Source organism: Acomys russatus, chromosome 7 (genome assembly GCF_903995435.1).
Source record: "Acomys russatus chromosome 7, mAcoRus1.1, whole genome shotgun sequence".
In the NCBI taxonomy this organism is placed as follows: domain Eukaryota; kingdom Metazoa; phylum Chordata; class Mammalia; order Rodentia; family Muridae; genus Acomys; species Acomys russatus.
Window position 1 is genome coordinate 35,978,404 of NC_067143.1, and position 141,794 is coordinate 36,120,197.

A 141,794-nucleotide genomic window follows, 5' to 3' on the forward strand; every position below is an offset into this window, starting at 1 on the left:
ATTTCCCTGCTGCAGTGGATGCTCTCCTGATCCAGTCAGATAAGATTCACTACCCTCTAGAAATCACCATCTGAACACACTGAGGCTTGACAAATGACTAGTATTTATTCCTTAACTGCTTTGTCTTTGTAAAATGATATGCCAGATTGACATGGACTAATTGTTGTAAAGGATTTGCCTCTTATATAAACAGTCTGGGTTTTAATAACTTAATGGTTGTGTTGTGGCCCCCCCCTAGAATTCCACATTTTGCCCCAGGCTGAGGAACTTATGTCCTGTTCACCATTGTACATTTAGCACCAGGTAATTAAAAAAAAATGTTTTTTGTTTAGAAAAATAGATACATATACATTTGACAACACAAGGCATTTCGACAATACAAATGAATATACAATAAAAAGTAAACTTCCCGATGGAGGTCAGCCTCCAGTGCCCTCACCAGAGTTCCTCATTGTTATCTCTATCTTGTGTATCCTTTCAGAGCAATTCTATGCATTTATGAGTTTATTAATATGTATATTTATATATCTATTTTTAATACAAACAGTAGCATTCTGTACATCATGTTCTGAAGCTTGCTTTTTTCACTTACATAATGTTACAGAGGTTGTTCAAAACTTAGACACTGGGTCAGTACAGTTCTTTAAAAGCTTCAAAACAATTTTCGTATTTAGCGGTGGTTTAAAGAGTGTGTGGATGAGTGAATGAATGTGTGTTTGAACGAATAAACCTGACTCAGTTAGTAATATAGCTACCGAGGTCTCAGGGGCTGACCTGAGCAAGATATGTCTGTCTCAATTCTAGAATATGTCTTTTATCTTCTCCAAGACTGCCACCCACCTTCATCAACACATACAGCAGCAGCTCGGGCAGTGAGCACAGGATGCCTCGGGCCATGACTCTTAAACACATGATTTCTTTTTCCAGGTCTCTGTTTAAAATGCCCTTTTTATTGGAAAATGATGAACCACTAAAGAGAAAATATAAAACATGCATTTAGAATCCCACCCTCTTAGCAAGTGCAGTTACCAGTTCTGCATCGCTTTCCAGTCCTTTGGTACATTCATAATTGAATTTATGGTAAGTTGTAAGGATGATCATAGCAGTTAATGTCCTAGAGTATTGTGCATACTTGACAAGTGCTCCATCACTGTGCCACCTCTCGGTCCTTGTTTTGTTTTATTGAGATAAAGTCTTGCCTTGTAGGCCGGGTTGGCCCTGAATCCTGCTTCAGCTTCCTGAGGAGTAAGATCACAGGCGTGCACCACCACACAGGCTTTCCACTCCTCCTGGGTGATCTCAGCAGCAGTGTAAGAGGATGGAAAAAGCCAGAATTAAAAATCAGCAGCTCTAGCTCTTGATCCCTGTTGGATGGTCATTTGGTCTCAGGTTTGCTCATCTGCCAGATGCTGAGCTTGCTTTGTGTCTTTGGGTATCTTGAACATGACTTCATTCTATTTTCTCATTCCACTATATGTTTTTGCTCAAGTAGGGAAGACTGTCTCAAAGGCAAGAATTCCTATAATACTGTCTTTTACTTAATCACTTACTTTTTGGCTAAGAGCTATACAAAATGGAAAAGATCCTTCTCTGTGCCGGGGGCATGGTGTTGCATAGCTTTAATCCCAGGAGGCAGAGCTCTGTGAGTTCGAGGCCAGCCTGGCCTACAAAGCATGTTTAGAACAGCTAAGGCTGTTACACAGAAAAACTCTTCTCTACAAGTAGTTATCATTTTACTTGTGTATATGAACACACATACACACATGTATGTACATATATATGTGCGTGCGCGTGCGTGCGTGCGTGCGTGCGTGCGTGCGTGCGTGCGTGCGTGCGTGTGTGTGTGTGTGTGTGTGTGTGTGTGTGTGTGCATTCTTCCACTGAGCCACATCCCGGTACATTATATTTCAATTTGTACCAGGGTTGTGCTTTCGTATATGGAGTTCTGTGCTATTACTTTTGCCTTTCTGTCTACTTATAATTCTCAGGCATCTTCAGATCCTGTCACCCAGGGACTTTAGGCCCCTGCATCCAGATGAATTCTTGAGCTAGTTCATTTTATGGTGTATTGGACTTTAAATCATTAAGCTGGGAGTGATAGCACACACCTGTGATCCTGACCCTTGGGAGATGGATACAGGAGGATCAGGACTTAAAGCCAGCTTGGGTTGCTTAGTGAGTTTGAGGCCAGCCTGGAATACATGGAGCTCAGTCTCAAAAATAAATAAATAAAATTAATTAATGTGTTATATAGAGACAGTTTCAGACTGTAGCATAGGCTACCCTGAAATTCACTGTGTAGTTCAGCCTGTCCTCAAACTCAGGATCCATCTGCCTTAGGCTTCCAAGTGCCAAAAAAACCCCAGTGTGTTTGCTTTGCTTTGCTTTTTCAAATTGGTGTTTAGTACAAGAATACTATAAACCAATAAATGTTACTGACTCTACAAAAAAAAGGACCACAAAAATAAGGCCCTTTATGCCAACAAGTGACCATAGATCTGTAGTACCACAGCACCAGGAGGCAGAGGCAAAGTCAGGAGGCCATGAGCATATGTCAAGGGTAGACACAGCATAGCATAGATAGCTATTATCCTGGTCTCCTGGGCCTAAGGTCAAAGCCTGTTTGTTACCTTTGTCTCCATCCTCTGAAAATGGGCATGGCTTATTTGTTTTTGAGACTAAATCTCTCTATGTGTTCCTGGCTGTTCTGGAGCTCACTCTGTAGATCAGGCTGGCTTTGAACTCACAGAGATCCTCCAGCCTCTACCTCCTGAATACTGGGATTGAAAGTATGCTATTATCTAAGATGCTTTGCTATGGGGTGGGAGGGGGGTTACATTTTCTCTAGGCTAGTTCTGAAGAGGCTTTTGGATATGATTTTATTTTTCAATTTTAAATTCTTGTGGTTCTTTCAAGACAGGGTTTCTCTATGTAGCCCTGGCTATCCTGGACTTGTTTTATAGACCAGGCTGGCCTTGAACTCATAATGATGTGTTTGCCTCTGCCTCCCAGAGTGCTAGGATTAACTGTGTAGGGCACCACGCCCCTGGGGGATATGCTTTTAAAATGGAGCCAAAGCTAGGTAAGGTGTCACACACCTTAATCACAGCACCAGGCAGGCAGAGGCAAGGCCAGGAGTTCACGATCACACTCTCCCTCACAGTGAGTTCCAGGACAGCCAGGGCTATATAGGAAAAGACTGTCTCAAAAAACCAACCGTGAGGAAGTGACATAACGCTGGGACGCAGGCCAGGATGGCCTACAAGGTCAAGCCCTGCCTAGCTGGAAGCTGCAGTAGGGCTTGGTGTGTGGCTCAGTGGTGGAACAGTTGCCTAGTGTGCTCAGGGTTCTGGGTTCAACCCCTAACATTGGCGGGGGGGGGGTGGGAGGGTGGTAATGGAGTAGGAGGCAGTGGGGCAGGTGGAGGCTGGATTTGCCACTGGCAATCCTTGCGTGGGCAGTTATGGTAGCAGTTGTTACTGAGAGGCATTCAAACTTTCAGAAGAATGAGAAGATACAGATGGATAGGACAGGGAGGGTCTTAGCCACTAACAATTGCTTCCAAAAAGCCTTGGCAGCGCAAGCCTGTAGTCCTGGCTCCTTGGGGCACTGAGGGAAGAAGGATCAAGTTCCATTCACTAACTCAGTGAGAAGAGTGGGAAGGGAAGGGGAGGCTGCTGCGGATACAGCTTAGAGTAAGAGCACTTACCTTTTAGTCCTCAGTGTGGGGGTGGGGAAGAGGGAAAGAAGGAAAGAAGGAAGACTTGATGGGGACGTAAAAGGCTCGTTCGCCTTAAAAGGAGACGCCAAGGATCGAAGACTTTACTAGGCTCAGTTGAAGATGATTGGTTTTCTGGGCTCAACGAATTGCTACCCTGGGACCCCAGTTACCCTTTCCTCTGGAGAGAGTCTGGACCAGTAGCAGTGTGGCAGTGTGGCGAGCAGTCAGAGCTCGTGGGCTAGAGAGAACACCTCGCTGGGTAGCCCTACTTTGGGGACCCAGATTCCCCTTCGAATCAAACTAGAGATCAGAGTGCCTTCTTGTTACCAGTGACCCTTTAATTGATGTCCCCTTACTGCAACACAGCTGTGGCCACATCACCAGTCCCTGGATAGAACACGCCACAAGGACTAGCTCATCCCGCAAGGGTGGGCAGCGGTGGTGGAGGCTCCACCCTCTTGGAAGAGGCTCAGCTGCCTAAGCTCTTGGACGGAGATCAGACAAGCATTCAAGAGTACGCCCGGTGCCGTGGCCCAGCGGTACAGGCCTGTAATCCAAGCTGTTCATAGGCTGAGGCAGGAGGATGGAAAGTCCAGGGCCTGCCAGGCCAAGAGTGAGTTCAAAGGTAGCCTGCTTAGCTTAGTGAGACCCTGTCTCAAAAAGTGAAAAGTAAGAAAGAGGCCAGGGATATAGCTTAGTGCTGGAATGCTTGCCTAGCCCATGTGGGCTGGACACACGCACGCACGCACGCACGCACGCACGCACACGCACACGCACACGCACACACACACACACACACACACACACACACACACCCACTGCAAATCAGCTTGAAGGACGGAAGGAAGATAGCCTGCCCTGTGAGGTAATAGACCTCATGGACTGAAAGACCAGCAGAAGCTGGGTGTGGTGGGCGCACACCTTTTATCCCAGCACTTGAGGTAAAGATGGGTGGATTGATGTGAGTTCGAGGCCACCCTGGTCTACAAAGTAGGTCTAGGTCAGCCAAGACTGCACAGAGAAACCCTGTCTTTAAAAAAAAAAAAAAAAAAAAAAAGACCAGCAGAGATCTGGGTTTTGTTGAACTGGGACTTGTCAGCAGCTCTTGGAGGAGAAGCTAGTAATGCCATAAAGGAAACCCTACCTGACCCTAGACCCAGTCTTGTGCCTCAGCTTGTGGAAAAGGTCACCTCAGTATGAGTGCATGGGTGCCCAAACCACAAAATTAGCTCTAGGAAGTGTCTAGGCCAGAGAGAAGGTCCTGATAACTTCACTCCACTTTGCCCTGAGAGGCTCATGTGAAGTGTGGTTCACAACACGGTAGCCAGGTGAGAGAGGAAGAGCTCGGGATTCCAGGCTCCCTGAGCCATTTGGCTGCAAGGAACTGTTTCGAAGGAAGCAGATGTGTCATCGAGCAGAGAGACTTCGGGGGATGGCTGAGTGGTTGAAGACCTGAGCTCAATCTCCGGGACCCACATAAAAAAGCTGAGTGTTGCAGCACGTGCCTGTGATCTCAGTGCTCCTGAGCACTCATTGGCCAGCCAGCTTAGCACACTGAGCTTCTGGTTCACAAACAGAACTTGCCTCAAAAAGTAATCGTGCAAAGACATGTCCCACCAGGCCAAGTATGAACACACACACCTCAGACACTTCAAAAGAGCAGGTGTGATGGCATACACCTTTGAACTGGCGCATTCTGGAAGCAGAGGCAGGCAGATCTCTTGAGTTTGAAGCCAGCCTGGTCTATATTGCAAGTTCCATGTCATCCAGGCACCACATGGTGAGACCTTGACTCAACAACTATGAAACATTTACAGGGCATTTATGCCAAACGAGGAGGAGTTGGGCTTCTGTGGTCCCAGAATAGAGCTGTCTTAGAACAGAGTTTAACTTGGGATCAAGGAAAAATGAAAGGAGATGCCCGTGGGAGGGGTGTGTTTCACAGCCTGGAGCTGTGTGTGGCAGGGGTTGGGTACCTCTAGGGAGAACATTCTATCTAGTGCTGAGGCCCAGAGATGGCAGTTGGACCCTGGTAGTTTCCTCCCATGTGGCTGTGGCTGCATATTCTACCATCATCTTTTACCCCTGTCCCAGTCTGGGCCAGTAACTCTGGTCTCCAAATCGAATTAGCCCTCAGGCCCTGGCATCTGGCCACCCTTGTTGGGCATAGCCATGGGATTGCTTTGGCTTTGTTTGGGAGGTCATTGTCTGTACTTTGTAACCCAGGTCAGCTAACCCATCACAGCTTGATAAAGTTCCCTTTGGGCTCTTCTGAGAAGCTGAGTAATGAAAGGAAGGGTTAATATCTCAGGAAAAAGCAAACACTTGATAGTCTTGCTTGTCTGTGAGGAGAGAAGCCCAGCAGGGGAGGACAGAAGCTGACAGCAAACTGCTGAGAAGGCCCATCCTGGGAACCTTGGAAGGGAACAATTATACTCTCTGAAGCCGAGGTTGGTGTGACATAGGATGATAAAGGCCAGCGTGTTCTTCAAAAATAACATCACTTTGCCCGGTGGGGGTTTTATTTAGTTTTCTGAGACAGGGTCTCCCTGTGTAGCCCAGGCTCACCTTGAACTCACCTTTTGTTTTCTGTGACAGGGCCCCAGCGTGTAGTTTAGGCTAGCACCTAGCTCACAGCAGACACATCCTGCTGCCTCCCAGGTGCTGGAAATACAGGCAAGAGCCACCAGAACCTGCATCCACCCCGACCTCCTCCACCCAAGCTTTGAAGGAACAGTTGGCCCAACACGTGAGTGAGGAAGGCAAAGGGGGAGTTAGAGTCTTTATTTCTACTTATAATTATTGTTATTTACAAAGGTTTGTGATTCCAGACGGCAGCTCAGCTCCAGCTGTGGCAAGGGTTCCAGATTTTAAACGGGACTGGGAAAGGGTCACTGCCATCCCAGCCACAAGGAGCAGCTTTGTGCTGGATTTCATTAACACACTTCTAAGTTTATGCTTATAGGTGTTTTGTCTGTCTGTGTACTCTGTACATGCCCATAAGGCAGGAGATGGCGTCAGGTCCCCTGAAGCTACAGCTACAGTTGGTGGTGACTCACTATGTGGGTGCTGGAAATTGAACCTGGGTTCTCTGGAAGAGCAGCCAGTGGCCTAGACTGCTAAGCCATGTCTCCAGCCCTCTGGCCAAGCGTCTGGATTCCTCCTGTGGCAAGAGGTTCGTCCCCACGGCTTTTGCTATTGGTTCCTCCAGTTTCTTTATTCCTTCTTTGTTCTTGCTTGAAAGTCTTGTCATCCTGATCCATCTCCTGGGTCCCCTGTCTTGCTTTGCCCTGACAGGTACCTGGCCCTTCCCCAGACCCAAGGCAGGGCTTTCTTTCTTTTCTTTTTTTTTTAGACTTAGTCTTCGATTTCAGGTTAGGCTAACCTAAACCTCACTATGTAGCCCAGGCTGGACTTGGGCTCATGGGCTCTTGCTTCAGCCTTTCATGTGCTGAGATTTCAGGCGTGAGGCGCCACACCCCACTTCATGGGGTCTTACTTGGACGAGTTAGAAGAGGAAAAGCTCAGTTTTGGAGACTGTGAAACGGATGGCCAAGCTGTTGGAAACTGGATTCAGGTTGGGCACCGTGAACTGTGGTTTCCCCCCCGCCCCTGAGCAAGATGGTGTCTGTAGCCACATTCTAGGTTAGACACCTACAAGATGGACTTAGTAGAAGGTCAAGGGGCAAGGGCCACAAGATACCTGAATCAAGCACAGGCTTTTTTGTTTTGTTTTGTTTTTTTGAGGCAGGGTTTCTCTGTGTAGCTCTGGCTGTCCTGGACTCGCATTGTAGACCAGGCTGGCCTTGAACTCATAGGAATCCACCTGCCTCTGCCTCCCGAGTGCTGAGATTAAAGGAGTGTGCCACCACCGCCTGGCCTAAGCAAAGGCTATTTTACTTATTCAGGATTTCCACTGCTGCAATGAGGCACCATGATCAAAAAGCAAGTTGGGGACGAAAGGCTTTATTCAGCTTATTCTTCTATACCTCTGTTCATCATTGAAGGAAGTCAGGACAGGAACTCAAACTGTATTCTTTTTTCTTTTATTTGCTTTTTTGTTTTTATTTTTGTTTTTCTTTTCTTTTTTTTTTTTTTTAAGATTCATTTATTTATTTTATGTATGAGTGCTCTACCCATGTGCTCCTGCAGGCCAGAATAGGGCATCAGATCCCAGCATAGATGGCTGTGAGCCACCATGAGGTTGCTGGGAATTGAACTCAAGTCCTCTGGAAGAACAGACAGTGCTCTTAACTGCTGAGCCATCTCTCCAACCCCCTGTTTTTGTTTTTCAAGACAGGTTTTCTCTGTGTAGCCTTGGCTGTCCTGGAACTTGCTCTGTAGACCAGGCTGGCCTCAAACTACCTGCTTCTGTCTCCTGAGTGCTGGGATCAAAAGTGTGCCACCACACCCAGCCAGGGTAGGAACCTGAGTGCAGGAGCTCATGCAGAGGCCATGGAGGGGTGCTGCTTACTGGCTTGCTCTCCATGGCTTTCTCAGCCTGCTTCCTTATAGAACCCAGAACCACCAGTCCAGGGGTGACATCACCCACAATGGGCTGGGCCCTTCCCCCATCAATCACTAATTAAGAAAATGTCCTACAGGCTTGTCTACATCCTGATCTTACAGAGGCATTCTGTTAATTGAAGTTTTTCCTCCCAGATGACTTTTAGCTTGCGTCTATTTGGAATGGAGCCACCCAGCACACAGGTGAAGTTACTGTCTGTTGAATATTATTATGTTCCTATATATATGGGGATTGGTGGGGTAGATAAAGAATAAATGAAAGAGCATAGGAGCTCGGGAAGGGAGGTCCGAGCTGTTCCCAAAGATGAGGGGGAAGGATAACAGGCTGGCATTTTAGAGGTGGAGACATTCCTGGTGACAATGTTGGAGTGGCAAGCATTCGATCGTGCTGCTAAAGGGAAGGGAGGGTGAAGGTCTCGGAGAGGACAAGGTCAGTGTACCTGCTGCCAGGGTGCTGGCTGAGTCACCAGAGCGGATGACGGTGCCACTGGTGTACACCGAACGCACTGTGTGGTGGCTATTTTGTTTTAGGGTTTGGGTTTTTTCTTTTTAAAAAATTTTATTTTTTAAGTCTTAGTTTGTGTGTGGATGTTTGCCTGCATGTATGTCTGCGCACCATGTATGTGCCTGGTGCTGGTAGAAAACATCAGATCCCTGAAACTGGCGTTACAGATGGTGGTAAGCCACCCCCTGGGTGCGAGGAATGGGATCCTGGCCCTTCTCTAAGAGCAGCAAATGTCTGTCACCATTAAGCCATCTCTCTAGCCCCCTTTTCTTTTTAAGACAGCGTCTTGTGTAGCCCAGGCTGGCCTCAAACTTGATATATAGCTGAGAATGACCATGAACTCCTGATCCTCCTGCTGCTACCTCCCAAATGCTCCCCCTGTCATCCCAGTACTGCACAGCTAACGTAAGCAGGATCTCTGCGATGCACTGTCTGGCTGAATCAGGCAGCTCTAGGGCCAGTGAGAGACTTGATCTCAAAAAACTAAAGAGAGGAAGTCAAGGACGGTGGCCCATGCCTTTAATCCCAGCACTCAGGGGAGGCAGAGGCAGGAGGATCTCTGTGAGTTCAAGGCCAGCCTGGTCTACAAAGTGAGTCCAGGACAGTCAAGGCTACACAGAGAAACCCTGTCATGAAAATTCAACCAAGCAAGCAAGCAACCAAACAACCAAACAAAGTAAAGAAAGGAGGCCAAAGATGGTGGCCCATGCCTTTAATCTTAGCCCTCAGGAGGCAGAGGCAGGTGGAACTCTGTGAGTTCAAGGTCAGCTTGGTCTACAGAGTTAGTTCCAGGACAGCCACGGGTACATAAGAGGAAACCCTGTCTCCAAAACCAAAACAGAACACGAAGTGGAGACTAGCCGAGGAAACCATCTAACACTGACTTTTGGTTTCACACATATGCACACCTGTATGCACTCACACACGGAAACACCAAGAAAGGGGCTCATGGCACCCACAATGATTTCTGTCTCATTCTCTCACCATTCATATCTACTAGAGACACTGGCTGCCTCCCACAGTGATGTCTCCTACCACAAAGCTGGAGCCCCTGCTCCTCCCGGCTCCCGGCACCACCTACAAAGCTCTAGCAGTGGGTGTATGGAGGTTCTGTTTGAGTTTTCCTGTTTTTCCACTCAGGAGTGAGAGACTCACAAGGACAGACAATAATGTGTTCATTTCTGTATCCTCAGCATCTTGCATTAAAGCCCAACACGTGGTAATTATGGTTATTTAATACAAATGTGCTGCAGTTGGGGTGGCCTACAGTTGTAACTCCAGCACTGATAAGGGTGACCCATGAATTCCAGGCTAGTCTGAGGTACACAGTGAGACCTTGTCTCAAAAAACAAACAAACAAACAAACAAACAAACAAACGGGACTGGAGGGATAGTTTAGCAGTTAAGAGCACTGGCTGCTCTTCCAGAGGACACGTTGGTTTGATTCCCAGCACCCACATGGCAGCTCAAAACCACCTGTAACTCTGCTTCCAGGAAATCACACACCTTCTTCTGGCCTCCATGGGCAATGCATGCACATGATACACAGGCATGAAATTCATGCAGGCAAAACATCTGCACACACATATTAAAAAAATTTTAAGCCAGGCGTGGTGGCGCACGCCTTTAATCCAAGCACTTTAATCCAAGGCAGAGGCAGGTGGATCTCTGTGAGTTCGAGGCCAGCCTGGTCTACAAAGCGAGTCCAGGACAGCCAGGGCTACACAGAGAAACCCTGTCTCAAGAAACAAACAAACAAACAAACAAACACATACATATATGCCACAACCAAATAAAAACAAACAAAACCTCTTTGCATTCTGATAATAAATAGAATGCCTGCTCCCCTTTACAGAGAAAAACCAAACCGTGCTCTCACAGCTGCTCTGGGAAGTCGCACTGGTCTCACCGCTGCGAAGCTAGTCCCCACTGGACAACACCTTCCATGCTTGCTCTTCTGTCGCTGGGCTGTAAACATGTAAACCTTCCCTACCTCTCCATCCGCAAGTTCCTTGACACTCCATGCTCAGCTTTGCCCCATCATCTGTGACCTAGATGAAGTGATGTCTGTTTAAATCTCCAGATCACAAGAAATTTGGAAAGTTCTAGACAAGAAGGAAGGGGAGCATGAGAAAGATGAGTTTTAACTAAACCGAACAAAAAAGGGTGAGAGCTTTGCCTTTCTGGCCTGGAGAGATGGCTCCATAGTTAAAAGCACTGACTGTTTTTCTAGAGGACCTGGGGTCCATTCCCAGCACCCACATGTGGCTAACAGCCATCTATAACTCCACTTCCAGGGTAGCTGATGCCCTCTTTTGGCCTCTGTGGGCACAGCATTCACATAGTACACAGACATACAAACATGTTATGTCTATTCACCCATATACATAAAATAAATAACTGAATCTCAAAAACATTTTAAAGATTTTACCTTTTGCATGGTCTGAGGACTCAGGAAAATTTAGGGAGACAGTGGCTCATGTTGCAAAGGTTTAGTCAACAGGCAGTGGTGGCACAGGCCTTTAATCCCAGCACTTGGCAGGCAGAGGCAGGCGGATGGCTGTGAGTTCGAGACCAGCCTGGTCTACAAAGCAAGTCCGGGACCGTCAAGGTTACACAGAGAAACCCTATCTTAAAAAAAAAAAAAAAAGAAAGAAAGAAAAGGTTTAGTCTAGTCTGACACTATGCAAACCTTGGCCCATGACTAGTGATGGCCTCTCTGCTTCTCCATCTTCTTTACACTCGAGTGACATGCATATCTCCTGTGTTTATACATACCACTTCCTCTATCTGGAATATTCTGTCTCCTCCCCTCACCCCCCGCAGTCTACTTGGTGAGCACCTATTTTTACAATCATGTTCAAGCTTTGCTTCCTTCCTAACCAAATACCCAGGCAGAACTAATCACTCTATTTCTCTATGCTTTTACATCCCTCTCTCTAGTTCTGTAATTGTATATTGCCCCTTGCAGTGTCTTGTGTGTCCGTCTCTCTTATCACAGTGTAAGATTCTTGGAGGCTGGGGTCATTTGACCCCAGTCCTAGCCTGATACACATGCTCACAAGGTCCAAACAAATAACCCAGAATGTCACACAAGTTGGCAAATGTCTGAAGGCTGGCGCTGTGGCTGGGGGGGGACTTAACATGTGCACCGCTGGAGACCCAAGGACAAAGACACCATAGGGACCTGTAAGCACAACACAGCTCCTATGCCTGAGGCTTAGGCATCGTTGTTCCAGATGGGGTGGGAAGACCATCAGGGTCTGAGGAACAAGATTGTTTCTCCTAGGAATGTCAGAAGCTACACACATTAAGTCTCACCAACATGGCTGCCTGAACGTGACCCAACAAGGATGACACAAATGAACACAATAACATGGCAGGGGCAAAGTTCACAGGGCCTCAACCCTCGACAAAGAATTAAGGAATGCCAAGAGCAGGAGAAACAGTCTTCCTCAGAGAAGAGCACCAACTGATTGTCCAATAGCAACGCTCAGTCCTGGAAACATACACACAAGTAACATTATACAGACTGAGCAGGCTGTATTTATGGATTTAAGAATGCATACGTAAGCCGGGCGCAGTGGTGTGTCTGTAATCCCAGCACTCAAGAGGCAGAGGCAGGCAGATGCTATGAGTTCGAGGCCAGCCTGGTCTACAAAGCGAGTCCAGGACAGCCAAGACTACACAGAGAAACCCTGTCTCTGAAAAAGAATATGTATGTATGTATGTATATGTATATATATTGAAATTGAAATACAGCAAGAGGGAGTACAAGGGAGAGTTTGGAGTGAGGAAAGAAAAGAAAATGTAAGGAAATGGTGTGGAGAAAGAGGAGGAAGAGGAGGAGGAGGAAGAGGAGGAAGAGGAGGAGGAAGAAAAGGTGGAAGAAGAGGAGGAGGAGGAAGAGGAGGAGGAAGAAGAGGAGGAGGAAGAGGAGGAGGAGGAAGAGGAGGAGGAAGAGGAGGAGGAAGAAGAGGAGGAGGAGGAGATTTCTGCTGCCAAGCAAACCTGACAACTCAAGTTTGAGCCCAGCCTATTTGTGGTAGAAAGTCAGGAGAAATTCCCATGAGTTGTCCTGTTGTACAGGTCTGTCTTCCAAACCAAACTGCCACCATCTTCATCAGGTCAGCCATGTCTACTTGTAAAAGATCATCTCAGCTGGGTTCACTGACTGTTGATTTCCTTACAGGAAAGAAAGGGTGAGGAAGGGCATGGGACCCTCACCCAAGTATTCAGCACTGGTCCAAACCGGTTGAGTGTAATAATAATGGTAACAACAACAACAACAACAATGTTTTGCTAAGTCAGAATGATGGCACACACCTATAGTCCTAGCATTTGCCTTGAAGCCAGGCCTGAGAGAGAGAATAAAAGAATATTTTGGCAAAGACCTTTAATTGGCACAGGTTGGGTTGTAGTCAGGGACAGATAAACCCTTTGGGGTCACTCCCAAAAGTAAGCGCCAGGTTTAAGTAGTGCTTACCGGCTTGTTCTGGAAAGTTGAAGGATATAATAATTTTCCTGGCCATTAGGACTTGGCCCGTTTCCCACTTCTGACCTTAGGAAATGGAGCCTGAAAGGGAAGAGGTTGGATGATTCTAGAAGCCTTTTTGAGACACTAATAAACATATGCTCCATACTGGTAAGGGTTCCGGGGACAGACAGAATGTGTACCCAGGAATCTTAGGCTCCTTTGGACAGAGGGAGGTCACTGACAGAAGTGATAGGGCTTGTTTAAGTATTGGCCCAACATCCTCTGGCCAAGGGGAGTCAGTATGGCCCCTTTCAGGATCTATCTCAAGCTCCCCTTTCTGAGGAAATCTTTGCTGCCTTGTTTCTATAAGTTTCTTTTAAAACTGGAAAGGAGCCAGAAGACGGTTGTGGGGAAGGCCGGGGTTGTAGGCACCCTCTCTTTCAGCGTTTCTCTGCAGGCCTCCCTGTCTCTCCTGTCAGGCTGAAGAGCCGAGCTAGTCCGGGGGAGGGACAGCAGCAGGTGACAGCAGCCCTGGACTATAAATAGGGGCAAGCGTCAGCGGGCGGGCAGGAGCCGGGGCTGGAGGCAGGGGCAGCAGTGCCATGGGGTCGCGGAGGGCCGTGGGCCGGGGCTGGGGCCTGGGTGGACGGGCAGGGGGCGGTGGCGATGGCGAGGACGACGGGCCGGTGTGGACGCCTGGCCCAGCCAGTCGCAGCTACCTGCTTAGCGTGCGGCCGGAGACTAGGTGAGTTGTCTTGGTCCAGGGTCTCCCTTTGCCCCTTGGGTGGTGGCCGGGTGTGGCCAATCTCTCAAAAGCACCCCAAAGCCCTGGAATCCTGGGTGAGGCCCCTGCCCTGGAACTTTCTCAAGGTCCTGAGGTCTGAGGACATAACCAGACCAGAAGGGACCCTCGAGGTACCCTTTTGACCCCTTGAGGCCCAGTGGGCCTCAAATATGTGGCCCAAAAAGAGAAGAAAGGCCCGGTTTGGGGTGATTTTACAGGCTCCCCCACCCCCAAGGCTTTCCTTATCTCCCTCACCCACACGGGGGGCTATTAGCAGGGCTGAATTCCACAGTTAGTGATAAGGAGATCTAGAGTGGCTGAAATTCCTCAGGCTTCAAAGGAGGGGAAACCGCTGATGGGTGGGTGTGGGGGAGCCAGTGGTGGCTTCTCGGCTTAGAGTGAGAGACAGAGATCAGCCTTGTGATAACTGAAGTTCCTCCCCTGGGCCTAGGGCTTTGGCCTTCCGGCACTGTGTTGTGTCTAGTTGAGAGGAAGGGGGTGCCAGGAGGTGGCTGGTGGGCTGGGAAACCAGGGAGGGATCTAGGGCTTGAAGGCCTGAGGGAGCCCATTGCCCTGTCCAGTCGGGACCTGGTCGGGGGCTGAGATGCCACGGGAGCAATGAATCCTTCGTTGATCTTCTGGGAGTGAAAGAAGCTTGAAGGCTTTGTTTTAGGAGTTTCGCTATCCTTAGTTACCAGGACACAGACAATAGGCAGGCTTTTCCTAAAGACGCTCAAAGACGCAAACACTCAAGAACAAGCGCATTGCCCTGGAGACAGAAACTTCCTGCCCTTTGTGGGCAGCCCAGCTTCCCTCTTCTCTGGTGCCCGTTTTCCAGAGGGAAATATGACCCTTGGAATAGGTGCCACTTCTTAGAGCCAGAATCTGGCTTGGGTATTGTGTGCCTCTCTCTACACTATCTCCAGAACTCGGTTCAAAAACCGACAGCAAGGACAGTCAGGAAAAGTCCTGGGCACTTCCTCCTGGATTGCCTCGGTCTTATTGACCTTGGAGTTGGAAAAGTTCAAATGTAACCGGAACCTGTTTCTGCATAAAACTCGGCAAATGGTGTCACATGGTTGGCCCAGGACTGAGGGCTGGGTGCTAGTGACTGAGTCAGCCTCAACCAAGCTCTTGCGCTGCTGGGAGTAATGGCCGGGCACAGTTTCCCCAGTTATTGGCCCTGTGGAATGCAGGCTGTTTGTTGTAGTCCTTAGTGAAGCTGCCTCCCTGGTGAGAGCCACACGTTTATCTCACTTGTCGCTGTGACTTATCTGGGCACTGCTCCTGTCTGTATCTGGCCTTTGTCAACACCAGTGGGACAAGGAGAAGACTAGGAAGCAGGGTTCTTGGAGATGCATCCGTGGAGGAAGGGAAGGAAGAACGGCTGGAAAGCCAGACAGAGAGGAGCAGGCTCAGGATTGGGGCTGTAAGGCACAAGGCTGGAGGCTTGGGCATGGGGCTGCTTCCCGCCTGGGCTGTATCACACATTTTTTTATAGTGGGCTGGACGGAGGGCTGGAAGTCAGAAAAGCTTATCTGGTTTGAGTGCTCGGACGCTGGAGGCTCTGGACAGGAGAAGTGGGAGAGAGGATTTTTCTAGTCTTGGACTTGGGGCAGTCTCTTCCTGCACTTTCCCACCTCCTGCCAACTAGCTACGGACCCCCGCGGGCCCCCGACAAGAGCAGCCAGATTTGCTTGGCTTCTGGAAGAGCCTATGGTCAAAAAGGATTGTGAAGTGGGTTGAACTTGGGTGGGGGGAGGGGGGGAGAGGGACAGTTCCCAGTACTGTGGAAAGGTCTGATTTGTGTTGGAGAGGCTGCACAGTCTGCTGCCAGTGGGGGGTGGAGAGAGCCCAAGAAACAAAGCAGAAAAGGGGTCCCTTGAGGACTTTCATGTGTCATGTTCAGCTCCGACTCAGCTGAGCTCTGACTACTCCAGGGTCCTGGCTAAGAGACAGGCTCTGCCCTCACTCATTTTGGCTCCAACACACTCTGGGTCTGCCTTTCTGTGGATCTGCAGTGGAGCTTTTTGGGGTTGTTTGTTTGTTTGTTTGTTTTTGGAGGGGCTCAGGGTTTCTTTGTGTAGCCCTGGCTGTCTTGGAGTTCACTCTGCAGTCCAGGCTGGCCTTGAACTCAGAGATCCTTCTGCCTCTGCCTCCCGAGTGCTGGTATTAAAGGCGAGTGTTACCATCACCCTGCTTTCTGTGGGGAGCTCTTTAGGGGTCCTTCCTAAGGGCTCTGAGGCTGGGATTCTCCTGGGAGTTATGGACAATTGCCGTGTGGCTGGGGCTCCAGAATCTATATGGCTTTCACACTTCCTGGTGGCCCCATGGTCCACGGAGGGGTTCCTAGTCTCACAGCGGTTCAGGGATAATCCAGGGCCTCACTGAGGTCAGAGGCAGATAGGCATTCCCACTTGGCTGTCCTATCTGAGGACCTCGCTTCTCTAGGAGGGTAGCATGTGGGCAGGCTAGAGTCCTTCAAAGAATGGAAGTTGAGAGTCAGCAATAAGGACTGACTAGCTTTTGTGTCACACTCAGAAGCCGTCAAGTCCCTGGCCTCCTGCTTCACAGTGGGCTCACAGGAGCAGAAGAAATGTGACTTTGCTGCCGACCACTTTGAAACAACCTCTGCTGTTCCTCTTGGGCAAGGCAGGTTGTCTGGGGTGCTAGGGAAACAAAGGCATTGGGCTAGACCTTTCTAGAAGCCTTTTATGTTCCAGAATAGATAAAAAGCAGGGGGACGAGAGGCCCTCAGTTTCCGTGCCTGCCCCTTTCCAGGGCTATTCTTTCTGAGCCCTGAATTCCTATTCTGCAGTGGGAACATGGCAAGAACTCTCAAGCCTTTTAGCTCCAACGTTAGATGCCTCTGACACGCCCTGGCCCACCATACCCTCCACACACCCAGAAGTCCCTCTGTATGCTGGGCCCCAACAGACCATTCTGCCTTTTGATGACCAGGTGCCTTTTTGGGCCTCAGATTCTCTGGCCTGATCAACATGTAAAGTCAGGGGCTGGTACAACGGCTCAGCTAAGAGAGCGGACTGCTTTCCCAGAGGGCCCAGGTTTGGTTCTAGGATGCAAGTTGGGCTGTTCACAACTGTCTGTAACTGCAGCTCAAGGGTGCAATGCCATCATCTGTCCTCTGAGGACATCTGCACATCCTCCCCACCCCACACAAAAGATTAAAAATAATATAAACCACTGTGTGTGGTGGCTCACGCCTTTAGTCCCAGCACTCAGGAGGCAGAGGCAGGTGGATAACTGTGAGTTTGAGGCCAGCCTGGTCTACAACGTGAGTCCAAGACAGCCAAGGCTACACAGAGAGAACCCCCCCCCCACACACACACATGCATGCACATATAAACATAATTTTAAAATAGACCAGGAAGTGGTGGCACACACCTTTAATCCCAGTACCCAGGAGGCAGAGGCTAGTGGATTTCTGAGTTTGAGGCCAGCCTGGTCTACTAAAGCAAGTTCCAAGACAGCCAGGGGTACACAGAGAAACTCTGTCTTGAAAAACCAAAACAAACAGGCAAGCAAACAAACAACAAATAAAACCTGAACAAGTAAACAGGTAAGGTGATGTTGAGAGACAATGGGGCCAGGAAACAAATCGCACAAAGAGCCCCAGAGAAATGGAGAGGCTGTCTTGGCATAGTCTCTTGCCAAGTCGGCGGAGGTGGAACCTGTCATTTTCCGTTGTAAATTAGAAAGCTGGCCACTTGCCTCTCCTTCCTAGGGAGGAGGTTCAGACTCCAAGGGGAATCTCTCAATTGCAAGGAGAGAGACAAAGGCAGTTTGTGGTCAGGAAAGGATAGAGTTGCCAGTACCTTAGAACTAAGGGAGGGTCTGCCCACACAGCCTTCAGGGGATCGTTAAAGCTCCAAGCAAAGGCACCTTCAGTGTGGGCCCCTTTCTTGTTTTTTGTTTTTTTGTTTTATTTGGTTTTGGTTTTTGGTTTTTTGAGACAAGGTTTCTCTCTCTTGCCCTGGCTGTCCTGGACTCACTTGTAGACCAGGCTGGCCTTGAACTCACAGAGATGCGCCTGCCTCTGCCTCTCAAGTGCTGGGATTAAAGGCGTGCGCCACCACGCCTGCCCAGCTTGTGTCCCTTTCTTGACTCGGGAGCAGCAGCCCCTTGGGGGGGTGGGGGAAGCCGGACCCTTCCTGTTTGAGAATGCTTTCCCTTTTCTCCTCCACCTCTTCTCCTCTCCTAAGAACAGTCATGATTACCCATTGCCTAGCACTATGTTAAGAGCCATAGAAACTACAAAAGGGCCTAGATGTGTAGGCGGTGTGGGCAGAAGGAAGGAAAGAAGTGGAAGCCTTGGATGTGGCCCTTGCCAGTCAGGCCTTGGCTGCAATAGACCCTGGATGTTGGAAGGGATTGTAAGAAGATCAGGGAGGATCTGTGTGTTGACATCGAGTTGAGTCTGGACATACTTGCCGTAGGCCTACCGCAGCATTTTCTACAGAGAGATGTACGAAGCCAAGTATGGTGGTGTATGCCTGTAATCCTAGCACTTGGGAAGCTGAGGCAGGAGGATCACTGTGAATTCAAAACCAGTTTTGGCTATGGAGTAAGTTTGAAGCCAGCCTGGGTTGCATGAGACCTTGCCCCCACCCTGTACCCCCCAAACCAAACCAACAAACAAACAGTAACAAAAACAGAAGAAAACCCAGGAAACAGCGGGGGTGGGGTGAGGTGGGGGGTGGGGTGATAGGGGGTGGGGTGGGGTGGGGCAGGGGGGGTGAGGGGCTGGGGTGAGGTGGGTGGTAGGGTGGGGGCTGTTAAGTGTGGAACTGTCAGGATACAGATCAGAGCACAATAACAAGGATATAGTGTTAGAAAAGGAGAAAGAAATGTTGGTTGGATTTGTGGGACGCACAAAGGGGAGTTCAAGATGGCAGGTTTGGAGCTTAGGAGGTTGGAAGAGTGCTGGTGGCGTCCAAGAAACCCGGGTGCAATGGAAGAGCAGATGGGAGCTATCAAGAGATGGAGCTTTCCTTAGGGGGCCTCAAAGAAGGGTGAGGTGAAGGGCTGAGTATGGGTGGGATGGCTCTCGCCATCTCCCAAACACCTGAGGTCTACTGGAGGAAGAGGGCAAAGATGGCTCACACCAAAGGAGGGCTGGTGCTCACACCAGAGAAGGGCTGGTGTGCTCACACCAAAGGCTTGGTGCTCACCCTGCAAAGGAGGACACAGGATCTAGTCTGTGCCCCAGGCCTCTAAGCAGGATGGGATGCTGGGAATCTCCAGCTCCCATGGAATTAACTGCTTTGTTTTCCTCCTCTCTGCTCTCCCAGCTGGTTTGTCTTGCTCTTTAACCACACTTTAACATATTAATGGTGGGTGTTCTCCAAGCCACCTGTCTTCCCCCCAGCCTGTGTGGGGATTTCCAGGACCTGCTGCTGCTTTCTCAAAAGCAAGAACTAAAGTAGCAACTACCCACAGTCTGGTACGTTGTGGGTGGCGGGAACAGGCGTAGGCCTCTCTCTGGAGAAAGCAACTCCTGCCTGATGTACACCTTTCTCTCAAAGCGCAGCCTCCAGGGACCTCCATCCTGCCTAACCGATTTCTTGAACTCCGCTGTACCTAATGAGCTCTTGATTTCAGATATATTGGTGTCCAGCATTGAGGACACTTGCTGCTAACTGGAGCCGCCAACTAAGACAGCTGGTCCCTTTTAATAGAAAGGCCTTTGGGCCTCAGATGGTGGCCGATTAATTAATACTTTGTGTCTGTTGTTGATTTTGCCTCCCCCCCCCCCCCCCCCGCCTCCCTCCCCCCAACTCTCCTTGCTTTTGGGCCTAATGATTCCATTTACTGTTTTTGCTTAGCTTATCCAGCAACCGGTTGTCTCACCCCAGCTCTGGAAGGTAAACGCACATTGCATTACATTCTCCGACTGCGTTTGAGAGGCCTTGAGAGGCCACTGGGTGACTGCTCGTACACTAACCAGGCTGCATGGGGGTGAAGGGGGTGTGGACAGCGATGGGGAGGATGTTAAGAGGGTACTCACACGGGCATGCGTCTCACGGGGGCCAGAGTACAGGGATGCTTGCATGGGCCTGGGCCTCATGAGTGAAGATGTGGGCAGGAACCACTGAAGTGCCTGCAATGGTAGCCCTCTGCCTGTGGGGACAGAGCAGGCAGCCAGCAGCCACACAAGCCCCATGTCTAGTTTGGATACCTTATCCATCTTCCTGAAATAATGGCCCCCAACTTTTACAGCCTCCACCCCCCCCATCCCCCCTGTAACTTCATCTGTTACTTTCTCTTCCTTTAAAATTTCCTTCCCATGGACTCCTCCCGACCCTCGGAGAGTTAGAACTCTGAGATCAGGGAGCACCTTACTGTCCTGCGCACTCTCTCACTCTGGGGGCCAGCTCAGAGACTGAGCAAGTCTGTGGCGAAGGTTTGCCGGCGGAAAAGCTGCCCTCTCACCTGCCAGGTCCCGTTTCCTGGTTACTTCTCATCACTTGGGCCCCATCCCAGATTTGGGGAGAGTTGGCCACAGTCCCCCCAAACCCCCTCCAACCCTCCCTCCCCCCACAGGGGAAGATTTTTTTGGCCAGCTGATTTGTCTCTGAAGAGTTCATCGTGTCTTCAGGCATGACCAGTTAGTTCTTAGTGTGTCCTTGGTCCTTGATGAGCATCAACACCGAGGAAGCTTTGGTCTGGGAGGGAGAGAGAGCCCAATTGGTTCAGAGCAATGGAGGTGGGGTGGTGGTGGTGGTGGTGGAGGTGAGGGGTAAAGGGTGAGGGGCATGGGGGGATGCCAAGAGAGAAGACCTAAGGCATATTCAGGGGAAGGGAAATAGCACACCCGAGGGGAGCGGAAGTGCCTTTGAACATCATGGAAACCAACGATTTTGGAGTTCTTTCAAGATACATATTAGCTCATGATACCATTTCAAAATCACAGAACTGGAGGGATTTGGAAGTGTCATGCTTGCAAACACCAGATGTGTGTGGATTTCCTGGCTTCTTAGGCTCCTGGATAGGATACACCTGGAGTCTAGTGCACGACAGAGTTGAGGACAGGGACAGAAAGCCATGGCAGCCAGGAGCTGTGCGATGGTCAGTGGAACGTGACAATACAGAGTGCCTTTTTTTGTCCCGGCCTGGTCTACAGAGAAAGTTCCAGGCAGCTAGAGCTTCACATGGAGACCCTGTCTCAACAAACAAACAAAGTCCCGGAGAGAAAGACAAGGTAGAAAGATGATGCCTCCTTGGGTCAAGCTCTTCCTTGGCTTCTAAGCCTGGTGGTGGCCCAAGTTCAGTCTCCAGAACTCACAGGAAGGCCAGGGAAAGAGAACTGCAAGTTGTCCTCTGGCCTCCGCATGTCTGTTGTGGCACACTCGACCCCGACCCCTCCCCTTCACACATTTTCATATTCTCTCTCCCTCTCTCTCTCCCCCTCCCCTCCTCTCCTTCTCCCTCCCTCCCTCCCTCTCTCTCTCTCACACACACACAATTCACATTCTCTTAAACACATATACATTTTTTTCTCTCCACACACTCACTCTTGCACTCTCTCACACACAAAGTAAATACATAAATTTAATAAAACATAAACCTCATCCAGGCTCGGTGGTACACACCTGTAATCCCAGTACTCTGGGAGGTAGAAGCGGGCAGATCTCTGTGAGTTCGAGGCCAGCCTGGTCTACAAAGTGAGTCTAGGATAGCCAAGGCTACACAGAGAAACTCTGTCCTGAAAAACCAATAAATAAATAAATCCCCAAGTCTGCTCCAAACAACAAGCAAAAAACAAAACAAACAACTAAAAACCCCATTATTTAATGTAACAAGGAATAACAGTAGTTGGGCTATAGTTGGCTTAGACATTGCTAGAATGTTCTTCAAAGTCAGAAATTGCTACTAGTATGATAGCAACAAGAAGCATTTTCAGATTGCGTGCAGTGGCGCATGTCTTTAATTCCAACACTCATGAGGCAGAGGCAGGTGGATCTCTGTGAGTTTGAGGCCAGCCTGGTCAACAGAGTGAGTTCCAGGACAGCCAGGGCTAAAACAGAGAAACTCTCTCTGGAAAAAACAAAACAAAAAAGTCTGAGCTGGGCAGGGTGGAGCACGCCTTTTATCCCAGCTCTTGGGAGGCAGAGGCAGGCAAATCTTTGTGTGTTTGAGGCCAGCCTGGTCTCCAAAGCAAGTTCAGGACAGCCAGGATTACGAGAGAAACCCTGTCTTGAAAAACAAACAAATAAGCCGGGTGTGGTGACTCATGCCTTTAAACCCAGCACTCAGGAGGCAGAGGCAGGCAGATTGATGTGAGTTTGAGGCTAACCTGGTCTACAAAGCAAGTCCAGGACAGCCAAGGCTACACAGGGAAACCCTGTCTCGAAAAACAAAACAAAAAACAAAAAACAAAAAAAAAAAAAAAAAAAGAAAAGAAAAAAAAAAGAAAGAAAGAAAAGAAAAACAAAAAAGAATGAATGCTTACAAAAAAAGATACATTGAACATGGAGCCTTGTCCCTGCCGGGTATGTAGGGTTATGCACTGTTTGCTTGCTTACCCACACCTCTCACTCTGTACCTGGTGGACCATCATGGGCAACTAAGTATGGCTGTGGGGGTCGACCCCATCCTCTGAGGCCCAGAGAAAGGCAGCTTGGTGGGATTTGTCTTCCTCCATGGTTTCTTTGGCTTCTGTTGATGTTTCCCCATCACGGTCCCCCACTGCTGCTCACAAAGGGTGTGTGCCCAGGGAGGGGAGGAGGGCTGGACACAGCTTGTGCACCACACATCCTGGCTATGTGGTTGAGCTTCACGCCTGGGAATGCACTGTCTCTGCTGGCCCACAAAAGGGTTTGGCACCGAGGTCTGCTTCCTGTGCCCAGGGAAGAGTGGACTGTAAGCCTCGAGGATTTCTGGTGAGTTTGGGGTAGAGACACGTTAAGTCCACAGATACAGCTGAATTCGGAAAGAAGAGTTCTAGCCACAAGGGAACCAAGAGTTCTGGCTTTGTCTGGAGTCAATCTGTTTGTGGCTCTGCAGTCCTGCAACTGCCAGCCATGTTTGCACTTCGGCATGTGGCACCCATAGATGGAGCAGAGAAACCACAGCTGGCTTGCTAGTGTCAGCCCATAGCTCTATGTGGCATCAAAGTTCATTTGATAGTCCATAAAGTAGAGTCCCCTTCAGGGCCAAGGCCCCTGCCACTGCCAGCTCATTCTTCATCTACCATGGCCTGTGCGCCCAAATCCTGGCACTTTCCTTCTGAGCCTGGACTCCAGGATCAGATTCCACGGCTTCAGGACCTCTGAATCCTTGAGGGTTGGCTGGCTTTTCCCTCTTTGGTGTGGCTGTGCTATGTGAAGGTGTCATCTCTGAGACTTGACCTATCTACACGTGTATCTATCTCTCCTGCACACCAGCTTCCCTGGAGATGAAAATGGAAAAGCCAGCTCCCCACCAGAATTTGAAAGGGATATATAGGACAGTAGTCTGGTGAGCTCAGGAGCCTGGCCTATTACCAGCTAGCTGCCTATTATAATAGCCCTGGGTCAGGAATCCATTCAACCACTTAGAACTCACTCCCAACCTGGCCAGGAAGTCCAGGCCCTCTTGAATAAAGGCTTGCTCAGGAAGGCTCAGGAGCTTTGGCCACACGGTGACTGACTTACACTTGGTTAAGGTAAGGCCAGAGTGTGTGTTATAGGGAGGGCCCTAAATGGTATTTTGCTTTTCCTAGGAGCACCTTCTGCTCCATCATCGCTCAGCTCACAGAGGAGACCCAGCCACTGTTTGAGACCACACTCAAGTCCCGAGCTGTGTCCGAAGACAGTGATGTCAGGTTCACCTGCATTGTCACAGGTAATGAAGCTATTGATGCGGTCCCTGTCGGTGCTTCTGCACAGAGCTGGGTTCCAGGAGACTAGAGCAGGCATGGAGGGGAGCTGGGTTATGGGTACCATACCAGTTGACTGTAGCTGTTCCCCAGTTTGAATTCTCTCTATGTGGACTGGTGTCTTTGTTTCTTCTGTGTGTGTGTGTGTGTGTGTGTGTACGTCCCCTTTCTTCTTTAAAACTTGTGTTCATGGCGGAGGATGCAGCTCAGTTAGTCAGTTGGTAGAGTCCTGGGTTTTATGAACCTCGCACAGTGCTTATGTCTGTAACCCCAGCACTTGGGAGGACAAGAAGATCTCTGCACTTTAAGGTCATTCTTAACAACACAGCGAGTTTGAGGCCAGCCTAGGCTACATGAGACAGAAACAGAAAACAAAGACAATGATGTACTCATCACAGTTTCTTCCCCTCCAAGTGCACTCACAGCACTGATGACTGATCTTTAAAGCCATCTTTTGAGCATTCCACTCAATGGTTGAGCTGTTTGTGGCTTGGGAGTATTCAGCCTGAGAGGCAGTAATGTGTAGCTATTCCAGCTGTAGACTCTGGAGGCAAGCTACCCGGTGTGGAATCCTCAGTCCATCTCCTGCCGGTTTATGCTCTAAGTACCTCTAGGTACCTATGAGCTCATTACATTATAAGCCTGTGTGAGTTAATACTGCATAGCCGTTGGAGGAGCACCGAGCACACAGTGAGTGCTGAGCAAGTGCTTGGAATCAAGATTACAACTGTTCACTTTCCACCAAGCTCCCTGCTGGGCTTTCAAGAGGAAGCCATGCGGTACACCTTAGAGGCAGAGATTCTGAGTGCTGGGACGTGGTGGCTGGAGGCATTGGTCCTTTTCCACAGCTCTCTCAGCACAGTTGCCCTCTGCACCATCCTGACCTGTTCACCTTCCACTGCACTTACCATTTCAAAGGGCCCAGACTCTCACCCCTCCAAAAAAAAAAAAAAAAAAAAAAAATCATCTTTTTGTTTGTTTGTTTGATTATGCTTTTGTTTGGTTGGTTTGGGGTTTTCTTCAGTTCGTCAAAGGCATGGGTGGTTTCCAGCTGTCACATTCCCAGATCCTGGGGAAACTTGTTTAGCCCAGGTAGATACACAGCTTCTCTGGGATTGGCTCTTCCATGGGTAGTTGTCCCAATTACCAGGACTCCAGCGCTTCTGCCAGTGGGACACCGACTCCCCTGTATCCTTTATCTATGCATGGCATGGTGTGTTGCCACTGAGTTCCTCCAAACCCCTGTGATGTAAATCCTGTTGACAGTCGGCTTTGCAGAGGAGGAAGCTAGAAGAGGCAAGGTGAGCCACTCAAGCCATGAGGAGGTAGCTTAGCTACTTTTGCCTTATGTATTGCCTGTGGCTGAGCCTCTGTGGCACTGCCTGCCTATGGCTGAACCTCTGTGGCACTGACTGCCCGTGCCTGAGCCTTTGTGGCACTGCCTGCCTGTGGTGAGCCTCCGTGGCACTGTCTGCCTGTGACTGAGCCTCTGTGACACCACCTGCATCTGGAAGTACAGCATCAGTGGTTTCCTAAAAAATAGAATCACTCCCCACTGGCTTTATAAACCAGGCTGGCCTCGAACTCACAACAATCCGCCTGCCTCTCCCTCCTGAGTGCTGGGATTAAAGGCGTGTGCCACCACACCCAGCTTACTCCCCACTTTCTTATATGCCACTTGATGTAGAATGTTCTTAATTCTCTTTGAAGAAAAACAGGAACTGGGGCTGCAGTTCAGCTGGTAGAGTGCATGCACAGCATTACGAGGCTGTGGGTTTCTCTCCACCACTGTATAAACCTGTGTTTACATACAGCATTCCTGTGATCCCAGCACTGTGCAGGTAGACGCAGGAGGATCGTGAATTCAAGGTCATTCTTTGTTTGAAAGCCCAAGATGTTGGGATGCATAAAACCTTGTTTTTAAGAGAATTAAAATTGGGCTGGAGAGATGGCTCAACAGTTAAAGAGCACTGGCTGCTCTTCCAAAGGTCCTGAGTTCAATTCCTGGCAACCACATGGTGGCTCACATCTATAATGAGATCTGATGCCCTCTTCTGGTGTGCAGGTGTACATGCAGGCAGAGCACTGTATACATAAGAAAGAAAGAAGGAAGGAAAGAAAGAAAGAAAGACAGACAGACAGACCAGCTGGGTGTGGTAGCACATACCTGTAATCCCAGCACTCAGGGAGGCAAAGGCAGGCGGATCTCTGTGAGTTCAAGGCCAGCCTGGTCTACAAAGTGAGTCCAGGACAGCCAAGGCTACACAGAGAAACCCTGTCTCGAAAAACCAAAAAACAAATCAATATACTAAAAGATATATATCAAAATACAACAGTTCATTGCTTCCACCAATCTGGGACTGTAGATACGAGCTATTACACCTGGTTTGTTGTTGGCTACTTTTTGAGACAGGGTCTCACTACGTGTCTCTAGCTGCCTTAGAGCACACTCTATAGACCAGGTAGGTCCTGAGTTCACAGAGAGCCACCTATCACTGCCTCCAAATTATGGGATTAAAGGCATGTTGCACCATACTCAGCAGGCTTTTGGTTGTTTTTGTTTTAGGATAGGGTCTCTTTTTAAATGTATATTTTATTATAGTTTATTTACCTTATATCCTGATTGTTATCCTCTTGCTCCTATCTTCCCATTCCACCCTCCCTCTCTCTTCTGCCCTATTCCCCTCCCCTATAACTTTGATGGGAGTGGCCATCCTACCCCACTGTCTGGCCACAGCCTATTAGGTCTCATCTGGATAGTGTATATCCCCTTCTTCTGTGTCCCCGTAAGGCTGCCTTGCCAAGGGGCAATGACCAAAATGTGGGCACCAGAGTGCATGTCAGAGGTTTAGCAGAAGTGCCCCCTCCTTCCCCCAATGTGGAGAATCAGCTGTCCACGGCCTACATCTGAACGTGGGGGGGGGGGGGTCTTAGTTCTCCTAAAACAGGGTCTTAATGTTTAGCCTAGAGGTCTCAAGCTGGAGATTTTGCCCCAGCCTTCTGAGTGCTGGGATTACAGGTGTGCACACACCACCAGGTCCAGCCTTCTGAGTGCTGGGATTACAGGTGTGCACACACCACCAGGTCCAGCATTCTGTTTTTAAAGACACTTTAAACTTCTTTCTTCCATTTTTACCCCTAGACACCCATCCTATACCCTATGGGGACTTTCTGGCTAGTTCTCAGTTTCTGCCACTTCTAATTCAGAGTGAGCTGTCACTTTCTACTTGCCTGTCTGCTTCCTGTTTACAAAGGTTTGTGGCTCTTACCTCTCTTCTTGCCTGTTCTCACATTTGTGGTGTGTGTGTGTGTGTGTGTGTGTGTGTGTGTGCGCGCGCGCACGCGCATGCGCGCGTGTGTGTGTGTCTAGTCCTCTGCTACCTAGAGGCTACCGCTGCTTTGCCTGGCAATTTCCTTCTGCCCCAAGGCTGAGTCCTCGAGTGTCCCTGCTCCTTCCTGCATGGCTCAGTTATTTTGTCCACATGTTTCTTTCTCCCAAGATCGTGAGCTCTACAAGGACAGGGCACGCATGTGGCTTGTTGGTGCCTCTCAGGACTGCCACAGCACCTATTTGCCACATGACCTTCCTGACCCCTGGCCATGTTGATGACAAAATTAGTATCTTTTCCCTTTGGCGAAGCTGCAGCTTGGGTGGGGCAGCAGCAGTATATCTTGTGGGGACCTGCGTGAGTCTCCTCAGGAGGAACAGGCATTGGATGCCGTAGCTTCTCACAGTCATTGTGGACTCATCAAACACCAGATCTTGGGACATTTTGTTGAATGCCCTCAATTTCCTCATGAGCGGAAGCCTTTCCCTGCCTCAAGCTCAACCCAAAGAAGCAATTAAAGAATTATTATTGCTGGGCATGGTGGCGCATGCCTTTAGTCCCAGCACTTGGGAGGCAGAGGCAGGCAGATCTCTGTGACTTGGAGGCCAGCCTGGTCTATAAAGTGAGTCCAGGACAGTCAAGGCTACACAGAGAAACCCTGTCTCAACCAACCAACCAACCAACCAACCAACCAAACAAACAAACAAACCCCCAATTATTCTCTCTGTGGGATGCGTGTGCCTGCGCATACATGTGCGTGTGCATGTGTGTGTGTATCTGTGGGTGTGTGTCTGTGTGTGTGTGTGCACGCATGCATGAGGGTATACATGCCGAAGCACATATGTGGAGGTCAGAGGACGACTTTCAAGAGTCAGTTCTCTCCTTCTATCCTGGATTCTAGGGATTGAGTTTAGGTCATTAGGGTTACACAGTAAGTGTTTAAAAACCACCGAACCCAAAGGAATAATTGTTTTAAAATTACAGTTGTATTTTAAAGTGTGTGTGCAGACTACAGTGGTTGTGTGGAGGTCAGAGGACGACTTATGGGAGCTGACTCTCCTTCCACATACGGAGCTGAGGGATCGGACTCTCGGCAGGCTTTATTAACAAATCCATCTCATGGGCCTCAGGAGAATTTTTAAAAAGTATTTATTTATTGTTTATACAGTATTCAGCCTGCATGTGAGCTAGCAGGTCAGAAGAAGGCACCAGATCTCATTATGGATGGTTTTGAGCCACCATGTGGTTGCTGGGAATTGAACTCAGGACCTTTGGAAGAATAACCAGTGCTTTTAACCTCTGAGCCATCTCTCCAGCCTGATAATTTTTTTTTTTTTTTTAAATCCCTGCATCTCATGATGAGCAGCCCAGGCTGTGGTCCCCTGTGTGGGAGCACCTCCCAGTGGAGCCTGTACAGTTTTCAGGACTCTGGGGCGACTGTAATACCCACATCTGTTCACTGTTGTACTTTCTCCTCCTTACCCCCACACATACCCCAAATCTCAGCTCACTGAGTTTTCTATAGCAGATTAGAAAGAAGTCGCCAGAAAGGAACAAAGAGAAAACAAGTATAGGCTGTGTGAAAGGGGAAAGGGCACCAAGAGAGAGAGAGCCTGCATGAGACCTTAGATCTCCTCAGTTTAGATGTGCTCCTGCCTGATCAATGCTGAGACTGGCCTCCTGTGAGGTTGCTGCTATTTCTGCTTGCCTTAGTGGAGGTGGGGTGACCACATCAGTTTCTCTTCCTCTCTGAGAGAAGCACCCCCTCCCCCAACAAAGGTAGGATGAGTCGGCCCGCCTCTGGGGCCTTGCCAGGCAAGGAAGATGCTTTCTTGCTGCTTGGAACCTTGTCCTGGTGGGAAGACTCAGCTAAGCAGGGCAAGTAGCAGGAGGGAAAGCCATACAGACCTGCAGGGTTTTCACTCACAGTGGGAGGCTAGGAGACAGTGGGCCTATGACTGGGCGGTGGATTCCTGCCTCCTGCAGGCCTCTCTAGTGGAATGCTGCTATCCAGAGACTGCTCATCTCTGTCCAGTGTGGAGGCCCCCCTCCTCTATTCTCTTCAGCTCTGGGATATGTTCTATGTTGGGATGTGCATGTGCACGTATGTGTATATTCACATGTTGAGGTGGAAGAACGTAGGCAGGTTGAATCCAGGGGCATAATCTGTAGTAAGAAGCACAGTTCTTAGGAAGGAAGGAAGGAAGGAAGTGTTGGTCTGATGTATTTTGATGATAATTAATAAAAGGCCATCACACCTGGGCAAGGCAAATGAGATGGGCGTGGCTAAGGTTCCTGGGCGTGGGGAGACAGAGAGAGAATCTTGGGAAGAAGAGAGACCAGAGAAGGGAGGAGAAAGAAGGCCACCATGGGTTAGATGGAGGAGAAGCACATGGCCAGCATAGATGGAGGATTTGCCCCAGATGAAGAGCATTAGCAAGTATTTGGGATTATGGATGGGAGGTAGCCTGATAGAAATTATTAGAAGCAGATGGCATGGGATTGACACAGGTATCCCATACCTGCCCCACTATAGGAAGTAGTTTAGGGGATTAATATTTGCCCTGCCCCAGGTTAACTAAGGTTATTTTAAAGTATAACAAGTGTCTGTGTCTTGACTGATTGCTAGCGGGTTAGAAAATACTGCCATAATAGTAATTATAGGCCTGATAATAAACATTATTAGGCTATGCTGGTAATTCAACAACTACGAGTGGCACCCGACGTGGGCCAATCATTAGACAATAGTGATAATTTAACAACAACAAGGAAGAAATTTCTATTTTTAGGAAATAAGTCTAATACGATAACTTTTAGGAGCAAATTTTAATACATTGACTGCAGAGTCCTCATAAAAGGAAAGTCGGCTGTGCCATGTGCTGTCCATGTGACCCTGGGTGATAGTCCCTTTAGCTTGTTTTTCTCTTGCCTGAAGTAAGGATCTCACCTGTCATTTTATAGCAAGAGGGATTTGAGTTAGGGCCCTTCTACTTACTCACTACATGATTTTTGCAGAAGTCTTCCTTTTTTATTTTTCCTTCAAGGCAGGATTTCTCTGTGTAGCTTTGGCTGTCCTGGAGCTTGCTCTGTAGACCAGGCTGGCCTTGAACTCAAAAAAGATCCCTCTGCCTCTGCCTCCTGAGTGCTAGGATCAAAAGCATGAGCATTCACCACCTAGCTTTCACTTTGCTTTTTTTATTTTTTAATTTTTTGTTCTTTTGGTTTTTCAAGACAGGATTTCTCTGTGTAGCCTTGGTTGTCCTGGATTCCCTTTGTAGACCAGTGTCCTCAAACTCAGAGAGATCCAGCCTGCCTCTTTGAAAAATGTTTATGTGTGTATGCATGCATGTGCCAGAGTCCATGTGTATATCATGTGTGTGCCAGTGCCCTAAGTGGCTTGAAGAAGGCATCAAAGTCTCTGGAGATTATGCACACTGCCTTGTGGGTTCTGGGAACTGAACTTCAGTTCTCTGCAAGAATAGCAGGTGCTCTAAACCACTGAGTCATATCTTGGGCCCTGATTTCCTTTTTCTTTCCTTCCTTTCTTTCTTTCTTTCTTTCTTTCTTTCTTTCTTTCTTTCTTTCTTTCTTTAAGCTTTATTTATTTATTATTATTTTGTATTTTGTTATGTATTATGTATTATTTATACAATATTCTGCCTGCAGGCCAGAAGAGGGCACCAGATCTCATTATAGATGGTTATGAGCCACCATGTGGTTGCTGGGAATTGAACTCAAGACCTTTGGAAGAACAGCCAGTGCTCTTAATCTCTGAGCCATCTCTCCAGCCCTGGACTTACTTTGTAGTCCAGGCTGGCTTCGAACCCACAGAGATCTGCCTGCCTCTGTGTCCCAGGTTCTGGGATTACAGGTATGCCCTATTGAGCCTGGCTTCTTTCTCTTGTATTGAGGATTAGTAACTACATTCTTAGGACCGTTGTAAGGGTTAGATGTGAAACACAGAAAAAGCACTTCATTCAGTTCAGCTTCTGGCACACTGTACGTCTACCTCAATAAATGTGAGCAATTTTGCTCAGGGGAACCAAGTAAAATTCTGTATCTGAAAATTCTCTTAAAACTCTAAACTCCTCTGGGCAGAGGGCTCATGCCTGTAATCCCAGCGCTCAGGGAGGGAAAGGCAGGTGGATTTCTGTGAGTTTGAGGCCAGCCTGGTCTACAAATCGAGTCCAGGACAGCCAAGGCTACACAGAGCAACCGTGCCTGAAAAACAAAACAAAACAAACAAAACATTCTAAACTCCTTGTTTGTCTGACTTTGGGTTTCTTTAAAGTGGGAATGGTTGGACCAAGGCTGTTCCGTAAGTGAGCCTGCTTGGCGGGGAAGGGGAAGGGAAGGTCACTGGCTCAAATTCTATGTTCAACTCTCCAGGACAGAGCTCTGTGTGTGTGTGAAACATGCATGGATGTATGTGTGCAGCTATCTGGCTAGCCCTATCTGGCTTTTGTGTGTTTATATAATGTAGCTCACATTATCCAGGGAATAACCAGCATGTTCCCCCAAATAAATGTGTTTTCAAAGCCATTCCTGCTATGAGGCCCTGAATTGTCAGTCAGCTTGCTCCTCACTGTTGGCAGAACCACAAGAAGCTCCTGTGGAGGTGGGGGCTGCAGCTGTGTCGGCCATTAGTGTCCTTCTCTTTGCTCCAAGCTTTTGTCTCACTCCAGCCTCTGGACTGGAGGCTGAGGATGTCCTGGGCAGGTCATGAGACAGAAGACTCCAAGGCCCTGGTGGGTGAGATCATCCCACAAGATGGTGAGAGCACCTGTGCTGGCCCTGGCCACATGCACAGTGATGTAACCAGGGGCTTTAGCACACAGTGGAAACACAGGGCTCGATTTACAGCCAGCACAGCCCAGTTTGTTCCTGGCCGGGGCAGCCGTAGCCTTTGCCTCCTTTGCTCCCTGCTGCTGTTCGCAGTTCCCTAGCTTGCCCTTTGGTTTTCCTCCTAGGCCACAGCTATGGTTCCTGTGTCAGGCTTGCCCTTCCGACCTGCCTTTTGCCTGTTTGCTTTTCTGTTCCTCCTTTACTCACTCACCCAACAGGCTGTTATTAAATAACTGCTAGAAGCCGGGGAGGTGGTGGCACACATCTTTAATCCCAGCACTCGGGAGGCAGAGGCAGGCGATCGCTGTGAGTTCGAGACCAGCCTGGTCTACAAAGCGAGTCCAGGACAGCCAAGGCTACAACAGAGAAACCCTGTCTCGAAAAACAAAACAAAACAAAACAAAACAAAAAAATAAATAACTACTAGGTGGTGGAGATACAGCAGCAGACAAAGGAGGATTTCTGCCCACTTGGGTCTGGAGTCTAGTAGGAGAGAAGGCCAAAGAGCTGAGCATCATGCTTAATGGGAGGAAAGGGGGGTGCAGGGGGTGCTGGAGGTCTGCACCATGTCTTCTGAAATTCTGCTAGATCAAGTGTCACTAACTCCAAGACTCTACCAAATCCCCAGCCAAAGAGCTTGCTTCCTTCTCTGGGCCCTGAGTTCTTCATACTGTGGATGCAGTCATCGGTAAATATTTACTTATTGTGGGTTGCATACCAGGCATCATTATTCTAGGAACCGGGTGGGGACACACCAAGCTGGGATAAGTCCCTGCTGTCATGAGGCTGATCTTCCAAGATGGGCAATCCATGACGGACAGGAAGCACACGAGTTAAAAAGCCCAGTGTGTCACATGGCAGTGTGTCCTAGGAAGAAATAAACATTAGAAAGGGATAGGAAGTGCCGAGGAGGGGAGGGAACAGCAGGCTTGTGCAGGGTGTTAGAAGGCCCCTGTGAGGAGCCAGTTGGGAATCAGAGCTGCACAGGAGCTGAGACGTGGCCTCCTGTGCTGTGTTAGAGTGAGCCAGCAGGACTGCGAGGCTGGGGCGCCACACACAAGGGGAGAGGGAGAAGCGAAAAGGTAGGGCCAGCGCAGTAGTAGGGTGCAGACTATGGGCCTGTGTGAGATGGGAGCTCCAGAGGTGCTTTGAGAATGTGGGCATGTGGTAGCCTGATGTGAAAGTTTCACTCTGCTTGCTGTGTTTCCAATGGGCTGAAGAGAGACCTGGACAGAAGTGGTGAGGTCAGCGAGGAAGGTCTCCCCAGAATCCAAGTAGGAGATGAAGGTGGTGGGGACCAGGCTGTGACAGGAAGGGGTCAATTTCCGAATCTGTTCCAAAGGGAGAGCCCGTAGGACAGAATGGGTGTGAGGACCACGCTGCGGGGAATGGATTGTCCCCTTACTGGGCTGGGTGTGCACTGGCTTGGGATAAAAGTAAGGAGTCTGATGGGTCACACCTGCCGCCTGTCAGGCCTTCAGGTGCACATATGAAGTCAAGGTGAGGTGATGAGGGCTGAGGACCTGGCTGAAGATGGTGTCTGCAGGGGCCCTTGCTGCTCCTTGGTCAGCTAGAGTCAGTCTAGGAAATGAGTGGTGAAGCCTAAGAATTGGCAGCGATTTAGCAATGTCCAAGACACCAGTGACGTTGATGAACAGTTCTGGCATGGCAGAGGGAGCAGGAGCAGCGCTGGACTGTGGAGAGAAAGAGCTCTGAAGAAGGTTTCTACGGCCTCAGGTGTGGTGGCACACACCTTGATCCCAGCACTCTGGAGGCAGGCAGATGTCCATGAGCTCAAGGCCAGACTGGTCTACATAGTTCCAGGACAGCCAGGGCTACATAGAAGATCCTGTCTCAATAATGATAGATGATGATGATGGCGTGGTGGCGCACGCCTTTAATCCCAGCACTCAGGAGGCAGAGGCAGGCAGATCGCTGTGAGTTCGAGGCCAGCCTGGTCTACAAAGCGAGTCCAGGATAGTCAGGGCTCTGTTACACCAAAAAAAACTTGTCTCAGGGGACAAAAAAAAAAAAAAAAAAAAAAAAAAAAAGAAAGAAAGAAAGAAAGAAAAGAAAAGAAAAGAAAGAAAAAAAGAAAAGAAAAAAGGGAAGATTTTTTTTTCTTTATTTTTGTCCTTTGAGACAGAGTAGCGTCTCTTTGTGTAGCAAAGGCTAGCCTGAAACTGTAGGTGTGTACCACCATGCCAGGCTTAGACTCAGGATTTGGAAATATGTTGGCTTCCCTCCCGTTTCCATCAGTTTATTCCCCAATTTCTCACTGAAAACAGCATTATCTAGTAATTAGCTTGTGCATCAGAACAGAGCTGTCTTACCTACCAGTCAGAATTATATTTCCGTGTGCTGGGGAATCGCTCAGTCAGTAAGGTGCTTGCCATCTAGGCATGAAGATGTGAGCTTGATTCCAGAGCCCACGTGAAAACCAGGATATAGAGGCATACACCTACAACCCTAGCAGAAGGGAAGAGAGATAGCAGGGTCTCAGGGGAGCTCCAGATCCACTGAGAGAATCTACCTAAAAAATAAGGTGAGAAGTTTTGGGTATTGGTGCATATGTGAAAACACAACAGAGGAAGGCACAATGCTGATCTCTGGCCTCCACATGCATGCACACCTACTCTCACACACATATATGCACACAGAAGCATTCCCCACAGACTTATAAAAATAAAAAAATTGCCCTGTCTTGAAAAACCAAAAACATAAAAAAATTAAAAATTTTTAAAAATTGCATTTCTAGACACAGTGATTGGTTTAGATTCGTTGTCACAGTGTACATTAATGGGCCAATCAGCTGTGTCCAGGAAAGCAGGAGGCACATGACTATGTAGCTAGGAGCTCTGCGTGTAACATGGGCAGCCTAGGAGTCCCCAAGGAAAGGACCGGCAAACCTTCAGTTAGCTTTATTACAGTGCCTGGGTGGGCAGGTGTGAATGGGGGGATAGATGGGTCAAAGGTGAGTGGATGGCTGGGTGGTGGTGAGGCATGCTTTTCATCCCAGCACTCAGGGAGGCAGAGGCTGGCAGATCACTGTGAGTTTGAGGCTAGACTGGTCTACAGAGTGAGTTCCAGGACAGCCAGGGCTACACAGAGGATCCCTGTGTCCAAAAAACAAGAGTGGATGGATGGATGGAAGGAAGGAAGGATGGACGGATGGGTGTTTTAGTTGTGCTGTCAAAGGATGCAACTTAGGGACTTGGAATGAAAGGAGGGTCACAGCAGTGATGGTAGTGACTTGGAGGGGAGGTCTATGAGGTAGGGTCCTTTGCACACTTGAGGCTATTGAATGGGCCACTCTAGAAGGAAGCCTGTCACACCCCCTCCACCTCCCCCCCCCCGCCCCGTTAGCAACTGCTGGTAATTTCTCACCCCTTTCTGCTAGAAAACTAAGATGTCTCTTCCCCCTTGTTTTTTCTCCTCCGGCCAGAAGGGAAAATGCTTTCACTTTGACAGATCCTAGCTTCTGAAGCTGAGCTGAGCATCAGGGATGGTGCCTGTGGAGGGTCTGGAGCACTGGCCCGGTCAGCCCCTTCAGGCAGTGAGGAAGCCCTTGCCTCTGTGGCCCCTCCTACTACTTTGGACCTCACCTCACCATTATGCAATCTCTTGCTTCCTTGTCAGGATACCCAGAGCCGGAGGTGACCTGGTACAAGGATGACACAGAACTGGACCGTTACTGTGGCTTGCCAAAATACGAGATCACCCATCAAGGCAACCGCCACACCCTGCAGCTGTACAGGTGAGGGAGAGGGGCCTGCATGGCTCTCTGCCCTCCTGAGGGCCCTGCGCCTGGATCCGGCCCATCAGCCACGGAGTCCGCTGGGTGGAAATGCCCAGGCACACTCTGGAGCTAGAGGGCAGGGCTCTGATACTGAGCCGATCTACCTGGTGAACTGTGCTGTCTGCCAGTGTCTGGGATCTCCCCGGGCCAGGGTAGGAGTGTTTCTGACAGCCACGAGTGAGTGCAACCAGAGGAGGCCCTGACCCACAGAAACCTTTTCCATGAGGTCAGCAGCCAGAAAAAGCAACAGTGTCATCATTACCGCTCTCAGGGGCTGTGTTGGTCACCTGCTTCTGAAGGGAGCTCTTCTGGGCCCCAAGTCTAATCCCTCCTGGGACAGCCTGACCTTGGTCAGCTGCCACCCTCTTGTGTGGCCTCAGTTTCCTCAATTGTTACCGAGGAAATTCATGATGCCTAAGGTAGGGCAGGACTTGGATTGGGAGGGAGCCATGGTCAATGCCAGACTCTGGCTGTGGGGAGGAGGGCTCTCACCTCCCAGAGGGGAGAGATGGCGCCTCATGCTCCTACCTCTAGGTGTCGGGAAGAAGATGCTGCCATCTACCAGGCCTCTGCCCGGAACACCAAGGGCATCGTGTCCTGCTCAGGGGTCCTAGAGGTGGGCACTATGACCGAGTACAAGATTCACCAGCGCTGGTTCGCCAAGTTGAAGCGCAAGGCCGCAGCCAAGATGCGGGAGATTGAGCAGAGCTGGAGACACGGGAAGGAGGCAGCATCTGAGGACACACTTCGCAAGATCAGCCCTGACCGCTTCCAGAGAAAGCGCCGGCTGAGTGGAGCCGAAGAGGCAGTCCCCTCAGCCCCAGTGGAGGAAATGGAGGAAAGGTCCTTGGCAGCGGCAGCCTGGCAGGAAGGAGAGACTGAGTCTACCCAGCACCCAGCTTTGGGGTTGATCAATAGTTTTGCTCCTGGAGAGGCACCCACCAATGGAGAGCCTGCCCCAGAAAATGGGGAAGATGGAGAGCACGGCCTGCTGACATACATTTGTGAGGTCATGGAGCGGGGGCCTCAGAACAACCTTCCAAAGGAGTCTGGGGCTAAGAAGAAAAGGAAAGACGAGGAATCCAAACCAGGAGAGCAGATGCCAGAGTTAGAAAAGACAGATGGAAGCCAGAGCTCCTCAGAAAATGGTGTCCCTGCTGCAGGCAAACCCGATTCCACTAGAAGAGAGAAGAAGCCCATGGATACGCAGCCAGCTCAGACCCAGCCCAGAGGCAGGATAGCTCGAGGGCCTGGGCCTTCTGGGATAGAAAGCACCAGGAAGAAAGCCTCTGTCATGGGCATTCAAGACAAGGTCCAAGATGCCCCAGCCCCGACCGCAGCCCTTGTCCCAGCCTCGGCCCCAGCCCCGGCCCCAGCCCCCACCCCTGTTCCCAGCCTCAGCTCAGAGCAGGTATATTTCTCCCTGAAGGACATGTATTTGGAGAGCACCCGGGCAGCCAAGCCCCAGGGACAGGAAATGCCTCCGCCCCGAAATACCAGGGTACCTGGAGAAAGTCCCTCAGGGAAGGTACCTGTCGAGGCTAGGGGTCAGAAGGTACCTATGGTCCCCGGCCAACCCCCACCTTCCATGGTCCCCCCACCCATTAAGCCTTTGAACAGGAAGAGATTTGCTCCTCCTAAACCCAAAGTGGAGCCCACTGCCACCTCTTCCTCAAGTCAGGCTCCAGAATCAGTGGCCCAGACCTTAGGGAGGGCCCTACCTCCAGCCTCTGCCCAGGTCCCAACACCCCCTGCCAGACGGAGACACAGCACCCGAGATAGCCCCTTGCAAGGACAAACGAGCCACAGGACTCCCGGAGAGGTAAGTGTAGATACTGAATGCTTAGAGGCCGCTCTGGGAAACTGACCTCATGGAAACTCTTGCTGTAACGGCTTGGCAGCTAGTGAGTGGTGGGATATTTATAGCAGGGGGTGGGGGAAGGAAGGGCGTGCCAGCCAAGAGCAAGGGGCCACAGGCATGGCGGAACTCCAGTTAGGAGCATGCAGGCAGCACAGCACATGTCTCTCTCTCTCTCTCTCTCTCTCTCTCTCTCTCTCTCTCTCTCTCTCTGTCTTTTTGTCTGAGAGAGTAAGGAGGGAAGAGGAGGGAGATCCTGTTCTGTGGTAGGAGGAGGTGGGATCTGTGGGGAGGGTTGTTTTGTGTTGTTGTTTGTATCCCTGCTGAAGCTGCAGTGCTTCATGGGAGTGATGGTAGTGTTCTGGGATGTGTAGCAGTGTGCGCGACACTCACTGGGAGACTTAAAACTACTGTGTGTTATAATCCAAGCACTTGGGAGGCTTAGGGAGGAAGAGTGTGAGTCAAGGCTAGCCTGGGATACATAGGAAGACTGTGTTTCGAAACAAAACAAAATTACCCCAGCACCCCCAAAACCAAGAAGCACTGGTTTAATTTGGTTTTATTTAGATATGGCATGCATGGGCACTTGGCTGACAACCCTTAGCAAGCAAGATGTGGTCTTGGGCAAGTCATAGTCAAAATAGTAATTTGTGCCTACTCCATATCCCATTGCAAGAACTGGGTGCTTAGTAAGCACAGTGCATGTAAGCTAAGTGTGATGGCATAAAATATACTATGTTCGCAGGTTGGGGAGAGCTGGGGATAGGAGTTGGTTGCTTCTAGAGAACAGGTAGCCAAGAGGAAAGGTGTTTTGTGTGGAGGAGGGACAGGGGAATCCTGCCACAGGGGAGGAGGGTATTTGATGGATAAGAGAGATGGACTTTGCCACGGACAACGAGCACTCAAGAGGGAAGAAGGAGAAACCCCGGGCTCAGGGGTGACTGGGATGCGGTTTTATTTCACTGAGTGCTAAGCTTAGACTGTGGGGAGAGTCCATCAGAGGGCTTTGGAGTGCCAATTTCAAAGACCTCGCACCGCCTTCTGCATCTGTTCATCGCTTTTGCCGACCTTGCTTGCAGTTCCTGAGGATGTCAGCCCCTCAGTGGCTACAGGAAAGCTTGGTAGGGCCCCTCTATGTCCCCCGACAGGCACAGGCTGCACAACAGTCTTCCAGAGAAATGGCCCGTGTAGGCTCCTAGGGAACTCATTTAGGAAGTGATCAGGCTAGCTGCTGTGTGTGCGTGCATGCTTGTGTGTGTGTGTGTGTGTGTGTGTGTGTGTGTGTGTGTGTGTGTGTGTGTAGGACAGAGGACAACTTCAGGAGTTGGTTCTCTCTTCCCGCTGTGGGAACCAGAGACTGAACTCAGGACATCAAACTTGCACACCAGACCCTTTTATCTGCTCAGCCATCTTGCTGGGCCTAATTTAGTCTTCTAGTCTGCTCTCCTTCTCCTCCTTCTTTTTCTCCTCCTCCTCCTCCTTTTACTTCTAATTATTTCACGAGCATTTCTCCACAGTTAAAAAAAATTCCACACAATTATATCTTTAATACCACAGCACTTCTTCCAAGTGTCTGGACCTTCACATGTGACAGCACATGTATGAGAGACTTCAGCCAATGCTTCGAGACCTGACCATGCTTCCCTGTAGGCTCAATTTTCTTAACAAATATATTTTATTATGAACTTACTAACCGAGAGTACCTCACTTATAACCTGACTAACCTAAACAATAGGAAAAGAAGATTAAAGAATACAATAACAAAACTGTGAGGATATCAGTTCCAAGGAATGAGTCTCCTGGTATAATCAGCAGGATTTCTTCTGCTGTAACCTGGAGTAACCAGAACCTGGAACCTCAGCAGGAGCTGGAGCCCTGAAGCATTCCCTCGAGCGGTTCTCTCTAGGAGCGTCTCGAAGTGGAGCGATGAACAGCCAAAACTATCCCAAGTCTCCAAAGGCCCCACCTCTTGTGTTTGGCTCACATTTATGCCTCCTCTCAGCATTTGTTCAAGGATGTTTTTCAGCTGCTTAATAACCAATCTCCCACATATAGTGGTCCGACTTCTAAGGGGCTAAACATCACCTGGTCTCTCACAAGTCTTTTTCTCATCCCCCACTTGTGATCTAAACAAAAAACATGTTTATCTCTCCTTCACCTCCCCCCTCTTTAACCCCAGGGGGTTACAGTGGTTGTGAGCTGCCATGAGGGTGCCGGGAATTGAACCTGGGCCCTCTGCAAAAGTGATCAGCACTTTTAACTGCTGAGCCAGCTCTGCAGTCCTCTGAGCTTGTCCCCTGATAAACCCAGGTCCTGAGAAATGGTCATCCCAAGGGTGGGACTCCCCACTTCACAATAGGGGCAGTGTCTTCTGGGGGGGGGACTGTGAACACATTTTCGAGGAGTGGTGGAGGTGAGGAGATTGTCTATTGAATCAAGGGTCTAGACTGATACCAGTGACAAGTGCAAAAATGTGATGAATGCACAAGGCCACTGCAGTGGCCTTGAGACAGAGTTAGAGTGGTGAGATCTCAAGTTTCAATGGGAGAGACAGCTGAGGAGAGGCCAGACTTGTTTGTTTGTTTGTTTGTTTGTTTCGGGACAGGGTCTCTCTGTGTAGCCTTGGCTGTCCTGGACTCGATATGTAGACCAGGCTGGCCTCGAACTCACATGGAAACACCTTCCTCTGCCTCCCGAGTGCTGGGATTAAAGGCGTGCGCCACCACGCCCAGCGAGGCCAGACTTGTTTGGCATCAATTAGTGATATAGTATTAGAAGAAAACATTGAATAGAGTTATCTGAAACGTGAAAGAATACTTGCATTTAATTCCCACAGGGTGGAGAAAGAGCTGAGTCCTGCATGTTATCCATGTTCTTTGACCTCTACATTCCCTGACCTCCACACATGCTATGGTACATGTAGACATACACACGCTAAATAAAATACACCTTGGCTGGCCATGGTGGTACACATCTTTTTTTTTTTTTTTTTTTTTTAATTATGTATACAGTGTTCTGCCTGCATGTACACCTTCAGGCCAGAAGAGGGCATCACATCACATTACATTATAGATGGCTGTGAGCCACCATATGGTTGCTGGGGATTGAATTCAGGACCTTTGGAAGAACAGACAGTGCTCTTACTCACTGAGCCATCTCTCCAGCCCAGTACACGTCTTTTAAGCTCAGCACTAGGCAGGCAGATCCCTGTGAGTTTGAGGCAAGTCTGGTCTACATAGTGAATTCAAGGCCTTCTTGGGCTATGTCAGACTGTGATTTAAAAAGAAAAAGCAAGCAAGATTATTCTGTCAACACCCTCTTCAGCATCGCTGTCTTCCAGTTGAGGAGAAGAGAGGAGTAAGAAGAAAATAGTTTACTTCTGAGCCAGGGATTAAAGTCATTGGATGAAATGTACAGAAATACATATGCAAGACAGCTTAATTCCATTCCTTATTTTCAGATGAAAACGTTAATTTGGTAAGTTGCCTGCTGTTGACAATGCTGTGGAGCCTACCACTGCAAATCTATTGGCTTTCTAGAAACATACTTTCAAGAAAAAGAAAAAGAAAAAAAAAAGAAAAAAAAAGAAAAGAATAAGAAAAAGAAACATACTTCCGTCAGATCATCTCAGTAAGGCTGCGCCAGATGTTTCCCACGCCAGTGTGCTCAGTCTGGAGGTTTTGCATGTGTGGCAAACAGAAACAAAAGGCAGAGGTGGCTGACTCCTTGTCATCTTAAACAATAAGAAAGTAACCATTGGGCTGGAGAGATGGCTCAGAAGTTAAGAGCACTGTCTGTTCTTCCAAAGGTCCTGAGTTCAATTCCCAGCAACCACACGGTGGCTCACAACCATCTACAGTGAGATCTGGCTCCTCTTTTGACAGGCAGGCATACATGCAGGCAGAGCACTGTATACATAATAAATAAGTATTAAAAAAAAAAGAAAGTAACAGTTTAAAGCTCACACTGATCTAAATGGTACCCAGCTCTGCAGGAAGCTAGGCCACTACTAGGAGTTTTTGCTGGGAATCCTAGTTTGAACACTTCCAAAACTTCCCCCCTAAAAAAGGCTAAAGGAAGAGGGGTAGAATCTAGAATATACTCCAACAATCACAAAATCCTTTTCATGTGATGACAAAGATGGTGGTGCATGTGACTGGGCCAGAAGAGGATAAGGCTGTGGTCCTGTTCATCACAGTACAAGGCACCTTAACTGAAAACAAACAAAAAAACCAGATAACAGTCCAAAGTGGACTCATGACAAATACCGGGGGGTGGGGGTGGGGCAGGGGGGGGGATAGGATTTCTGAAGATGAAGGGACCATGGGAAATAATGAAAAAAAAAAGAGAGAGAGAGAGTCATAAAGAAGAAAAGATTGCGGCAGAGGGGCCTATAGAGGTGATGCGTGGGCCCTTATTCTCTGAGAATTTAGGAAGAGGATGGAGACAGGGTGGAAGTAAAGCCTGTTAATGTTGTTTGTAATAGAAAAGCTTATATAATACCACCTAGGCTCGCTCTGCGTAATTAAAAAAAATAGATTTATTTTACTTATGAGAGTGTTTTGCTTAAATGTACATATTGCACCATCTGTGTGCCTGGTGACCACAAATTCAGAAGAAAGCATCAGATCCCCTGAAACTGGAGTTACATTACAGATAGTTGTGAACGGCCATGTGGCTGCTGGCAACCAAACCCAGGCCCTTTGCAAGAGTAACAGGTGTTCTTAGCTGCTGATCCACCTCTGCAGTCCCAGCTTGCATAATTGCCTAAAGAAATATGCTGTTGGAACTTGGAAAATAGCTCACTTGATAACATTTCTTGCTGCACAAATATGAGCACCTGAGTCCCATCTCCAACGCCCACTTAAGACCCTGGGCGTAGTGACACATGCTGTGACCCCAGCGCTGGGGAAGCAGATCTGTGAGCTTCACTAGTCAGTCAGCCTAGCTCAGCCGGTGAGCCCCAGGCCCAGGTAAAAGACGCTATCTCGAAAATCAAGGTGAAACCTCCTGAGGGACCATACCCAAAGTTGGCTTCTGCCAGGGAGGTGGTGGCGCAGGCCTTCAATCCCAGCACTTGAGAGGCAGGTGGATCGCTGTGCGTTCGAGGCCAGCCTGGTCTACAAAGTGAGTCCAGGACAGTTAAGGCTACACAAAGAAACTCTGTACCGAAACACACACACACACACACACACACACACACACACACACACACACACACACACCAAAAGAAAAGACAAAAACAAAAACAAAGTTGACTTCTGGTCTTTACCTATATGTGCAATGCCCCCGCGCCCCACCCCCCACCCCTCCCTCCCCATTTCACCTGTGCACATGCACTCTTCACAAAAAAAACATTGCAAAACTCAAACACATTCTATTGTTTGGAGGGCTCAGACCTTGGAGACATGCAGAGGAGTATTTATTCTTCTGCCATATGTTTATTAGTCCCTAGCGCTAACCTAGGCCTATGCTGGGCCCTCATCAGAGAGAAGGGTTTATGGATTAGCAATAGATAGACCAATAGGATAAATAATTGCCACAAAGCGTGAGGGTGTGATGATGAAATTAAGTCGGTTTGCTGTGTGCAGAGGACACGAAGCCAGTAATGTTTTAGAGGGCTGGGAGACGATACAAAGTCTTCAGAGGAGAGGGAAACTTGGACTAAGACCTTCAGGGACGAGAGCAGCTTTCCAGGTGGGCAAGTCAGGGTCAGAATGTCTGGAAGGAGAAAAAAAAAAAAAAAACAAACCCATATAATATAGAGTAAGTTAGTGTCAGGTTGAGGGACCAAAGACATGAACCTGAAGACTTAGGGTTCTTTCCCATACAGATGTTATCTCATAAATGCTTATTTTATTTTTACTTTTTTGAGACAGGCTCTTACTATATACCCCTCTGGCTGCCCTGGAACTCACTATGTAGACCAGGCTGGCCTCAAACTCATAGAGATCCGCTTCTACTTGGATTAAATGTGTGTTTTGCCATGTCTGGCTGATTTTTTTTTTCTTTTAATTCTCACTTTAAACTAATTTTTTTTGTTGTTGAATATGTGTCATATATATAATATAAAATTTAAAAAAGTCCACAAGAGAGTTTCAATGGAGAGGGGCACGGTGTTGTTACAGAGGATGGGAGTTCAGATCCCAGCATGCACACTGGGCATCCCACAGCCACCTGTGACTCCAGTTACCTCTTCTGGATATCTTGGGCACTGCATTCACACATAACCACACACGGATCCATCTCGGCTGTTAGAAGTTAAAGAACATTTTAAATCCTTCAGATTCCCTATATTCATCCCATATGAATATTTCCCCATAGTCACACTACTCATTCAAAATTCTATACTTAGTAAGGAAACCTTAAATGTTAATATTTTTTGGCTATATATTATTTATTTATTTATTTGCTTTTGTTTTTTTTTTTTTTTGAGACGGGGTTTCTCTGTGTAACAGCCCTGGCTGTCCTAGACTCACTTTGTAGACCAGTCTGGCCTCACAGAGATCTGCCTCTACCTCCATGAGTGCTGAGGTTAATGGCATGTGCCACCACCTCCTGTCTTTACATTTTATTTTACTTTATTATTACCCTCTCCCCCCATGGTGTGTGTGCGCGCGCGCGTGTGTGCATGTGTGTGTGTGTGTAGGTCAGAGGGCAGCTTTTGGGAGTCGGATCCTGCCTTCTGTTGAGCCAGGGTCATTCTTGTTTTCTGCCCTGCTGTGTATTTCAGGCTTGCTGGCCTGTGAGCTTCTATTCCGTGTCTGCCTCCTATCGCGTGCAATGGGAATGCTGGGAACCACAGAGGCCCCAGGGATCAGACTCAGATCATCAGACTTGAAGCACAAGTGCTTTTACCCTGGGGGCCACCGTGCCCTAGCACCGTTGTCTTTTAAGTGGAGCTAGTGCACCCTGGAGTGAGTCTTTCTAGCATGTGGGAGCCGAGCACAGGCCTGGGCAGTAGCAGTTGCTGTAGAGAGAACACTGATGATTCACTGCTGTCTTGCCAGAGGCACCATGCAGCATTCTCCGAATCTCTGTTTGGAAGAGACAGTTTCATGCCCACATGCCCAGTATTACCGGTAGATGCTATCGTTGAGGCCATCATCAATACACATCTTGACATTCTCTCAATTTATCTGTACTGCTGTCAATTATTACTTAAGAGAAGGAAGGGCCAACATGGTTGTTTGTGCCTGTAATCCCAGCACTGGAAGTTGAGGCAGGAGGATCCATAGTTCAAGGCCTGCCTTGGCTTACAGTGTGAGTTTGAGGCTAGGCTGTGCAGCAAATGACCCTGTTGGAACCCCCTGCTCACTCCCTTTCAAAAAAGAAAGACAAGCGGGGGGTGGGGGGAGGAGAGAGGGGGACAGATGGAGGTCCTGGGAGCCCTGGGGCAAGGACAGTATCCTTCAAGTGACAGAGGTGAAGTCATGGTCAGTCACAACAGAGTCTTTGGAGATAGGTATGTTTCCTCAGGGAGAGAGCAGGAGGCCAGATGACTGTGCCTATATTTTATTCTAGTTTCTGGGATCAGGACGTGAGGCTTTGGGGTTCTGTTGTATGTCTCTGCCTGACTTTCAGCATGCTTGAAGAACCCAGTGGCAGGATTCCCCTCAGAGCAGTTCTGAATGAGGTCAGAGAAAGAGGGGACAACATTACAGAGAGCCCAACACCCGTGTAGCTAAGGCTTTGCTTTTGGCCATGTGTTGCAGGCTCCGGAGTCCCAAACCACCATGGCTCCAGCCATGTTGGCCAGCAGCAGCTCCGATACCCTCTCTGTTGATCACAGCCCCTCTGGAAGTCAAGGTGCCACGGAGCCCATGGAAACAGAAACCCAGGAGGATGGGAGGGCACCTGCTGATGGGAGGACTGGAGGCAGGAAGAAAACACAAATAGATGGACAGCTGCGAGTGGATGGAAGGACTGAGAGAGGCGAAACAGAAGCTTCCCAGAGGACACAGATAGACAAGAAGGCGCAGGTGGACGCTGTGACACAAGGAAGTGAGAGGCCACAGTCAGACAGGAGTTCACAGAAGGCTTTGGTGACGGAGAGAAGGGTGGATACACAGGTAGGACAGACGCAGGTAGAGGAGAGGTTGCAGCAAGGCTTGAGAGACGCAAGGATACAGAAAGAAGAGGAGACACAGTCAGTGGGCAGCATTCCCACAGCTTTCAAAACCCAATCAGAGCAGCCATCTGTGGTCAGCCTCAGCTCACTGCCAGGCGCCCTCAAACTCTCACCGTCAGAATGCCCGGGGCCTCTTCCAGTCATGGAATGTTCTGAGAAGAGCCCAGAAGCATCCCGTGTCCAAGAAGAACCTGGTTTCATGGTTAGGTCTGAGGAGCCATCAGTAACAGCCTTCAGAAGCCATGAGGACACTCTACAAAGTCCCCAGTCAGGGAACCGTATGTGCCCGGTGCAGCTGCCTCTTGAGGGGAACTCAGAGCAGTTGGGAGGAGAAACACATCAAAGGCCAGAGTGGTCAGGTCTGGTCAAGGCCAAGCAAGAGGACAATGTTTTTCAGAAGAAAGAGCAGCCTGGGGAAACACTGCATGAGGATGTGCCCGGTGGGCAGTCAACTGGCTTGAGTCAGGGCGTGCCCACCATGCCGCCGTCTTTCCCTGAAACTGGCCTGCCCGAGGGGTTGCCCAGCGCCACAGCTTCTCAACACATTAACACAGAAGACTCCCTCCCCTCCAGGGGCCAGGACTTGCTGAGTTCTGCTGCCGCTCTGCAACTGGGGCCAGGGTCCCCCACCCAGAGTGCCCCACCAGAAGCCATGGCTACCAGCAGTGAGGGAGCCTGTGCTAAGGAGCCACGTGTGGAGGGGAGGTCCTCAGGTACCCGTAGCTGTGACCCTGGCCTTATAGATTCCCTGAAGAACTACTTGCTTCTGTTGCTGAAGCTATCCAGCCCAGAGACAAATGAAGCCAGGGCAGAGTCCCAGGAAGTGGCTGCTACTGGTGGCTTAGCTTCCTCCCCTACTCTGGTCCCCACCATGGAAGTGGCTGGGCTGAGTCCCAGGACATCGAGGCGTATCCTGGACCGTGTGGAGAACAACCACTTGGTGCAGAGTGCGCAGACCCTGTTGCTGAGCCCCTGCACCTCCCGCCGCCTTACTGGCCTCCTGGACCGCGAGGTGCAGGCTGGCCAGCAGGCCCTGGCTGCTGCCCAGTGTTCCCGGGCCCTGGGACCCAGCCCCCTCACCATCCCTGCCATCGTGGTGGGTGAGGAAGGATCTGGTGCCAGCGAGGGAGAGGATTCCGGGGAGAGGACCTCTCAGGGAAGTGACAAGAGTGGATTACTAGGGGAGGTGGAAGGGCAAACAGTGGAGAGCAGAAGCCAGGAGCAAGGCCAAGAAGAAGCAAGCCCGGGGGAGGCTTTGACGGGTCTGCCTGCAGCTACACCTGAGGAACTGGCTCTAGGGGCCCGGAGGAAGAGGTTCCTCCCTAAGGTTAGAGCAGCATCAGAGGGAGACACCAACAAGACTGAAGAAAGGGAGAGCCCCACAGTTTCCCCACGGGGACCCAGAAAGGGCCTGGCACCCGGGTCCCCAGGGACTCCAGGGCGAGAGAGACGTTCGCCTACCCAGGCTCGAAAGATCAGCATGCTAGAGGTGCCTGGGACAGATGAAGAGCTTGTCACAGGAGACCTGGCCTCCAGACCCAAAGCCAGTGCCCTGGAGCCAGAGCCTGCCCTGGATGAAGGCAAACAGGATGCTCTGGCCAAGCCAAGGAAAGCCAAGGACCTGCTGAAAGGTGAGTGCTGGGAGGGGAGGCTGCCAGGAAGAGGCAGTGAGCATAGCACTCCCATTCCCAGCACTATCTCAGGAGGTGGGGCACCTCCCTGCAGAGAGCAGTAGGTTCCCTTAGGAGCAGCACAGCATGAGCTGTCAGAAAGGCCTGGTGCTTTGCCATGCTCATCTTCCCCATGAAGTGACTTGGCAGTGGCAGCAGCCTTGGTGCCGAGAGAGGTAAAGGCTTGGGAGAAATCAACTGCCCGGTGAGCTAGTGTGTGTGGGGTGGGGACTGCTTTGCTCCCAGCACTCTGGAGTCTAAGGCAAGGAGAACTAAGAGGTCAAGGTTAATCTGGGCTACAGGGGGAGACCATGTCTGAAAACCAAACCAAACAAAAACAAAGCGAGCAAATAGGATGGGCCTTCAGTGGCATCCTCGCTCCACCATCACCATATTCCCCTTTGTAGACTTGTTCCATGGTTGTCATGGTTACCGCATGGTCAAGATAAGGTGCAAAGGCAAGTTTGTAGAGATAGGAACAGAAAATGCAAAGACCTTTCTTTCCTCCCCCTCCTCCTCTTCCTCTTTATTCTCCTCCGTCTTTTCTTCCTTCTCCTTCTTCTGTTTTTTTGAGACAGGGTTTCTGTGGTAGCCTTAGTTGTCCTGTGAGCCTTGGACTCGCTTTTTAGACCAGGCTACTAGCTTTGAACTCCCAGAGATCCACCTGTCTCTGTCTCTCAAGTGCTGGAATTACAGGCGTGCACTACTCCACCCAGCTAAAATGCTAGTTTATAACGGTGCTGTTTCCTCTAAGCCTGTTCCCCAAAAGGATGCCCAGGGATGCAAGGGCCAGAGATGGTGCAGCGTGGTGGGGATTTGTCTTCTCTCTTGTAACAGAGCTCCTGTTCTCAGCCCCACAGGTTATCCGGAAAATTCGGGTGGAGCAGTTTCCAGATTCTTCTGGTAGTCTGAAGCTTTGGTGCCAGTTTTTCAACATTGTTAGTGACTCAGTCTTGACCTGGGTGAAGGATCAGCAGCCAGTGGGCGAGGTGAGCAGGAGGTAAGCCATCCGGATAGCATCACCACCTTGACCAGCCTTCCCAGTCCCAGTCATGTCGGACCCTGTCCTAACGTTTTGAATCATCCCCTCAATTCATCCTCACAATAGCCCCAGAGAGTGAGTCTGTTACTTCATGTGGAGATCAGGAAATTGAAGCTTAGAGGTCTTAAATCATGGGTCCCAAGTCACACAGCGAGTAAGTGTCACCTGTGTGATTGAGGACCAGTTTCTGACCCTGGAACCTCTCACCACCTCCCCAGGGCTCCCAGAGCCTGGGTCCCAGCAGCCTGTGAGAGTTGGGTCGAAGGCCCTGTGTCATGGTGATGACCCTCACGAGAAGGGTCTCCGCTCTCTGCAGTGCAGGGGACGAGGGGCCGGCAGCCCTGGCCATCGTACAGGCATCTCCTGTGGACTGTGGTGTGTATCGCTGTACCATCCAAAATGAGTATGGCTCAGCCTCCACTGACTTCTGCCTCAGCCCTGAGGGTGAGTGTCCTGCTGCTGGGATCTCGGCTGGCCTGGCCTTGCGGGTGGCAGCGTTGTGCTGTGCAGGGATGGCACTTGCCTGACAGACAGCCTGAAGACAGCAGAGTTCTCTTTTTTTCCACATAGTGTTGTCTGGCTTCATCTCCAGAGAGGAAGGCGAAGGTATGTTGCGCCTCTGGGAAGGAGGGTGGGCCTTGCTTCCCAGTCCTGTTCTGTGCAGGGTTTCTGTCCTTAGGGATTTACAATCCTTCCTAAATCTGCATGCTGCTGCCTTTGCTCCCAGTTTAAGATATGGCTTTGCCTGGGGGGTGGGGGTGGGGGCGCAATGATGGAGGACTGATGTTTTTAAAGATTGTGGAGGAAGATGGGCTGGGGGGTCGGAGTAGGAGCACTTGGCAGGAGTTAGTGCAGCCCTAAGCTCCCATCAGAAGTCCATGAAGGGCAGGAATGCCACCAAGGCACCCAGAGTTTCCCACGATGCTCTGTCGACCTTGGCATCAGAGTCACAGGTAGTCTACTACGAGCACAGCTTCTCGGCCCCCTTGTTCAAGCATCCTGAGCGTCTAGGAAAGACTTGGGAATTTTGCATCATTTGTAGCTCTTTGGTGATTGTGAGATATACCCTCAAGTTGGCTGATTGTTTTTAAGCTAGCATGTCATCGTGTAGATCTAGCTGTCCTAGAATTCGTTATGCACACCAGGTTGGTCTCAGGCTCACGGAGCTCTGCCTGCCCCTGCCTCCTAAGTGCTGAGATTAAATGGTACCACCATGCCTGGCAACCCCCAACTTTTGACAAGCCCTTCAAGGGTTTGACTATTGGAGGAGAGCCTGCTGCACACTCCCTTCGTCAGGGAACATTTAAATCTCTATCATATATATACCCACATCTGGGCCGGGCATTGATGGTGCACGCCTGGTGGGCCGGGCATTGATGGTGCACGCCTGGTGGGCCGGGCATTGATGGTGCACGCCTGGTGGGCCGGGCATTGATGGTGCACGCCTGGTGGGCCGGGCATTGATGGTGCACGCCTGGTGGGCCGGGCATTGATGGTGCACGCCTGGTGGGCCGGGCATTGATGGTGCACATCTGTAACCCCAGCCCTTTGACCCAGAACCTAGAGAGTTATCATGAATTTCAGGCCAACCTGATCTGTGTAGTGAGTTCCAACCCACCCTGGACAACGGACTGAGACCTGGTCTCAACAACCGCAAAATAAAAGAAACTAAAACGCCAGCCACACCAAGAACTTAGTGGGAATCCTTTAATGTCATCAAATGTCCATTATCCTCGGCTGTGTCCATGTGTTGGTTTCGGTCAGAACCCACTAATTTATTTGGCTGGTACATGTCTTGTCTTGTCTACTGTGTTACTGTTCCTCCCTCCTCATTTGTCTTCTCTCTTGCCATTAGTCACTGGATGCAAAGGATTTTCTGTGTGTGTGTGTGTGTGTGTGTGTGTGTGTGTGTGTGTGTGTGTGTGTGTGTGTGTTTATATGTGAGTATGTACTTGTCTGTGTGTGTAGATACTAGTGATCCACTTTGTATTGCTCTTCAGGAGTATTGCTCACTCTTTCTTTCTTTCTTTTTTTTTTTTTTTTTTTCCAAAGATTTCTTTATTATTTATACAGTATTCTGCCTAAACGCCAGAAGAGGGCACCAGATCTCATTACAGAAGGTTGTGAGCCACCATGTGGTTGCTGGGAATTGAACTCAGGACCTTTAGAAGAATAGCTAGTGCTCTAAACCTCTGAGCCATCTCTGCAGCCCAGAGTATGGCTGGTTTTGAGACAAGGGCACTCACTGGGTCCCTCCAGTTTAGCTAGCCAGCAAGCCCCAGGGCTCTTTGCTGTCTCCACCTCTCCAGTGCTAGGATCTATAATAGTGTGCCCTGACCAGGACCGAAGTCAGGATCTACCATAGTGTGCCCTGACCAGGACTGAAGTCAGGATCTACCATAGTGTGCCCTGACCAGGACTGAAGTCAGGATCTACCATAGTGTGCCCTGACCAGGACTGAAGTCAGGATCTACCATAGTGTGCCCTGACCAGGACTGAGGTCAGCCTCTCAGGCTTCAGTGCTAAGTATTTAAAGGACTGAGCCATCGCCCCCCACCCCAGCCCCTGCAGAATTTCTCATAGTCTAGATTTTGTTCATTCTACCCTCGTATACCCAATTCTTCCATCTATATACTTCTTCTAAATTGATAACCAGATTAGAAAGTCGGCCAGATTCAGATTCAGGAAAAATGTTTTTTTTTGGGGGCGGGCGGGTAGTAGTCAGGAATAGTCTACAGGGTCTATAAGCCTAGCCCATAGGAGGCTGAGGCAGGAGGATTATGAGTTCAAGGTTTGCCTGGGCTGTATAGTGAGCCATTGTCTCCCAAAACAAAATAAAACAAAGCAGTGGTCCACAGGAGTGCTGTTTATTTCCTTCCCATCCTAAGCAGAAGCAGGCAGTGTCACACCTTCCACTTTTAGTAATGCTGACTGCGCGTTGGGTTCAGCAGCCCCTTTGTAAAGTTAAAAAAAAAAAAAAAAAAAAAATACTGTTTCCCACCTTACTTTGTCATGTGGGCTGACTTAGTGGTCACTGATTTTTGCCCAAGTTTGTCATCTCTTTGGGAGCTATGACATGGAGGTATGCAATCCTATGCATTAGGTGAGAAGAAATGGCCATAGGTTACCTTGGTACAAACTTCTAAGAGAAGATGAAGGCTGTGTGCTTGCTTTCCCTCTCACTAGATTCAGAGTGATGAGGTCGCCTCTGGGCGACTAGTGAGGCTTCTTTCTTTTTCTAAAGACACTGGGAGGTTTTCTTGTTTGTTTGTTTGTTTCAATTGCCATTATGGACTAGTGGGATTTTCATATATTTGATATGCTCTGTGCCTTACACCACTTTTTCCTCTTTGTTGCTAAGATTGCTTCATTTTTTGACCAAATGGTGCCCCCTTGGTTGGCTCTTATGATCTTTTGACAACTCTGCAGTAGTTTGCATTGCTGTTTTGTCTTCGTAGTGGTAGGTATTGAACCAGGGCCAGGCACATGCTAGGCAAGTGCTCCACACTGGGCTGTCTTTCTAACCTCCTTTGCTTACCTTTCATTTTGAGACAGAGTCTCAGAAAGTTGCCTACACTGGCCTCAAGTTCACCCACAGTAGCCCAGGCAGGTCCTGCCTTGGTCCCCAAGAACCTGGGAAGAAAGGCCTGGACTCCAAGGCCTGGCTTCCCAGGAGTTCATGGTCAAGTCCTTGTTTTCTGGACCCATCCCATGTACTTCCTGTTGTGCCTTGGATCCAGTTGTTTCCTTTTGGAGGGAAATGGTGCTAAGTTACCATGCTAAGCACTAGCTGGTGCTCATTGCTATCGGATTAGTCCTGCAAACTTCTTTTATTTTCATCAAAAACTGTTGCTTGAAATAAAGTCATTGATTTATTTGTTCAAAACTCTTAACTGTGCGAGGCAATTCTGGTAGTCTGTGTCGACTGCAAATGTCATTCGGCCTTGCGCGGGCCCTTGCTGAGTATGCAGTGTAAGATGGGCACCGTGGGAACACGTACGTGGTAGGAGCTGAGTCAGATAGCGTCTGCCCCAAGCACCCTGTAGTTTTGACAGGGGACTCACAGCTTTGCAGCCCAGGAGCAATCACAGATTCTAAAGTGAGTGCAGCAGCTCCGGGACTGTTGGAGGCCTTTCCTCTCCTATGGACCCTGCGTCCGTCAGGCGGGGATGCAAGTTCCCATGTTTCTCCTGTTCCCCTTCAGTTGGAGAAGAAATTGAGATGACCCCCATGGTGTTTGCTAAGGGTCTGGCTGACTCTGGCTGCTGGGGGGACAAGCTTTTTGGGCGATTGGTGAGCGAGGAACCGCAAAGGGGTGGACACGGCCTTCAGAAGGCTTCCCAGGCCAAGGTCATCTACGGGCTAGAACCCATCTTCGAATCCGGCCGTACATGTGTCATCAAGGTGTCCAGCCTGCTCGTGTTTGGACCCAGCAGTGAGACTTCTCTCCTGGGCAGAAACTATGATGTCACTATCCAGGTACTGTACCACCCTCCTCCCCACATCGTGTCATGTCCCTTCCCTCTACTCTGCCACCTCTTCTCCTTCCCGGTCTCAGTTCTTTGGGAAGCCTCGTGCGGAGATAGAAGCCGCGTCTATTTCAAGCTCATGTGACTTCTAGGGTGGGCTTCAAGGACTGGCTGAGGGCCAGCTGTAAATCCAGACCTTTGGCCTCAGAGAACTTTAGAGTCTCAAAACCATTTGGAACCTACTTTTCAAATTATCATGTGTGTATGTGTGTGTGTTGTGCGTGTATGTGTGTGTTGTGCATGTGTATATGTGTGTTTGAGTGTGCATGTGTGCATGTATTTGAGTGTGTGTGTGTGTGTGTGTGTGTGTGTGTGTGTGTGTGTGTGTGAACTAGCAGAAGACAGAGGAGGATTCTGGGTATCCTGCTCTATCAATCTCTGCTTTATTCACTTGTAACAGGGTCTCTTAGTGAACCTGCAACTTGGCTGGTGGCCAGTAAGCCCTAGCAACCCTGGTACAGAATTGCACATAGCCAAAGCTGACTTTTTACATGGGTCCTTGGGATTTGAACTTAGGTCTTCACACTTACACAACAAATACTTTACCCACTGAGCCTTTTACCAAGCCCCTAAATCACACACACACACACACACACACACACACACACACATCTATCTGTCTATCTATCTATCTATCTACCTACCTACCTATGTATAGTTTTTGTTTTGTTTTTTGGTTTTTCGAGACAGGGTTTCTCTGTGTAGTCCTGGCTGTCCTGGACTCACTTTATACACCAGGCTGGCCTCGAACTCACAGCGATCCACCTGCCTCTGCCTCCCAAGTGCTGGGATTAAAGGCATGCGCCACCATGCCCGGTTTTTAATTTTTTTGTTTGTTTGTTTTTGTTTTTTGAGACAGGGTTTTTCTATGTAGTATTAGCTGGCCTAGAACTTGCTCTGTAGACCAGGCTAATCTTAAACTCACAGAGATCCACTTGCCCCTGTCTCCTGAATGCTGAGGTTAAAGGTATGTGCTACCACATCCGGTGAAATGGTTGTTTTTATGTGTGTGGGTGTTCTGCCCGTGTGTATGTGACACTGAGAAAAGGGTGTTCCATCCTCTCAGCTATGAGGTGCCATGTGGGCCTGGAAATCAAACCTAGGTCCTCTGGAAAACCAGTCAACCACTGACCTATCACTCCAGCCTCCAAATTATCATCCTTGTAGTGGAAGCCTTTCTCCAGCTCCATATCCAATCTCAGTGAAGCCTTATTATGTCAAGAAAAAGAGAGCTACGGAGGTGGGGACCATAGTCTGCCCCGGGCTCTGCACAGGGGTTCCTGGGGCATCATTAGGGCTCCAGTAAACCCAGCTGGGAGACCACTTTGAAAACTCTAAATTTGACAAAAAAGCCCACAGCCTGTTGTTATTCAGAAGAGAAAATCAGGTGGAGAAGCAGTGAGCTCAGGCCTGGAGTTCTTCCCCGCCGCCCCCCTGGCAGGAGCCCACTCGCTCAGGCAGGCACACCACACACCTGGGAGAGCGTTCTTGGTAGCGAGAATTGGTTTCTTCTAATCCACAGGGGTGCAAGATCCAGAACATGAGTCGGGAGTACTGCAAAATCTTTGCAGCTGAGGCCCGTGCAACCTCTGGCTTCGGGGAGGTGCCTGAGTAAGTGTTCCAAGGGGGGACTTGGGCTTGTGTAAAGACAGCGCTTTCACAGCCTCCCAGGGCCCTCCTGAGTCTCTGCCAGGTACAGATTGCCTCACAGCCACCCCGCACTCAGCTTGGCGGCAATCCCACATTTGCCTGCTGCAGAGCTTCAACAGCAGGTTCTGGGGCTCTGGAGAGGGGAGGGGGTGGGTGTGCCAGGCAGCTGCTGGGTGAGATTCTAATGTGGCAGGTAGGCAGGGTGGGTCAGTGTGGACATTTGGCATGAGCTTTAAATGCGCCGCGTGCATCTGGTCTCCTGCTGGCATCAAGCCTAGCTGACACCCTTGGCTCCTTCCTGCAGGTGTCCTTTCTGTTTGCACATAGTTTTCTCAGCCCTCATCCAAACGCAGGCTGCCCGGGGCCATAACAGGGTTTAATTTTAGTCCTACTGACTACAGAGAATGGGCCTGACTCTGAAGTTGGTGGTCATTTTCTATCCTTCCCTCTGTCCTTCATACTCAGAGCTGAGAACTCTTTCCAGAAAGGTCCCTTCTTTTAGATGTCGCTCTTGCGAACGGGGACAATGGGAAGGTGATCCCTGCGGCCACTCTTCTGACTGACCACGGGGTGCCCCTGTCTTTAGGATCATCCCACTTTATTTGATCTACCGGCCTGCGAACACTATACCATACGCTACCTTGGAAGAAGATCTGGGCAAGCCGCTGCAGCCGTATTGTTCCAGGCAATGGGGCTGTGCTGGGGCCCCAGCAGCATCCAGCAGCTCGGAGGCCATGCAGAAATGCCAGACCTTCCAGCACTGGCTGTATCAGTGGACGAATGGCAGCTTTCTGGTCACAGACTTAGCAGGTATGAGGGTGGAGGGTGCACAGATGCATGCCGTGGAAGCACATGGAGAAGGCAGAGCACACAGTGTGCTCGCAGCTCGCCAAGCCTTCTTTCTCCTCCATGTTTCACAAGGATTTTATAACCCTGATTGGCCAGAGACTATTTGGCATGTAATCCTTAGATACACCAGGGCCTCGTGCAGCCAGTTAGCAACGTAGTTACGCTTCAAGGAGTCCAGACCCACCTAAAATTTAAAATACTTCTTTTGTTTTAGATATCAATTTTTTTGTTATGCAAAGTTATGTAAAAATAGTTTTGTTTTTTGTTTGTTTGTTTGTTTGTTTGTTTGTTTTAGGACAGGTCTATGCTATCCAGCCCCAGCTGGCCTTGAACTTGATTTGCAGACTAGACTGGCCTCCTGTCTCCAAGCACTTCAAGGAGTCAGTTCAGGCCACTTACGATTCAAAATCTAGAGCACTGCATGCCATCGAGTTCAAAAATCACAATCAGCTTTCTGATATCCTATTTCCCTGCTGCCTCGCTCTTGACTTTCTCACTCCCCACATCTCCCAAAGTCTGTGCTACCATAGCATAAAAAGATTTATCTATACCCTTGGTGCTCTATGCCTGTAACCCTGGAATCGCGAAGCCGGAGCAGAACCTCAAGTTTGCAGGCAGCCTGGGCAGCAAGTGACCACCCATCTCAAACACAGACAGGCTGTCGTCCTAGCACTCTGGAAGTGGAGACAGAAAGATCAGGAATTTGTAGTCATCCTTGGCTACATAGTGAAATTGAAGTTAGCCTGGGCTACCTGAGGGGTGTGTGTGTGTGTGTGTGTGTGTGTGTGTGGTGTCATGCAATACATTAAGTCACAGCACACACCTCTCATCCCGGCACTTGGGAAACTGAGCTAGGAAATTAGCCTGAGCCACATAGCAAAACCCTCGTGAAAGCAACAAAAACAGCAAACACCAAAGCGATCGGAGGGGAAGCAAAGCTCAGGCAGCTCAAGCCATTCACTCTTGGAGCTGTAGTTGCCTTTTATTCTCTCGAGCGATGTCTCCGTGCCCCTCAGACGTGTGATCAGCACAGAGACCCCGAATTTGGGAAGAGATTTTGCAAGATAAAATCCCATGCAAGTGTAAGGGCTCATTCATGTAACACTAAATGAACCAAGGTAAATGCTGAAGGGCAGCAGGAAGTTAAGAGTCCTCCATGTGGGAGTGTCTCGGTGTCCACAGGACAGGCAGGTACCGTTGTCCTCTGTAGTTGAGGGTTAGATAACAAAGTGGCTTATTAAATTCATAGAGCTCAGGAGTGAAAGAGTTGAAATCTAGGTTTGCCTGATTCTGCGGCCCATTTGGCGCACCCTGTCACACGACAGTCCCCAGCCTATGAGGGAAACGCAACTCCCTAGAAAGATGCTCTGCGTAGAAGTGGGGAAAGAGGGATCAGAAGCCCAAACCTGAATGGTGAGGCTGTGTTCTCCAAGGCTGACATTAGCGTTTTACTTGGAAGACCCCTGATTTCTTAGAGCGCGTGCTGACCTCGGGAGCGTGGGAAGCCTGTCCTCTCCAGTGTTGTATTTCTGCTGGTCTCATTCCCACTTCTCTTTCCTGGGTGGATGGCTACCTTGTTAAGAGGAAGGAGAAGGCTTGAGTCCAGAACCCCGAGGATAATCCAGTGTGTGGACTGGTCTGACCCTTGGGTGGTCAGCTCCAGGAAGCTTCTTCCTAAGGTGACATCATGCTGTGACACAGGGCCCTAGAAGCCGCTAGGCTGGCTGACATCAACTCCTACCTTTCTCCCCAGGGGCTGACTGGAAGACGACTGATGTCCAGATTGCTACCAAACTTCGAGGGTGAGTGGCTCTTGGGGACAGAATGTCTGAGAGCGTCTTCTCAGGGTACCCCAACTCCTAACGATTCTCCATCCCTGAAGTGCTGCGCCTGGGGCTGCATGATCCCAGTCATGTGACCCTGTGGCCATGTGGTCACTGGTGACACCCTGGGGACACTGAGCCTCCCCTCCTCATACCCCTAACTCCTAATGTCCTCACAAATGGCTCCCTGAAATCCTGGGCCCCTTCAACTTCTTCCCTCCCTGAGAAAGCTACAGGATACAGATGAGCAAGGGCCCTGCAGCTACAGTTGGGGTGCGAGGGGGTGGGGGTGGGGCAGACTACAGCAATTGACATTGAAAAGAATGGCCCATCTGATGAATCCCATGTGTCAGGATATAGTGACCCCACTTTAAATTTGAGCTTGGGAGGGAGCCACCTGAAGTAGCATTCTGAGGAACATTTTTGTCACACCACGCAACGCTCTGATGTCAGCCATCCCAAAGCCAGCTACCATGGGCCTGTGACACAGTAGGGCCCACTCAACTCTTATGTTTGGCTGCAGATACCAAGGCCTCAAGGAGAGCTGTTTCCCCACCCTGCTGGACCAGTTTGCCTCTTTCCACCAGTGCAACACCTACTGTGAGATGCTGGAGCTGAAACCCCTCAAGGGCCCTGAGGCTGCCCACCCTCAAGCCAAGGCCAAAGGCTCCAAGAGTCCATCCGCAGGCAGGAAAGGGTCCCAGCTGAGTCCTCAGCCCCAGAAGAAAGGCCTTCCTAGTCCCCAGGGCACGCGGAAGTGCACTCCAAGCTCCAAGGCCACGCCTCAGGCCTCTCAGGCAGTCACTGTTCAGTCATTGGGGGAGCCTCCTGCCCAAGAGGGGAGCTCTAAGGCCCAAGGCATGCGGTAGCCCCACCACCACCACCACACACACACAGGAGGCTGGGGGCCTGTGCCCAAGAGCAGACCAACCAGGAAGCAGCTTGAACCAGATGGAGACATTTTCAATTCAGGACTAATCAGAGAAGGTGCCCAAAGGAGGCACCTCTTGGGGACCTCTCTGAGTAGTTTCACCTCATTGGAAGGCTTTGGGGGGGCATGACACGTGACCCGTTGGCCTCTTCTAGTGTCACTGTCGCCCCAGGGCTCCCAGGCCTCAAGTGGGGCCCACCTCCGAGTGCCTGGTGGCCTAGGCCCTCCTTCAAGTTTACACTTGCCACTGCTGGAGGCTCCCCGAGTCTTCCGCACGAGTTCTGCACTCTGACCCTTGCCCCAGCCGCCACACAAGCGAAGGTTGCACTCCGGGGCCCATGGGCCAGCATTTACCTTATTGTCCCTGCTTTTCCTGGCTCGCCCCCTGTCCTCAGGGCACTGGACTTCCTGTGAGGTCTAGCCTGGTGACTCTCAGGGTTTCATCTCTCAGCTCCTTTGCCTCATCCTTCACAGCTTACGCCGCCACTAACCTGTCCTGAGTCTGGTGGGACCCAGGGCCTTTCTGGAGCCCATCGTGTCTTTGTGCAGGGTTGTTCTGATGATATATGTTCTTGTCACACTGGCACTTCCTTGTTTCCCATGCTTCTTTGCGCACAGTACCATCCCTGGCTTGGAACCCAGTGCAGTCTGCTGCCTGCCCTTTACTCGCTCTTGCTTGTCCCTTTGTCCAAGGGCTCACTCCATCTTGACCCTGCACCCTACCCACCAATGTCTGAGTGAGGAACTCTGGCTTCACTCTACCCCAGTGCCCTCTCCCCTGGTTCTCCCAGCGTCTCTGTTCATGGGGAGGGAGGTGGCATGAGGACGTGTGAACAGCTGTAGGTAGAGGGTCAGCCTTGACTTTGAGGTGCCTTGTGCTCTCTTTTGAAAGGAGCAAAGGCTGCAGTAAATGCCACATCTCTGCCCTAAAGGAATGGAAAACTGGGGCTTTTCCTCATGAGGGAGGGGACACAGGGGTGTTCCTGGAGGCTTGCAATCCACTCATGTGCACTTGGGTGGAGAAGGATGCCCCTGTGCCTACCTCCAGCCATTTGCTCTTGAACCTGGGGCTCGGCTCCAGATGCTCAGGTGTGGGTTCCCAGGGAATTTCTGTGCTGGATCCAGCACCCCGGGTCCTTCCTAGAGACCTTGGATGGGGTAGGTCCGGAGCTAGCCTGCTCCCCTTGTTACACAATAAAGGCAGCAACTGTGTGTCCTGTTTGTTGCCCTCATCTGGTGTGATTATCGATTAAGAAAGGTCAAGAAGGCTCTGCATAGTCCGTGGGCCTGGGGCAAAACGGATCTGATTTTGGCTCCTAGCCTGAAGTTCATCTCAGTTGTCTGTGGCCGCCACAGGTGGATAGTCAGTGTTACAGTGCAATTGAGCTGATGGCTCCTGCCCTTCAGCAGGGTGTCTGGGAACTTAAACCCTTTGGAACTGCACCTCCAGTTTGGAAGAGGAACTGGAAGGAATGGGACCTAAGAAAGAAGAGCAGAGCTCGGGGCTCAGCAGAAGCTCCCTTGGCTCTGCCACAGCCTTCCCAGCAAGAGGAGCCCAGCAGCAGAGCACCTGCCTTCCACCTCCTTGCTGGTCCTTCCCTCTTCCTTCTCCTCCTCCTCCTCCTCCTCCTCCTCCTCCTCCTCCTCCTCCTCCTCCTCAGCAAGGGCTCATGACTGCTCCACCCCCACTGCACCCTGCCCCACCCAGGGCCTTCCCTTACCTGACACCTCCCCATCCACTGGGGATGATTGCAACTTCTCTACCTACTCTCTGCTCAGGTGACTCCCCACTTTTCCTACTTGCCCCAGCATGTCCCCAAGTCTACCAGCCTGCATATCCAGTGAAAACTGGGTTGTTCCTCAGGCATTTATTCATTCAGCCAAAGAGCACTAAGCACCTACTGTGTGCTAGACCCCAGACTGGCAGCTCTTGGAAGGCAACGTGTGTCAGTTAGGGGAGGAATGTGTATCTTCGAGGATGTGGATTTGAAGCAATAGAAATTATAACTTGGACCAATTAGTCAAGAAAATGGCCTCATGAGAGGGATGTTGAGGTAGCTCACTCCAAAAGGATATTTGAACAGTTAGCCTTGGGAAAGGCAGGAGCCCAGGCAGCTCCCAGTAGCTGTTGCCATGGCTCCCGGCAGGCCCTCCACCAAAATTCAAATTTCAGCCAAGACAGTCTGGCCTGGGGCTCAGGGACTCACAGGGTGTGTGTGTGTGTGTGTGTGTGTGTGTGTGTGTGTGTGTGTGTGTGTGTGTGTGTGAGAGAGAGAGAGAGAGAGAGAGAGAGAGAGAGAGAGAGAGAGAGAGAGAGAGAGAAGCAGTATTCCAAAAGTTGGAGATTATTTTTGAGACAGCATCTCAAGTAGCCCAGGCTAGCTTCAAACTCATGATATATAATAGTTGAGATGCTGGCTCTGAACTCCTGATCCTCTTGCCTCAACCCCCAGAGTACCGGAATCAGGAGTGTGCGCGCTCACTTCCAGGCTAAGAGGGTGATTCTTCCCAGAGAAATAGAGAACGGAAGGGCAGGAAGGACTTGGTGGGCAAAGCTGAGAAACACACCCTGATTCAGACACAAAGATTTCTTTGCATGTGTTCTGTTACGATTCCCACATTCAGGCCCAAACCAAGTACCCTGCTTAGACAGGGACACACCCGATACCCAACTACTAAGTCTAAGGGTAATGAAGCAGCCACCCATTTGCCGAAGGCAGGTGCCACTTGCTATGGTTTTTCAGTTTAATCAAAATCCCACCTTGAAATTCTGCACTCTATGATCTAACTGGTAAGATTAACCCAATTCAACCAAAATTATAGACCCTCTTGGACTCATTTCTGGTCCCTTAGGGGTCTTGCCTGCGTGACAGGACCTTCTACTGGACACAACAGTGTAGAAGCACTCCAGGAACCTCCAGCTTCCTCTCTAGCCCCGCCCTGTGTCATGTGGCAGCAAGTTTACTTTCCCCTCTAGAGTTCCTGCTAGCTGTGTCCATCGCCTCTTTCCACACATGGACCCTGAATGGCAGGTGGCTGCCTTGGCTTCCAGCAGAGCTGTTACTGTATCTTTGAGGATGAGTATCATCCTTGGGGACCTAGTGGTCATCCAGAGAGTTCCCCAGAAGTATAATAGTTACTTGTTGGCAAGAACATCAGTTGGTTTCCAATTCTGGACTCTCCTGTCATATTTCCTTGATATGGCTTAACCATAACCTCATTAGCACTACACAGATAGACACCTCACGTACTGCTGGGTCTGGCAGCCTGGTGGCAGAACCAGTTTTATCAGAACCAGCTTTCCCAGCTGGAGACCTTTCACTTGCTCTAGGCCTAACCAGGGCTGGCAGCCTTCTAGATATATCAGTCAAAAAACTGGGCTTTAATAGCAAGGAGCTTGGTCCATAGTGTGAAGGGATTAGAAGAAATAAAACAAAGGTCTATTCTGACCTGAACAGAATTACACCGTTTATGCCAGGACATTCTCAAGGAGCAATGTAGTCTGCTTGCATTTTAAAGTCATTTTAAAGTTACTAATCTGTGGCGCGCACACGGGGAGCTCACCACGTGTGCATATGTGTGTATATCATACGTTGTATCTTGGGAAGCATCTTGGGAAACTACTGGTCCCCTCGTCCTACAGACCACAGATGTAAGACAGGTCTCTTGGAGGCAGTTGGGGGCGAGTCTCACAGCATGCATCTAGTGGTAAGGAGAAGGGCTTCCTTCAGAGAGGCATCTGGTTGGTTCACTTCCTCCTCGGGAGGGTCTGGAAATCAAGAGGGGAGATCTGGACTTCTACCTTGAGACTGGCCTGTTGGTCCAACCAGAAGTCTTTAGTCACTCGGTAACACTCGGGGCCTGCCTGACCTTTCCCATTCCGAGGACACCAGCCATTGTTAAACCACAGCTCAGGATCCTACACCCAAGTCCATTAGTCACCCACCCAGCTCAGCTTCTCCACTACTGAGGTCAGGGGTTAGCCCTGCCAGTCAGTGCTCCAGGGGAAGGCAGCAGAGGCTCGCCCACTTCTCAGCCAGGGGAGTCCATCTTTTTGTCCTGCCTGAAGGCAGAGGCAGGTGGGGATGGATGCACGCCAGGGACCCTTTCCCGTGTTGGTCTTTGTGTTTTGTTAAGAGCATGTGTGAGGGTCTTGCTATGTTTCCCAGCTTGGCCCTAACTCCTGTGCTCAAACGACTCTCCCATCCCAGCCTCCCAAGTCACTGGGACATAGGCACACGTGACTGCAGCCAGCTCTTTCGGTCCTGTAACATCATCTAATATAGGCCAACATTTGGTCCAGTTGTGCTGTTCATGCCCCTTTAAAATGGGAAAAAATTTCGGGCCTGTGAGGGCCTACACTGAATGAAGCCTCTCTGGTGAGTGTGTCTCAGTAAATAAGACCTGAACCAGAATTGCGGTCTGCTCATCTTGCTGAGCCACGTTTCACGGGTTTCTGCTTAGTTTTTGAACAGCGTGTGTTCTCTATTCTATGCTGCAGCTTCCAGGCACAGTTTCTCCTCCCCCGCCTCCTCACATGATGCTGCTTTCTGTACCTACAGCTGCAGAAGGTGGACTCTCTTGGCAGAGCAGTAGTGTAGGGTCAGCAAAGGGAGGTTGTCTCCTGCCAGAGCCCGGAGGAAACGCTCCCGTCAGCTTGTGTTCAGTGTGCCCTGAGCACTGCTGGGTGAGGTGGTGATTTCTGCAACGGGGCGAGGCTGTGTTTCAACTAGTGGTGGATTTCCAGTTTTACAGAATGGACCTCTGGGTTGATTGTAAAGCAAAGTCCATGGCTACAAGCTGCAAGGACATTTCTACATAACCACAGAACAGTCCCCTGTTTCACCCTTTGGAAGGGAAGAGAGCCTGATCTATCACCGGTGGCTTTAAAAAGGTCATCAAGGAAGGATGGTAAGGTGGCCCAGTGGGTAGGGCCTGGCCTCCAGCCTGCTGACCCAGGGTAGGAGGAAAGATGGTAAGGTTGCTCAGTGGGTAGGGGCCTGGCCTCCAGCCTGCTGACCCAGGATAGGAGGAAGCAAGCTCCTGCAAGCTCTCTTCTGACTCGCTAGCATACACACTAAATGTAAAGGTTTACTTTTAATTCTTTTACATGTGTGTGTGTGTCTGTGTGTCTGTGTGCGTGTGTCTGTCTGTGTATGTGTGTATGTGTGTATGTGTGTGTGTCTGTATGTGTGTGTGTGTGTGTGTGTGTGTGTGTGTGTGTGTGTGTGTGTGTCTGTCTGGCTCTGTATGTGTGTCTGTATGTGTGTGTGTGTGTGTGTGTACCCTTGGAGGCCAGAAGAGAACATCAGATTCCCTTGGAGCTGGAATACCAGGCTCTTGCCTGATGCAACTTCTGAGAACTGAGCTTGCATCCTTTGAAAGAGCAGCAAGCGCTCTGAATTGCCGGGACATCTCTCCAGGCCCCAATATAACAAAAAAATATGTTTTCAAAACTATGTGTCCAGTGATTTTTTTTTCTCATCCTAAAGTATGAACAAAAGTTTCATGTGCTTTACCCTGGGTCACCTTTACAAGGAGCTCCAGAAGCAAGCCATGACTCCCCTGGGAAATGAGAATTCACCCAGGCTCATGCCCTCCTGTCTAGTGAGAACACATGTGCAGGCTTAAGCTGCACCTGGCCCTGTCAGAACCTGCCTGCAATGTAGGAGGGTCAGAGTTAGTTCTGTATGGGGTGTCTGCGTGGCCCACTGAGGGGCAATCCTAAGAGAAGATGGTAGCCAGGGCATCTGATGGCCTTAGCAACTCAGTGTGTTTTGCTTCTCTGAGTTTTCACTCAAGAAAGAAAATTTTCCCTTGGGTCTTGTGTTTCCCTAAGGCTGGGACTTCAGGGGGGTATGTGAGGTGGAGGAGGGCTGATTTCTGTCTCCTATGTCCCCACCTCCAAGGTGGAGTGCGTTACTGGAAAAATGGCTAGTGTGGGACACACAGTAAAAGTCCTAGCTTGCTCTGCATCCATGTGGTGGTTTGAAAGAAAATGCCTTCCATAGGCTCAAAGGGAGTTAGGAGCCCCAGCCTTGTGGGAGGAAACGCATCAGTGGGGAGGGGAGGGGCTTTGAGGTCTCAGAAGCTCCAGCCAGGCCCAGTGGCTCACTGTCTCCTCATGCTGCCTGTGAAGCCAGACGTAGAACTTCCAGCTACATCTCCAGCACCACGTCTGTCCGGGTGGCACCATGCTCCCCGCTGTGACAATAATGAACTAAACCTCTGAAACTATAAATCAGCCCCAATAAATGTTTTCTTTTATAAGAGTTACTGTGGTCATGGTGTCTTTTCACAGAAGTAGAGACCTTAGCTAAGACAACCCAGAGGCACCCACTGGACACCTGCAAGGTGGCCTTAGCCCAGTGTTATCACCCTGAAGAGACTTCATGCTAGGCTCAAGGGCTCTGGTGAGTGGATTGTCTCAGTAAATCTGCCCAGAGCAGAGTCTGGGTCCCAGCTTTATAACTCAGCACCTTTGTGCTGGTCAGACTCAAGAAGGCCACCTGATTCTGTTCAGTTTCCCAGGAAATGGAACTTGCACATCATAACCGCTCCCCAATAGTTTTTTTTTTTTTATATAAAGAGATTTATTTGTTATGTATACAGTGTTCTTCCTGCATGTGAACCAGATCTCATTATAGATGGTTGTGAGTCACCATGTTGTTGCTGGGAATTGAACTCAGGACCTCTGGAAGAGCACTCAGTGCTCTTAACCACTGAGCCATCTCTCTAGCCCCTTCCCCAATAGTTTTAACTGAGAAATGCAAAGTAGTTTGCATGCCTGTGTTTCCCCAGAAGGCTAACTATCCCCTACAGAGGGAGCAGCACAAGGAAGCCAAGTTATTGGGAGACTTGATGGGCTTAGAACAACGCAGACAAGCCTGGCTTTAAATCCTGCTTTCCCAACTATGCCAACTCTGGTTCCTTGTTAGCCTCTCTGACTTGAGATGTAGGGACTGTCTGCACTATGTGGTAACTGTATGTGCTGTGCTTATGATAGCATTCAAGACAGGCTAGTCTGAACTGCACAATACTCCGTCTCAAAGGAAAAACTTACCGTAGAACATATATGAGCAAACACATTAAGTAAGAAGCGCTATGAAGAAAGAGTAGGAGCGGACATTTGCAGGACTGCAGCTTTACTTTGATTGACAGACTTGGGGGCACCTGAGCTAAGCTCTGAAGCATGTTGGGAAGAGGAAGGAGGAAATCAAGAGCAAACCACACAGAAGAAACAAGCAGTGCAGCAGCTCAAAGCTCAGGCACAGCTGAGGGGACATGCTATGACACGTGTGATGTTACATGATGTCACTCTTAGGTGATTTTTCTTCCTTCTTCCTGGGTCTCCTTGAAGAACAGTGGGTGATCTTGACCTCTCCAAAGAACTTAGTGCAAAAAACAAAACAACTAAGGCCTCATTATGTAGTCGTGGCTGTCCCAGAACTCCCTATGTAACCCAGGTTGGCCTCTAATGCAGTGACCTGCCTGCCCCTGCCTCCCGACAGCTGGGATTAAAGGCATATGTCACCATGCCCGGCTCACTGTGGACTCTTGATATAGTCAAAAGACAAGGCCATTGAGGCACAGAAGGTGGCAGTTCGTGTGACAGCACACAGTACACTTTGGCAGTACATTTTAACATGGTCCCTAGTTGTCATCATCACATATTATGTATGGGACACACTTGCATGTTTTTATACAAGTGACAGTGCAATGGATTTGTTTACACCAGTGTTGCCACAAACACAGAACGTACACCTCTTATCCCAGCATTCCGCAGGCAGGGGCAGGTGAATCTATGCATTCGAGCCTGGTCTACAGATTGAGTTCCAGGGCAGCCAGGGCTATACAGAGAAACCTTGTCTTAAAAAAAAAAAAGTAGATGGGGTTAGGTCCTCGATGAAGCAGGCAGGGTCCCTGTAGGAAGAGACAGCCTGGTCTTGCCTAAGTTATGGGAGCCTGTTCCTTGCTGTTTGCTCCTGGGGAGCCAGAAGTGTCAAAGAACCAATTGGTTCCCATTTGTCTGGGCTGCTGCCACACAACCCAAGACCCCTTTGCTGTGGGCAGCCATCCTCCAGGCGCTGTGGCAGGGAAGGCGGTGGCTCACATCTGCTGAAGCATATACAGGACCAAGTGGAAGCAAAGTCACCTGGGAGACAACATCGGGGCCTCCCCAACTGCTGGCCCTTGGCTGACAGAAGGTTCCTGTTGCCAGAAGGTGGACAGTGTGCTACGCATTTCCCCTGTGCAGTCAGGCAAAAGCCAGGCTCCAGCTGAAACACCACATTTTGGCTTCTCACCCTCACCATATTCTGTACCCCTGCACCCCCTCCCCCATCCAAGAGCACTCCCCGGTGCGTCACTCATGAGATTTCCCCATCTCAGGCTACAGAACATGCCTCGGACCTGGCAGGCATTCTGCTGCACTGGGTCTCTCAGGAACATCACAGGGACTATCCAGGCAAACTGCTCTTGGAATAGCTGGGTTCTTACTCAGGATATGGGCTGGCTGCCCAGTACACTCATCCCTTGCAGAATTCACACTGGGGCTCACTTGGAAAGTCATTCGGGGACACAGTGTCCTTCACAGTGCAGATCATGAGCCGAGGTTGTAAGTCACAACGAAGGAGTCCAAGTCTAGGCCTAGAATCCATCCTGCCCTCTCCGCAGCAGACGGAATGGAAACATGGGCTAGATACCCCAAGAACAAGCTCAGATCCCCCAAATCCCAGCACGGGACACAGCTGCCTGCTCAGTCCACCTCAGGCGGTTTCACTTCCAAACAGTCACTCTATTGTGGTACTTTGTTTCCTGTCACACCTCTGTAGAGGACAGAGCACTCAGCCTGCCATCCGTGAAGCTCTCTAGTTTTTTGTTTGTTTGTTGGTTGGTTGGTTGGTTGGTTGGGTTTTGGGTTTTGGGTTTTTTTTTTTTGCGGGAGGGAGTTGAGACAGGGTTTCTTTGTGTAGCCCTGGCTGTACTGGACTCGCTTTGTAGACCAGGCTGGTCTCAAACTCACAGCGATCCGCCTGCCTCTGCCTCTCAAGCGCTGGAATTAAAGGCATATGCCTCCACCACCGCCACCCAGCCCATGAAGCTTTCTAGTAACAGGACAGTTGTCACCATCTCTTGGGACTCACAATCTGTCTCAGGATCCAGCATACACATTGCATTTCCCCTTCTTGCCAGGAGCCTGCTGACCTACAAGGGCTTCGCCTTGAGGTGGCCAGGTTCCCCTACACACTCTCCTAGCCATGTTACTGAAGGAATGAGGTGACGAAACTTACTTCTATAGGCATGACAAAGCAGAAAAGAGTGTTTCCCAATCAGTCATGTGATGTGGAGACCTAGCTGGGTTGGTAGAATGCCTGCCTAGGATGTGCGAGGCTCTGAGTTTGGTCCCCAGCACTGCACAGGTGTGATGACAGTGCAAGCCTGTAATCTCAGCATTAGGGCCTTGAGAGCAGGAGGGTCAAAAGTTCAAGGTCATCCTTGGCTCCCGGTGAGTTCCAGGCCATCATGGGATACATGAAATCAGGTCTCAATTTTGTTGTTGTTATTGTTAGTGGTGGTGGTGGTGGTGGGTTTTGTTTGTTTGCTTTTTGAGATAGGGTTTCTCTGTATAGCCCTGACTGTCCTGGAACTTGTTTCGTAGACCAGGCTGGCCTCGAACTCAGAGATCTGCCTGCCTCTGCCTCCCGAGTGCTGGGATTTAAAGGTGTATGCTACCCACTGCCCAGTTTACTATTTTTTTAAAAAAATATTTATTTTTTTATTTATTGTTTATACATATTCTGCTTGCATGTACACCTGCACACCAGAAGAGGGCATCAGACCACATTATAGATGGTTGTGAGCCACCATGTGGCTGCTGGGAATTGAACTCATGACCTCTGGAAGAATAGAGAGTGCTCTTAACCTCTGAGCCATCTCTCCAGCCCCCCAGTTTACTATTTTTTTAAAATATAATTAAAAAAAAATCACATTAACTGGGTTTGTAGCACACCAGGGGACTTCTCTCACAGGAAGCAAGGTGATGAACTAAATAAGAAATCATTTTTGCCTGTATAATTTAAAAACTTCTGTGAGTTCTTCCCACTAAGAAGGGCTCCTTGCCAGCTCTTTGGCTAAGAAGTTTTTCTGGAATGAGAGGTGGCCCCCTAAAAGAGTCAAATCAACTAAGGGGCCTGCCTCCAAGGAGAAGCATGGGGCTGAGGGTTGGTGAGCCAGCAGCTTCTTCGAGGCCATTTTGATCTGGGGTTAGGGGCGATTACAGGTGTAGTCACGTGGTCTTCTCTGCATTTCTCGTCGATCCTGCACCCTGCCTTCCCTGCCTCCCTCAGTTGGCCTGGCAAGGAAGTGGGAAGTCCCAGAACCATTCCCTCAGGAAACAGAGAGCAGCACAGGGGGCCAGTGAGGAGGCATCGAGGCAGGCAGAGAGGCAGAAGCAAGACACCAGCCACCCTCCAGCCCTCTGTCCTATTCTGGTGCCCGCATCCCCATCCCTCAGCCTCCCACCTGCCCAGTCTCTGTACCTCAGAGAGATTTGACTTTCTGGGTGATTCTTGCTAACCACTCTAACATTGAGGGGAGCCCTGGGAAGGGTGCAGGACACCCTGGCTGAAGGAGGGGGAGCAGGGTACCACGATGGTCCAGAATGGGCCTCAGACAGCCAAGACAGCTGCCCTGACAGCCCCAGGCTCCCTGCTGAGCACTTGCTTTAATCCTTAGTTAGTTCCTCCCCTCAGCAGTTCACAGACCAGCGAATAAGTTAACTGAAGACTCCAGGGTGAATCTAGATCTTTGGGCTCCAAACTCAAGGTTCATCTTGTGACACTCCCAAGTCTAAATGGTTGTTTATGAGGCCTGGAAAGCTGCTGCGGTATAAGGCAGACTGAAATAGCCTACTCACTGCAGGGCCACTGAGACTGCGGGGCCTCTGGCCTGCTTCTGGCCACCAAGAGGAAGAAAAAGGCAGAGGAGAAGGGGGAGGGGACATGGAAGCAGCCACCGAGAAAGGACAGAGGCCTCAAAGAGGACAAAATCCTTTTCCTTCATTGAGGCCAAGGGTGGCCCCTTCAGGATCATCTCAGGCCCCATCCCAGTCTTGCTCAAGGTAAACATTTATTTTATGATCAAGGGGGCCCAGTGCCCTGTCGGTGGGTACTGTATCTCTGCCAGATAGACAAGCTTTTTTTTTTTTAATTTTAAAAAATTATTTATTTAATTTTATATGCATTGGTGTGAGAGTGTCAGATCACCTGGAACAGGAGTTACAGAGAGACAGTTGTGAGCTACCATGTGGGTGCTGGGAATTGAACCTGGGTCATTTGGAAGAATAGCCACTGCTCTTAACCACTAAGCCATTGCTCCAGCCCCATTAAAAAAAAAAATTTTTTTTTTAAATTATGTGCATTGGTATAAAGGTGTCAGATCCCTTGGAACTGGAGTTACAGACAGTTGTAAGTTGCTATACGGGTGCTGGGAATTGAAGCCAGGTTCTTTGGGAGAGCAGACAGTGCTCTTAACCATTCAGCCATCTCTCCAGCCCCAATAAGCAAGCTTTTAAAACCCTGGAATAGTACGATTTCCTATGGGACAATGAATAAAGTAAAACCGTATGCGGTTAAGGGGGAATAAGGAAAACCCTTGCACTCTGTGTATTTCTATTATGTCTTCAGGGGTTCATTTTGCACTGCAGTGATTGCTGATGAGGATGGCTGAAGGTCTGGAGTGGGAGGTGCACACCTGTAATCCCAGCACTTGGAATGTGGAGGCAGGAGGATTGGGCACTGAAGGCTATTCTCAGCTACACAGCAGGTTCAAAGCCAGCCTGGGTTAGAGGAGACCCTATTCTCCCAACCTCAACAGAAACAGAAGTTCTCCAACAGCAGGGCCCTTTACCTCCAGCCTCTTCTTTTCCAAAACAGCCAGTGTTTGCCTCTGTGTGAGAGGGAGGAGTAGCTTTGGTATCAAAAGGAATCATTAATTGTTAAAGGGTGCACCTCATTAATTATTAAAGAGACGTTGCTAATCCTGTCAGGTAAGTTTAAAGGTTTAGTTTGGGGACTGAATATGAAAGTGTTGTTCTTCAGCTTTGCAGTGTCCCTTGGGTGTTTAGGAAGAAATGAAGGAAGGGAAGGGAAGGAGGGAGGGAGGGAGGGAAGGAAGGAAGGAAGGAAGGAAGTGTTGTGCTTCTTGGTTTGTTTTTGTGACTGTGTGATGCTTTGCCCTGAGCCACCTCCTGTTTGTGACAGCGACGGTGCCTTCTGTATCTTGGTAAATGAGTGGCTGATCCTATGAGAACAGGAGGCTGAGCTACAACATTAAGACAAATTTCCAGGATGGCTAACAGAAAGAGGAGGAAGAGAAGGTGCAGACAACCAAGGTGGCTTCCTAGAGGAGGTGGCCTGAAGCAAGGCCAAGAAGCGGTTGGTTTGGGAAGGGTCAGCAGACAGATGGCAGGACCACAGTGGGCCTGGTTCTCCCATCTCCTTTTCCTGAACCAGGGCAGTGGTCCCCGCCCCAGCTGTGACCCTGAGCCCTGGGGAGGCCCAACCTACTCCAGCTTTGGACTCTGCCCAGGAATTTCCACAGAAGTGAGCAGGCCAAAGCCCAAGCAGGTTGGATCCAGCCCTCCCCACAGCAACCTGCGCTTCGGTCAGTCTTTCTCGAAGCTGCCTGCTCACTACAAATCCGTGAGTAGTACAGGGTCCTCTCCCCTCTTGCTCTGTGGCTGTGGCTGTGCGCCTGCCCAGGTAGCAGGTGTCTTCCCCAGCTCCGGCTACACGCTCCACAAGCTTTCCTCCTCCTGAGGGGGTGTGTGTGGTACTGGATAGAGTAGGGTACTCCTAAGGCATGGATGGGAGAGGGGCCTGCAATGAGGAATAGGGATCTTGGAGCTCTTATTTACAGATGAGCGAAAATCCAAGCCCGGCTTCGCCCAGAAGGAAGACTATTGGGTTTTGAATGGAAAAGTCCAGCGCTAGGGCTGGCTTCAGATGTGCTTGGAGTTCAGATGTGCTGGAGCCGTGTGTTCAAGCTGGATTGAATGGACACGTCTTCCATTGGCAATGGCTTTCACCTGTCATAGGAAGCGATGAACACTAGGGCCTCTTTTCTGAACAGGGCCCACAGCAGTTGCTTACACGATTTCTTCTTTTCCTTCCTCCTGACAGAGGTGCAATGCACTGTTTCCGCTTGGAATACCTGGAGCTTGCAGGCACTTGCCTCTCCTAGAATCAATAGTGAGGACAGGAAGAACTCTCACGCTCTCTCCTCTCTCTTCCTCTCTCTCTCTCTCTCTCTCTCTCTCTCTCTCTCTCTCTCTCCTCTCTCTTCCTCTCTCTCTCTCTCTCTCCTCTCTCTCCTCTCTCTTCCTCTCCTCTCTCCTCTCTCTCTCTCTCCTCTCTCTCTCTTCCCTCTCCTCTCATCTCTCCTTCCCTTCCCTCTCTCCTCTCTCTCGTTCCTCTCTCTCTCCTCTCTCTTCCTCTCTCTCTCTTCCTCTCTCTCTTCTCTTCCTCTCTCTCCTCTCTCTTCCTCTCTCTCCTCTCTTCCTCTCTCTCTCTCTCCTCTCTCTTCCCCCCCTCCTCTCCCACCCCCCTCTCTCTCCTCTCTCTCCCTCTGGTTCCTAGTCTCTCACCTGGCCCTTCCATCAGCTTTGGACCCTCCCTCCCTGATGTCTTTGTCTTTCAGCTGCCTGGCACATGGCGGACGACATGCTGAGGCACCAAGCATCCATCTCTCTCACACCTGTGGCCCACGGCCTGGAGAACATGGGGGCCGAGTTCCTGGAGAGCATGGTCTGTACCCTTCCCCTATAGCACCTCCTTGGCTTGACAGCAGCTCATGGGTGGGAGGGGCCTGGGTCTGTCTGCTTCCTTCACTCTGTCCTCTCCCGCCTCTGCTTGCATAGTACCCCTCTGCCCCTGCAGCACAGAGCACCCTCCTTTGTCTCACCCCTTCAACATGTCCTGAGCACCCACTGTGTGCTGTCAGCAAAGGTCCCAAGAGGTAAGAACATCTGGTCTACAAGACGAGAAGGGAAGCAAATGATGGGGTGGCATGGGGTGTCTGAGGAAGTCTTGGCTTTCAGAGAATTTGCAGTCTTGTCCTGGATCCCCAAAGGCCAAGCTAAGGACCATAGCTCCAACTGTGAGGCCTGACATCTACCCTCCATCCTCCCTTCCTTCCCTAACAAGGTACCCTCTCCATTACTAAATGCTCCCCTACTCCCCACCCCCAATAACTACATGGACAGTGAGGCAGGGGGTGCCCTGGAGTCATGCAATGGGGTGGGCCTGCCTGGGTGCGCCTTTATGGCTTTCCTTCTGGTCTCCAGGAGGCTGCAGTGAAATTCTGTGGGCAGGATGTGTCTGCACACAGTAGGTGGTCAACGCGTGCAGTGCAGAATTGAATTAAGTAGCCTCCTATATTTCCATGCAGAAGTCTAGCCTCTGTCTCAGTCCACCCAAGAGGCACACACCCTGTGTGTGCGCAGGGCAGCCGGAGTCTTGCCTATCTCAATTCCCTTCAGCCATAGCTGCCTCTTGATGGGAAGGCGGGCCTTGACTGTTCCCTGTTGGCTTTAGGAGGAAGGCCGGCTCCCACACGGTAACTCAAGCCTGCCGGAGGGTGGAGGCCGCTGGAACAAGGCCAAGTGGAAGGCCTTCTCCAGAAGGTAGGTGATTTTTGTGAGGGACCCAGGTGACCAGGAAAAGAGGATGGAAGTCTGTCCAAGGGAAGTCAGGGGGCAACTGAGCTTTGCAGGCCTCAGGGGCGAGCCAGGCTAGGTGCCCACTTGCCTGCTGGTAAGCAGCCAGGATGTAAACCCAGTGGAGATCGCAATGTGTAGCAGGCCTTCTCAGGCCCCCCGACTGGCCAGGCCTCCCTGCAACCTCCCTCAGTGGCTGAGCCACCTTGGGGACCCCAGGTGGCTCAGTTTGTAGCACCAGGACTGGGATACACTCTCCACTTTCCACAGACGTGGAGACAAGCCCACAGGGTCTGGTATGGCCAAATCCAGCTGTGAGCAGAGCAGGAAGGACATCCCAAGGACAGGATGTGGCAGTGGTGGGGTGTCCTTTGGTAGCTTGAGGAGACTGGAAAAGATGCCTGTTCCCCCACCACAGGTGGGGAGCCCTTACAACAGCAGCAGAGGGGTGAATTTCATGAACAGTGAGTGCGCATCTTCTGGGTGCTTGGCCACCAGGGCCTTCGAGGAGATTTGGGCAGCAGCCCTTCCTCCAGGGACATACAAGTGACCAATTGACCTGAGTATTAGTGTCCATTCTGGAAACCCGAGACCATGTGGGTGGCAAACTGCATTTTTTTTTTTCGAGACAGGGTCTCTCTCTGTTAGCCTTGGCTGTCCTGGACTCACTTTATAGACCAGGGTGGCCTCAAACTTACAGCGATCTGCCTGCCTCTGCCTCCCAAGTGCTGGGATTAACAAACTGCATACTTTTACAAGCCTTGTCTCTCGAATAGGCACAGAGGACTCGGACAATAAATGTCCCTGTCTAAGGGGAACCAATCCAGAGTTGAGAACCTCCCCATCTTGCTCAGTGGGTAGGTAGAAGCAGGAAGAGGTTGTACAGCCATAGCTGTGCCTTTCTGAATACCCATAAACCTCTAGGAGTTAGTTCCCTCTCTCACCCAAGAGCAGGGGTGCCCCTGCAGAGTGGCTTCAAGCCTCATCAGGTGTGGGACCATGGCTTGTGTCTTTACCTTGTGTTTTCTTTTCAGCCCAGTAAGGTAGCAAGGCCAGCTCTGGCTTATCCCATTACCGCACTGGAAACATACTTGGGTAGCTTCAGCCTGCAGGTTTTGGGGCTCCCCGCTGGGGCAAAAGTTGGGGTTGGCACTTATGAACCTTGTTGGTTCCTCTCCTCAGGAGTCTGCAGCTGAGTGTGCAAGTGAGAAGCCTCTGCAGGGAGCACAGGCAGCTATTTGGATGGGTCTGCACAGGTCTGCTCTGTTCTGGTAAGCAGGACCCATCCTGTCCCATTCAGGAGACAGTCACTGCCCCTCTCGTCTCCAAATCACATAGCAGGCTCATGCACTCACCCAGTCAACCAATGGAGCTTGTTGAGCACCAACTAAGCCAGCTCAAGATAGGAGCTCAGGGCTCCATCAAGCCCAACTACATCCCATTCCCAAGTCCTTCCTTGGGAGCAAAGGAGAGGCAACAGAGCAACAAGCCACCTGGGAGGATGGTAACCATCATGGCAATGAGGGCTGAGGCCCTCCCATACCTCACCCCTCAAAGCACAAAGGTCAGGGAGCAAAGGTGAAAGCAAGCAGGGTATGGGCGTTGATAGTCTAGTGTGGCCGAAGGGTAAAGTTTCTGAAGGGTGCTCAGCCCAGGTCTGCGGAGGCAGGAGGACTCCGGAGGACTTGGCAATCAGATCAGGAGTGAGGAAGGCAGCTGCTATATTCCTGGATTTCATTCTGCAGTCCAGAGGTGTGCATGGAAGGGTTTAAACCGAGAAGCATCCAGGTTGACATCACACTGCTAGACCAAAAATGGCTGCAGGAGAGACAGGGCATCATGAGGCCTCAGTGCCTGAGAGGAGGAAGCCCAAGACAGACTGGGCTGATGTGGGAATTGGGGGAGCCGTCAGTGCCTACTGAACCCCAGGAAGTGACCGTGTGTGCAGGGTGGAGGAGGTCTTAGGTTACAGTGGGGAAAACAGTGGTCCCTTCCTTCCACAGAGTGCAAGTGGAGGACGTGGTCTCCACAGGGAGGGAGAGAGGGGACCCGTTTGCTAGGGCTAGAATGGCTAAGCCATGGGCAGATGAAGTGGTCTCCAAAGGATATTTGCAGAATGAGCTTAGAAGTGGGTCAGGGACAGGAAGTCTTGGGCCAGCTACAGGTAAAGAGCTTGCAAAGCCAAGGGCTGAGCAGTATCTGCGGATTTAGGGACAGGCATGTAAAGGTGGCTTTAGGGGAGTGGTACATCTCTTTAATTCTGACACCCAGAAAGCAGAGGCAGGCTGATCTCTGAGTTCAAGGCCAACTTGGTCTACATAGTGAGTTCTAAGCCAGCCAGAGCTGCATAGTGAGACCCTGAATTTAAAAACGAAAGAAAGAAAAGACAAGAAAGAAAAAGAAATGGACAGAGAAACACTGTTTCAAAAACCCCCAAACAAATAAGTAAAAACAGATGAGAGGTCAGGCAGCAAAGATTGTATAAATGAGTAACTCTTTGGAGAAATATTTTTGTTTGTTTGTTGAGATAGTCTTACTTTGTAGGTTAGGCTGGGCTAAAGTTCACCATATAGCACAGGCTAGCCTCAAACTCAATGCAATGCCTTAGACTCCCAAGTGCTGAAATTATGGGGATGAGCCACCATTCCCTGCTGAGATTTTGTTCGTTTTGTTTTTTGATGAGAACAGGAAGAGAATACTAAGGGCCAGGGTGTGGCCAAAGATTGAAGGCAGCCATGTTTGTTTTGTTTGAGACAGGGTTTCTCTGTGTAGCCTTGGCTGCCCTGGACTCACTTTGTAGACCAGGCTGGCCTCGAACTCACAGCCTCTGCCTCCTGAGCGCTGGGATTAAAAGCGTGCGCCACTATGCCAGCAGGCCACGTGTTTCTTGATGCGAGACATGAAAATGTTTTTTGAGCTGAGGAGACTTTTTAGAAAGAGGTGAAGAAATGACATGCTGGTGCCTGGAAGATCCGGAGGGAAGGCTAGCCTCATCTATATAGTGAATTGGAGGCCAGCCTGGGTTACATTAGACCTTGTCTTCACAAATAGTTTGGTTAGGGAGATAATGGCTCAGTGATTGAAAGCACATAAGGACCTGAGTTCTATCCCCAACACCCAGGTAGGTGTGGGAGGAGAGAACAGGCTCCTAAAAGTTGCCCTCTGACCTCCACACCTGTGCAGCAATCCCTGCGTGCCGCCTAATCGGTAAATTACAGTTTTCCTTTAAAATGGGCTGGGGTTGCAGCTCAGTTGATTAGAATTGTCACCCAGTGTGCACAGAGCCCTGGGTTCAATTCCAGCATGACACAAAGCTGGGGACCACGGTGGTGTGTCCTCGTACTCCCAGCACTTGGGAGATAGAGAAGGCTAGATCAGAATTTGAAGCCGTGGCTACATGGTGCATTTTTCACCCTCGTGGTATGAGATATCAGGTTTGTTGTTGGTTGGTAGGTTTTAGGGTTATAATTCAAGGTTGTCTTGGCTCTAGGAGGGAGGGAGGGGGAAAAAGGAGGTGAGGGAGGGGGAGGGGCAGGGAGGGGGGGAGAGGAAAGAGGGAGGGAGGTCTTACAGCTAGAAGGGTTTGCGAAGAGAGCCCTGCTTTGTGAGAGCTCCCTGGTTAGAGAAAGGGAACTTTACTTTTACACAGGCCTCACATTAACAGCTTGACTAAAACTTCCAATGTTGTCATCCCTGGAGCGACAGGAGTGATTTCTGTCACTCTGGGCTACCCCTTCAGAACCCTTTGTCCAGCAGGTTTAACTATTAGCATTCTTCAGGGTCTACTGAGCTGTCTACTTCTGCAACTGTCCTAGCGTCTCTCAGGGCAGGTGACTCTGGTGTCGCCTTTCACCACTGTGCACCTGCCTGTGTTTGCTGCGGGTGTGCCCAATTCATGAGTTCTTCCTACCTGCAGGCCAAACACAACATTCCTTTCTGAAGGCCTGTGCCCTGTTGAGACTCAGGAAGCAAGGCCTGGGGTCCCTCAGCTTGCCATCCCACAAACACCCTGAGGGTAGGCCAGTTTATGAGGCTCGAGCCTCAGTCTTCCCCTGGCCCCAGGCCCCAGGCCCTAGGCCCCTTGCTGTGTCCTGTTCTAAGTAATGTAATAGCAGGTGGCAGGTGAGGTGAGACTCAGATTTCTATGAACTACTTTACCCTATATTTCCCATCACTTTTCAAGGCCCTGGATTTTAAAACTCAAAAGCACCCCCCCCACCCCAACCTCCCTAAACCCCCCCTCCACTCCAACCCCCCCACCTCCAGCTGCTGCCATGTTCTTTTTTGTGAGGCAAAAGCTCAGACTGGCCCAGTGGCTCATAGGAAAGCCAGGTCAAGGAAGAAAGAACCCTGGGGCGGGGGGTAAATACCCTGTCATTGGTGAGGCCTGGAGATGGCTCCATCTGTAAAAGGCCTGATACACAAGCACAGGTCCCCAACACCCATGTAACAACTCCGTCATGGGTTTGTGTGTCCTTTTGGGTAGGAGATATATTAGTAGTGTTGTGTGGTATCCACCAGAGGAGACTGCTTGAACACAGGTTCGAGCCAATAGAAAGTTTGATTAGCCAGCCTGGCGACTGCACTGGGTGTTTCAGAATCCCCGTGTGTAGACCCCATCCTCTCTCGGTGAGTATTTAAGCACAAAACCCTTGTGCTGGGTTGACAAACTTCAGTTAGTGAAAACAATTAGTCAGAAGCGGAACTACGGAAGCTAAGAAGCAAGGTCAGTTTATTAGAGACTTTCCCAGAAAACCAGGGACTTTATTTAGTTAGTTAGTTTAGTTTTGTTTTCAGGACAGAGTCTCTCTGTGTAGCCTTGACTATCCTGGACTCACTTTATGTAGATCAGGCTGGCCTCGAACTCACAGCGATCCGCCTGCCTCTGCCTCCCAGGTGCTGGGATTAAAGGCATGCGCCACCACCAACACCCAGCAGAAAACCATGGACTTCAGTGGATTAGGTTTTGGTTTCGTTTTGGCAGGTGTTGCTGTCTGTGTGCTGAGTTTTATGGTCTGAATGGCACCTCCATCGTGGAATCCGTTGTGCTAAGGTCTAGGGGCCTACTGAGGTCTGGGGCCCCGTTACAGTAGAGTTCTTAACGCCAAGCAGGCAGCCTATCAGGGACTGTATGAATTCTGGCCAGGAAACAAAGTAAGGTTCCCCTTCTGAGAGGTTTCAGAGATAGGAGGACAGTCACAAGCCATGTAGTTAATGAATAGTCCATAATATGTATGTGTGGTCAGGTTGCCTGGGCAGCAGGGGGAAGGGGGGGGAAGCTACCCTCCTTAGCAACTGTGGGGTCACAGCAGGGGGGTTATCAAGTTCCCAGAGTCTTGTAACCTGAGCTTGCTGAACTCCTAGAAATGAGGATTACAGACCCACAGACATAGTAGGGTGCCTGCCATTTCTTTTACAACAGCTGTGAGGGGGGAGCGAGGAGGCTGATGTAGGTGGGCGTGGCCTAACCCAAAGCTAACGATGCTGTGCACAAGAATGCACGCACAGATACATAAACAAACATACCCCCACCCCACCCCATGCACACGCATAGAGAGAGACAGAGACAGAGACAGAGACAGAGACAGAGACAGACAGACAGACAGACAGACAGAGAGGAGGGGGTCATTTACTAACAGTACAGGATGGAGGCCCTCTGGAGTCACATAGGGTCACTGGCTTATTCAGCCTGGTGCTCTGTAGACCTAGCATGGCTCTGGCCAAGTGCCCTCCTGATGCCCAGCCATTATGTTGTTCCGTCTCTTAGTCTTTGCCACCACTTTATAATGTGTAGAGAGGTCGTCTTACAATTTTTCCCAAGCCTCAGGCACGCTAGGCAAACCTCTGTCACTGAGACACGCGCACGCGCGCGCGCACACACACACACACACACACCCCGACACAGTAGGGACAAATGTCTTCACTTTTAGATGAGGAGAGTGAGGCTGCGAGGAACTGAGTGACTTTCCTACTTTACTGCTCTGGGTGGGCGGGGCAGAGCCAGGGCCTGGGCGCCGGGGTTTCGCCCTGCTCAGCCCACCAATGATTCCTCCTGCAGCGTATACCGCCTTCTTGATCATCGCCTGCCTCCTGGACTTCCAGAGGGCCCTGGCTCTGCTGGTCATCACCTGTGTGGTTCTGGTCTTTCTGGCCTATGGTTTGCTAAAGAGGCTTCTGGGGTCCAAGCTGAGCCTGTGTGTGAAGTTTCAAGGCCATTCCCGCCTGAGCCTCTGGCTGAAAAGGTAAGTGAACCGTCAGCCTTAAGCAAGGCTAGGGTGCCTTCAAAATCACTGGCCAGCTCTGGTTTGCTAATGTCTTTTGTTTTGTTTTGATATGATTGTTGCAACAGGAAACCAAGGGCTAAAGCCAGACTTGTGAGAGTTTCCTGTATTTGGAGAGTCTGGCCACCAAGCACAGGCCTTTCCACGATGTCTTATTAGGAGGATCACCTGGGACTAGCTTATCTCCCAGCTACAGAGAGCATGGACACCTGGGGACATCTCTCAAGCCCAGTTCAAGAGGCTAGGTTGGCCAAGTGCCAGCACTTTAAATGAGACCCCAGGGGATTCTGATATAATTGGCCTGGGCCCTGAATAATAGTTTGGTGTTTGGTTCCTGGAGTCCATGGTCAAAGGAAAGAAACTGATTCCCAAAAGTTTTCTTTTGACCTCCACATGCATGTACACACACACACACACACACACACACACACACACACACACACACACACCCCACACACCAGTAATAAATAATTTTTTATTTTATTTATTTATTTGGTTTTTCAAGACAAGGTCTCTCTGTGTTAGTCTTGGCTATCCTGGGCTCACTTTGTAGTTCAGGCTGGCCTCGAACTCACTTGATCCCCCTGCCTCTGCCTCCTGAGTGCTGAGATTAAAAGCGTGCACCACCATACCTGGCTTATAAATACTTTAAAAAATAAAATGTTATTTTAATAATCCTAGAGCTTAAGAAATGGCTTGGTGGGTTCAAACCACTACCACTCTTGCAGAGGACCCTGTTCAGTTCCAACCACCCACAGTGGATGGTTTACAGCTGCAAATACTCAGGCCTCAGCAGGCCCCTGCACTCACATGCCCGTACCCACTCCCCTCACATACTACATAATAAGAAATAAAACGAAGCTTAGAAAAATAAGCTCTGGGAACCACAAACCACAGAGGTACGCTAGAGAGGAGAAGGGGGCTAGAAAACAAGAGTAGCAGACCCCCTGCCATCCCTTCCTGTTGCTCTGACTGAGTGCCGCAGATGAGCAATGTATAAAGGATAGAGGCTCACATTGGCTCTTGGTGCTGGGCTCTGAGAAGTGCAGGAGCACAGTGTTGGTGTCTGTTTGGCCTTAAGCTTCAGCTCGTGGCAGCAGCAGGACAAGCAAAGGCCCATGGAAGAGAAGAAATAAGAGAGGCCACCTTGATTTATTCTAGCCTCCTGCTACCCACGATGACTAACTGGGACCTGTGGAGTGAACATCACTCATGCCTCCTGTGATTAACCTGAAAGGCCGCTCCTTCCAGCACATTGCCGGTTAAATCCCACCACGGCAAGCCAGACATGGTAGTGAGCTCCTACAATCCCAGCACTTTGGCGATGGAGGCAGAAGGCTGGCAAGTTTGAAGCCAGCTTGGGCTGCATGAGACTCTGTCCCAAGACAAAACAAATTCAAAGGGAGTTTCAGTGGGGAAGGCCACACCCAACCCCATGCTTCTCACATACACAACACGGCTTCCCGTCCCAATTATCCAGAGTCTTATCTTTGTGAAACATCAACTCAAGAGAGTTCAGAGTCAAAAGTCTCATCTGAGGGTCAGGGAAAACTCCTCTGAGCTGTCAGCTGTACATCAAAACATGTCACTTCCAAAACAACAGGTAAGCAGGACACACAGTCCAAAAGCAGGAGAGAGTCAGGAAGATGGGGTAACAGGACCCAAGCAAATCTGAAGTCCAAGAAGGTAAAAAAGAACCTGATTGAAAAATATTTTTATATGTATTTGTGTGTGTGTGTGTGCATATGTGTGTTTGTGTGTGTACACACATGATAGGTGTGGGTGGGTGTAGATGTTTATGTGCAAATGTCAGAAGACAACCTTTGGGACTCTGTTCTCTCTGTCCACCGTCGGGGGTTGAATTTAGATCATCAGGGTTCTGTGGCAGGTGGTTTCATCCACTGAGCCATCTTATCAGCTCAAGACCTTAAATCTTGAGAATCATTTTTTCTTACTTCAGGTGCAGCCTCCTAGGCACCCCGGGTGGTTGGACAACTCAGCCCCGTGGCTTTGCTGGGCTTGGTCTACAGAACCGTTCCCCTGGGTTGGAATTGTACATTAATGCCTGTGGCTTTCCCAGGCTGATGTGCGTTGCCCATAGATCCAGTGTTATGGGGGTCTCTGGGGTGGACTTGTTTCTGCCACAGGCCTCCAACATCCCCAGGACTGCTCCCAGCATCCTTTGCAGTCTTCTCCTGGAGGAAGCCAGGCCTCATAGTTGTTACATCCTGCGTGTCTGCAGACACAGCAGCACATGGACAGCTCGGATCCAGCCAAGGACTACTATTTGTCCTTCTACAGTGAAGGCACATTGAACTGGAAATGAGGCGGCTGCTCAGAGAGCTGCAGGCATTCTTTGGCACAGTTCTGATTGGTGAATACTCCTGAGGAAACTGCCAAAGAATCGCAAAAAAAAAAAACCATAATTAAAAAAAAAAAAAAAAAAAAAAAAAAAAAAGCAGGACGTGGTGGTACACGCCTTGAATCCCAGAACTCAGGAGGCAGAGGCAGGTGGATCGCTGTGAGTTCAAAGCCAGCCTGCCAGCCTGGTCTACAAAGTGAGTCCAAGACAGCCAAGGTTACACAGAGAAACCCTATCTTGGAAAAAAAAAGTAAGAAATGAAATATTAGTAGAACATACACCAGAAATGAAAATATACAATGCCATCTGTACACATTATTCATTATACTGTATAAATGGAATAATTTTTCTTTCACATTAAAAATATCTCAAAGTTAAAAAAAAATAAAAAAGAATATAAGGGAATTGGGTCTGGAATCAAGAGTCAGGAAGAAGGTCCATTTCAACTCAGAGTAAAAAGGATGTAGCCCACAGGGCTTCCTGTAGAGTCCATGGACCACTAAGCATGCATGTGCACATGCGTGCGAGTGTGTGTGTGTGTGTGTGTGTGTGTGTGTGTGTGATGCTAAGGCTTATGGCTTGATCCCGCTCTCTCCCCCCCCCCTCTCTCTCCTGTAGAGGTCTAGCCCTTGCTGCTGGCCTGGGCCTGATCTTGTGGCTATGTCTGGACACATCTCAGCGGCCAGAACAGCTGGTGTCCTTCGGAGGGATCTGTGTGTTCCTTATCCTTCTCTTCACTGGCTCAAAGCATCACCGCGCTGTGAGTGATCAGCTGGCTACCCAGGCTGGAAGCTAGCAGATGGATGCACCCTGTGGGCTGCGGCTGGGGCGGGATGCATGCTGAGGCTCAGCTAGGGGAAGAGCAGTGTGCACTGCACGGCTGTTGAGGGACGTACTGGGATTGGAGACCCTAAGTGGCAAGTTATCCGGCTAAGCAGAAGCCCTTGGATTCCCCAGGGGACAGGGAGCTTTCTGAGTAAGACTGTTGATATCTTGCTGAACTCACAGTCTGCTGGGGCTAGTAATTTCCTTGTTAACATATTTCTCAGCTATGTGGCCTCAGGAACTACCTTAGCCCAGAAATGAGGGAACCTGAGCTTCCGGTTCCATGGGAGAATCCAAGCGTATCCTGAAATCATCAGCGTAAAACAGTGCTTCTTGAGGTTAGAGATCCTGACCAGGGGCCATAGCATCTCCTTGGAACATACTAGAAACACTAACTCTCGGGCTTGACTCCTCACATATTGAGTTAGATACTCTGGAGTAGGCTGGCCCAGCAAGCCCTCCAGGTGACTGGTATACACAGTGTCCTGGCCATGGAGGACGTTCCTGCTGTACTGGGTGGATAGGCTCTTCTCTCACCGTCTCCATGGCAACCATAGAGCAACTGTGTCCCAGAATCAGGACCCCTCTGTGCTTCAGACACAGAATAGCTACACAAGTGTCTGATACTGCTCTCCTGCTAGGGAGGTGTCAAGGAGTCATTCCGTGCCGAGTGCAAAAAGCAGCCCTAGCACCTGGGCTGTCCTGTCACATGAGCCTTCAAGAGACCTGAGGTCAGGATGCTAAGAGCATATAGAAGACAGATGGTGAGGGTCCAGGCAGACAGAAATCAAACACTTAGCTGGAGAGGATCGGGCCTTGGGCAGGCTCATGCCTGTATCCTAAGGCCATGGTCTGAGAAGCGAGTGCCAGGCTACACATCAGCCTGTAGAATACTGCACTGCCAAGAGCCTGGCCTAGTCTGCATCCTGTGTGGCTGTTGGCAGCAGACCCAGTGCTAGGCTGGACCCAGGCAGCTAAACGCAGGACAAAGCTTATGGCACCCTCCCTGACCCCCACCCTCATCCCACACCCCACTGTGGACCTGTGGATTGCCCCAAGCTGCTGAGCTTACCAGGGCCTGTCTGCTGCCTGGCAGGTGTCATGGCGGGCTGTGTCCTGGGGCCTCGGGCTGCAGTTTGTGCTTGGACTCTTTGTCATCAGAACAGAACCGGGATTTGTTGCGTTCCAGTGGCTGGGTGATCAGATCCAGGTGCGTATGCTGGGCCCTGCTCCTGGGCAATTGGGGAGAGGCTACTTGATTTGGGGGAAGGTAAGTGCGGAGGTCCCAGAGATGGTTTGGGATCAGGAAGACTGGGGCTCCGTATCTGGGAGACTGGCCAGGAGCTTGCAAGGTCCCCCAGCTCAAGGAATCCTGGCCATTCTCATTCTTTCAAAGCTGGGTCCGGTGTGGAATGAATTCCCAGGTGGTGATGCTCTTAGGGTGTTCAGGTGACAGGCCATGTGACCTGCAGTGGTTTTCAATGGCTTAGGATATAAATAAGTTAAAATTGCTAACAAAAACCTTTGAAAATTATCCACTTGGCATTGGATTTAGAAATAATGCTTATTAAAGTCATACTTGGTTTCATTTTGTTTGTTTGTGTTATTTTTGCTGTTTTATTTTATTTTTTATTTTTTATTATAATATTTATTTATTATGTATAGAGTCCTCTGCCTGCATGTACATCTGCACGCCGGAAGAGGGCAGCAGATCCCATTATGGATGGTTGTGAGCCACCACGTGGTTGCTGGGAATTGAACTCAGGACCTCTGGAAGAGCAGACAGTGCTCTTAACCACTGAACCATCGCTCCAGCTCACACACCTGGGTTTTTTAAAGCTAAGGATTCTGGAGGTGAAAATGTCTGGGTCCTTGTTCTTAGGAGGCAAACACTGTACCAGCTGAGCTATCCCCTTCAATTGCAGGGCTTGTTTTACTTGTTGAGACAGTCCCACTGTGTGTAGCCCAGGCTGGCCTTGAATACCTGGCAATCCTCCTGCCTCAGTTCCCCAACTGAGATTACTGGCCTGAGCTGCTGCTCCTAGCTCTTGAAGTTATATGTCTGTTTTTGTTTTTGTTTTTGACAGTGACTCATGTAGTTCAGGTTAGCCTCGAACTCACTATGATGAAGTGTATATAATACAAAGTTTACTATTTTGATTCTTATAAGTCTCCATAAACTCATGCACACAGGTTGAAGGCCACACAGTGTCCCAGAGCTGGTACATCTTGAGGCAGGAGGGCCTGCGGCCCTGGCGTCCTTCTCCCATCAGTGCTGGGGCCCAGGCTGAGTTTCGGGCCATGGTTCCCGTCCTCCCTTCCTAGGCCCACTCTGTGTGTTTGTGTTCCCTCCAGGTCTTCCTGAGCTACACGGAGGCTGGCTCCAGCTTTGTCTTCGGGGAGGCTCTGGTCAAGGATGTCTTTGCCTTTCAGGTCAGTTGACTCTGGCCCTAGCAGGGCTCGGCAGCTGGGAGGGCTAACAGGGCTGATGAGGGCTCCTGTGGGTGCAGGCTGGTCCCTACGGTTCCCTCCCTCTCTCCTCTTTCTATTCTCCCTCTCTCCTTCTGCTCCCTCAACATTTTATTGTGCATTACAGTCATGCAAACATATTATAGGAGAAATTAAGGTTAAAAGTCACACTTCTGTTTTAAAGACTCCATTGTCCCATGGCAGAGCCTAGTCCTAGTTTAAAACAGAGCAGCCTATGCTGGGGACACTGCTGATGTGGTCCTCCCTTGATGTTCTGGGTGGAGCTGTCACTATATTTCTTCTCTTCTCCCGCCGGTAACTTGGTCAAGCTTCTGAAATGCCTTGGTTGGTAAGGACTTCAGTGTAACACCGCCCCCCCCCCTTTTAGTATAGCCTGGTTTACAGCCTAACTGTCTAGAGACCCTGAAGCTGACTCCAGATTTATACTGCATTTCCAAAAGCCAGGGAGAGGGAAAGGGGGGGGGGGGGAGAGAGAAAGTGACAGCTTGGCCCCAGTTGTCTGCCTCTGATGCCATAGTAACAAAGAGATGAATCACCTCCCTGCCTGGCTAGACCGCTAAGCCCACCGAGGGGCTGCACAGGTGATGTGGGTAGGGTCTGAAGTTTCCGCCTTTATTTCTTCATCTGGTCACTGTTCCCAGAGCCTTTCTACTCTGATGGGGATGGTGGAGCCAGGGGACTTCCAGCCTCAACTGTAGACTCAGGCCTCACATAGAGCCAAATGAAGTTTAGACTGTCCTTTGTGGGTGTGAACTCTGACCTCTTACCTGTTTTCCTTGGAGCTCAGTGTCTCTTTTGCACCAGCAACCCTTTGAGGAAGATCCAGCCTATCCAGAGAGTTTGAATGATGCCAGTGCTTCGAGGAAAAGGAGGGCCCCAGGTTCTTAAAGTCTACCTGGCCCTGGGGAGATTTGCCCTTCAAGTTCCATTATGTATAAAGATAACAGGAAGGGGGCTAGAGAGATGGCTCAGAGGTTAAAAGCACTGACTGCTCTTCCAGAGGTCCTGAGTTCAATTCCCAGCAACCACAGGGTGGCTCACAACTATCTATAATATGATCCGATGTCCTCTTCTGGCCTTCAGTTGTACATGCAGGCGGAGCACTGTATACACAATAAATAAATAAATCCACCTTTAAAAGAAAAAAGATACCAGGAAGGGCAGCCTTGGCCATCCTACAAGCTTACCTGAAAACTGCCTGCATAGGGTGTGGGGACTGTTCTCTCTCTATCTGCATAACCAAGTATCAGGTACCCAAAGTTCCAGGCCAAAGAGGTGAGCGTCTGCTGCAGGCGACTTCTTGAAGCCCTGACAGATCCTCAGCTTTAAACAGCACACAGTATAGGCTTGTGTAGCCAGTGTAAGCTTGGCCTTACTGTGCATCCTTCACACAGCCTTCAGCCCTCACAAAGCTGTTCACTGAGTGAATGAAGTAAGCAAGCGATGGTTCTGGAGTGGCCCTGCACTGAGAAGTCCCCCCCCCACCCCCCGCTCCCCGCCGTGCCTGCTAGGGAGCTTGTGGTCAGTGAGCCCCAGGGAACAGCCTCTCCTGGCTTTCCTTGTGGTCCTAATACAAAGGCTGAGTTACCTGCTTGTTTTGTTTTGTTTGGGACAGGGCTTATCTGTGTAGCTCCAGCTAGCTGTTCTGGAACTCTCTCTCCGTAGACTAGGCTAGCTTCAAACTCACTTCTGTGTCTGGGATACGGTCTCATGTAAGCCAGGCTGGCCTTGACCTCATCACAGAGCCGAGGACGACTTTCTTCTACCCGTGAAGTGTTGGCATTACAGGCATGCAACACCATACCAGACCCAAGGACTCTCCTCTCTCCAACCTCCCCACAAAGACCTAGGGCTTCTTATCCCTTACAGGCCAAGGGTGGACTTGAAGCGATTCAGGGATACGACAAACCACTTGTTCCATTCATCACCAGATAGTCTAGTGCAGTAGTTCGCGGTCTGGGGGTCTCAGCCCCTTCGGGGGGTTGAACAATCCTTTCACAGGGGTCGCATATCAGATATCCTGCATATCAGATATTTACACTGTGTTTCATAGTGGTAGCAAAATTACAGCCATGAAGTAGCAATGAAAATAATAATATAAAGCCTGGTGCCGAGGCGCACACCTGTAATCCTAATACTCAGGAGGCAGAGGCAGGTGGAATTATGTGTGTTCCAGGCCACTTTCATCTGCAAAGCGAGTCCAGACCAACCAAGGCTACACAAAGAAACCCTGTCTTGGAAAAAAAAATATACATAATATATATATATATATATATATATATATATATATATATATATATATATATATATATATATATATATTTGAGAGTCACCACAACACGAGGAACTGTATTAAAAGCTCGCAGCATTAGGAAGGTTGAGAACCCCTGTGCTAGGGGAAGAGAAGACAAAAAGCTTAGCATGGGAGGAAGGGGAAGAAAACCTAATAACAGCTACAGCTTACAGAGAACTGCGGCCAGACTTCATCTCAGCCTCACCCCAACCCTTCAGAGAAAATCCGATTGTCCCTTCATAGATGAGGAGTCTGAGGCTCAGAGTGACTGACACTTCTGCAAAGTCACGAGGACGCTAATGAGTCAAGATTGGAGCCCCAGCCAATGGTCTTGGTTTTCCAGTTTCTGTGCCTGGCCCCCCCCCCATCCCCCCCCCCCCCCCACCCCCGACATTAGAGCCCCTTTCTCAGGCGGCAAGGGGCTCTGGGTCGTGGAACTTGTGTTCTCCTCCTAGCTTCTAAGAGGTTGCATTCTTCGGGATTGCTGGTTCAGGGTGGCACCTAGCTTCCCCCAGGAGGAGGGGGCAGGGCTGCTTCCTGGCTCACAAACTGGAAGGGCAGGTGGAGCTGGCAAAGGCCAGAACAGCTGCAGCCTCAGGCCCCCTCTGCTTGGCCTTCAGGGTCGGTTCGTCCCTCACACACTGTTTACCCCATCAACACCAGATGTTCACGCAGCACATCAGCCAGGGAGCACTGACTCTCTGCAGCTGGACAAGTCCTGGGCAGGATTCTGATTGGCTGCCTTGGATAATAGGACCATGCTTGAACCAGTAGTTACCTTGTATCCCCCAGCTGGAGCTCTTGCCGGTCTGCTCTGAAGCGCGGGGTAGGGGGTGGGGGGGGGCGCAGGGGGGTAGTTATGGGGCTGAAGCCGCCTGATTGAGTGGAAGCAAGCCTTAGCAACTGCATCCTTTGGTGAGGGTGTGGTGGCACACACCTTTCATCCCAGCAGGAGGAGGCAAGAGTATCTCAGTCCAAGGCTAGGCTGGTTGACAGAGACAGTTCAGGACAGCTGGGGCTACACAGAGAAACCCTGCTTCAAAAAACAAAAATGACAAGAAGAAAAAAAAAATGCACCTTTTGGAGTATTTACCAGGAGAGGCAGGCACTGGAAACTAAGGCAGACAGCTAGATTTCTAGAGGACCCCTGAGTGTTCCAAGCCTGTGTTGGGGGTCTAGTATAGGACCAGAGCAGTGATAAGAGATGGCCTCCCATCTGGGGAATGCAATGGTGGGCATGAAACCTCTGATTGGTTCCCTTCCTTAGAGTCTCATGGCCACAACCTCGGGCTATTTCTGGGAATCTGGGTTGTACCTCCTGACCAGAGTTTAACTCTTTTGTTAATGAGATGTGTATGCAGACAGACAAACTAAAACTGGCTTTGGGGACACAAAAAGGTTAATTTCTTTTTATTATTATTATTACAAAAGATTAATTTCTATGCTTGGGAAATACAGAAACTTCAGGTCCTGCTGGGCCAGGTGCCCAACATGACCTGGGATCTATGTGCCTTGGTCTGATCTTGTCTCTGTCCTGGTTTTAGCTATGGGCAGGCAGTCTTAGGGTGATGTCAAATACTTACCAGGGTTTAGCAACCTTAGAAAGGAGGAGGGAAGATGGGAGAAGGGTGGGAGGGAGGGAGAAAGAGAGCAGAGAGTGAGTGAGACTGAGAGACAGACAGACAGACACACACACACACACACACACACACAGAGACAGAGACAGACAGAAAGACAGACACAGAGACACAGAGAGATAAACAGAGACAGAGACCCACTTCCTCAATAGTTCCTGTGGAGTGGCCTTTGTCCTAGCTGACAGTGCACAGCTGAGCTATCAGCTAGAAGTACACCGCCCACAGGCTGACAGTGGGAAAGGTGGTTGTTGATGCGCAGAAAAACCACTAGAGCAAAAGAAAAACACGACGGGGCTCCAGGACAGCAGCCTGTTCTCCCAGAGGCCACATTCCAGACTGTCAAGTGTTGCCGGGGCAGGGTGGGGTGTGTGTGTGTGTGTGTGTGTGTGTGTGTGTGTGTGTGTGTGTGTGTGTGTGTGTAGCTGCTGTGTCCTCTCCACTCTGGTGGCGGCTGCTCCCTCTGCTCTGGAAGAACAGGCACATACCTGCCACTTGTCTCTCCTCAAATCACCCTTTAGAACCACTGAACCTCAACGGTCAGTGCTGGGCAAGAGTTCTGTGGCTTTTGACCTCCCTTGTGACTTCCAGAAGGGCTAACCGAGGCCTGGGAAGAAGTTGGCCACCATCACCCAGGAAGGCAGAGCAGTCCGGGGTTAGACTTGTCACTGCCCTTGACAAGAGTCAGCGTTTTTGTTTTTGTTTTTCTCACACTCAGGAGACACCAGCAATGGTGTGTTTGCCCTGCAAACCCAGAAGCACCTTTAATAACAGCAGGGACGCACTCATGCTAACAAAATACATGAAGATTCATTATTCAGATAGAGGAAGGGTAGCACATGGCTTATCTCTGACTAGCCCCAGCAGTTTGCAGTTTAGTGCTAGCAATTCCCTGGCTCCTGGGAGGTCAGTCCTGCTGATAAAGTCCTGGTCAGTGTGTTAGCCAAAGGCAGCCTTAACAAGGTACATACCTACACACACACACACACACACACACACACACACACACACACACACACAAACACAAACACACCTTTCTTTTTTTTAAGTTTTATTTATTTTTATTTTATGTGCATTGCTGTTTTGCCTGCATGTGTGTCTGTGCAAGGGTGTCAGATCTTGGAGTTAACAGACAGGTGTGAGCTGCCACGTGGGTGCTGGGAATTGAACCCCCAGGTCCTCTGGAAGAGCAGCCCCACCGGCTCCTCACACCCCTCCCTCCACACACACCCCTTTCAACCTTGAGCCTTGCCCTCCAGGTAGGCTGGCTCTGTTGCTGCTGGGTGGAACCCGAGGCTCTCTTCCTGTGAAGCTCAGGCTCTGGTCTAAGGCTCTGGCTGGCAGCCACTCTGGGAAGCCTTCCCTGAGTCCCTGCAGATTTTTTTCAGAACCCAGGCTGTCTCCTGCTGGGATCTAGTCCAGATGATCTTTTCTCCGGGAAGTAGAGTCACCCTGGGACTCCTTCAGCCTCTCCTGGGCCCAGAGTCCGGCACAGTCCACGTGGTGTCCTTCTCCTGGCTGTATCTGCTTGATTAGTCACCCCTCCCATCCCTGTCCCCACCCCTGCTTTGGCTCCCTCTCCCTTCTAGTAACTTTCCACCCAATCCCCCTATGCTCCCCTCCTCAAACCCCCCCACCCCCCAGCTCCTGCCTTCTCCCTGGGTCTGGCTGACCCAGGAGTACACTCACAACGGATGGCTGCAGCCGCTGGCTCAGGCGCCACCTACTCAGCTAAGTAGTGTTGTTCAACTGCTCCCCCACGAGGAGCCCCTAAGGTGAAAGAAACTTTTCATGTCCCCAGAGTTTAGGGGCATCACTGCCTAAGGCCGACTCTAATCCCCTCAGGTAAACAGTAAGATGGGGTGGGAAGAGAGCAGAGACTGAGTGGCGAGGCTGAAAGGAAGGGCCTGGGATGGGGGGGGGGGGGGGGGGAGGGGCGGGGAAGGGAGGGAGGGAGGGAGGGAGGGAAGAAAGCCAGTTTGAATAGGTTTGAGTTCCAGGCTGGATGAAGTTGGTCCAAGGGTGTGGTGCAGTGGAGACTCTGGAGCAACGTCCTCAGAGTATGGGATGCTAGGATGAAAAACTATAGGCATGCTGGCTCACAAACAACTGAAACCCGTTCCTCAGTGTTCCAGAGGTTAGGAAGGAGAGCGGAGAGCAGAGCACGGCCGCGGTCACGTTCTGCTCAGAAATCTCCCTTCCTGGTCATAAATCTGCTCTCCTCTCCTTACATGGCTGAAGACAGAGGGAGGGGAGCTCTCGGCCAGACTAGACTCCTTTCTCCTCCTCGGCTGGGTGGTGGGAGCAGATCTTTGCCTCCGCCTACCACCATCTACTTGTTCCAGAGAGATTGTGCAAGGCTCTCCCTTTTCAAAACACACATAACCTTGCTCTTCAGCCTCCCGCACCCCGGCCCTGCCCGCCTGTCCGCTCCCGAGCGCCAGCTTGGCGTCCCGGAAGTGCTGCCCATCCATTACGACATGTTACGCGGCTTGGCTTCTGGTCTGTGTTCACACCTCTCTTCTGACCCCGCTCTTACCTAGCTAGGCAGCTTGCTAACTCCCAAAGTCTGTCTCAAGCACTGTCTTGCCCCAGCGCTGAGTGAGGCTCCCTCACAGATGATCGGCCATGCCTGCTTGGTCTTTGTCGTTCTTTTGGCCGCTCTACCTCTGAATGTCCTCAGTCTCCTAGACTCTTTATTCTCCACTTGCCTTAGCAATTACAAGCCCCAGGGCCCTGCTCTGCACACGTCAGCAGTTTTCCATGAGTGGCACTTGTTCTGTTACTTCAGCTGGACCTCATCATCTTTTTTCCTTTTAAAATAACTTTAAGGGGCTGGAGAGATGGCTCAGAGGTTAAGAGCACTGGCTGTTCCTCCAAAGGTCCTGAGTTCAATTCCCAGCAACCGCATGATGGCTCACAACCATCTATAATGAGATCTGGTGCCCTCTTCTGGCGTGCAGGTGTACATGCAGGCGGTACACATTAAAAAAAAAAAAAACCTTTAATTAATTGAGTAAGGGTGTACCACCATGTGTATGTGAAAGTGAGAGGACAGTTTGAGAGAATTGGTTCTTTCCTAGCATGTGGGTCTCCAGGGTCTGTCTCAGGCCATCAGGCTTGGTGACAAGCATTTATCTGCTGAGCCATTGCAATGGCCTCAACTACGTTTCTTATGGACCAAGTTCCAAATCCAGTCCCCATGCTGTGTTGCCTCTTAGCCCTGCACCCTTGTATCAAGTAGGACATTGCACTCAGAGATTCTGTGGACCTCCCAAAGCCACCACGTTCAAAACTAAATCGACCATCCCTCGGCTCTCACTCACTGCCTCGGCTCTCACCGCCCTTTGTTCCCTCCTTGAGAAATGTCTGCGTTAGAGAAAGACAGAGCAACAGGGGCCAGGAACTGAGCATGGGGTAGGCACTTGCAGAGCATGCATGGAGCCCTGGGTTGGATCCTCAGCAGCCATGAAATAAAAAGAAAGAAGAAATTATAGGACCAGTTGAGAAATTCAGAAATTAAAGAGAAAAACAAACAAACAAAAAAATCAAAACAAACAAACAACAACAAAAAACAGCTGGGCAGTGGTGGCGCAGACCTTTAATCCCAGCACTCCAGAGGCAGAGGCAGGAATAGCTCTGTGAGTTCAAGGCCTACAAGTTCCAGGACAGCCAGGGCTGTCAAAAACAGTGAAAACCTGTTTTGTTTGTTTGTTTGTTTGTTTTTAAAGAAAGAAAAGAAAAGAAAAGAAAACCAAATTCCCTATGGCCTTGGCACACAGGGTAGATGTGTTTGTTTACATTTAAAAGTGGTGCCTTTTTTTCCTTTTTAAAAAGATATATTCAGTATGTGTTTGTGAGTGTGTCTGTATATGTGTTCTGTGTGTGAGAGTGTGTGCCTGAGTGTCTGTGTGCAAGTATGAGTGTAATTGCATGAGCGTGTATGTGTGTGTGTGTGTGTGTGTGAGAGAGAGAGAATATGCATGTCTGTGTGAGTATGTGTCTGTTCATGTGTGCACACGTCTGTGTGTTCATAGTGAGTGTGTGTATTAGTGTGTGTGAGAATGTGCTTCTGTGTGTGTGTGTGTGTGTGTGTGTGTGTGTGTGTGTGTGTGTGTGTGTAAATGCACCTGCCTCAGTACCAGTGTTGAAGTCAGAAAACAACAAGTTGATTCTCTCTTCTGCCATGTGGGCCCCAGGGATGGAACCCAGGCGGCCAGGTTGGTGGCAAGCACCTTTATTGGCTGAGCCATCTTGTTGCCTCCCTCTCATGGTTTAATATTCCAACTTTCCTGGTTTTTTTTGGGGGGGGCGGTGGGGGAGGTTGTTTTTAGATACAGGATTTCTCAGTGTAGCCCTTGATGTCCTGAAAGTCACTTGCTGATCAGGTTGGCCTCTAACTCAAAGTGCCTCCTGAGTGCTGGGATTAAAGGTGTGTGCCGCCACCATGCAGCACAACCTGCCCACTTTTTTCCCCCTTTAAAAAAATTTTTTTAAAAAAAGATTATGTTTACAGTTTTCTGCCTGCATGTACACCTCCATGCCAGAAGAGGGCACCAGATCTCATTACAGATGGCTGTGAACCACCATGTGGTTGCTGTGAATTGAACTCAGGACCTCTGGAAGAGCAGGCAGTGCTCTTAACCTCTGAGCCACCTCTCCAGCCCAACTTTCCCACTTTTTAATGAGAGAAAATTCCCATATTATTAGCAACTTTGCAGGACTTTTGAACTATTTGAAAAACACATGGATAGGACAAACACGCCACTGGGAAGAAGAACCTAAGGGGCATATGTCCCCGGGCCCTGAGCCTCAGCCACACACGTTCAGATGCCTGCTGTCACTTGTAAGCCCTCCAAATGATGTCTATGTCTACACAAACCTCCTGCCTCTCCCTCACGTAATACCACAGAACATGCCTAGGGTAAGCCTCTCCTTTCCCCTGTCTTGGGAACCGTCTCGCACGTTCCCACAGGGAGCTTCCGCCTTCTTTCCTATTCCCTGTTTTTATTTTCAGCAGGAGCATTAAGGGAAGGCTTAGGACTTGGGTGCAAGCTTCTCAACAGACTCCGAGCGTTTCAGCGTTTCCTTGTTCTCACTTCCGGACATTAGCTTGCCAGGTGTAGCCATGCTGTGGGCTAAATTAGCCCTCTGTCAAAAGACACGCAAGTTCTGCTGCTATGGATGAGCTGCAGTCAGGGCTGGAGAGATGGTTCAGCACATAAGAGCATGCGTTGCACTTGCAGAGGACACAGGTTTGGTTCCCAGCATCTGTGATTATGACCTCCTGTATTACAGCTCCAGGGTATCTGATGCCCTCTTTCGGTTTCTGCAGGAACCTGCACTTGTGTGCGTATGCCACACCCCTCCATACGCATACAATTATAACAATAAAACAAATCTTTAAGAATAAATAAATAAAAGAGCTGCAGAAGGGCGTGGTGGGGCATGCCTTTAATCGCAGTACTCAGGGAGGCAAAGGCAGGTGGGTTGCTATGAGTTCAAGACCAGCCTGGTCTACAAATCAAGTCCAGCACAGCCAGCGCTACACAGAGAAACCCAGTCTCGAAAATCCAAAATAAAAGGGCTGGAGAGATGGCTCAGTGGATAAGAGCACTGTCTGTTCTTCCAGAGGTCCTGAGTTCAGTTCCTAGCATCTACATGGTGGCTCACAACCCTCTGTACTGGAATCTGATGCCCTCTTCTGGCCTGCAGGCACACATGCAAAACACATAAAATAAAAATAAAAATAAAAATAAAAAGAAAGAAAAAGAAAAACCAAAATAAACAAAAGAGCTGTAGCAAGCAAGCAAGCAAACAAAAACAAAACAGAAAACCCAAACCCCTGGGGTGGGCTGTAGATGTGGGAGGGAAGGAATGGGTGTGAGGGTCCTGGCGTGACTGTAAAGGAAACGGGGTGACAGGACGAGATGCTCCAAGCCTGACAGCCATGAGGAGAAGCAGAAAGCCACAATAGTGTCCCCTCATTCTGGCCCAGAGTACAGGGATGCCAACCAGGCCAGAGTCCCAGCCCAGGCTGAGCTCATGTGGAAGGACAAGAGTCTGTGAGTGTGCTAGACCTGAGCCACCTCCCTTACCCTTCATGACAATCCTAGGATTTCTCCTTCCGCTAGAGGTAAAGAAGCAGATGGTAAAAGGCAGCCAGTCTCACAGCCCAGCACAGGCTTGTGTTGGGGAACAGAGGGAGGGTGGCCTTCAGATGGCTTACTAAGAACAGGGGAGACAGTGTGATCACCCGGGACTCTTGTACTGACTGACCTCAGAGCTTCTCCCTGTACCTGGCAGACCTGTGAGAGACAAGGCTGTCTCCTGGGCCCTGCCCCATACCTCTAACCCAGCGTCTTCTGTTTCCCGCCAGGTCTTGCCCATCATTGTTTTCTTCAGCTGTGTCATGTCAGTTCTGTACTATGTGGGCCTCATGCAGTGGGTGATCCTGAAGGTGAGTCTTCAGACCTGTGTGTGATTCTTCTGCCAGGTTCACAGCCTTGTAGAATTCCCGCCATCCCAGGATGCCCCTGCCTTCAGCATCCTCTGTTCCCAGAATTCCAGGGTCCATACCCTCCCAGAGGCTCTTGCTCCTGAAGGCCATGCCTTCCAGAATGTTTTGCTCTCACACTTCACCTTCTCTCTGAGTACATTGCTCACCAAAAATCCCTTCAATTTCATCCCAGCACTTGGGAGGCAGCGGCAGGTGGATCTCTGTGAGTTGGAGGCCAGCTTGGACTACAGAGCAACTTCCAGGGCAGCCAGAGCTGTTATACAGAGAAAGTCTGTCTCAAAAAAAAAAAAAAAAAAAAAAAAAAAAAAAAAAAGGTCTCTTGTCCTGATACTGGGGGAAAATGGCACAAAAATCCAATGCTGTCTCTATGGGAGGAACAGTTAGGGGTCTATGAGGCAACACAAGCTTTAAGGGGGAAATTATTTATACAAAAATGATCCTGAGAGATTATAACACCAGGCCACATTGGCCAGACTTAGCTGTTATAAATATGCTTACTTTTAAAAGATGGGTCGTGATGGCACAAACCTTTAATCCCAGCACTTGGGAGGCAAAGACAGGCATATCTCTGAGTTTGAGGCCAGCCTCGTCTACAGAGCAAGTTCTAGGACAGTCAATGCTATACAGAGAAACCCTGTCTTGAAGAGAGAGAGAGAGAGAGAGAGAGAGAGAGAGAGAGAGAGAGAGAGAGAGAGAATTACATTTATTTGTTTATTCATTAGCTAGTTTGTTTGTTGAATGTGCATGTGTACCTGTGTGCTTGTGTACATGTGCACATGCGTACATACCAGAATGCACCCATGGAGATCAAAAGACTCCTTCTGCCATGTGGTACCAGGGATCAAACTCAGGTTGTCAGGCTTGGCAAGGAGTGAGCACCCTTGCCTGCTGAGTCATCTTGGCAGTCCAAACGTGCTTAGGTTTATAAGACCTGCATGCAGGAGATAGCATTGTAGAACATTTGAAAGCATCAGATCTGGCCAAAAGATGCCAAGGTTTTAGCCAACAGAGCTCAGAATAAATCAGCACCTTTGGATGGCAGCAAGGATAAAAAATGACCCATGGTTATGTTACAAGCATACCCTGCAAAGTCCAAATGAGGTGATGTGGAGATCTGTGCTTGGCTGTGGGCTTGGACAAAGGGCGCACTGTGAGCAGGAAAGTGCAAGGGCTTGAATCCACACCTTCCACAGCAGGGCAGAAGGCCGGAAGGATCATGGGCCTGGACTGGAAGAAGAGAGGAGACCAGGCTAGTGGCAACCGGTCTAGGAACAGGCTACCCAAGGACAGGCTGAGAGGCGGTGTTAGGGCAAAAACATTGCAGAGAAAAACTTTCTAGTACAGTGTGTTCCAAACCGTTTTCTGTTGAACTCTAGACCCTGGCTTGCTACCAAATTTTACTTAGAAAAGGAAGTCTCTAGTGAGGTAACTGAGGAAAACTACACTAGACATTATGGTGAATGAATTTAAACTTTTTTAAAAAAAAACAGAGTCTTATTATGTAGCTCTGGCTGGCCTGGAACTCACTATGTAGACCAGGCTGGCCTCGAATTCACAGAAATCTACCTGCCTGCCTCTGCCTCCTGAGTGTTGGATTAAAAATGTATGCCACCATGTCCAGCACTAACAGGTTTTTTTTGTTTTGTTTTGTTTTGCTTTTTAATTATTTATCCAGGCCTGGAAAGATGGCCTAGCAGTTAAGAATATGTATTGTTCTTGCAGAGGACACAGTTAGGTTCCGAGTATTCACCTTGGTAGCTCACAACTCCCTGGACCTCTAGCTCCAGGGGATCAAATGCCTTTTTCTCCAAGCCTCAGGCACCTGCACACACACACACACACACACACACACACACACACACACACACACAGTGCTTGTGTGTCTTTTTTTTTTTTTTTGAGACAGGGTTTCTCCATGTGGCTGTCTTTGTAGACCAGGATATGTGTGTCTTATGTATGTCACAGACTTGTGTAGTAGTCAGAAGACAACTTGTGCAAGTTGGCTCTCTCTTTCCAGTATGTGGGCCTTTACCTGTTGAGCTAGTTTGCGGACACTCCATCTCATTTTCTAAGATAGAATCTCACTGAACCTGGCACTCCCTGATTTGCCTAGGCCCCAGGAATCCCTCTGCCCCCGCCTCCCCAGTGCTGGCATTACAGGTGGATGCTGGAACAGGAGAAGTACACCTGACTGATGGAACCATCTCCCCAGTACCCCTGATCGCCTCTTCATCCTGCCCCGGTGCTAATTAAATTTCAACACAACTTCTGGAGAGGCCATTCAAACCACAGCAGGGCCTGGGCTGGAAGGAAAACTTCTAAGTTACTGTCACCCCCAGCTCTTTCTGACTCATGAGTACTCTTGTTTTTTTTTTTCCAGATTGCCTGGCTGATGCAGGTCACCATGGGCACCTCGGCCACTGAGACCCTGAGTGTGGCAGGAAATATCTTTGTGAGCCAGGTGGGTACTGAAGCTACCCCAAAGAGATTGGGGGGGGGGGCAAGGATCCAATTTAATTCAAGGGAGAACCATTTGAACCTGTCCCCACGTCAAGCTAGTCCTCACACACAGATATGATAGACAACATCTTCCTCCTCAACATCAGTACTTCTCAAACATGGTGGAGCTTATTCCTGTCCCAGGGCCTTTGATCTGTCTGGATGGCTGAGCCTCCAGTCTGTGTAGTTGGCACCTTCTGTTCTCACTTAACATTGACCCAGTGCCACACCCTCAAAGCGGCTTTTTGCCGGGCCAGGTGTGGTGGTGCACGCCTTTTAATCCCAGCACTTGGGAGGTAGAGGCAAGTGGATTTCTGTGAGTTCGAGGCCAACTTGGTCTACAAAGTGAGTCCAGGACGGCCAGGGCTACACAGAGAAACCTAACCATGAAGCTTTCTTTCTCACATATCTCATAAATTCTATCACCCTCTAAAATCACAGCATACGTCTACCTGGGCCCTTTTTGTTACCTGTATCACCTCTCCTTGGGTCCCCCCACCACACACACACACCCTTTTCCTGCTCCCAGGAAGGAGTTCTGTCCCTTCGCTGTATTGGTTACTTTTCTTGTCTCTGTGATGAAATAGCCTACAGAAACAACTTAAGGAAGGAAGGAAGTGTTTGCTTTAACTCACAGTTTAGAGGTACAGTCTCTAATGGCAGAGAAGGCATGGTAGCCAAGTGTGAGGACGCTGGACACACTGTGGACACGGAGCGAGAGGGAGGCTGGTGCTCAGCTCTCTTTCTACTTGGTATTCTTTCTGGGGGCCCAGTCTATGAGATGGTGCCATCCACATTCAGGGTAGGGGGACAGTACCTCCTCAGTTAGAGCCGTTTGAAAGCACCCTTACAGGCGCACCAAGAGCTGTGTTTCTGTGGTGATTCTAAATCCGGCCACGTGGACAGCAAAGGTCAACCATTGTACTCCCATCTCCCTAACCTGTAAAGCAGTACCGAGAATGCCAGGGGCCCCATAGCTGGGCGGGACAAATGAAGAGGGGCCCAGATTTCTCCCATAGACCCCAAAGAAAATGCCTATTGCATGCCTGGCCCCTTTCTTAGTGACAGCCCCAGGCTTGCTTCCCCTCCCAAGCCTCTGTTTGCGCCCCTGGAAAATGGGGAGCCTTTCTGTGTCGAGTTGTAACCATAGCCACACAGGGAGTGTGGTCTGGAGGTCCTGCCACAGAGGTGGGAGGACAGTGATGTCCAGAGAGGCTCAGCAGAACAGGAAGCCACGCTTCTGTTTCCTCCTCTGCGACTCAAGGGCGGCGAGGAGAGCGCCCAGCCATACCACCACCTCAGCTCATTGTCTGCCATTTGACTTGTTTGTAGACCGAAGCTCCTCTGTTGATCCGGCCCTACCTAGCAGACATGACACTCTCTGAAGTTCACGTTGTTATGACCGGAGGCTATGCTACTATTGCCGGCAGCCTCCTAGGCGCTTACATCTCCTTTGGGGTACGTAGAACCTTTCTCTGCTTGATGGCTATGCCAAAGCCCTGAAATTGCCTTTCTGGAAGCCCCAGACAACCCCAAGTCACAGCAGGCACAGGGTGTGCCCTCTCTGTCTAAAAGCCCAGCTTTGCCCGAGCAAGGCAGGCTTACTGGGCTAAACCACTTGCTTAGCCATCTCACATGGCCGCTGGGACCGATTCCCAGAATTCCCTTTACTAAGCTCTTACTATGTATCAGGCACTATGCTGAGTGCTTTAATATCCCCATCTTATAGATAAGCACATTGGGGCTCAGAGAATACATTAATAACCCTTAATGTAAAGCCAGGAATTGAACCCAGATCTATCTGACTCCAACGTGCACGCTCATTTTTCCTGTAGTCCCACATCTAGGCTAGGGAGAGATCTGCCCTCCTAAATGAGACTGTATATCATAATCCTTTCATGGGCCAGTCCTGTAGTATGAATCAGGCCCTTAATTCACAAATACAGGAGCATGGGCAGAGAAGAACTTTTGATTGTCCCTGATCATGTCTGGCACGGACGCTCTTGTGAAATGCTGTGCATACGTTTGTGCTTTCACACTCAAAACTTCGATTTGTTTATTGTTTTCCTTGGTAACTATCAAAGATGTCTTCGGTTGTTATGGGAGTGAATGGAGTATTTGTTTTGGATTTGGTTGTTGTTGTTGTTGTTTTTGAGACAGGGTCTCAGTATGTAGCCTTGGCTTGCCTGGAGCTTACTATGGAGCCTGGCTTCAAACTCAGAGATCTATTTGCCTGCCTCAGCTCCCCCAGTGCTCTGGCTAAGAAGGTGTGCACCACCAAGCCCAGCTTGGTTTGGTGTTTAGTTTGTTTTGAGACATGGTTTCTCTATTGTAGCCCTGGCTGTCCTGGAACTGTCTACATAAACCAGGCTGGCCTTGAACTCACAGAGATCCTCCTGCCTTTGTCTTCCAAGAGCTGAGATTAAAGGTCCTCAGAACAATGTCCAACTTTGGTGTTTTTAAGGCAGGGATTCCCAGTGTATTCCAGGTTGGCCTGCTGTCCTATCCCAAGGCTTAGGGTTACAGACATGCACCTCCAAACCTGGCTTATGTGGTGCTGCAGTTTAGATTCAGGGCCTCGCGTATACCAGGCAAGCACTCCACCGACTGAGATCAAAAGTCAAACAAAGAAAAAAACAAAACAGACAAGATGGAAACCCCAACTTTGTTGGTGGAACTGTTTCTCCCAGTGACACAGCAGGCACACTGCTTTCCTATCTTAAGGTCTTTAAATGTCTTGACTTCACTCTGGGCCTCCTGGTCAGTCTTAAGTATTGTCCCCATGTCCTTTCTAGTCACATGAGGTTCACAGAGACCTCCAGGCATTAACTAGGACTTAAAAGGCAAGGGCTATATTTCACATGTAGTGCTTACCTACCATCTGGGAAGCCCTAAAAGACACAAAATAAAGCCAGGTAATGGTGGTGCATGCCTTTGATCCCAGCACTCAGGAGGCAGAGGCAGGCAATTCAAGGCCAGCTTGTGAGTTCAAGGCAAGCTTGGTCTACAAAGTGAGTCCAGGACAGCCAGGACTACAAGAGAAACCCTGTCTGGAAAAACAAACCAAAACAAAAACACAAACAAACAAACAAAAAAAAGAGAAACAAATAAATAAAACATACATCTGTCACCACCTGTGACCTCAGCACTCCAGAAGCTGAGTCAGGAAAATCAACAGTTCAAGGCCAGTCATGGTCACATAGTGAAACACTATATAGGACAAAATTAAATAAAACAAAAAAGAAAACTTAGGAACAGAAGGCTATATTGGACATACAGTGGGGCTATGCCCAGTAAACACATCAGTTGGAAATGCATGGAATATGTCCAACCAGCTGCATAATAGACAGTACACTGTTAGCACCAAGCCTTCCCCTGCCCTGTGGGACAGATCTGGATCTAAGGCTTGGCTGGCTGCTGCCACCAGCATTATAAGAAAGCGCCCCAGTGCATTTGGCTAGCCTGGGAAAGATCACACACAGTTCAAAATGCCAAGTACAATTCCTACAGAACGCTTATCACTTTAATACCACCTTGACGTAAAAAGTATTTGAGCCAGTAAGTCAGAGACCATCCATACTGGAAGACCTTTGTCCCTTTTACACCATCTGGCTGAAAGCTCAGCCCCTTCCTTCTCTTTTTCAGTCAGGAGTCCAGGTCTGGCTCCAGGGACGTCTTCCTCCCAGCTGACAGGCTGACCACCTCTTCTCTGTGGCTCTATAGGATGTGCAGAGGCTGCCACAGGGCTTCAGGGTGAAAGCCTCAGGCTGCAATCATAGCAGGGTTTGGAAAAGCACCTAACAGGCAGACCTTGTACTCCCTGGCTCTGGAGAAGCTCTCTTCTGCCCCCACCTGCCCTTAGCTGTCACTGCCTAGCTGCCTGCCCAGTTCTCTCAACCACCTTCCCATAGAGACTCCCAGATTCTCCCCCCCCTCCCGCCCCCGCCAAGACAAGGTTTCTCTGTGTAGCTTTGGCTGTGTAGACCAGGCTGGCCTCAAACTCACAGAGATCCACCTGCCTCTGCCTCCTGTGTGCTGGGATTAAAGGCATGTGCTACCATGCCCGGCTGTCCCCCAGTTTTTTTAAAAAAAGAATCTCTCACTGAATTACTTAGATTGGCCTTGAATTGGTGACCTCTTGCCCCAGCCTCCCAAATAATTAGCACTACAGACTTACACCCCTAGGCCTAGCTTTCTTTGCACTTTTAAGAATGTGGCTACTGGCCACAGCAAATGTGTTGGTGTTTTTATGTGTGGTGTTGTTACTTGTCTTGTAGGCTCAACATCTGGGAGGTAGAAGAGAAAGATCACAGATCTGAGGCCACCATCAACTGCACAGGCAACTTTGAGGCTAGCCTGGGCTATGCAATATTCTATCTAAAAGAACATGGCAGGTGTCAAATTATAAATATGGTCTCTGTTGTGTCTGTATTGGACAGTGCCAGCTTAGCTCTTCTCTTTTGTTACACAGTCCCAAATGCCACTTGACTGAATCGTTTTGTTGTGACCTCCACATACATTTCCCAAGTACGCTGTTGTTCCAAAGGTTCTAGAATAGATAGTAGCTTTTACTGCAAACCCAAACACACTGGTCTCTTGGTGCAAGGGTCTCTAAACCCAAGCTCACTCAACAGTTGGCCACTCATGTTTCTTATTGAATTGGCCTCATGTGGAACAGGGTCTGCAAGATCCTGAGTGGGCAGAGTGACTCTTTTGCTTAGTTTCCACATCTGTAAAATGGGCAGATGTACTGGCTACCTGGCCACAGTAGATGGACTAAAGATGGCAGAGACCACTTAGCGAGGTGCTAAGAAATCGGCCATGTTAAGATCAGAAACCTCTCCTGTGCCTGGCTCTTTTATAATTTCTTTCTCACTCAACACCTTTCTAAAAGGTGATGTGCTTCTGTCCTCTATTTCCAGAAGGTAGAAGGTGGGCTGGGGGCTGGGATGGAAGGCATTCTTGACTGTCCTCCTGGAGCGGGGTGGGGGTGGGGCACACAGGGGCCACAATGGGCTGGTGTGGGGAGAAGCTGACTTCTCTGCCTACACACAAGACTCTACCTCTCCCTGTAGAGCAAGAATGACCTTGGTGAGATTTGAGGCTGTGGCTGCAATGGCTCTGGAATATGTGTCCCCCTCCCATTAAGGTCCAAGATGACCAACTGGGTGCACTCTTCAAGCTGAAGGAAGAGGTCAGGGTGCTGACTGGTAAATAGAGGAGCCCCCAGATTACAGGTGAGGCGCTGAGAACACTGGAGCTGGGCAGCCAAAGAGGGTACCAACCTGGACTGCCTTTTATCCAGGAAGGACTGGAGTCCCAGACTTGTCATCTAGTGCTTGTGACAGCCAAGGGGGGGGGGGGGGGCTCTTGCTGTTCACTTTCACGGTATGTGGGTACGCTTTCTGTTACGAGGACACAGCACCCCAGAGAAACAGTTGAAAATGGAGATTCATTTCATTTATCATCACACCTTTAGAGGTTTCCACCCGTACTTGCTTTGCCCCATCACTGTGGGCTTGTATTGAGATGGATCGTGACAGAGAGGGTATGGTAGCAGAAAGACAAAGAGGAAGAGTCTTGGCGCAAGATGTGCCCTTGCAGGTGTCCCAGTGGCCTACTTCCCCCAGCCAGGCTTCCCCTCCTGAGTGTCCTCAGTATTGATGGATTAACCTGCTGGTGATATCAGCTCCAATATGCTGAATAGCGCCCTGAGGGAAGGCTGTCTCATCTGTCTCTGGAGCAGCGAGAGTGTGTGTTTTGGAAGTCTCCCTCTCCCCAGAATTGGTGTTGTTTTGCCATTTTGTTGGGGTAATTGTCCAGTGTGATTCCCAGAGACAGGCCCGGTACATCCAGGCCTATTGAAGGAAGCTGACTCCCTGAAAAAGAGTTCCCTAACATAGGAGTGAGTGTGACAGGCTGCTCAGAAGTGGTGAGATCCTTGTTACCATAAGTATTCAAAGATCGAATAATTGGGGTTGCACCCCTATACCAGGACATAAGCAACGCAGAGGCTGGGATAGGCTACCTGTTTCATCCCTCCCGTCTCTCACTTCTGGTACATTGACTGAATCTGTCCCAAACTCCTCAACCAGTGGAAATCAGTGGTCAAAGAGAGACAGCCTGGGAGAAGAGGACGACCCATGAAGTCGGAGCCAAGTCCACATTGGAATTTAATTTTTTTCTTCTTCCTTTATCTTGAGCAAGTCATGGTTACTCCTCTGGGGACTCAGTTTCCTTGCCTGTAAATGGGCTAGCATCACTTGCTCTGCCTACCTTGCAGAAGTTTTTTTTGTTTTTGTTTTTTGTTTAAGATTTATTTATTTATTTTATGTACACAGTGCTCTATCAGCACGTACACCTGCAGGCCTCTTAACTGCTGAGCCATCTCTCCAGCCCAGTTTTTGTTTGTTTGTTTTGTTTTGTTGAGACAGGGTTTCTCTGTATAGCCTTGACTGTCCTAGACTCACTTTTTAGACCAAGCTGGCCTTGAACTCACAGCTATCTACCTGCCTCTGCCTCTCAAGTGCTGGGATTAAAAGCGTGAGCCACCACTGCCGGGCTTTATTTATTTATTTTTAATAGGAAACAGTAACCACTCTTTTTTGTTATTTTTCATGTGTATCTTACTTATGTGTATATATATATGTGTGTATGTGTGTGGAAGAGGACAACTTGCAGGAATCAGTTCTCTCCTTCTACCATGTTGACCTCAGGTCGTTAGGCTTAGCGGCAAGCATCTTTGTCTGCTCAGCCATCTCATGGGCTCTTGCAGAAGCACTGGAAGATCCTCCGAACATCAAAGAGATTAGTGATGGCCACGCCAGCAGTGATACAGTGAAGTCATACTAACGGGGCAAAGAACGTGGCCCTTTGCCACCACATTTCCTCTACCTGTCCTTCTTATTTGTTTATTTCATTAGTTAGTTACATATTTATTTATTTATATTTTGAGATAGGGTCTCAGGCTGACCTTGAACTCACTATGTAGCTGAGGATGACTTTGAATTTCTGTTTCCACTTCCTGAATGCTGGGATTACAAGCACGCACCTGTATGCCTCCTTACGGGGTTCAAACCCAGGGCTTCACTCACGCTAAGCAAGTGCTACACGACTACCAGCCCTGGCTCACCCCTCTGTTGCTCTTGCAGATTGATGCTGCCTCCTTAATTGCTGCCTCTGTAATGGCGGCCCCTTGTGCTTTGGCCCTGTCCAAGCTGGTTTACCCGGAGGTGGAGGAGTCCAAGTTCCGGAGTGAGGAAGGAGTGAAGCTGACATATGGGTGAGTGCAGCAGGGGGCTTTCTGAGAGGGCACTGGTGTGGAAGCAGAGGTGGAGAGGAGCAGCGCTGTCCTTGACTCATTTCCGTCTTCCATGGAGCGTAGGCTCTTTCTCTTCTATCACTGCCTTGGTGTGGCTTCTCATGAGAACACACGCTCTCACTTTCTCTCTCTCCTTTTGTAATTTATTTATTCATACATTTTTATATATACGAGTGCTCTGCCTTCATGCACATCAGGGAAATCAGATCTCATGACAGATGGTTGTGAACCACACTGTGGTTGCTGGGAATTGAACTCAGGACCTCTGAAAGGACACTAAAATGCTTTCAACCACTGAATCCAAACACTCCTTTTTTTTTTTTTTTTAAAGAACTTATTTATTTACTTAATGCTTATGAGTATTTGCCTGTGTGTGTGTGTCCATACTATGTGCTTGAGGAGGCCAGAAGAGAGTGTAGAATTCCCTGGAACTGGAGTTATAGATGGTTGTGAGCCTCTATGTGGGTGCTGGGAATCGAACTCGGGTCCTCTGGAAGTGCAGCCAATTACTGATTTTGTTTGTTTTTTGTTATTTAAGACAGGGTTTCTCTATTGTAGCCTTGGCTGTCCTGGAACTCTCGCTTTTCCTCATACTCACAGAAATCTGCCTGCCGCTGCCTCCTAAATTAAATACTGGTATTAAAGGTGTGTACCACCGCCAGGCTCAGCCAGTTACTCTTAACCTGTGAGCCATCCCTCTAGCCTGAACACACTTGCTGAGGCTATTGATGTCGGAAAATAGAGAGTTCAGTGCCAGCCTGGCTACATAGCAAGGTCAACAAGGCTGCATCAACAGAACAAAACAAAGAAAAACAACAACGAGAAGCATTGATTCCACTTTTCAAATTATAATCTGTTTCTGACCAGCAAGAAAAAGCGGTCTGGTCAAGGTTCACAAGTGTGGCTCAGCACCTGGTGTGTCCCGGTGTTGCTCCCTGTCACCTTCTCTGCTTGTCTGGTCTATGACCGCCAGGTGGCAGCCTCACGTTGACAGGAGGAATGCCAGGCTCCTAAGGCCACCCATCATCAACAACCAACCCTTTACCAATGTTGGAAAGAAGCTGGCTGTGGTGTGATATGTCAGTAATCCCAGCACCTGGGAGGCGGAGGCGGGAGGGTTGGGGATCAGAGGCCATCCTTACGACATAGTAAATTCCAGGTCAGTCTCGGCTCCACGAAACCCTGTCTCAACACTCCCCATGCTCAGAAGCTGAAAAGACAACACAACTGGCAATCCAAACCTCACAGCTCCTGAGGCGCTGCCCCGTGGAAATAGACTGTAAACCATGGCTCTCGCCTTCCTCTTCCTCATCCTCTCCTCCTGTTGTCCCTCCTTCTCCTCCTCCTTTTCCTCTTCTCCTGCCCCCCCTTCCTGTTTTTGAGGCAAGGTATCTCATCCTGTCTCAAACTGACTGTGTATCTGAAGATGGCTGACCCTGAGCTTCTGATCCTCCTGTCTCCACTACCTCAGTGCTGGGGTTACAGGTGCGGACTAGCATACCCAATTTATGGGCTGCTGGGTCAAATCCAGAGCTTTGCTCATGCTAGGCAAGCATTCTACCAGTTGAATTATATCTCTAACCTTTATTTTATATTTTCTAGCAAACCTCTTTTAATATATTTTAATATATATATATTTAAAGTCTTCTTTCTTTTTTTTAAATGTTCATTTATTTATTGTGTATACAGTGCTCTGCCTGCATCTACACCTGCATAACAGAAGAGGGCATCAGATCACATTATAGATGGTTGTGAGCCACCATGTGGTTGCTGGGAATTGAACTCAGAACCTCCGGAAGAGCAGTCAGTGCTCTTAACCTCTGAGCCATCTCTCCAGATCTGGCTTATTTCTTTTTATTGTTATGTATATGAGTGGTTTACTGCATGTATGCCTGGTGCTCACGGACATCAGAAGGCACCAGATCACCGAGAACTAGAGTTAGGGATAGTTATAAGCCTCCAAGTAGGTGCTGGGGACTAAACTTGGGTCTTCTGCAAGCAGCAAGTGCTCTCTCCTGCAGAGATACCTTTCCAGGCCCTAGATGTCTTTTTATTGCATCTCACTTATTGTGTGGGTGCATGTGTGGGTGCATGTGTGCCACAGCAATTACGTGGAGGTTACAGGATAATCAGAGGGGCCTCATTTTCTTTCTGAGACAGGGAAAGAAAAGAACTTCAAGAAGGAAAAGGGGCTGCTGGTCACAGAGAAAAGACCCAGGTTTCTGGGCTGACCTACAAGATAGTAGTTGATAGCTCAGTGCATCTCTGGCCACTTGAAAGCAGGCTGGTCCAGCCAACTCTTGTGGGAGGCAGTCTCTGCTTTTCCCATGTGGGTTCTGAGCACCAGACTCACGTGTCAGCCTCCGCAGCAAGCATCTTCTTTTTTAGACATAGTTTCCCTTCCCAGCTTGTGTAGACCAGGCTGGCCTAGAACTTACTGAGATCTGCTGGAATTAAAGGTGTGTGCCCTTATGTCTTCTGCTCTCTCTCTCTCTCTCTCTCTCTCTCTCTCTCTCTCTCTCTCTCTCTCTCTCTCTCTCTGTTTTCCAAGACAGGGTTTCTCTGTGTAGCCTTGGCTGTCCTGGACTCACTTTGTAGACCAGGCTGGCCTCAAACTCAGAGATCCTCCTGCCTCTGTCTCCCTGAGTGCTGGGATTACAGGCATGTACCACCATGCCCAGCTGGCCTCTTTTTAAAAATAAAGAGATACACAGGCTCATAAAATATTTTGCTCAATCCAATATATCAAAAACATTTTCATTTCACCATGTGATCGATAAAATAGTAAGACATAATGGCATAGGCCTTTAGTCTTGGCACCTGGGAGGCAGGTGGGTCTTTGAACTGGTCTATATAATGAATTCCAGAACAGCCAGGGCTACACAGAGAGACCTTGTCTCAAAACAAACAAACAAACAAACAAACAAAAACCCAAATAATAAGCCAGGCATGGTGGCACACACCTTTAATCCCAGTACTTGGGAGGCAGAAGCAGGTGGATCGATGTGAGTTCGAGGCCAGGCTGGTCTACAAAGTGAGTCCAGGACAGCCAGGGATATACAGAGAAACCCTGTCTTGAAAAAAAAAAAAAAAAAAAAACCAACCCAAAACAAAAAAACTAAGACACTATGACACTTTCCTCTCCTCTCCCTCTTCTCAAATCCCCAAAATCTGAGGGGTATACTACATTTACAATACAACTTAGTTAGGACCAGCCTGCTTTCAAGTGGCCAGAGACACACGGAACTATCAACTTGTATCTCGCAGCACAGCCCAGACACCTGGGCATCTCTTCATTCTTTGATCAGCAGGTTCCCCCCCCCCCCACCCCCTCCTATAAAGTTCTTCTCTCCCCTTGGCTCAGAAAGAATACAAGCCTCCTTGGTTCTGAAGCCCCCTGTCCAAGGTTCCCCTTTGAACTTATGAGGTGGGCCCTTTACAGCTCTTAGGGACGCCCTAGTAATGACACCTGTTGATCCCAATGGTAGAGACGCTCAGAACCTCGTGGAAGCAGCCAGCGCCGGGGCTGCCATCTCAGTGAAGGTCGTTGCCAACATTGCTGCCAATCTGATTGCCTTCCTGGCTGTACTGGCCTTCATCAACGCTGCCCTCTCCTGGCTGGGGGACATGGTGGATGTCCAGGGACTCAGCTTCCAGGTGTGGCTGTGGTAGAGGGGATGGCCTCAGACCAGGAAATAATAGCTGGGCACCCAGAGGAGCCCTCTGTCCTACCCAGCTCTCTTGCCTTTTTATCCTCAGCTCATCTGCTCCTACGTCCTGCGGCCTGTGGCCTTCTTGATGGGTGTGGCCTGGGAGGACTGTCCCGTGGTGGCTGAGTTGCTGGGCATCAAGCTGTTTCTGAATGAGTTTGTGGCCTATCAAGAGCTTTCGCAGTACAAGCAGCGCCGCCTGGCAGGGGCTGAGGAGTGGCTTGGTGACAAGAAACAGTGGATCTCTGTAAGGCCTGATCCCTTCCTGGCGGGAGTCCAAGGGCCCCTGGCAATTACTTGTGTTTCCCTGGGCCTGCCCGAGACACACTGAGGTGGTGCTTAGCCTTCTATAGCCTGCTCTCCCAGGAGACCAGACAGGCTCAGCCATCATCTCTCTTCAGCATCAGGGACACATGATGGGTTGCAGAAAAAGGTTTGTCTGAGACCAGGTTCCAGAAAGACCACACGCTTTAGCCTTGAGTGAGCTATTGTGCCTTGCCTCGCTTTTGGAAAATGGGGTTGGGGGTTGGTGGGGGTGGGGTTGGGTGTGTGTGATACCTGACACTTCTACCCCAAAGGAGTGTGTGCGAGTGTCCAGTGAGCTAGAAGAATGGGTGAGCTAGAAGACCCTCCACCACAGCCCCTGACGATGTACACGGTGCACAGCCTGGGCTCTGCTTTTTTGTTAACGGTTATTCCAAAACCACGCCCAGCTGTTTTTGTTCCTTGTCTTCTTCTTGTTGTTCTTCCTAAGACAGACTTTACACAGCTCTTATCCACAGAACATGGTAGCCATTGCTCCTCCTCCTCATCATGATGTATGTAGCCTTTTATTTTCAGAGCTGGAGACTGAACTAGGCTCTCATGCACGTTAAACACTGAGCTACGCACCATTTGACATTTATTTATCTTGTTTGTTTGTTTGTTTTGTTTTGTTTGAGTTTCTTTCTTTTTTTTTAAAATTAATTTATTCAGAGTACATCTCAATCCCCCCCCCCCCAAATATGGTTTATCTGTGTAGCCTTGGCTATCCTAGACTCATTTGTAGACCAGGCTAGCCTTGAACTCACAGCGATCCACCTGCCTCTGCCTCCCAAGTGCTGGGATTAAAGGCGTGCACCACCACCCACTCAGCTTGTTTTGGTTTTTAGAGACTGAGTTTTTCTGTGTACCCTTGGCTGTCCTGAAACTCTCTCTGTAGACCAGGCTAGCCTTTGCCTCCTGAATGCTGGAATTAAAGGTGTGTGCCACCGCTGGGTGGTGGTGGCACACACCTTTAATTCCAGCACTCGGGAGGCAGAGGTGCACACCTTTAATTCCAGCACTCAGGAGGCAGAGGTGCTGAATCTGTGTGAGTTCAAGGCCAGCCTGGTCTACAGAGTGAGTCCCAGAACAGCCAAGGCTACACAGAGAAACCCTGTCTTGAAAAACCAAAAATAAACAAAACAAAGGTGTTTGCCACCATGACTGGCTCCAAAATTCAAGTATCTTTAAAATATATGATACTAATTATTTCAGCATGTGTGTGTGCCTGTGTGTGTTTGCGCATGCACGCGTGTGTGCGTGTGTACACACATGCCATGTCACACATATGGAAGCCAAAAGACAATTTCCAGGAGTTTCTTAGCCACAGCAATTTACCTGCTGAGCCATCTCAAGGCCCACATGTGAATATCTTACCATCTTTCCCAGTCTTGTGCTGTCAGGTAATTCTGTGAACTCCTTATTTGGATGCGTGTATGACAATATCAAAATGAATATCTCCATGTGTGGAAGGCATACTTCCTGCCTCCTGAGGTGTGGGTGGGCAGCACCCCATGCAGAGCCCTCCAGCAGCAGCTTTCCTAACTAGTGTGTGGTGGGGAGGTACCACTTCCGTGTGTCTCACTACAGTCACCACTAGAAGCAGAGCAGCACCGGAAGTCTGTATTTAAAAGCAAGTTTGGGGGCTGAGATGTAGCTCATTTGGCTGAGAGCTTGAATAGCATGCACAAAGCCCTGGGTTCAAGCTCCAGGACTGCATTTTTTAAAAAAGTGATTAAAAAAGAATTCTAGGAAAGTTTTCTTACCTTTACAAATGTTTTAATTTTTGCTTTGAGACAAAGCCTTATTAGGTTACTCAGGGAAGCCTTTAATTCACAATCCTCCTGCCTCCACATAACTAGGAGTACAAGTCCCAAGCCACCAGGCCTGGATTCTATTATGGATTTTTTAATTGTTTTCCTATTTTGCCCTTTCATTTTGTTTGAAAGAATTTATTTGTTTGTTGGTTGGTTGTTTTTGTTTCTGCTTTTTTTGAGACAAGGATTCTCTGTATAACAGAGCCCTGGCTATCCTGGACTTTGTAGACCAGGCTGGCCTTGGACTCACAGAGATCGCCTGCCTTTGCCTCCTGAGTGCTGGGATTAAAGGGATGCGCCACCACATCTGGCTCAGGCAAGCACTTTTATTCCCACACTCCAGATGTAGAAATTGAAACCTGGAGAGGCTGCTGACTTGCTTAGGCTGACCACGGTGGGAACAAGCTGAGAAGCGAGGCAGGTTGGATTCCCGGTGCCTGACTGTACAGCGCTGGGACCCACTCCAGCGGATTGCCTGAATTGAGCTCTGGGTTTACAGGTGTTTGCAGTGACCAGAAAGAAACAAGAGGCTGCAGGGTTGGCAGAAGGGGTGTCCTCAGAGTGCCCTTGGCACTGAACCAGCCTGAATCAGATCCCCAAAAGCTGGTAATTGGGTGGGGGACATAGCTCAGCTCGTAGAATGCTTGCCTAGCATTCGTGAAGCCCTAGGTTCGATTCCTCAGCGCCTTACAAACTGGGCATGGTAACTGCAGAGGCAGACGCAGGAAGACAAGGGCATGAGATCAGCCTTGACATAATAAGCTTGAGGGAAGCTTGGGCCTTACTGAGGTCTGTCTCGAAAACACAAAGCAAGAGATGCTAAGGATTCAGGCTGCAGAACAGATGAGAGAGGGGCTTGCCTTTTGGGGGGGGGTGGGTAGTGAAATATGAGCTGACTTTAAGTGGCTCTAAGGCCAAGACCATAAAGGAATTGAGTGAATTAAAGCCAGGGAAGCGTCATGTCCTGGGGTGAGGCCTCCTTGTAATCTGTGTTTTCAGGTCAGAGCAGAAATCCTGACGACATATGCCCTCTGTGGATTCGCCAACTTCAGCTCCATCGGCATCATGCTGGGAGGCCTGAGTGAGTCTCTGGGCTCTGCCGCAGCCGGGAGCCGGGAGCCGGGAGCCGGGAGCCGGGAGCCGGGAGCCGGGAGCCGGGAGCCGGGAGCCGGGAGCCGGGAGCCGGGAGCCGGGAGCCGGGAGCCGGGAGCCGGGAGCCGGGAGCCGGGAGCCGGGAGCCGGGAGCCGGGAGGACTCCTAGGCATTGTGGGAATGGGTGATGGAGACTGCGCAGAGTAAAGGGTGGGAGGTCATAGGTAAATGAAAGACAGACACCCTCACCCTGTCCCCTTTTTGCTCCCCCACTTTATTGCCCCCAAATGTTTAGTTTTCTGGCTCACCTCTGCTTCCTACTATGCCCTCACAGCCAGCCAGGGAAAGGAAGCCCCCCCCCCCGCCACTCCCCTCGCACCCGCCCCCCCCCAAACCCCGTGAATGCAGTTAACCTGGTCTAAACAGAGTAAAACTGCGCATCGGAGAAAAGGAGCGATGGCTCAGCTGTTGAGGCCAGCCTGGGCTGTGTGAGACCCTGACTAGTAAGAAAGAAAGAAAAAAGCAACAATCTGCTTCTTCCTCTTCTCCTGCTACAGTGGATGTGGTGAAGGGGACATCACTGAATGCTCTGAGCTAGGCCAGAGGACAATGAAGGGACGCATAGAAGAGCTTCGAGAGGTGGACAGTGGGGTGGGTGCCTTCCTGGGCCTTAAGTTCTCTTGCCCCGCCTCCTCCTGCAGCCTCCTTGGCCCCTCAGCGGAGGAGCGACTTCTCCCAGATTGTGCTGCGGGCACTTATCACAGGGGCCTGCGTGTCCCTGGTGAACGCATGTGTGGCAGGTGAGTGCCGGTCTAGCAGCGGGCTCTGACCCTTCTCAGGCAGGGCTGGCCCCTGGGCCAAGCCTCCAAGCCGCTTCCCTCCACAGGGATCCTCTACGTGCCCAGGGACGTCGAGGTGGACTGTGTGTCTCTTCTGAACCAAACCCTCAGCAGCAGCAGCTTTGAGGTGTACCAATGCTGTCGCCAGGTCTTCCAGAGGTGAGCGCTGCCTGGGCTGTAGACAGTAGGTAACCTGAAGTACCCTTGTGCTTTTGGCGCTAGGGGGCAGTGTAGGAATGTTACGGCTGTTGCAGCTGTGACCAGGGGAGGAGGAAATGAAGCCTTAAGGACCAAGGCTCGGGAGGAAAGGTGGACCAGAGATGTGGAGCGACTTTCCCAGGGCTACACAGCCTATTGACTGCTACAGTAGTGTCCTTAGCATCGTACTGTGGCTTTTGCTTTCTCTTCAGCACCAGCATGGAGTTCAGCCAAGAAGCACTGGACAACTGCTGTCGCTTTTACAATCACACTATCTGCACATAGCTAGGACTGACCATCTTCCTGGCCTCGGGGCTCGTCCAGCCCAGAAAGTGTCCTCAAGGAGGCCATGGGACTCATCATTAATTCCATCCTATAATCGGAAAAGGTGCTACAGTGACTGGAGACATTGGTACATGAAAGACGCCTCCCACCCCTGGTCACATCACTGCGCCCCTCTGTGTCCTACCTCTCCAAGTGTGAGCTCTCAGTGTCTCCCTCTGCGGGCCAACATTCTGGTCCTCTCTAGTCCTCTTTCCTCATGTGCACCTGCCCAAAGCCTCCTTCCTGCCCCCTCCCAAGCATCCAGCTTGCTGGGTCCTCTACCCCCACCCCCACCCCCAAAGCTGTCTCTAGAGACACCTTCCTTCACTCAGTCCCCAGAGTGTTTTCCAGACCAGTGTCTGCAGGACACACACCTCATTAGGTGCGATGTTCAGAGCAGCCCACGGTCTAGGGTTAGCTAGGGTTTTTGGTTTTGTTGTTTTTAGATGGGGCCTCAGGTAGCTCACTCTGGCCTTGAACTCGTTAGGTGGCTGAGGGGGACCCCTGATCCTCCTGCTGCCACCCCTGAGTGGTGTGAGTAGAGGTGTGCACCATCACACCTGCCTCATAAGAACGTCTTGTTTGCATCATCAAGAGAGCTCAGTGGGCAATAGCATCAGCTGCTAAGCTCAGTGGATTGACTCTGATGCCTGGAGCCCCCATAGTCAAAGGGAAGAATGACTTTTGCGCTTCGTCCTCTGACTTCTACATATGTGCCATGGCACATGCCCTGGGCCCTCCCAACTGAAAAGAATAAAATGTAACTTTAAAACGTTATTATTAGAGAGAGAGAGAGAGAGAGAGAGAGAGAGAGAGAGAGAGAGAGAGGAGAGAGAGAGGGAGAGAGAGAGAGCGCCCCCCACCATACAGGTGTGGAGATCAGAGAACAGCTTTTGAGAGTTGGTTCTCTTCTTCCACCTTATGTAGGTTCTGAGGATTAAACCTGAGTCTTCAGACCTGCATGGAAGCTTTTACCTCCTGAACCATCTGGCCTCTCAAGAACTTGGTTTTGTGTTTGTTTCTGACAAGTTCTTACTATATAAGCACTGGCTGACCTGGGACTCACTATGGAGACCAGGTTGGCCTCAAACTCACAGCCATCTGCTGCTTCTGTCTCCTGAATGCTGGGATCAAGGGCATGTGCCACCTCCCAGCTCCAGGAATTTTTCTTTATCTATCTATCTATCTATCTATCTATCTATCTATCTATTGTATATGAGTGCCCTACCTGCATGTGCACCTGCATGCCAGCAGAGGGCATCAGATCTTAGTATAGATGGTTGTGAGCTACCATGTAGTTGTCGGAAATTGAACTCAGGACCTCTGTAAGAGCAGACAGAGCTCCTAACCACTGAGCCATCTCTCCAGTCCACAGGAATTTTTCTTAATGGAAGCATCTTTTTGAAGGTTTCATGGAATATATTGGACAAATATCTCAAGAGTCACACTGCTTTATTTTCCCTGACTGAGACACAAGAGTGTATGCACGGTTCTAGGATCAGGCATGACTCTCAGTGCTTTGCAGATTTTCTTTCAGTCCTTATAACAATCCTGTGAGGTTGGCACTATTGTTATCCCTAGTTGACGAATCAGAAGCCCAGGAAGGTTAAGTAGCCTGCCCAAAGAAACATAGCTAGAAAAAGGAAAAGGCAAGATTTGAACCCAGTGCCTCAAATTCTGTAACCTCTGATGTGGCACTTCTCCACTGAACTACTAGTGTTGGAGGCACTGTTAGGCTGATCTCCCTTCCTGCTTCTTCTCCAGTAGGTCAGGTTTTGGTATCTGTTTCCGGCCTGTGCTGCTTAGTCTTTGTCAAATGGCACAAATAAGAGTCACATGGAAAGAGGGGACCTCAACAGAGGAACTGCTTCCACTGGTTCTTGGGCTAGTTGGTGGAGTATTCTCTCTATTGCTGACTGATATGGGAAAGCCCAGCCCACTGTGGGCGGTTCCACCCCTAGGCAGGTGGTCCTCGGTCATATAAGAAAGCAAACTGATCAAGCAGTGGAGAGCAAACCTGTGAGCAGTACTCCTCTGTGGCCTTAGCTTCAGTTCCTGTATCAGCTTCCCTAGCTAATGGCCTAGAACTGAGAAATGTAAACCAAATAAACTCCTTCCTCCCAAGCTGGTGTTGGTCAGTTTTATATCACAGCAACAAAAGGAAACTAAAGAAATTGGTACCAGTGAGTAGAATGTGTTAGTTTTAGAGAGGGTTGTGGAAGCCTCTGGAACTTTGGGCTGGAAACGCTGTTGAGTGCCTAGAACTTGATGGTCTGGTCTGTGGGATCCTGAGAGACAAGGATGTTGAGAGAAACGCAGATGATGGAAACTTGGCTGGTAAAATTTTAGAGTCCCTCAAAGTCTACCAGGGCCATTTGTGTGATTTGTTTGTTTGATTGTTTGTTTCGTTTCTTTGAAACAGGGTTTCTATGTGTAGCGTTGGCAGTCCTGGGTCCACTCTGTAGTCCAGACTGGCCTAGAACTCAGAGATCTGCCGAGTGCTGGGATTACAGGCATGAGCCACACTGCCTGGTGTTTGTATGATATTTTGAGTTAAGAGTCAAGAGAAGTGAAACTTTTAACTTACTAGGACAGTCAGTGCTGGTGAGATGGCATGGAAACTTCAGCTGAGATTAATATGAAACCAGCATCACCAAGGGGAAATCTGGAAACTATTTCCTTGAGATCAGCATCCAGAAACTGAGGGCTACGGGAGTGTCAAGGCTGTACAACAAGCTGGCAGCAGAATGTGGCAATGTGAAAGCGTCTCACTCATAGTACTGGTTTTGAAAAGCCAGGCGCGGTGATGCAGACCTGTAATCCCAACACTTGAGAGGCGGAGGCAGGTGGATCTCTCTGAGTTTGAGGCCAGCCTGGTTTACAAAGTGAGTCCAGGACAGCCAAGGCTACACAGAAACCCTGTCTCAAAAAACAAAACACCCCCCCCCCCAAAAAAAAAACCCATAATAGTGGTTTTGAAGGCATGAAGGGGTCATGGAGAGCAACAAGGAGTCCATGAGGCCTACAACTGTGTGGGACTAAAGAGAGCACTGGTGAAGGTGCAGCCTCCGTTATATATAGTTATATATAGTGGCAGCTGTACTGGAGGGGTCGTGAAGAGAAGCTGAGGCACAGCACCATGTGTCAGAGTCCCTAGGGAAGTCAGGAGAGGACGTCGGTGAAGGTGTAGCCTCAGTTGCAATAGAGACCCCAGCATATGGGAGATGCCAAGGACATGTGGGGTGACCACCAAGGACAGCAGTGGGGGTGGGGTGGAGCTGACCTAAGCCTATGAGACAAGCTGTGCATGTTGGAAATGGCAGGGCTGGGAGAATAGGACTGCCCAAACCCTTTGGTGCCCATGAAGTGAGTGACCATGAGTGTGTCCCAGATGTCAGATACTGAGCTTTGGACACTGTTGATGTGGGGTTTACTTTGATCTCATTACAATCATGCCCAGGCTCTTCCCTTTTGGAACAAGAAACTATGTAATTTATTTTGGATTTTCATAGGAGTACACAGTTAGACTTTGAATATTTAAATTTATTTATTTTGGAGCTGGAGAGATGGCTCAGTGGTTAAGAGCACCGCCTCCTCTTCCAAAGGTCTTGAGTTCAATTCCCAGCAACCTAATGGTGGTTCACAACCATCTGTAATATGATATGATGTCCTTTTCCAGCCTACAGGTGTATATGCACTGTATACATAACAAATAAATAAATAAATATTTTTAAATGTTATTTATTTTTATTGTCTATGTGTGTAAGGCATGTGTTTTGGGGGCACATATATACTACAGCGTGTGTGGGGGGGATCAGCAGACAATTTTGTACAGTCCATTTTCTTCTTTTACCTTTATATGGGCTCAAGGAATCAAACCCAGGTCATCAGACTTGCATGCCAAGCTCTTTACCCACTGAGCCATTTTACTGGCTCTGACTTAGGGTATTTTTTTAAGCAATTTATTTTTATTTTATGTGTACGGGTATTTGTCTGCCTGTATTTATCTGTACTATGAATATGCCCAGTGCCATCAGAGGTCAGAAGAGGGTATTGGATCCTCTGGAACAGGAGTTAGAGTCAGCTGTGGATACTGGGAACCTGGGTCCTCTGCAGCAAGTACTTTTAACTTCTCAGCCTTCTTTCCAGGCCCAGCTTGGAGTATTTTAAAGAGATACTGAACTTTAAAGCGAAATGCCTGCATGTACACCTTAATGCCAGAAGAGGGCATCAGATCTCATTATAGATGGCTGTGAGTCACCATGTGGTTGCTGAGAATTGAACTCAGGACCTTTGGAAGAGCAGCCAGTGCTCTTAACCTCTGAGCCATCTCTCCAGCCGCAAGTGAAAGAATTTTTAAAGACTGTGGGACTTTCTAAGTTGAACCGTTATTTAATATTTTGATCTTAGCATTAGCATGAGTTCTCGGAGACAAAAAGAAACCTTACACGTTATGTTTTAATAGTGATGTGTTTATGCGTCAAGGTGATGAGGGATCATTGTGCTCATTAGTCTTGGTCGATCCGATACAAATCAGAGTCACCCAGGAAGAAGGACCCACAGCTGAAGACTTGTCTCCATCAGATTGGCCTGTGGGAATGTCTTTAGAACCTATTCTTGACTGTTAGTTGACAGGCAAAGGCCCAGCCCGCTGTGGGCGGAGCCAGCCCTAGGCAGGTGTCCTGGCTTGTATAAAAATGCTAGCTGAACAAGCCGAGTAAGCAGTATTCCTCAACGGCCTCGGCTTTAGTTCCTGCCTTGAGTTCTGCCTTGGATCCATCGACGACGGACTGTGCTCAGAATGTTGTAAACCAAACAAACCTTTTCTTCCCCAGGTTGGTTTTGGCCAGTGTCTTATCACAGCTGGAAAAGCAAAATAGGACACCTGACTTTGCTTCTGAAGTTTGTCTCTCCTGTACCCAACCCTGTCCCTCCTGCGGAGGCGGCTCCCAATCTCAGCACTAGCTTTCCCCAGTAGCTTTGGCTTCAGGTACCTATTTCTTCACCCCTACCTGCCACCTCCAACTTCCTTCCCAGTCCAGACCTTACTCTGCTGAGGCAGAGGGAACACTGGATCCTGTGTGGCAGTTCCTGGCTCTACTAGCTCTAAAGAGCTAGTCCTGTTTGGCGCTGCTATGGATTTTTGTTCCAAGGGCACCCTGTGGGCCCCATAGCTGATCTGAGTCCTCATGCTCGGGCCTCTTAGCTCGGCGGTGTGGAGGCTTGGCTTGACTCCTGTGCCCATGGCTATGGTCCTGGCCTTTTCCCCTGCAGCCTCCATTTAACCCCTGCACCCTCCTCCCCACCGCCCTTGAGCTATTAGCAGGACACTCTGCTGAAATTGTATGCCCAGCTGTCTTCCAAGGTCAATTCCCCACCTGTCCTCACTTATCTGTTGGCTCCGGCTGTCATCACCCTCATGCTCTGGACTCCATGCCGACTCCCTGCATGGCCAGGGGTGTGCCTGGGAAAACCGCATCCACCTGGACATGCGCAATACACTGCCTCTGTCTGTCTTCCAAAGTCCCCAGCATGCTGCTGGACTTACGCTTGTGGAAATGAAACACAGCTTCTCTGAGAGTCAGTCCCATGTGGAGATGGTACTGCTGATCTGGGGTTGGGCACAGAATTCAGGGCTCCTTAGCCACAGAGAAGTGGACCTGTATCATCTCTTCCTCTCACTGTTCTCTTAATCTGCACCCAAAGAAGCTGGGTGTCCCTTATGGATGGGACCACCAGTGTGTGTTAGAGGAGTCATGGTTGCTGGTACCCAACGGCCACGTTCAACAACATCCCAGGCAAAAGCTTCAAGGCTGAGTATGATGCTCCATACCTAAAATACCAACTCTTGGGAGGGCCAAGAATTCAATAATATTCAGGAATTCAAGAATATACAGGAATTCAGGTATATAATGAGTTAAAGGCCAGCCTGGGCTACACACGTTCAAAAAAAACCAGAACGACAGCAACAACAAAAGAAAAACAGATAATACCTTTTAAGCCAGGTTGGCACAGGTGCCTTCACTTGTCTCTCCAACAGTCATAACAGGCATTGCTAATCAATCCCAGCACATCTTTCACTATACCCAAAAGATTCATGCTGTAAGCGCCCACCACCAAGAAAGAAGTTCAAGATTCCTTTTCAGGAGAGAAAAAAATTACCTCAGTGCAAAAAACAAAAAAACAAAACCTAAAACTTGCCACCAAAGACAGAAATTATGGACAGTTGTAAAGCAGAGAGGATTTCCTGCGAAATATGGGGTCCAGGTAGGTAATCTGTCTGTGTTACACCAATGAATTGTGTGTTCTATAGAGTTGTAGGTTGACATTGTAACCACTGAGGTGACATTAGGAGACAGGGCTTTGGGAGGTGATGAAGTCATCAGAGTGAAGCCCTTATAAAGCTACCCTAGGCAGGTCTCACATTGTGAGGGTAGGGTCACAAGGTGCTCCTCAGTGAGGCAGAATGGTGTCCTCGTGAGAGTTCAGCCATGCTGGCATCTTGATATTGAACTGCTGGCCCCCAACCCTGTGAGGAATGAATTCCTGTTATGTATAAACCACTCTGTTCATGGTATTTTGTAATGGAGACTGATGTAAGACAGAGCCCCACCCTCATGACCTCATCTCAACCTGATGACCAGCCACAAGCCCCACCTCCAAATACATCACACTGGGAGCCAGGGCTTCATCACAGGATCTAAAGGGATAGATCCCAGTCCACAGTAACCTCTATGTGCCAGACTCTAGTGGAGCTTGAGGGGACAGCAGTGACCCAGACCCCATAGGAAACCAAAGGATTGGTTGGATTCTTCCTTAGAGAGGAAACAGTGGACAGGGGGGAGGGGGGAGCTGGTCTTCTTGCCTCCTACCAAGTGCTGGGATTACAAATGTGTGCTGCCATGCTTTGAGCCAATGCCATGCCTTTTTTTTTTTTTTAACTAAATTGTTTGTGCATGGTGTCCACAAGTATGTCTGTCATACCTGGTCCTCTGGAAGAGCACCCTGTGCTTTTAACCACTCAGCTGTCTCTCCAGCCCCTAGCATGCTTTTTTGAGACTGTTTTTATATTACAAAGTGAAAATAATGCTGGATGGATTATTCAAATTCTATTAGGGCTATCTACTTAAACAGACAATGTGCTGCAATATTTGGATTGTCTACAAGATAATAACAGTATTTATAATTTTTGCCTAACGCCCAATTTAATAATTCAAAAAACATTTTGTTTATATCAAATATGTGACTGTGATTGCATATTTCTCATTTTTTGTAGGCTTTGTGTTCTTCTGTAGTTTATATAGTAATAATCAACATATTTATTATTTTAAATTAACTCCTAGTGGTTTGGGCTGGTAATTAACTCCTTTTAGCTCCACGGCCACTTGAGTGGCGATCTTAGCAGAAACTCAATGTTGGCAGCCCTTCGTGGGTGCCAGGCTCCTGTCCCCTTTTGCTCCCCTGTGCCTGAACCAGACCACCAGCAATGCCTAGGGCATTGCTTAGTGTAGGCAAGGGTCTTCCCAGGCAGACCTGCCAGTGGCCATATATCAAGCTAATGGTAGGCGGCGTGGCCAGAGAGTGTCCTGTTTTTTAGATTGGGCACTCAGGAAGGAAAAGCCACAGGCAAGATCGTAGTGTAGTAAAGTTAGGACAGTGGCCCTTTGCTGGGCCTGGGCCTATCACACCTAATGAACAAGGGCATGTTAGTGAGACTACATCCAAGACCCAAACTCTGCATGAGATACCCCTGGCCGATGCACACATCTTCCTGCAGTGCGCTTCCTCCTCTACTCTTGGAGCTGGATTAAGCTGCTAGGAAGACAATAGAACAAATGACTGGAGAATACTAACAAAGGTATATGAGGACAGCTGTCCCTCGGAGTCTGTCAGGGATTGAGTCCAGAATCCCACAGATGCCCACATTACAGATGCCAAACCTCTTGTATAAAATGCTGCAGAGGGTGAACTGTATGTGACTCAATTGTTTTTCTTTTCATCATGAGCCTCTGTGTGTGTGTGTGTGTGTGTGTGTGTGTGTGTGTGTGTGTGTGTGTGTGCTTGTGTGTCAGAGGACAACCTCAGGTGTCCCTGCTTCACCTTTTTGAGGTGGGATCTCTTTGATGTAAGTGGCAGGTAGCCTGGTCTGGAGTTTTAAGGGATCCTTCTGCCTCCTCTCTCTTTCTTCCTGTAGGAGTGCTGGGGTTATACATATGTGAGCCACAGAATCTACCTTTATATAGAATCTGGGGGACAGTTCATTCACTGAGCCATCTCCCCAGCCCAAGCCTCATTTATTTATTTATTTATTTTTAATATTTTATTATTAATTTTTTCTTGTTACATCTCAATGGTTATCCCATCCCTTGTGTCCTCCCATTCTTCCCTCCCTCCCATTTTCTCCTTATTCCCCAGGCCTCATTTATTTTTAAGCCTCAATTATTTATTTACTTATTTATTTTACTATTATTACTATTACTATTATTATTATTATTGTTTGTTTGTTTTTCTATCCTAGACTCACTTTGTAGACCAGGCTGGCCTTAAACTCACAGCAATCTGCCTGGATCTGCCTCCCTAGTGCTGGGATTAAAGGCGTGCACCACCATACCCAGCTGAAAGAAACTGTTTAAAAAATATTTATTTATTTATTTATTATGTATACAATATTTTGCCTGCATGTACACCTGCATGCCAGAAGAGGGCACCAGATCTTATTATAGATGGTTGTGAGCCACCATGTGGATGCTGGGAATTGAAGTCAGGACCTCTGAAGTGCAGGACCTCTTAACCTGTGAGCCATCTCTCCAGCCTCCAAACCTCAATTCTTTATTGTTGGAGTTAATGAAGTTACTCTTTAAATTGTTGTGAACTTGTTTGTGTGTTAATCCCAATTTCTGTACCTCCGTTATTGCAGGTGTGAACCAACTAACCCATGGCTTACATTTCAGTTTAAACTTACTTATTTACGTGGGAGTACGCACGCACTACAGCACCCACATAGAGGCCAGAGGACTACTTATGGGAGTCAGTCATCTTCTACTATGTGGGTTCAAGAGCACAAACTCGGGTTGTCAGGCTTGGTGGCAAGCCCCTTTACCCATGCAGCCAGCTCCCCAGCACACAACTTACCTTTTACATAGCTTTGTCCTTAGAGTATTTTTAGTTAGCTTCACCTATTCAGAGATTTGTGTGCTCAGAGGCAGGGCCTGTATTTGAAAATCTCTCAGAGCTTGGACAAGGCAGATTGTGTGTGTGTGTGTGTGTGTGTGTGTGTGTGTGTGTGTGTGATTTTTTTTTTTTTTTTTTTGGACATTGGGTTTCATGTATACTATGCTGGCCTCAAACTTGCTATGTAGCCAAGGATGAAGTTGAACTTCTGATCTTCCTGCCTCTGTCTCCTGAGTGATGGACTGTAAGTGTGCACACATCAGTTTATGTGGTCCTGCGAGGCAAGCCCTCCTACTAACTGAGCGACAGTCCCTCTCACCCAAGAGAATGTGTACAGTACAGAATCTTAAAGACAATGGAAGAAGCCTGAATAATTTACACAAGTGTGCCTCTGGGGACAGTGGCATGACTCCCATCTCTCAAGTGTGGGTGGCACTTGGAGATGTGGCTCCAAAAAGCACAGCATGGACATAGGGGAAGTAGGAAGCGAAGATTGCAGGAGAGAGGCCTCCTAAGTACTGTTAACACTAGTGGGGAGGGAGACTGGGTGGCACACACTCTCCAGAGGCAGTGCTGAGAGTGGCCCTTCCCCGCTGTGGTCTCCCTCCCTCAACCTAGAACCTCAGTCTAAACAGGAGAAAAACACTGAACAAACTCAAGCCATGACATAACCTACAAAATATTCAACCACGATGCCGCAGAACTGTCAGAGCCTTCGCCCACAAGGAAAACCTGCCCAGTGGAGCCTAGGGAGACGTCGTGACTAAGTGTGACATTGTAGTGGTTAAGTTGTGTTGCCCCTCCCCTCAGAGCTCCAGTATGAATCCCCAGCATCTGTGAGTACAGCCTTATTTGGAAACAGAATGCTATAGTTTGGAGCTAGAATATTTTCCCGAAGGTAAATGTTGGAGGTTTGGTCCCCAGCCTGCGAGACTGTGGGAATGGAACCTAGTGGCAAGAAGTCAGTTCTCTGGGGAGACATCAGGTCTGTCCTTACCTCCTATTTTTCTTTCTTTGCTTCCTGATCACCTTGCAGTGACCCTAAGCAACATAGCCAAAGAGCACAGAGCAAATCTCTGAAATCTTGATCCAAATAAGTGGATCATCTTCTTCCACATGTTGTCATAATGACAGGAAGCTGACTGACACATAGGTCTAGCAGGTGTAAGGAAAGGATCTAGAATGACATCATCCTGGCTTTAGGTATGATGGGATGGCAGGTGCAAAGTGGAAGGGACAGGGGCATCTGAGACTCTCGGACCCAGAAGAGAGCCATGCAAAAATCAAGGGAGATTAGAGTCCTGCTCCCATAAGCTAGGGAAAGACTGGAGCCAGCAGGAACTGTGGGGGCAGAGAATGAGCCTCCCTTCTCTAGAGAGCCAGACCTGACCTATAGATAGCCAACTTCTGCCCTCCAGAAGCCTGATAATAAACTTCTGCTGCAAGCCAACAACTTTATGGCACTCACTTAAGGCAGCCTTGGGAGACTGATATAGGCATCCTGGATGGGATCCTGGAACAGAAGAAAGACATCAGTGTGTGTGTGTGTCTGAGACCAACAACCATGGCCAGCAAAGTAACTATCAGTGGGCGGCAAGAAGGCAGTTCAGTTCAACATGACTAAGTAGCTGGTGTTGGTTCAAACTTTAGGATTCTAACCCCAAGTAGTTTATTTTAGGCATGTTTAAGCACAGATTAATTTGGTGAAAGATTTCCTGGTGATAATTAATTCAGTCCTGTGTGCACAATAAAGCTTAAACTGTCACTATGTCACTGGGCATGGTGGCAGACACCTGTAATCCCAGCACTTGAGGGACAGAGGCAAGTGGATCTCTGTGAGTTCGAAGCCAGCCTGCTCTACAAAGCGAGTCCAGGTCAGCCATGGCTGCACAGAGAAACCCTGTCTTGAAAAACAACAACAACAACAAAAAACAACAAAAAAAAAAGAGATGTGACTATATCAAATTTCTTCTTAAAGCATGTGTGACACCTTCCATAAAGCTGGGTTCTATAGATTGACTACATGTGACACCTTCCATAAAGACGAATTCTACAGATTAACAAGTTCACAATAAAGCTTGGGGGAAGATCTAATGTGGTCTCAGCCACACAGATAGAGCAAAGGCCACTAGGCTATTAGTGACATTTGCTTTTGGAGACATAACAGGTTATACATCCCCCCTTTGAAGGGACAAACCTGTGTGTTTAACATTCCTAATTTGTCTAGTCCAGTGGTTCTCAACCTTCCTAATGCTGTGGCCCCTTAATACAGTTCCTCATGTTGTGGTGACCCCAACCATTAAATTATTTCCATTGCTGCTTCGTAACTGTAATTTTGCTACTGTTATGAATTGTAGTGTAAATATCCATATTTGCCAGATATGGTGGCACACGCCTTTAATCCCAACACTCAGGAGGCAGAGGCAGGAGGATCTCTGTGAGTTCAAGGCCAGCCTGGTCTATGAAGTGAGTCCAGGACAGTCAAGTCTACACAAAGAAACTCTGTCTCAAAAAGAGCAAAAATTAATAATAATAAAGTAAATATCTGTGTTTTCTGATGGTCTTAGGTGACCTCTGTGAAAGAGTCCAACTCCCAAGGGGTCATGACCCGCAGGTGAGAACTGCTGTTCTAGTGCTAATCCGGAGCACAAGAACCTCTGTGCCTCCTACACATCAGGGAAAGGGTACTGAAATCCAAATCAAATACGGAGTTCCACTCTCATAGTGTATTGATAGTCCTTCATTGACTGTAAGGAGCCACAGTGTCTCGGCAACAACAAAACAAACAAACTGCATGACTTGCAAACAACGGAAAGTTTCCTCTCCCCACTCTGGAGGCTTTGACGTCCAAGATCAGACACAGCATGTGGTGAGGCTCAGTTTCTCAAAGATGGCTGGCTTTGCTGAGCGGTAGAAAAAGTCAGTGAGCTATCTAGGCCTCATAAAGATATCAAGCCAGGCAGTGGCGGCGCACACCTCTAATCCCAGCACTTGGGAGTCAGAGGCAGGCAGATCTCTGAGTTCAGGGCTAGCCTGAGAAAGCCTGTCTCAAACAACAACAACAACCAACAACAACAACAACAAAAAAAGCTATCAAGCCCATTTATGGGGTATCTGCTTTCGCTACAACGCCCTGGGAAGCATAAAATTTGGAGTTAGCCCATAGTAAATCCTGATGTTAACAATGGGGGATGCTGGATGTGGGGCCTGTGGGAACTCTGGATTATTTGGGCAACCTTTCTGTAAATCTAAAGTTCTAAAAGGTAGAAGCTTATTTTATTGCATCTGTCTTTGCGTTTTGCTTTGTGTGTACACATGTGCAGGTGCACGTTGTGCCATGTCAGGGGCATGGAGGTCAGAGGGCATCTTGCGGGAGTTGGTTCTCTCCTTCTACCGTGTGGGTCTCGTGGATCAGACTCAGGTCCTTGGGCACAGGGTGGCAGGCACTTTTACCTGCTGAGCCATCTTGCTGGCCTCTGTCTGATATCCTCGAGAGACTCTCACAGCGCAGTCCAGGCTGCCTTCAAACTCATCCCTTTTGTTTTGGCTTCCTGCGTGTTGGGATTGCGGCTGTGTGCTGCCACTCCCAGCTCCTAAAAATCTATTTAAAAAAAAAAAAAATGTCATGGAGGGGAAGCCCTGTGTATGGACAACTTATAATTTAGCCTGGAGTATCTCTGCCCTTGACAATGACACCCCGAGGGTATCTTTCCATCCTTCTGGTGGCCCCACTCTCACCTCTGCCCCCCCTCCCCTCGCTAATTCAGGCTCACGCCTTCAGCCTTCAGCTGAATATGAAAGAGACCTGACCTCTTTCCAACCATGTGGTAAACAGCGTCGACATGAAATTACTTATGACTCACAACTAGTGAGCCCCAAGTTTTTAGACAGGACTTTAAACATCATTTTGAGGGTGACCACACCCCCTGCCTCCCAGGACTTCTGAGGAATTTTACTCCCGTGACACGGATGGGATGGTGTCTGCCACCATGTTTTGTTGTTTTTGTTTTTGTTTTGTATTTTAATTGTAAAACTCCAGCCCTAAGAGTGACTCACCGATCAAATAGGAATGCATGCCTGGCCCAGAAAGAGCCAAGTCCATATTCCATGCCAATGGCCTTTCGGATCCATGAAAAAGAATATGAATTATAAAACCCAGAGACAGAGAGCTGGGAGCTGAGTCACCACCACGGGGCTGTCTGGGCTGAGCTCACCCGTTCTTCCTGCAGCTCACTTGTTCAGCTTGGCTCTGAGGGTGATGAGAACTGAGCTGTTGCCTAGGGTTTGGTTTTAAGACAGGGTCTCCCTGTCTCTACAGACTGGAAGGCTGAGTTGTTTACAGAAATTTCCTTTATCCTCAGTAAATGGAAGAAGACTTCTTTTTGTGATGGAAAAGGCATTGCTTTGAGTGCCCCCTTGGTTAGCCCTTTCTTGAGCTGCTATTCTTTGTTTAAATCCCATCAGAGGTGTGACCATCTCAGCACAGCCCAGTCCATGCTTAGACCTTCTGGGCTTTTGATTTCACTCTAAGAAGTGTTCTGTTTTGATCTGTCTTGTTGTTCTGGTTTATTCCAGAAGCTGCCCCCACTCTTTTTTGGTTTTGTTTTGTTGGAGACAGCGTTTCTCTGTGTTATCTTGGCTGTCCTGAACTTATTTTGTAGACCAGGCTGGTCTCGAACTCACAGCGATCCACCTGCCTCTGCCTCCCAAGTGCACCACCACTTCCAGTACAGTCCCTACTCTTGGTTATAACTTTGTTGTTCCTTTTCTCTTTTTCTTTTGTTCATTAATTTTGAAAAGTCGAACCTTATAGACACCTCTTGTTTTATTTTATTTTATTATTTTTTTCTTTTTGATGTTTTGAGACAGGGTCTCATTTTGGCCTGGAATTTACTAGGTAGAACAAGGTGGACTCAAAGTCATGGATAGCCTCTTGTCTCAGCCTGTTGAATACTTGGAATTCAGACCTCTACCACCACACTTGACTTTGTTGTTTTTTTTTTTTTAAGATTTATCTATTTGTTATTATGCATATAGTGCTCTGCCTGCATGTATACCTGCAGGCCAGAAGAGGGTATTAGATCACATTATAGATGGTTATGGTTGCTGGGAATTGAACTCAGGACCTCTGGAAAAGCAGTCACTGCTCTTAACCTCCAAGCCATCTCTCCAGCCCACTTTTTGGTTTTCTTTTGAGACAGGGTTTTTCTGTGCAGACTTGTCCTGGACTCACCTTGTAGACCAGGCTGGCCTCGAACTCACAGTGATCCACCTGCCTCTGCCTCCCAGAGTGCTGGGATTACAGGTGTGCACCACCACACCCAGCTCACACCTGACTCTTATAGACATATTATAGAAATATTCTTTTTCCCTCATGATAGTTCTTCAACAATTTTTTGTACCATATTAAATTTTTTCATAAATGATTTTTATCTGTTTATCTGTGTATAAGGGTATGTGTAGGGTCACATGTGGAGGTCAGAGGGCAACTTGCAGGAGGTAGTTCTCTTTTTCCACTGTGAGATTAAACTCTTCAGGCTTGGCAGTAAGCAAAGTTTCGCTGTCTTGTCAGTGAGTCCTCTTCAACCATTTAAAGATGGTGAGCATCCAGGTTTCCTTTCTCAGAGGCAGGACCTTTAGTTCTTACCATTGTTCCTCAAGCAACTCATAGCAAAGTTTCAAAAGTCCCTCAGACCTGATTTTAGCTGTTCTGCATCCCAGCCCATGAGTCACGAGCAAGTCCAATGAAGCCAGTGCATAGTGTGGTAAAGATGACCTCATGGGTGTAACCAAGATGATGTAATGGGGCTAAAAACTGGATATGGCCTTAGCAGGGTTCTCAAAAGAGCAGGGTTCTTAGGAAGGAAGAGTGTCGAGAGGCTAGGTGATTGCTTCTGAAGTCCCCAACTCTTGGGCTTTGCATGTTGAAGGTGAACTCAGGAGGGGTTGGTTGTCCTTGTCGGATAAAGTTCTGGCTTAGATTACTCAGGGGGTGCCGAGACATGGTGGAGCAGCAATGGAGTGGACAGAACTTTATACATTAGGTGTCCTGCTTGGCTACCATTCAAGACTATAACCAATTCCTAATTTACCCAGTAGTCACTTTACATTCCCAGAGGTAAAAGGTTGTTGCCACTTTGGACAAGTTCTGAAAACAATGTGGAATAGTGAGGTGGGGGTAATTGGGCCAACAGAAACTTTATTTTCTTCTTAATTGTGTGTGTGTGTGTTGGATTGTGAATACAGAGTTCAGAGAGCAGTTTTCTCTTTCTTTCTCTCTCTTTCTTTCTTTCTTTCTTTCTTTCTTTCTTTCTTTCTTTCTTTCTTTCTTTCCTTTTGTGAGACAGGGTTTCTCTGTGTCGCCTTGGCTGTCCTGGAACTCACTTGTGGTCCAGGCTGGCCTCGAACTCACAGAGATTCTCCTGCCTCTGCCTCCCAAAGTGCTAGGATTAAAGACCTGTGTCACCACCGCTTGGCTGGGACCGTTTTCTTAACTAATGATTTGGCCATGCTGTCCCTACGCTGGTGGTCTTGGGCTGCGTAAGGAAGCAGGCTGAGCAAAGCGTGGAGAGCAAGCCAGTAAGCAGCACCTCCCCAAGGCCTCTGCTTCAGTCTCTGTCCCTTGTTTTTTTAATCACAGTGATGGAAACTCCAGCTAGAATGATCTCTTCAGATGCAGATGACAATGCCCAACCTCCTCCTCATAGCCAGGGGGTCTGGCCAGCAGGGTGAGCTGAAGCCAGCCAGGCTGACTGTGTATCATGCCTTTAGAGGAAGGCTGGCAGAGCTTTCCTTAAGGAATATGATTATTAATCTTCACTGTTAGCTTGACCAGACTCAGAATGGCCTGGAAGACACGCTTCTGGATGTGTCTGTGGGGAAGTCTGCAGACAGGGCTAAGGGGGAGGGAAACCACACTGTCCTCTGATCTCGGGTTCTGAATTGAATAAAAGGGGAGAGTGGACTGAGCACCGGGAGTTCCCTGCTCGCTGCACCCTGCTCTGCCTGGATTGTTAAGGATTCCTACTGCATACCAAGAAAGTAATGGAATGTGCCAGAGAGTAAATAGTGCACAGCCACACTGTAGGTTGAAAGCAGCTCTGCACTATAAGTACTTACACAAATGAGAGTATAACATTTTAATTGATTTTAATAAACCATATAGTAATTTAAATAAAAGCGTAACAATAAAACAGTGCTTACAAAGTCAGGTTCTGGCCTGAAAAGATGGTTCGGTTTGGTAAAGTGCTTGCGGCACACACACAGATATGTGAGTCCAAGACCCCAGAAGCCATGTCAAAAGCTTGGTGCGATGGCATGCACCTACTGAGGGGAAACACAAAAGATAGGAGGGTAGCTGGGGCGGGCTGGCCTGCCATCCAAGCCAAACTGGATGGTGCCAGGGTTAGTGAGAGGGTTGTCTCTAAAGAACAAGATGGAAATGCAACTGAGAAGAGATATTCGACGCTGACCTCTGGCCTTCATATGCATGTACACACGTTGGTGCCCATACCCGCCTCCTTGCCTTGTATAAGGAGATCACTGACCATGTTCCTGCATACGTTTGCATTTATTTGTCACAGAGGTTAGAATGCAGACAGGAGGGTGAGCCATCCCGTACAAGGAGGACAGAAACAGTCTGCTAGGCATGGGACAGGCTCAAGTTAGGGACCAAATCCCTGGCGTGAGGCTGCGACAGAACATCTCATGAGCTCTTCCTCACTACTCTGCACAGCGCTGAGAGAAACAGCCTGCGAGGGGAAAGGCACGATTTGGATGGAACAAGACCTCAGCTGCTTCCGTCTGAGGTCGCTTGGTCTGCTTGTCACAGGCTTGCATTGGGGCAGAACATGTATGAAAGAAGGCATGGCGGGGCCAAGCCGCTTACCCTGTGGCAAGAAAGCACAGAGACAGGAGGCTACGAGGGACGAGGTGTACCTTTCAAAGGCTCACCCATTGCTTTCTCAGAGGCGACTCACTTACTCCAGTCAGACCCTGCCTCCTAGTATTCGCCACCTTCCAAGAGTGGCATGGAATTGGAATCCATCAGTGGACGGGGCTAGACCAACAGACTGTCCATCCAGACTTCATGTGAGAGGAATACTTGTCTGACTTGGGTTTTGGAATCTCTGCTACCTGTACCCTGCCAGTGGACAAGCAGGTCAAAGCAGGGCATGGCAATACATGCAAAGAGCAAAGGGGGAACAGAATAGTATTAACCCAGTGCCCAGCTCTCATGCACTGCTGGTTTCATGGTATCGCGAGGCTGATGGGAGCAATGGAGGTCCTATAGGAAACCACCCCTGCTAGCAAAGTCTAAATGTAGAGTGTGCTCTCCACTGGCCATAGAGACTCAATGGAAAACTGAATCCTGCTTCTCCACATGGCCAGGGGAAGAGGAGGCAGAGAGGTAGGGAGAGAGCCAGATGAAATATCACAGCAGCTTCAGGCTTTGGACTCACTGGAGAAAGGACTGGGGAAAAGGTGGGCCCACTGTGTAGAGCCTTTCAGCATGTAGTGAGCTGGCTGTGCCGATTAGGGTTCCTGGCAACTGGCCACAAATTAGAATTGCCTGAGTAGGGAGCCTTTCCTGAGAAATTGTCCTGATTGGCCTTAATTGATGTGGGAATGCCCACCTCCAGTGTGGGCCATACCTTCTGGTAGCAGCCCCTATAACACAGGGCTCGACAGAAGGAAGCCTATTCACCTTTTACTTGGTTGGCCTCTCTCTCTCTCTCTGTCTCTCTCTCTCTCTCTGTCTCTCTCTGTCTCTGTCTCTCTCTCTCTCTGTCTCTCTCTCTCTCTGTCTCTCTGTCTCTCTCTCTCTCTGTCTCTCTCTCTCTCTCTCTTTAGGTTTTTGAGACAGGCTTTCTCTGTGTAACCTTGGCAGTCCTAGACTAGATTTGTAGACTAGGATAGCCTCGAACTCCCAGAGATCATCCTGCCTCTGCCTCCCCTGAGTGCTGGGATTTAAAGGCTTTTGCCACCACACCTGGCTTGTTGGTCTTCTCTTTTGGTACTGAGTGGATTTATCCCGCTGTTGTTGCTCCTGCTGCTGTTTCCTTTCCTGGTCTTAGAACCAGTGTTTCTAGGCTCCTAGCACTGATGAGGACCAGTGGTTGTCCAAAAGCCTCCAGGTTTTCGGAGCCTGATTGGGACCGCTGAGAAAGCCAGTATGCAGCATTCCTCCAAGGTCTCTGCTTCATTTCCTGGCTCCAGGTTTCTGCCTCCAAGTTCCTGGCCTGACATTGCTTCAAAGATGAACTGTGAGCTGGTGATGTAAGACGAAGTAAACTCTTTCCTCCTCAAGTTGCTCTTGGTTAAAGGGGTTTATTTTATTGTTTTAAATTTTTATTTAATTAATTTATTCAGATTACAACTCAATTATTATCCCATCATTTGTATCCTTCCATTCCTTCCTCCGTCCCTCCCACTTTCACCCTATTCCCTTCCCCTAGGTCTATGACCGAGGGATCTCCTCCCACACTATATGGTCATAGGCTATCAAGTCTCATCTTGGTAGCCTACTTATTCTTCCTTTGAGTGCCACCAGGCCTCCCCACTAAGTGGAGGTCGTCAAATATAGGGCACCAGAGTTCATGTCAGAGTTAGTTCCCGCACTCCACTTAACTGTGGAGAATGTCCTGTCCATTGGGTAGATCAGCATAGGGGATCCGATATTTACTACTTGTATTGTCCTTGGTTAGTGCAAGAGTTTGAGCAGACCCCCCTCCCCGGGGCCCTGATGTTCTTCTTGTAGGTTTCTAGGACCCTCTGAATCCTTCTATTTCCCCATCTCCTATATTTCTCTTACCTAGAGTCCCAGTAGGATGTCCTCACATTTATCCCAATCTCCTGGTAAGTAAAGACTTTCATGGGACATGCCTTTTGGGCTAGTGCCCTTGGAATATACCCAGAAAATGCCCCACCACATAACAGGGACATATGCTCAACCATGTTCATAGCAGCTTTATTCATGATAGCCAGAACCTGGAAACAGCCTAAGTGTCCCTCAGTTGAAGAATGGATAAAGAAACTGGTACATTTACACTATGGAATACTACTCAGCTATAAAAAACAAGGAAATCCCAAAATTTGTGGACAAATGGATGGAACTAGAAATGATCATACTGAGTGAGTTAACCCAGAAGCAGAAAGACTCACATGGTATATACTCACTTATATTTGGGTTAAAAGGGTTATTAGAGCAACAGAGAAACTAACCAGGCACTGATCTACTGGGAAGCTGGGCCCAGTCTAACCAATCAAATTCCTGTCACCTCCTAGTGGGGAGCAGCAAGATGTCGCCAGAAGAGACACTTTCAGTTCCCCCTCAAGAAGCCCTCCTACCTGTCAACCCTGACAACTTGTGTTCAAAGCCACAAGAGCAAGAGCAAGATAGTTTATAAAGAGCTGTTCGGAACATTGTCCAAGTCCCGACATGCTGTCACCAGACTCCACACAAATGCCTTTCGTATCTTTGTGAGGTGGGATTCCCCTCACTCCTCCTCTGGTATAAGACTGATGATCATTGGATCATGGCTTCTCACTGCTGCAGGCAAAGCTGCAGGCCCCTAACCTCCAGGACATACTTTGCATGCAGTGACTCTGCCTGTCCACATAACTGAGAGAGGTGGAGGTCTCCAGTCACAAAACTTCCCTCAGATCGACTGCTTCTCCACTCAGCTCCAGCTGACTCCAACTCATCGTTTCCCACTGCACAGCTTCTTTCTCTTTCTAGGAAAGACCGGCGTCCTTCAGGAACAGGAAGCCAGTGCCTGGTATGGTGGCTCATGCCTGGAATCCCAGCACTCAGTTCCAAGGGCAGCCCAGACTACCTATTGCGTGGGCTACAGTGTGTGATACTGTCTGAAAAAACAAGGGCCAGAGAGCAGCACTGACTGCTCAGTGGGGAAGGGCTCCCACCTCTGGCCTTGAATCTGAGTTTGCTACCCAGGACTCACTTGGTGGGGGAAGGAACCGGTTTTTTGAGGTTGTTCACGGCTTTACTAGTGCTGTGAATTTGGTTTTTAGTCCTTGAAACATCTTTCTCACTAAGATTCATTTGTACTTTTAAAGGAAGCGCTTGTTTATAATCTCACCCAGCTTTTTTACACATTCTCTCTCTCTCTCTCTCTCTCTCTCTCTCTCTCTCTCTCTCTCTCTCTCTCTCGTTCCTCGCTCCTCTCTCTCTCTCTCTCTCTCTCTCTCTGTGTGTGTGTGTGTGTGTGTGTGTGTGTGTGTGTGTGTGTGTGAGTGGGCTCATTAGAGAAGAAACAGACTATATCAAAGCATGCTATTTTCAAGGGAACTGTTCTTGGGCAGTGTCTGGCGGGCAGAGAGCTCTAATCTGCTTTGTGCCTAGAGCTTGCCTTTTAGTGTCAGCTGCTCTGAACCAGCGTGTGGCCCTAGGGTAGGAACAGAAGGCAGAGGTGAGGATTTGTGATGGCTGGTGTGGAAAAGGCTAGCAAACAATTTGCCATTCAGCTAAAGCTGGATTGAGTTGGAAGAAGTTCGTGTTGGTGGCTTTCACCATGCTACTGGAGGCTCACTGGTTGCAAGGAAGGTCACGGGCATTGTTCTGAGTATGAAAGCAGGCTGTGCCCTGGTCTCAGTCACTCCATGTCATATAGAACAGCAGCCTTCAAGCCATGCCTTGTCCTGTGCCATTCTAGTTTACAAAGCAAGTTTGCTCCATTCTGAGGGCATGTGGCTTTGTAAGTAAACAGCCGTCGTTTGAGCCGTCGTTTGTTGAGCATGGTCACAAGGCACAGGCTAGTAACTTATTTATACAAATAAAAACTACCAAGTTAAATTAAGGCCACGTGTACTATATCAAATGCACGAGAGCTCAGGTTCCATCCCAGCCCTGCAAGACAAACAAACAAACAAAAAAAATGTTTATTTATAAAAAGCAATCCTCCTGCCTCTGTCGTCCTAGTGCTGAGATTACAGGTGTTGCCATTTTGTGGGCTTCCATTCCACTTCCCTTTTGTTTAATTAGTTTGTTTTCATCGGTACTTCATGCTGGGTACCTTCTTCAAATGTATAGTGACATTTTGGTTTTATATATATGAGTCCCTGTGGGGTTGTTAGGGTACTGGGGGAGGAGCATGGAGAGGCATAAGGCTTAGTAACTAGTGGTCTCATTGTCCAGTAATTGGTCTGGGACTATCCATGTCACCGGAGACGAGGGATCGCCTACATGCCAATACCTACAGCTCTCTTTTGTAGAGTTATTGTTGTTGTAGAATTGTTGTTGTAGTTGTTTCTTCAGTGCAGTTTCCCATTGAAGGGGCATATTTAGGGAGGAGAGACTTCTGACTCTTTAAGAAATGTATTATTTTTGTGTGCATGCATGACAGGGGAGGGGGGTGCTGGTTTCTTCCTTCTACCATGTGGATCCTGAAGACTGAACTTAAGTCATGAGGTGTGGCAGCTTTATCTGTTGCGTCATCTTGGCAGAACCAAGAATTGGTTCTTACTCACTTGCATAGGAAATGGAAACAGTTCTCCAAGAGCCTTCCACCCCCCACTGTAGCTGGTTCCCTCTGGATCTGCTGTCTAGTTGTCACCCTGACTCCTGAAATGTGTCAAACAGAGTTCCAACAGTTCACAGGCTCCCCTCGATTCCTCTTTAGAATGGGCAACCTTCTCCTCCGCCACTGCCTGTCCAGTTTCCTGTCTAAGACATGCAGTTGCATGCAGGCACAGTGGCACATGCCTTTAATTTCAGGGGCAGGTGGAGCTCTGTGAGTTTGAGCACAGCCTGGTCTACAAAGGGAGTCTAGGACAGCCAAGGCTACACAGAGAAAACCCTGTCTCCAAAAACCACAAATACAAACAGGAAGAGAGAGAGAGAGAGAGAGAGAGAGAGAGAGAGAGAGAGAGAGAGAGAGAGAGAGAGGAAGAGAGGAGAGGAGAGAGAGAGGGAGCTGAGAGGAGAGAGGAGAGAGAGAGAGAGAGAGAGAGAGAGAGAGAGAGAGAGAGAGGAGAGACAGGCAGTCGCCTGGCTATGGGGGCGGGGAGTAGCCTCAACCAAGCTCCCTGTTTCCAGCATCCTTGTGCAATAACAGTGACCTCCATTTTGTTTGGCTGGTTTTTTGGTGGTTTTTTGTTTGTTTTTTTGTTTTTTTCTGAGTGTGTGTGTGTGTGTTTCAGACAGGGTTTCTCTGTATAGTTCTGGCTGGAAGACCAGGCTAGCCTTGAACTCAGGGATCTGCCTGCCTCTGCCTCCCAGTGCTGGGATTAAAGGTGTGCACCATCACCATGCCTGGCTGCCTTTAATCTTTTTAAAGCAGTGTGGGGGAGTGTGGAGGTGTGTGTGGGAGGGGGCGGGTGGAGAGAGACAGGAAGGCTAAATGTCTGTTGCTGAATCCACTTTATCTAACTGGCAGGTCAGAATCTCCTTTGCAGGAACAGAAGAGTGGGAGAGGGGAGCAGGTGGGTTCTAGAACCAAGTAGAGCTACAGGTTGTATAAACTGAGGACATGATCACTTCATGGTATGGCCCAGGGAAGGTTTTTATTGTAGATACAATAGGAACAACCAGAGGCATCTGGCAGAGTCTAGAGCCGAGAGAGAGAGAGAGAGAGAGAGAGAGAGAGAGAGAGAGAGAGAGAGAGAGAGAGAGAGACAGACAGACAGACAGACACACACAGAGAGAGAGACAGAGAGAGGCAGAGAGAGAGAGAGAGAGAGAGAAGATCGGACATGGCCATGAGATAAGCAGGAGCAGAGCTGATGGAGAGACTGAGAGAGTGTCAGAGCGAAACACTGAGAGGGACTGCAAGAGGAGAGGGGATAGAAGGAGGAGGAAGAGGAAAGGAGAGAGAGGGAGGCAGACAGAGACACGCCAAAGTAGCAGAAGGAGCAAAGTAGTGTAAGGAGAATGCGTAGTAGGGGAGGGAAGCCTGAGAATTGGGAGCAGTTTAGGGCAGGGAGAAGGTGAGAAGAGCCCGGATGCTAGCTAGCATGGAGTTTGAGATGTGTACCAGGTACTTGCGATAGTGAGGGGTCCTCAAAGCCAGCATGCACTTTGATGTGCTAATAGGTACCAAAGCCAGTTTGTTGTTGTTGTTGTTGTTTGTTTGTTTTGTTTTTTTCTGCCTTTTGGGATTTGGAGAAAGAGTTTTCTTTCAGACCTGACACAGGTGGGTTTTCAGTTTCACTTCATACTCCTTTGTATCTTTGGGTTAAAAAAAAGAAAAAAAAAAAAAAAAAAAAAAAAAAAAAAGAACTCTGAGCCTCCAGTATCTCACCTCTAAAGTGAGACTAATATCACCCTTTAGCTCAAAAGGGCATTGTGAACACGGGCTCTGATACAGCAGAAGGTTTCCTCAGGGTTATCAGTGCGAGGCCAGGTTCTGAATTATCTGCCTAATCTGTTTGGAGACCAGCGTGACTCAGAAGGGGGTTATTTCGCCCCCTGGATCCCAGGACAAAGGTACTGTGTCCAACACAGTCACAGCCACCCTGGCTGACTCAGGCCACGAGAAGTGAGTCTTGGTGATTGTTAGTGAGGTTGCCTGGCTTAGTGAAAGCTGACAGATTGTAACAGCAGTCTACCGCTCCAGGAAGATGCCGGGTGAGGAAAACTCAAAGCCACCAGGTGAGGTTGCCAGGTGAGAGAGCCAGGACTGTCCCTGTGGCGGTATGAGATCCGCCCTTCATCCCGTGACGAGGTAAAATGACCGATGGAGACACTAACTTGTTCTCATCGGCTCTTCCCCGGACACTTGCCATGAGAGCCAATCCCTAGGTATTTCCTTGCCTTGCTTATTTTCCATGGCCAGAACCCAGAAACTACAATTGGTGACTCTTTCTGACTTTAGTAATAACCTTGGCTCTACATTCTGTGGCGTGTCCTGGAGGGAGAAAGATGGAAAGGTGGCCTGTGAGAGCAACAAGACGAGAGAGACTGTGAGGTTTTGCCACAGGAGAGGGAAGGTAGAGTGCAACTCTGGCTGGAAACAAAAGAAACAGGTTCCATCCCCTGACCTAGGCGACGTTGGAAGGAAAAATCTGTGTGGCACACCCAGGGAGGCTAGATGTCAGCAAGGAGCTCTGCAATTCCCACATCTGCAGGCCGGCTCCAGGTCAGTGGGGCCGTGCCTTTCTCTAGGGTGGCCGGCTTCTTCCACTTTGCCTGGGGCTTTGTGGGTTTTAGCACTGAAAGGCCTGAAGCCTGGGAAGTTGCTCATTGCTGGGCAAATTCGGCTCCTTGGTCACAACTCATCCCTTCTGGCTAAACTGAGCATGTGCTGGTCGCTATCTCTCGGCTCCTGCAGGCGTGGTGCATTGAGTATAGTTCGTTCTGATTGTCTCTATACAGATCACCAATTATGCTGTTTGAACAAAAACAAGCCTGGGAGCTTCTGTCACTTGGCATTTCTGGTGACAAGCTATTGCACATGGTTCCTGGCTCACATGGAGGCAGCACTAAGTGGTAGGTGCTAGGTGCTGGGTGCTGGGTGCTATTTGCTTTTTATGTTGCCAGGTGAGCACGTTTGGGGAGCTGTTAGTCTTGACATTGTAACATATCTCGCAGCAGTTGCCTCTGGGGGCTGCACCCCAGGGGATACAGGGGCTGACCTGGTTCCGTCTCTGTTCCCACCTGGTTGTTATGTTGAGCACTGGGCAGAATCTTTGCTGTAGTGTGATTTCCCATCTGCTGGCTCTTAAAGGGGGATGACAAAGGCTCTGACTTTTCCTTCCTGGCAACTCAGCTGCTTCTTGCTTGTTTATATACGAACTATACACAAGTCACTCAAAGACGAAACGATGAACATAAAGGCCAAAGAGAAAGAGGAAGTTAAATACTAGAAGAAGTTGCATAAGCCTAACCCCTAAGGAGACCTGATCCTAGACACTCGCTGGCAGCAGTCCGCTATAGGATCTGCTGCCATAGGGCTTCTCTCGGGGCCACTCCAGCAGGGAGCCTACAGTCCCAAGGGTGTTACATCATGCCCCAAAGGACTCTTCTTTCTAACAAAGCATCGCTGTTCCTGGAAATACTGGCTCCAGATGCACCTGGGAGACTCAAGAGTTCTTGGGTCTGTGGATGTGTGCACAGGGGGAGGGGAAGAGAAGGCTGCCAGAACAAGTATTGAGTCAGGGGTATGTGCTGAGGGAATACTCAGAGTTAGGGAGCCCAGGAGGCAGCACTTCCAATTGGCACTGCTATCATATGGCTCGAAGGCACAAGCAGTCCCGTACTTGAAGAACACGTGAGGGAGGAGGCACCCCCAGAGCAACTGGCATAGACAAGGGAGAAGTACTTCCTCATTTCCCCTTTCTCTCTCCCTCCCTTTCTTTCTCTCCCTCGCCACACCGCACCTCCCCCCTCGCCCCCCATCCCTGGACAAGGTCTCATGTATCCCAGACTAGCCTCAAATTCATTATGTGGTTGAGGATGACTTTGAACTCATGATCCCACCTTCTAAGCGCTGGGGTTACACATCGCTGTCTGGTGCTGGGGATCTGAGTTACAGTCCTGGCTAAATAAGGGGGGTTTCTGAAGCACATGGAGGTGCAAATAGCTTAGTTGTTCCCCCCAACCCAACCTCTGAAGAGAAGGTTTTGTTGTCACTCATCCCTTGAACCTCTTCTTTTTCTCCCTCCCCCCACCCACACCCCCAACAGGATTTCCCTGTATAACAGCCTTGCCTGTCCTGGACTTTCTCTTTGTAGACCAGGCTGGCCTCGAACTCACAGCGATCTGCCTGCCTCTGCCTCCCGAGTGCTGGACTAAAGGCGTGCGCCACCATGTCCCCGCAATCCCCACACTTTTTGATTATGCCTTAGTTTCCTCTTCTGCAGCACACAAGCAACCACTAGTAACCAATGAAGCCTCCTTAACGGATGTTTTGAAGGCAGGATGCAAAAACTCGGCTCACTGCCCAGCCAGGTGCAGCTAGGAGCCTCTCAAAGAGCTGCTGAGGAGCTGCCAGCAGGCCAGCCTAGTGGGGGGCTTCAGTGCCAACTCTTGGTCCACCTGCAGATCCTGATGGGAGGCTTAAGCCTCTCTCCCTGCGTCTTTGTGATGAGGTGGCTGCTCCCTCTAGAGTGTGTGAGAGGGAGTGGGTGGGTGGAAGCCACAGGTCTTCTATGGCCTACTCGGCTTGTAGGCTGCCACATCTGTGAGCTTGACGGCTGCGGCACATCTGGAGCGGAAGTACGCACCTGACCGTTACGTGGCCTCAGAAATCCTTGTATAGTAGGATCACATGTGGCCCACAGTATCCTGATAGTCCTTCTGGAAAGTTCCTTTTCTTGCTAAGGTAGCTAGACGTGGGTTTCATTTGACATACAATCAAAGCCCCTTGACTGTGATCTGGTGGGGAATCCCAGATTGTCGGCCTTAAGAAACAAAGGAGAGGGGCCTTCCTGGCCTGAACCTCATGACCGTGACCCTGTCTTCTAGGGCTCAAGAGCAAGCACCATGTGGACAAGGAGCACACACATGTTTACACATGCTTTTACATATGTAAACAGCAAGTTAGAAAAAAGAACACTTAACTCATGACATAACGGACTGCCACTCCAGCTGGCTCTGTGGCTGAGCCTCAGCAGGGACACAGTCTTTCTCACTCTGTCTCTCCCTTACTAGGCTCGCCCCACCCCACCCCTCACCCCTCTTAACTTTGGGGTTGGGTAAATTCCCGCAGAGCCTCCCTGACCCTGCTTGGACAGCTAGCCACGAGGAAACTCTGCAAGGTTGGGGGACATGAGCCAATAGAATGTTGAATATACACAGCTTTGGTCTCCTCCCAAAAGTAGGCCAGGAAATCGGGATTCACAGGGCCTCCATTGCCTGCATGTGGGCACTGGCATCTGTCCACATTTCCAATGGGAGAGGCCCCTTTTGAACTCATCCCCGTCTGATTGTCCACATCAGCTGCAGCTGGGAGCACAGTTGCTGGGTGGCCAAGAGCAGCTGGCAGCACTGTGGCTGGCAAGCATGGTAATTATGTGCTGGGAAGGCAGTGCCCTGCCCCCTTTCCAAGCTGGGTCCCAAAGGCAGGGGCAGGCTCCAGTATGGAAAACGATGGAGGATCACGTTTATTCCATCTCAGACTTGCCTGCAGCTCGGAGAAGCAGTGGGTGGATGAGAACACGAAGCATTTCTTAGAAATAAGGTCTGTTTAGCAATCCTCTCCAGCACTGTAAAGGGCTTGCACAGAGGAGTGCCTAGGAGTGGAGGTTCTGGCTCTGCCATATCACTGCCCCCCTGCCCCCCGGACTCAGTGCTGAGCCGGCGTTTTCCTTCTTGGAAAAGAGAACAAATGGAATCACAAGGTGGCACATGTGAGGAGGCTACAGGAAATCTGTTTGGTGGCCTTATGAGGAAAGCAGAACCGTTTTGGGAACAGGTAACTAACTGCCCCCAACTACAATTAATTTGACCCACCAACATGCATTTTTCCCACACCGCAAGGACTTCAGAGACGGGGCGGCTTCATGGTTTGTTGATTTCGCAGCTGTGATTACATTTGGGGCCGGGTGATGTAGGTTCCCTGCAGTGTTCTACTTGGCCTTCCTCAGGTGCTGGCAGACCCCTGTCACGGGGCTCAGATTTTTGAAGTAGCTCCAGGTTGTTGAGAAAATGGGTCTTCTCCCTCCCTCCCTCCAAGAAAATGTTACAGGTGGTGGCGCACGCTTTTAATCCTGGCTCTCGGGAGGCAGAGGCAGGTGGATCTCTGAGTTCAAGGCCACCCTGGTCTACAGAGCTAGTTCCAGGACAGCCAAGGCTATACACAGAGAAACCCTGCATTGAAAAAAATAAAACAAACAAACAAAAAACAAACCCAGGGCTGGAGAGATGGCTCAGAGGTTAAGAGCACTGACTGCTTTTCCAGAGGTCCTGAGTTTAATTCCCAGCAACCATACGGTGGCTCATAACCATCTATTATGAGATCTGGTGCCCTCTTCTGGTGTGCAGGTGTACATGCAGGCAGAACACTATACATAATGAATAAATATTAAAGAAAAATTCTTCCTCATCCTCTCTCTCTCTCTCTCTCCCTCTCTCTCTCTCTCTCTCT

The 141,794-nt window shown here is 49.3% G+C and overlaps 2 protein-coding genes across 2 annotated transcripts; both read left to right on the forward strand.

Annotated features, from left to right (window-relative positions):
• Nucleotides 1–13,805: 13,805 nt before the first annotated feature.
• Nucleotides 13,806–58,291, forward strand: Alpk3 (alpha kinase 3). Its single transcript, XM_051148814.1, has 14 exons — nt 13,806–13,975; nt 19,861–19,899; nt 23,739–23,860; nt 35,708–35,825; nt 36,402–37,689; nt 45,441–47,487; nt 48,379–48,526; nt 48,885–49,012; nt 49,139–49,174; nt 52,773–53,047; nt 54,620–54,708; nt 55,334–55,557; nt 57,350–57,398; nt 57,943–58,291. The coding sequence occupies exons 1-14, from the start codon at nt 13,833–13,835 to the stop codon at nt 58,286–58,288; spliced, it is 5,052 nt and encodes a 1,683-aa protein (XP_051004771.1). The 5' UTR covers nt 13,806–13,832; the 3' UTR covers nt 58,289–58,291.
• A 13,675-nt stretch (nt 58,292–71,966) lies between these two features.
• On the forward strand, nt 71,967–113,218 carry Slc28a1 (solute carrier family 28 member 1). The gene is made up of 16 exons (XM_051148816.1): nt 71,967–72,158; nt 72,948–73,036; nt 74,252–74,340; nt 79,128–79,311; nt 82,331–82,472; nt 83,634–83,747; nt 84,893–84,970; nt 95,334–95,414; nt 97,855–97,935; nt 99,306–99,431; nt 105,125–105,255; nt 108,783–108,951; nt 109,054–109,251; nt 112,124–112,205; nt 112,918–113,016; nt 113,103–113,218. The coding sequence occupies exons 1-16, from the start codon at nt 72,063–72,065 to the stop codon at nt 113,216–113,218; spliced, it is 1,875 nt and encodes a 624-aa protein (XP_051004773.1). The 5' UTR covers nt 71,967–72,062.
• Nucleotides 113,219–141,794: the final 28,576 nt, after the last annotated feature.

Excerpts from the sequence above, each read along its gene's own strand:
- Alpk3 (XM_051148814.1), top strand. The coding sequence starts at position 13,833 with ATGGGGTCGCGGAGGGCCGTGGGCCGGGGCTGGGGCCTGGGTGGACGG. Across the intron at positions 47,488-48,378 it reads AGCCAAGGACCTGCTGAAAG|CCCCACAGGTTATCCGGAAA; the intron begins GTGAGTGCTGGG and ends TCCTGTTCTCAG. Across the intron at positions 57,399-57,942 it reads ATTGCTACCAAACTTCGAGG|ATACCAAGGCCTCAAGGAGA; the intron begins GTGAGTGGCTCT and ends GTTTGGCTGCAG.
- Slc28a1 (XM_051148816.1), top strand. The coding sequence starts at position 72,063 with ATGGCGGACGACATGCTGAGGCACCAAGCATCCATCTCTCTCACACCT. Across the intron at positions 108,952-109,053 it reads TCCAGGGACTCAGCTTCCAG|CTCATCTGCTCCTACGTCCT; the intron begins GTGTGGCTGTGG and ends TTTTATCCTCAG. Across the intron at positions 109,252-112,123 it reads ACAAGAAACAGTGGATCTCT|GTCAGAGCAGAAATCCTGAC; the intron begins GTAAGGCCTGAT and ends CTGTGTTTTCAG.